Consider the following 144,179-nt stretch of genomic DNA (forward strand, 5'->3'; position numbering starts at 1 on the left):
AAAGATAGACATCTTGTGGGCACATGGTAGCATTGCCTCACAGGTCTGGAAATTAATCTAACATCATCAGATAATATCCCTGAATTGTTAGACTGCTAGCATTGCAAACCACTCTATAAAACATCTCTGGGGGTTTTGGGGAGGGGGGAGAGGGGTTACAAGAAAGAAGAACATGTAGCTTATTTTTCTTTTTTGTGAATTCATCAAATGAAAGAGTAGCTCTTCATAAAGCTAAGAATAAATAGCTATCCATTTTGAATCATGATTAAAAACCTCCTTGGCTTCTACACATCTATGAGCCATTTCAGTGGGTGCATATATTAATAAATTAAATACTCAGTCACATCTCTATTATATTATGGTCTAATGAATTTGTTTCAAGAAGTTACCAACCATCTGGAAGGTGATGATGTGGGTGTGGGGCAAGAACTGAGACTTCTATGGACTCTAGAGGCGCAGGGAAGCCCCAAAATCAGAGTTCAAAATCTACACTTCCCTCCAGGTCTTAGGACACTTTGACAAAAAGCACAAAGTTCTTCAGTTTTCCAAAATAGAAGATGCCCTAAATAAATTAACAACTACTCTCTGTATAGTAGATCTTAAGGATTCAGCCCTGTATTTGTCACCTTTCACCTAAATTACAGCTAATCCTTCATATAAAAATAAAAGATCAAAGAGATCACTAACTTAAGAATTAATTTAAAGCCAGAAGTGTGGTTCCAAAGCCATCTTTCACTACTTTCTGCAGTGGAGACGTTTGTTTGTTTCCATCACAATGACAAAACAGTGGCCCATGTGGGAATGAGAAACAGTGTAACATACAGCATTCCTCAACTAGTGACCTACATCAGTTTCATCTATTTCCTATAACCACACCTGTTTTTGTATAGCCTGCAAGGTAAGAATGATATTTACATGTAAAAGGGTTCTTTAAAAAACAAAAAATGACAAAGAGAAACATGCAACAAAGACCTGGATGGCCCCCAAAGCCTGAAATACTTACTGTGAATCCCTTTACATACAGTGGGCCCACCCTGCATTACACAAACAAGACTTTTGTTACTTTCTTTAAATGTCTTAAGAACTGATTTTGAGAAAGGTAGCAGAAACAAATGCACTTTCATTTTTTAACAGTGTTTATTCTTTTTTTAGCCTTTCAATTCGTCGAAACAAATTTGATCCATTCATTGAGCATCTACTATGTACAGCACTTTGCAAGATTTAAAAGGAAATCTCACCTCTCAGACATAAAAAATCGCTATACTCTAAGTCAAAACATAGTGTTATAAAAATCAGGGCTAAGGATTGGAAAGGAGGCAGGCATTACTTGGGGATGTGGAGGTAACATGTGGGATCTAGGATATATGGATCACCACATGTAGAACTGGGAGGAAGGTGACTTCCCTAGGCAAAGGGAAGACAACGGCAGGTGTGCAAAAGCAGGAAGGAAGCGGTAGTCCTGAGTTCTGGCAGCGGTAGGTGTGTAGTGGGTATAGGTGGACAGAGTAGAGGGAGATGAAGCTGTACAGCAAGCTGGTGCTTCCCTCACTAAGGTATTCCAGAAAAAGTACTTATTTAAGAAACCTTAAATAAAAAGAGTTACTGTGAAACTTCCTGGGACCAGAGCCAGAAATGTAAAGTCATCGGGATCCACACAGGCCTCCTCTCCCCTTTCTCCAAAGGGTCATGTGAACCCTGAGAAAGAAGGTGCCTACTAAGAAGGGCTCCTGGTAGGTCCACGCCCAACCACTGAGCCACCACAGCCGGGCTCTCCTTTCCCTTTTAACACTACTCTTGTTTTCTGCTTTCGGATAAGTGCATCAGTCAGTAGACTTTCTCAGTCAGGTACTGGTCTACCTTAGGTGTCAAAGACAGGAAATCTAGCTGTCAGCCAGAATGTGTAAGCAAGGGAAGAAATCCGGGCTGCCTTCTTGGAAGGGGAGTTTCCAGTTGCAATCTCCATACTAAAGACTTAGGAGAAGAAGCTGGTAAAGTCTGCAAGTCTACTTAACACATGCAATGCTTGTATTGAATGCTGAGAATTTAGATAACTAGACTCGGGAAGCCAGGTTGGTTTCCGATGGTAGGGATGGAAACAAGCTGCGATTCTGGTGGCGGTGGCTAAGGGATTGGAGACAACTGAAAACTGCAGTTCAAACAAAAGGATTCCAGCCTGGACTTATCCAGTAATTGCGGCCAGCGGGGAGGATTTTGCGTGTGTGTGTCCCCTCCCAAGAGGTATTAAATGGGACTTGGTAGAGGGGTTGACTATGGACCTTGAGCGGTGGCGGGGTCGCAGGGATGGGTCTGGAAAGCAGACCCAGGAGGGGAGCGGGGTGTTGGACAGCAAGTGGACCACAGCAGGACAGCAGGCAGGGGGAGCTGCCCGGAGAAAAAAACATTCCTGGGGGAAGAGAGGGCCTAGGCCGGGGCATCGAAGGCCGTGACCAGGCGATCCAGCACACCCGGCGTGGCCAGAGGAACCGAGAGGGCCCTGCCCGCCGCGCGGACCTTCGGGAACTGTAGTCACCCCGCTGCCCCCGGACCTGGCCGGACTCGGACTGCGCGGCTCCTTCTAGTTCTAAATCGCACACAGACCCTGGCTGGGTGAGGTCCTTCCAGTGTGGGCGGCGCCTTAAATGACGTCATCGAAGGTCCGCCTCCCTTTCGTTCAATGTTTTAGGTGCCCATGGAAAGTCTGTCACGCAGCAGGCCGGCAATACAATATGAACCAGTAAACATTACAGGGAGGGCTCCTCCGATGCCTCTGCTATGCCTGACTTTTCCTCTGTGGGCGTGGTCCCCGCCGCCTCAGCATGGCTGGGCCCCTTATTTTGCTCAGGCGCAACCTGAGGCAGCTACACGCCGTGCCGAGGGGCGGGGCGAGCTAGGGCGGGGCGGGTCCTGGCTGTGCTGCGTCGCGTCGGGGGCCGCACCGGGGAGCGTTTCTCTCTAGTGCCCGAGGCAGCTCTAGCTGGGAGAGCCTTCGGCCCGCTCCACGGGGACCTCTGTGCACGGATGGACCCGCCCGAACACGGCGGGAAGCGGCCTGGCAGGCGGCGGCCCCGGCGACGTCAGCAGAAGCAGTACAGGGCCAAGGCCGCGGGTCCCTGAGGCGTGCGGGCCCACCGGGCCCGGAGGCGGCACCATGATGCCGGGCGAGACCCACTCGGCGGCGCCTGGGGCGGCGGATCTCTCGCGGTGTCAGGGCTGCGCTTCCCTGCAGCAGGTGCGGCGCCTTCCCGGAGCCGAGGACGCGGAGGGGCTCGGTGGGCGCGCCCGGAGGCGCGGGGCTGGGCGGAAGCTTCCCTGCCCCCTCCCCCACCCACCCCGCCTCCGCCCGTCGGTTCTCCCTGGCCCCCGGTTCTCCCTTCTCTTCTGCTGCAGCTGTTTTGGGAACGGCTTCCTTTGCTTTATGCAGGATTGGAACTCTGGATTCCTATACGGGGATGCGGTGGGGGGGGGGGGGGGCGGGGGCGTAAGCGAGTTCTGGAGGGCCCCCTCCACCACTTACCCAGCCTCAGGGCCCCCCAGGGCTTACATTTAGGTCGGTGAGTGATAGGATCAAGGTTAAGATTTTTGCTTGTTCTGGCCCGTCTTTAAATGTTTCTTGCCTGGAGGCAGGATCTTACGCGACGAATGGCATGCAGGTACCGGGAGTCTAACGGCTGCGTGGACTGCCCTGTACAGTGACAGGAGTTGCTAGTGTCTGGCTCCAGGTCCAGGGAAGTAGTGGAAATAGTCCCAAGGGGACTCCTTTCCAGCTAGACCCTCCTAGTTGTCCGATGTCGGGTGGCTTTTTTTAACTTCTTACTACCGGTGTCTTTAATAGTAGAGAGGAGCTGTCCACCTTCACCTACGAAATGTACGGTAATTAAGTCACCCCCTACTTTCTGTAGTGTTCTAGGTACGAGGGACGCAGATGGGTAAGATCTGCTCTCATGAATAAGATATACGTGTGCAAGTAAGACTTTATAAGGTTCTAAGTCTTAGAAAGGAAATAAAGGAGGAGTTGAAATGGTGGTCTTGTCTCTTGGCTGAGGTGGCAGGCAGGGTGTTTTTCAGGAGGTGACATTGGGAGATTTTGATGAGAAACAGCAGACTAGATAGAATAGGTGTGGGGGGAGCTTTCTAAATAGAGGGATTAGCAGGTGGAAAGGTTACTGAAGTGAGAAGGAGCACGGTGGTTTTGAGGAGCAGAACGTGGTGTGGGCATGGTGCAGAGGGGAGAATACAGTACTGATGAAATGAGACCAAAAAGGACCGTAGGACTAATAGGCCACTAAGGAAAGGTAGGTGTGTGTGTGTGTGTGTTATGATGACCTGATCTCAGACGTTTTAATTGTTGAGAGCAGGGGAGGGAGAAAAGGGAGTTCTGCACCGCCACTCTGGAATAGGAGAACTCATAATAAAATCACTGAATTGAGTTGTATATAAGGCTTTTGCAACATGGTTTAATTTTTTGCCTGTCAAATCCTGGGAACATGGGTGAAATTATCTGGAATCATTAATAAATTCTATTTATTCTTTGCGTCAGTTCATTCAAATATTTATTGATCACGTGCTGTGTTTCAGGCAGAGTGATTACAGCAGTGTGGGGCGGGGGCAACGGGAGACAAATAGCCTTGCTCTCTTGGAGCTTCCATTCTAGGAGGTGGGGATAGGAGACATTAATCAAGTTACATGAGAAGGTAATAAATGCATTGGAGACAAATTAAGCAGAGAAGAGGGGATGACAAGTGGGGGAGGAAGGGACCAATGGCTGAGATAATTAAGGAGTGCTCAGAAGGCCTCACAGGAAAGGTTATACTTGAGTGGGGTTGGGGCAGGGGTGAGAGAATAAGCTCTGTAGATATCTTGGGAGAAAAGCATCCCAGATAGTGGTAAAATCTGGTATGGAGGCCTGACATAGGAGCTTGCTCAGTGTGCTTGAGAATAGCAAGGAGACCAGGTATCTGGGGTGGAGTGAATGTTGGTGTCTTCATTAGTTTGGGGTTGCTATAACAGTACCATAAACTGGTTGGCCTATAAGTAACAGAAATTTATTTCTCACAATTCTGATGACTGGGAAGTCTAAGACCAAGGCACAGGCAGATTTGGTGCTGGTATGGTCTGATTCCTGGTTTATGACTGTTTTCTGCCTGTGTCCTCGCATGTCAGAAGGGAGAAGAGAGTACTCTGGGGTCTCTTTTATAAGGACATTATTCCATTCATGAGGGCTCTGCCCTCATGACTTAATCACCTCACAAAGGCTCCCAAGTCCAAATTCCATCACATTGGGGATTTAATTTCAACATATTAAGTTTTTGTGGGACCCAATCTGTAGCAGTCAGGGAATCTGATGAAGCCAGGAAAAGGAGGGCCTGATTATGCCTTGTAGCTATTGCAAGGATTTTTACTTATACTTTGAAAGAATAGATAGTTTCATTGGAGGCTTTGTATAGGAAAGCAACTGCTGTGACCTATTCTTTGCAGTTGTGGTTCTGATCTTCCTTCAGAAATCTGGTCTACCCATAGTCCCATCTTTTTTTAATTTTATGTTTTTATTGATTTCAGAGAGGAAGGGAGAGGGGGAGAGATAGAAACATCAATTATGAGAATCATCAATCAGCTGCCTTCTGCACACCCCCTACTGGGGATGGAGTCCGAAACCCAGGCATGTGCCTTGACGGAATTGAACTTTGATCTCCTGGTTCATGGGTGGACGCTCAACCACTGCACCACATGGCTGTGCAGTAGTCCCCATCTTGCTTAAATGTAGCAACTGTATCCTCCTGGTTGCTTAGGCCAGAAACTACATGTCATTCTTTCTCTCAAACTTGCATCCAATCTATTAATTGGTTCTATTGGCTCTGCCTTTGTTATCCGTTCACTTCTCTCAATCCCCACTGCCTCCACACTTGTGTGAACCACCAAAACCTATGGCCTGAATGTTTTTGCGGTAGTCTCCTAAGGAGTCTCCCTCCTTCCACCCTTGCCACATTCCCACTGTTGGATCTCAAAACAGCAATAGGAGTAATTCTGTTAAACCTCTAAACCCAGGTGTCTGCAGACTTTTTCTGTAAGGAGCAGGATCATAAATATTTGGGGGTGTGGGTGGTGGGCTTGTTCATGACTATCAACTCTGCCATTATAGTGTAAAAGTAGCCACAGGCAGTACTAAAGGAATGTGCTGGTGTGTTCTATCAAAATATTTACAAAAACAGGCAAAGGGCCTTAGTTTGCAGGCCTTTTTCCTAGATCTGGATACATCTTTGCATTTGGGTTTTCTGTTGCTTAAAATGCCTTTTTAGGGGAAGAAGGTGATTAGAGTGTCTGGAACAAATCTTTAATATTGCAAAGTACGAATGGAAAAATAGATTCATGGAGGATTATAGGGGACCTTGAATGGTTACCACCTTAATATTTTATTCTTATTTCTGTCAGTGTTAGGGAGTGGTGAAGGGTTTTGCATAGTTACCACACAAGAGCAGTGCTTACAGTAAAAATAACAGGTAGTGGTATTCAGGTGGATGGATGGAGGAGGTGCAACTAATTCTGGTAAATTATTTTACTAATGCATACTAGTGATAACAAAAGCCCAAATTAATTGAAATTTTCTGAGCCTGGGCCTGGAGGAGAGAAAGGTTCTGATTACGAGCAACTGCAGAGTGGACAGATCTCAAATTAGGGAGTTGATGGTGCTGAGATTTAAAATCTGAGAGACAGGAGAAAGTGAAACTGAGGCACCACAGGTATGGGGAATGTGGGGCTGACGTTTTTTTGGAGTGATGTCAGAACTGGAGAGTTTCAACTGTTTTCACATTTGTTGTTTGTGAAGCACAGTGCCTGCAGGGCACCCTAACATATATCCAAGAAAGTAGAGAAGAATCTAGGTTAGATGGGTGCTGGGTTCATTGTAAGAATTTTATTTGGGGAGAGATGGGAATGGAAGAGTATGTTCTGTCACTTAAAAAATAAATAAAAAATAAAAACTTTGAAAACCTTGGTGGCCATTCATGGGACTAGATGCTATCATGAGCATTCTGTGAAGAAAAAGTAACTGGGTAATGACAAAGGTGAGCATGGAATGGTGAGCAAAGAAGAAACAGATAAAGATAGTTCAATAGGAAGTGCATAGGAAATCAGTTTTGGAAAGCATGAGAATTGAGAACAGGCAGTTGCATTTGTCAGTGGGAGGTCAGTAACCACCTTAGGAAAGATGTTTCTGCATCTTGACTACAGCAAGTTCTGTGTTTCAGTCAAAGTCATGCAAGAGAGAAACTTAAGAGGTTCCATACAGAGAGAAGATAACCTCACTGTGTAGTTTTAACACACTAAAACTGGATCTTAGAAAATGTACAGTATATTACAAGCACCTTCCCTGCAGGAGGCATTTGCCCCAGTCCTGTGACTTCATTCTGAGCTGTAATGGGAACTCAAACTGTTCCTGTCCTGAGTTGAACAGTTGTTTGTTACACTGGGAATCTCCTTTCATTTCCTCCCTGTCCTCTTTTTCTTAGTGGTTGAATATGGTAGATAGTTCAGAAAAGTATAGATTACCACATTTTATGCATCTTTTTTGATTGTAGTCTCACATATTACCTTATCTTTTTTTTTTAGCCTAACTGATTGTAATGGTTCATGAGGGATCTGCAGTTTAATGTCCATATGGGTTGTCAAACTTTGTTAGTTACAAACCAATGTGGACCTTACCCTGAAAATATGCACAAGTAAAGCAGTCTTAAATTGAGTGGTTTTAAGTCAAGCTGCCATAAGTCTCTATTATTATGAAGGAGAAGCACCCCTCCCCCCCCCCCTATTTTTTCTTACCAGTTTCATTCATTGCAGAGCCAAACATTTTAACTCTTGGAGTTCCAGAAGAGAATTTGAAGCACATGGTTATACGGTTTAGCTAATGTAACTAGAATACTGGTAGCTTCAGAATAGATTTGAGCCTGTAATTTATGTAAACTTGTGCTGGACTCCCATTGATAATTGTCAACGATTGAACTTCATAATTTGGAGCTTCACACATATGCCCCCAAAGACATTGATTTGTAAATGGTTATATTATACAGGGGTGCTCACAGAATTATAATTTATTCATTTAGCAAATATTTATTGAGCATCAATAATGGTATATCAATAATGGTGATGCCATGGTATATTGGGAGTACAGTCAAGAACAGAAGAGGCATGGAGCTTGTGTTCTAGGTGAGGTTACAGATGAGTGAGAAAGCAACCAGACTATAAACTTAATGCAGTAAGTGCTGTGTTGGGTGATGTACAGGGTATGTTGAGCATCTAGGAGAGAACTGAAGGCTTTGTAAGGAAGTGAACCTAAACAGGTCTGAAAAATGATTTGTAGTTAATTAAGAAGGAAGAGATATAAGGAAAATATTCTGGATAGGAACATTTCATGTGCAGAGGCTTGGATGGGAGAAAGTAGTTTGTGATTGATTAGGCACAAAAAGTCAAAGGTAAGGGTAATGGAAGACCAGGCAGAAAGGATGGGGTGGGAACCCTCCAGAATTCCAAGTTCCCAGACTCCAGCCAAGGGCCAGCCTTGCAAGCAGGTTTTTGTAAGGATAGCAGTCTTAGGCCTGATGTGGTGACTCTTTCTTGTACACACAACTTGGGGGTGCTCTGGCCAGCTAGTGAGGAGAGGCAAGGAATGCTGCCAAACATCCAGAGTGCCCTGGACTGCTCCCACAACTAAGAATTTTCCCACCCCAAATGATAGTGTTAGAGTAGTACTGACGCAGACAATTTACTCTTCCCCAAATTATCTATTTACTGATTTGCTGTGTATCCATAGGTTTTACTCATTTAGTAGTATTATTTTGTAAACTACCTCAGCCAGGCCAGCTGGCTTGCTCCTTGCCAGGGCTGTCCTGCTGCCTGCTCCCCTCAGCTTCCGTGCTCAGTCACTGTGTTGATTCCACTTCCCCAAGAAGGGAAGGGAAGGTAGGAAGCACGAGGGGATTTCTTTTTCTCCAGTGTTGCATATTCTGTGACATTCAGGAGGAGATTGTATAGATAAAATTAAAACAGTACACTATAGAAAAGGAATGAATGGGGAACAGAAAGTCTGAGTAATGGGTTCCTTTTGGATTTGTTAGTGGCCCAGTGAGTAAATATAAAGCATTGCTTGAGAAACTCACCCAGAGAGCAAAGAAAAACAAAAGATGGCAATTGTGGAAGGAGAGGAGAGAGAATTGAGACTAAATCTGAGCCTTCCAATAGACATCGGAATAGAAATTCAGAAGAGAGCAGGGCTGCTGGGAGAAAAACAGTAATCAAAGAAACCAACCACCTTCACTTTTCCTGGAGAGGAAGAGTACCCTGAACCTTGCTTCCTTCCTTGGAGGCAGGGTGATAGGGCTCTGCGCATACACCTGAGAATGAAAGTGGGTCAGGAGCGGGGCTCCAAGGGCCTTCCACCTAGATTCAGACTGCTCAGCGTTCACAGCTCCAAGATTCATTAGTTGGAGACCTTGGCTGCACCCAACATCAGTGACATTTGAATCAGATTGAAGAAAATAGAATGTTTTATTAGGACACTGCTGTATCTGACCAACTTTGAATTGCCACTCAACCAGGCCTTAGGAAAAAAAGTCAGGGACAAGGATGTTATAGGAAACCAAGAAGTCATGTTCATTTAGTATGTCACATTTTTTCTTATATAATGCTATGTTTTGTGAATTTAGGTTTTTGTTTTTATTAGTTATACATGAACACAGTTTAGAGATACAGCTAGATATATAAGATTTGGTAAGCAGCCTCCACCCCCTAGCTCCCCTAATTCCCACTTCCCAAGAGACAGCACTTTTATTTTTTTAAAATCTTTATTGTTCTGATTATTACAGATATTCCTCTTTTTTCCCCCCATAGCTCCCCTCTACCCGCTTCTCACCCCACTCCAGGCCTTTCCCCCCCTCCACTGCCACTGACCTCGTCCATAGGTGTAAGCTCTTTGTCCAATCTTTTCCCTCACCCCCCACAATCCCTTCCCCCCGAGAATTGTCAGTCTGCTCCCTTTCCATGCCCCTGATTCTATTACATTTACCAGTCTGTTCTGTTAATCAGGTTTTTTATTCATTTGATTTTTAGGTTCACTTGTTGATAGATATGTATTTGTTGTCCATAATATTTTTATCTTTACCTTTTTCTTCTTCTTCCTCTTCTTAGAGAATACCCTTCAGCATTCCATGTAATACTGGTTTGGTGGTGATGAACTCCTTTAGCTTTTTCTTGTCTGTGAAGCTCTTTATCTGACCTTCAATTCTAAATGATAGCTTTGCTGGGTAGAGTAATCTTGGTTGTAGGTTCTTGCTATTCATCACTGTATATTTCTTGCTACTCCCTCCTGGCCTGCATAGTTTCTGTTGAGAAATCAGCTGTCAGTCGTATGGGTGCTCCCTTGTAGGTAACTAACTGTTTTTCTCTTGCTGCTTTTAATATTCTCTCTTTGTCTTCTGCCCTTGGCATTTTAATTATGATGTGTCTTGGTGTGGTCCTCTTTGGATTCCTCTTGTTTGGGGTTCTCTGCGCTTCCTGGACTTGTAAGTCTATTTCTTTCACCAGGTAGGGGAAGTTTTCTGTCATTATTTCTTCAAATAGGTTTTCAGTATCTTGCTCTCTCTCTTCTTCTGGCACTCCCATAATTTGGATGTTAGTACGCTTGACGTTGTCGCAGAGGCTCCTTACACTATCTTCATATTTTTGGATTCTTTTTTCTTTTTTCTTTTCCGGTTGGGTGTTTTTTGCTTCTTTATATTTAAAATCTTTGACTTGATTCTTGGGATCCTCTAGTCTGCTGTCGGATCTCTGTATATTATTCTTTATTTCAGTCAGTGTATGCTTACTTTCTGATTGGTCATTTTTCATATCCTTGAGGGTCTCACTAAATTTCTCGGAGGTTTCTAGAAGATTCTTGAGTAACCTTATAACCGTGGTTTTGAACTCTATATCCAGTATTTTGCTTTTATCCACTTCTTTCATTTGTGACTTGTTTCTTTGTCTCCACATTTTGGCTGCTTCCCTGTGTTTGTTTCTATGTACTGGGTAGCTGCTAAGTCTCCTTGAGTTGATTGAGTGGCCTTGTGTGGTAGGTGTCCTATAGGGCCCAGTGGTTCAGCCTTCCTAGTCACCTGAGGTGGACACTGTTGGTGCACCCCTTTGTGGGCTATTTGCACAGTCTTGTTGTAGTTAACCCTTGATTGCTGTTGGTATCACTGGGAGGAATTGACTTCCAGGCCAATTGGCTGTGATGATCAGCTGTGTCTACACTGGAAGATCTGTTGCGCAGGAGACACCCTTATGGAGCAGGACTTGCTTCAGTGGGGCTTTGGTGCTCACTGAGTCTGTCCCTTGAGTGTGTCTCTTATGGATGTGAAGAGTTTTAATCTGGTATGGTCTCACTCTGACCACTGGATACACTGGCTCTTGGATCTCCAAGGAGGTGCAAGATCAGCCCCTGTCTGGGGCCGCCCAGCAAGAGCAACAGGGACATCTGCAGATTCCTCCTCTTTGTATGGGGTTTGGAAGTGCCCAGACGAGGCCCAGCTGTGAAGCAAGGCAGGCTGCTGCTGCCGGGCCTTGGACCTTCTTTTGGAATCTCTGGGGCTCTCTGACCCAGCTGCAGTTTGACAGGTTTTAGGAGGAGAAAGGACAGGCCATTCATATGCAAAAGCCAATGTGCACAGCTTGGATGGGGTTGTAAATTGGGAGGGGCACGGTCTCTGGGAATCAATCACCAGGGCAAAGCAAACAGCAATGGCTGCCAGTCAGCCCTGCACTGGAGAGGTCCCCAGGTCTCTGAGTCCCACACCCCTGTGCAGGAACAATGATCTCTGTGAGCACCTCTGAGAGAAAGCCTCCCTCGCATTCCTGTCCCGACGCCAGACAGTCCAGTTTATCCCCATATGTGTCTGGGTCCCCCAGAGTCTCACCCGGAACTGGAGTTCAGAGCAAGCAGGAGCTTATATCTCCCTCCCAATTAAAAGAGCAGCACATCCAGGTGCCAGCACTTTCTGTGCCTCGGCACCTCTTACCAGTCTCACTGTGCTTTCTTCACCTCTCTAGTTGTGGAACTTCCACTTAGCCAGCTTTCCTGCGGTTCTGGGTGGTAGTTGTTTTGCCTTTAAGTTGTAATTTTGATGTGGTTGTGAGAGGCAGAAAGTATAGGTGATTACCTATGCCGCCATCTTGGTTCTCCGAGACAGCACTTTTAATTACTTGCTTAGTGTGTATTTCATAATGAACTTTCATATTGTTAAAATAATAGACTTCTGTTGGCTACTTATTGTTTTTCATGTTTAGGCAGGTCATTTGATTTCTGACTTTGGAAAGTGAATATTGAGCTCTCTTTCTGCCCTGTACCCCACCACACCTGAGCACCCCTTCTCCGCTCCCCCTTACCCCCATCCTCAGTGTAGTTATGATTTCAGTTAGGTCACTATGGGAGTTGACCTAACTACATGTTATTCAGAGCTAAACTCTGGAATAAATTACAATTACTTTTCCTTTTCTGTGTTTTCTTGTTTCCTCTGGTTAATGATTATATCCTTAATTCAACTTCTTCATCTTAACCTTTTGCACTCGGATGTCGAGTGAGACTAGACACGGTTAGCATTAGAATAAAGGAATCGAGAAAAAAGCAAGCGAGTGCAAAGGGTTAAAATTGTTAAGGAGTGCTTACTTATACTGGGGGCTGGGTTAAACACTTTGGCTCATCCTATTTAATCCTGATAGCAAGCCAGTTTTGTAACCTCCTAGTGTTTGTCTCCTCATCTGTGCAGTTAGAAATGGTTCTGAAGCAGGGAAAAGTCAAGTAAATTTGCCAAAGGTCACTGCGCCAGAAAGTGGAGGAACAGGAATTTGAATCCAGCTATGTGTGACACTAGGACTGAGGTCTCTGGAATGTCTCTTGCATAGCACTTTACATTACAGATGGCATCTGGAAGCAAGGTGGGGAAAGTGAGATCAACTAGCAAAGAACTTGAAACAGAATGGAAAAAGAGAAAGAGTCACTTTTATCAAAAAATTGTAACTTAACTGCATGAGGAAAAGCAACTATGTACATTCACTTGCACTTCTCTGCCTTTTAAAGCTTTCATTCAAGCAGATAATTGTATCATTTTCTTATTAAGGGAAAAATTCCCTCTTGAACCTTCAACTCTAATCTAGTACTCAGCTGCCTTCCTAGTCTCTTTACTTCTGCTTTGTGCTCCACATTGTTCTCTGTGGGTTTGTTCATGATTTTGGTGAAGCTTGTTCACATCTTGTAGTACCTCCCTGAGCAAGGATGTCTGGGAAGTAAGTTTATGAAGACTGCAGATTTGAAAATGTCTATTTTATTATCACTATTGATTGCTAATTTGTATAGACTTTTACTTAGAACTAGAGGCCCGGTGCATGAAATTCGTACATGGGGGGGTGTCCCTCAGCCCAGCCTGCACCCTCTCCAATCTGGGACCCCTTGAGGGATGTTCGACTGCCCGTTTAGGCCCGATTCTGGGGGCAGTTGGATATCCCTCTCACAAGCCAGGACTGCTGGCTCCCAACTGCTCACCTGCCTGCCTTCCTGATTGCCCCTAACTGCTTCTGCCTGCCAGCCTGATTACCCCCTAACCACTCCCCTGCCAGCCTGATTGACATCTAACTGCTCCCCTGCCAGCCTGTTTGCCCCCAACTTCACTCCTCTGCCGGCCTGGTCACTCCTAACTGCCCTCCCCTGCAGGCTTGATCGCCCCCAACTGCGCTCCCTTGTAGGCCTGGTCCCTCCCAACTGCCCTCCCCTGCTGGCCTGATTGCTCACAACTGCCCTCCCTTGCAGGCCTGGTCCCTCCCAACTGTCCTCCCCTGCTGGCCATCTTGTGGTGGCCATCTGGTGTCCACATGGGGGCAGGATCTTTGACCACATGGAGGCAGCCATCTTGTGTGTTGGTGTAATGGTCAATCTGCATATTACTCTTTTATTAGATAGGATAGAGGCCTGGTGCATGGGTGGACGCCAGCTGGTTTGCCCTGAAGGGTATCCCGGATCAGGGTGGGGGTTCCCTTGGGGTGTAGGGCGGCCTGGGCCAGGGGCCTGTGGTGGTTTGCAGGCTGGCCACGCCCCCAGGCAACCCAAGCGGAGGCCCTGGTATCTGGGATTTATTTATCTTCTACAATTGAAACTTTGTAGCCTTAAGTGGAGGCCAAAGCTGGCCAGAGCTGCAGAAGCTTGGCTTCCTCCATCGCCGGGGGCAACCCTAGCCTCCTGCTCTCTCCAGCTCCGTGGCTGCCACCATTTTTGTTGGGATTTATTTATCTTCTATCATTGAAACTTTATAGCCTTAAGCGGAGGCCTGGGCCAGCCAGGGTATGTGGAAAGCTTGGCTTCCTCCATCACCGGGGAAACCCAAGCCTCCCTCCTGCTCTCTCCGTGGCCGCAGCCATCTTGGTTGGGTTAATTTGCATACCCGGTCCTGATTGGCTTGTGGGTGTAGCGGAATGATGGTTAATTTGCATATTACTCTTTTATTAGATAGGATTCATTTGTTTTCAGAAAATTTTGAAGGCTTGTTTTCTAGGTCTCCAGATTTTTTTGACTGCTGTTGAAGTCTAAACCATCCTGAGTCCACATTCTTTGTATATAACTTGTTTTTGTTTTTGTTTTTCTCTCTCAGGATTTCTATAGACTCTTTGCTTTGTCTCTAATATTCTAAAATTTTATATTGATGTGTCATGGTTTGGATCCTGTTTGTATCAGTGTGTTGGGCCCTTTCAATTTGGGAACTTCTGGCTTCATTTCTGGGATCTTTTTCTTGAACATTAGTATTTCTTTGATTACCTCTCCATCTTTTCTGTTATTCTCCTTGTAGAACTCTTATTGTTGGGCATGTGGACTTCTTACACTGACACTCTCATTGTTTTTCTTTATTCTTTTCCATGTCTGTGATTTGCTTTATTTTGGGGGACAGTTTTTCAACTTTATTATTAAGTCTATAATTTTGCTTCCCTGTTTTTAATTAATTATAACAGTTTTTTGAGATATAATTTATATACCATAAAATTAACCCTTTTAATGTGTACAGTTCAATGGTTTTCAGTATGTTCACAGTCATCTAATCTTGTCACGACTATGAAGTATGAAATAGGTTTATCCACACACCCCTGTATCTCCCCAAGAAACCTCTTCAATACAGGGTGAGACAAAAGTAGGTTTACAGTTGTGAGTACATGAAACAGGGTTTATTCTTGTATTATTAATTATTGTTTATTTTTTATATGAACAACTGTAAACCTACTCTTGGCCTACCCTGTATTAGCAGTCATTCCCTGTCCTCCCCTAACCTCCTCCACCCCGGCCACTAATCTACTTCCTGCCTCTGGATTTGCCTATTATGAACAATTTATATGAATGGAATCATACAGCCACTAGCCTTTTGTGACTGACTTCTTTTACTTGGCATAATGTTTTCAAGTCTCAACCATGTTGTAGCCTGTGTCATTCATTCCTTTTCATTGCCAAATGACCACGTTGTATGACTGTATGACATTTTGTTTATCCATTCATCAGTTGATGGACATTGAGTTTATTTTTACTTTCTGGCTAGTGTGAATAATACTGCTATAAATAAGAATGTACTAGTTTGGCCTGAACATGTGTTTTCAATTCTCATGGGTATATACCTAGGAGTGTAATTGCTGGATCATATGCTTAACTCTGTTTAACATTTTGAGGAATTGCCAAACTATTTTCCACAGCAGCTGCACCATTTCATATTCTACCAGCAATGTATGAGGGTTCCAATTTCTCTATATCCTCTCCAACACTTGTTACTGCCTGTCATTTTGATTTTAGCCATGCTAGTGGGTGTTTATAGTCTTACTTTTAAGAGCTTTTTATTTTAATTTCTAAGATCTCTGATTATTTCTTGTTTCATGAATTTAATATAAATTGTCTCAAATCATATTTTTTTTTGAAGTTTTCTTCTTAATTTTTGCTTATTCTAAGTTTCTTTGGCTTGTTTTGGTCTCTCATGTTACAAGTTTCTGAGTTTCATTGTAATAGGTCTGGATAGGCCATTTATTGACTAAATAATATCTGATGTCAGTACCTTTATCTTATTTCCAGGCTGGTTAGAGTTCCTCAGGTCCTCAGATAAATTGTTTCAAGTCTCTGCCTGGAGAGCAAAAGGATTGGCTATTACTATCTGGGAGCTTAATGGGGAGAAGAAGCAGGTGGCAAGTGTGCGTAGGTGTAGCTGGTTCCTCTGTTCTTGGTCTAGTCCACCTGTTCCAGGTATTCTCAGCGTCCCAGGAGGAGACTTTTTTCAAAAACAAAGCTCCTGCTAGATGAGGGAGGACCAGCTGGCTAAGAGGAATCTGGTGTCACTGATTCCCAAGCTTGTTGATGTTTTGCAGTGTAAACTGAGTACACCACACTGAAATCAAGTACACACAGTCAGCATCTGTACAACTAACTACCTTGCTCTTAGAGTTCCATCATTCAGGTTAAAGATTCAGAGAGAGGCAGTGTGGGCTCAGGATCACACTGCATATTTTTGTGTTTTATGTACAATGGAAATAATAGATTTACATATTTCTGTGTTTATGTAACACAGTAAATAATATGTTTATGTTTTATAATAAACTAGGGGCCCAGTGCACGAATTCATCCACCTTGAAAGGAACTGTGGGCTGTGAGGCTTCGGTGGGCACAGGGGCGGGTCTCGGCCCATCTGCGCCCCCACCTGGCCCCTCCCACCACGGCTCCCGGTCCCCTCTCTGCTGGCAGTCCTGCTCCCGCCACTGCTACTCTCACACGCTGATGGCGCCGGCCCCGCTCGCACCTGCTGATGGCACGAAGCGATTGGGGCTGTCGCCGTCAGTGGGTGCGAGCAGCAGCTGCTGCTCTGATCGACCCTCAGGAGCAGGGGGAGGTGGAGAATCCCTTGGGCAATTGGGGCTGGCAGCTGCCTCTTGCACCTGCTGCCTCTCGCACCCGCTGCCAGTGACGGCCCCACTTGCACCCGCTGCCGATGCCTGGCACTGGTCCCGATCGCTTAGCGCCGTCAGTGGGTGCGAGTGGCGGCTGCCAGCCCCAATTGCGCCTCAGGAGCAGGTGGAGGTGGAGAAGCCCTGAAGGGTGATCAGGGCTGGCAGCCGCTGCTCGCACCCACTGACAGTGCCAAGCAATCGGCCGGCGCCGGGCAACCGCAGCGGGTGCGAGCGGGACCGGCACCAACAGCAGTTGCAAACACTGGGGGGGACCGTGGCACATGGGAGCAAAGAATTTTCCGTAACCACCAGAGGCTCGCCCCGATGACAGTGACCAGCACCCCGCCTTGGTCTGATGCACCTGCTCACCTGCTCCACCATCCCACCATGGCCGATGCCCGCCATGTTCCGTGCACGCTCCCTGGTGGTCAGCGCATGTCATTGCGACCAGTTGTTCGGTTGTTCCACCGTTCGGTCTATTTGCATATTAAGATTTTATATATATGTGTGTGTGTGTATATATATATATATATATATATATATATATATATATATATATATGACATGCTACTGTAAAATTATATTTAAAGTAATTTATATAAAAACAAGTACCTGACTAGTGTTTTTCTTTCTTCTTTCAGAATTTAAATGAATATGTTGAAGCATTAATCACCTTGAAGCAAAAAATTATTAATACAGAGTGAGTATATTTATGTGTTTGGCTGAACTTCATGGACCTGGACAGACAAGCTGAAGTGGAGACGATGTTAGACCCCTGAGCCTAAAAGGCGAACTGGAGTTTCTCTTCTGAGGCCTACATGGTGTTGTGCTGATTATAATGAAACTCCTGTCATCATCATTAACCTTCTGTTATTGGCCTTTACAACAAGGCTCATGGCTTAGGAAGTGATTTTTGCTAAACTGGCAATTTTTTTAAAGCTGTCATATCTTCAAAGCCTTCTTAGTTTTAGGAGAGGGTCTCAAATTTCCTCACAGTATTTCATAGCTGTGGTGTGAGATATAATTGTTTTTTTTTTTAATTCTAATGAAGTCACATAATTTATAGGCTAAGATATTAATTAGATCAAAGGGCTTTTTAAATGAAATCTCATATATCAATACAGTGTTTTAAGGAATTTAAGATAATATGTACATGTTTGCATATATATAATTAAACTAATTTATTGTGGGGGAAGAAAGGTGCCTTGCATATTTTGAAACATAGTTTTAACATAGTATAACAATTCTTTTCTTTGTTGCAGTAATTTGTTAACAGAGTACCAGAAGAAATGTGATGATATCCTTTTATTGGCTTTTTTTCTTAGAATTTTTAAATTTACTTACATATAATTTTTTAAAGAAATGTGAGATTTTCATAGTTATCTTTTGGAGGGCACTATTTACAGACTTAAAGTAGGGAGTATTTCTAACAAGCACAGTAAACAGTTGGTCTTTTACTGTTAATACATGTTTCCTGATAAAGACTGCAGATCTCTCTATTTTAGAATTTTTTTTGTCATTGATTTTGATATTCTTAGGTTTCATAAGCTTTTTAGTGAGTAGATCTTTTTCTTTATATATACATACATATATGTATATATGTATGTGTATTTCAGAGAGAAAGGCAGAGGGAGAGACATCAGTGATAAGAGAGAATCATTGATTGGCTACTTCCTGTATGCCCCCTGATGGGGATTGAGCCTGCAACCTGAACATGTGCTTTGAAATTGAACCATGATCTGGTTCATAGGTTGATGCTCAATCACTGAACTGGACAAAGTAGGTCTTTTTCATTTGTACCAAGGACGTGCTATATGTTCTTTAGGCTCAGAAATTATGTGAAGCTGAATATCAGAATATTTGGGCATTTCTGCAAGAAGGGCCCTGTAGGAATATTCAGAATGTTAGAAAACCGACTTGTGTTAATCAGTGTTATGACTTGTAGAGATTAATGTATACCTTGAGCTTATCGTCACAATTTATTTAACAACCATGAAGGGCACTTGTGTTATATTTGGCCTCTGGTTAAATAATTTCTTGGCAGAGTGAAAATAGTGTGTATAATTGATCCTTTCTCATCTTGTGATGATGACACTTACCCTGAATTATTTCTCTCCCATAAAATAAAATTTCTCTCATAAAAATACATGTATATTTTCAGGGAGTCACTGAAGTACAGCTTCAGCTTAAATATTGGGACAGATTCTGCTGGTCACCTTTGGCAGTTACTCGAAGCATGCTTCATTCAGTATTATGTCTGACATCCTGGACTTACTTGTTCGTGTTGGTACCATCATATCTAATTTGTTATTAGAGTGATAAAATCGGGGTATAACATTGAAATTTACTTTTCATATCTGTTTTTTTACATTAAAAAATATAAGTCATTGAAATTTCTTGTGCCTTATTTGTTGAAACTAACAGTCTACTTAACTATAAATGTGTATTATTGCAAGAGTAATTTCTTTGCTTATAAAAACTACAGAAACAGTTATTGCAATACTTCTAATTAACTATACAGAAAAATAGGTAGGCAATCAATTCCAGTATTAGGAGAGTATGTGTTCATCCTTTTTGGAAGAAATGGTATAACCTTTTTGAGATAATTACACAAGTAAGTAGGAAAATTACTCACTTTTCTAAAATTTGCAGAATTTAGAAATTTGTTAGGATAAATTATTAAAAATTGATAAAACTTTCTATTATTGAATTTCCATTCGTGATATAGTAATCTGCTTCTGTCTCGAACCCACAACCTACATATGTGCCCTGACCAGGAATTGAACCCCCAACCTTTTGGTGTACTAGGATGATGATCCAACCAACTGAGCCACACTGGGCAGGGCTAAATAGAGATTTTTGAAAAAACACATTTGCCATTTGCCCCAAATATGTATTTGCTGTACCTCAAGTATGTAGTAATTTGCTCTATAACTTGAGGTACCAATGTTATAGGGTTTGTATGGCTTTCTTATATGACTTGCTTTCTTACTTTTTTTTGTAATTCTGACTATTTTGTTGTTTATTAGTTCCTCTTTCTAAAGGGAAGAGCAACTTTATTTCAGCAGATGTTTTTTGAACTTTTCTTTTCTTGCAAAGACTGCAATAATTTAGGTTGAATAAAGTATATTACTTAATCTTGAGAAGTTTATATTCTAATAGAGGAGGATACAGACTTGTTACAAATAAACATTTGCTATATTGTGGTATGATTAGGAATTTATAGGAGATGAAATTTAAAGGAATTATTATTTGCTGTCTTTATAACATTACTGGCAGCTTGAGATGGTGAATGAAGTTATCAAATTGTATAAATTGTAAAAATGAAGGAATATCTAGATTTTTTGTTCTCCCTGTCTTGTTACTCATTAAATATAGTTATGCATAGTTTTAGTAAGAAAATATTCTTGTTTGATGCAATTATTGGAATTATTCTCTGGATCATTTGAGAAGTGGTGGACAAGTTATTTGGGTGTTCTGATATATATAGGATTTGAGGTATTATCCGTTAATTTCATATTGTCTTTATTCTTGGAATTTAATATTGATCATTTATTTAATCAGATGCCTTTTTAATTTAGAGAAGTGGATATTTTTACTTTTAGTACATGTTATAAATAGGAATAACTCAGTAAAAATCTTCTCACTATGTTACATGTATGCTATTTATGGAACTTTGAATATTGTTTTCTAGGAATTATGATCTTACCTATATATACACTGCAGTGTTATTTTTAAGTGAGTTTTGTCTTCAGACAAGTATCAGTAGATAAAATTCTCAAAGTTTTCTTTAACAAGCTTTACAGCTGCAGTTTGCCAGAAGGTAAGCTATCTGTTCTCATATTTGATTTGAGAGAGACATTTCTCAGCCTAGATTTTTAAATGGATGGATTTGAAAAAAAGAGCCATTTATGTTTGACCCATTATTTAGAATATTGCTTTGATACTCATAATAAAAGAAGATTCATGTTTCCCAAATGAATTTCTTACTAAGGTATTAAATTATGGTCTAGTTTGACTTTTCAATAACTTTTACTGACTATGTTGCCATTGAGATGAAGTTTATTGCCATAATGGTTGTTTTCTATGTGAATTGGACTGTTTAATGGGGTTATTTATTTTGTATGTTTGAAACAATTTTAGATAAACTTATGTAAAAATTTAGCAATATTCTAAACTGATTACATTTATCACTTAGAAGAAGGCAAAAAAACGTGGTTGTAAACTGAATCACAAAATTGTCTATCATTTAATTTGAATAAATGGTGATGAGTTCAAGATTGGAAGAGCCAATTTACTTGGCAGATTGCACTTTAATGTTTTCTCCAGCAGATTGAGAATCTGAGAATCTGCTGTATCTGCTTCTCAAGTGGCTTTTTAAAAAATATATTTTATTGATTTTTTACAGAGAGGAAGGGAAAGGGATAGAGAGTTAGAAACATCAATGAGAGAGAAACATTGATCAGCTGCCTCCTGCACACCCCCTACTGGGGATATGCCCTTAACCAAGGTACATGCTCTTGAACAGAATCGAACCTGGAACTCTTCAGTCCGCAGGCTGACGCTCTATCCACTGAGCCAAACCGGTTAGGGCTCAAGTGGCTTTTTGATATACTTTTATTAGAAATAGATTATAATGCCAAAGAAATAAAAAGCAACGTGAAGGTCATGTTGATATAAATAGAGAATGTATTTAAAAAGAGAAATTCTTTCATTCCTTTTTGTTTTCCTTTAGAAAATAATCAAAAGTCACCAATAGATATATTTAATAATTCACTGTATAATGTTAATGCATTGTCCATTTTCAGGGAGAATAGTACTCTGCATCATCAAGTGGAACAGATGCTTCAAAAAATTTCTCCTCTGCAGAAATGTCAGGAAGAACTGGGATCTTTAAAAGCTGAGCTAGAAGAGAAAAAGGTACCTAAAATAATTTTCCTCCAAAACTATATCTTCAATTAATTAAGAGCTGCTAATTCACTGTAATTGGGATAACGATACATTTTATATATTAACAAAGGAAATTAATACTCATCAAAACTCTTAAGTGTGTTAGTATACTTAGTGAACATTGAACTAGTTGATTTATGGCTTGATCCTTACAGTGATCATTTGATCTGTAAATCTGTGTTAGTTTCTTATGCTTTATGAAATGTTCAGTAGTAGAGGATTCTTCTAGTTGTGAATTTTTATGGCTCCCATGTGTCCTGTATTGATTACCTTTTCACATTGTTTTTGTTGTTTGTTAGTTTTTTTTTGCTTTAAGTGTAAAATAACATGCAAAAATTTAAACTTAAAAGTAGCAAAATCATATTCTCTATTTCAAGATCAAGTTGTAATAAAACAGTTTATTTAAAATAGTATAAGCTTGTTTTTCTATATAAATTTTGGTTTACTCTTTATAGGAGTCTTAGAAGAGAATTCCTGGCTTTTCAGATAAGAAATATCTGAAGCCAATAAAGAGAGGTGATTTGCATAAGACAAGTTATAGACAAGCTGGGATGATTCTTGGCTTCTTTACCTGTTCTTTAAGCTCTTCTCAGTATCATTGTGCCTCTCAGTCTTCAAATTGTGGCATCTTAATAATGCCATGCACCTATCTGAGGTCGTACATACTTTAACAGTGATTGAGTTTCCTATTTCTGTAGAAATTCTATTTTACTATACAATAAAAGTTAAAGAAAAACAACTAAGACATTGAATTTTGTCTACCTCTGATCTCTCCTATATAATAAAAGGCCAGAGACTGTAACTGCGTCACGACCATAATGACTGTTAGACCAGAACCACCACGGCCCCTTGCCGGGCTGGCCCCGCCCCCAAGCAAGCGGTGAGGGGTGATCAGGTAGTCAGGCAAGTGGTTAGGGGCAATCAGGTAGGCATCCCAGTGGTTAGGGCCGATCAAGTAGGCAGATGGTCCCCCAGCAAGCAGTTAGGGGTGATCAGGCAGGCAGAGTGGTTAGGGGCAATCAGGTAGGCAGGCAGAGGAGGTTAGGGGTGATCAGGCAGGCAGGAATAGAGGTTAGTGCCGATCAGGCAGGCAGAGCAGTTAGGGGCGATCAGGCAGGCAGGCAGAGTGGTTAGGGGCAATCAGGCAGGCACGGGAGCAGTTAGGGGTATCAGGCAGGCAGGCAGAGGGTTAGGGGCAATCAGGCAGGCAGGCATGCACGTGAGCGGTTAGGAGCCAGCGGTCCCGGATTGCGAGAGGGATGTCCGACTGCCGGTTTAGGCTCGATCCGGATCGGGCCTAAACGGGCAGTCTGCCATCCCCTGAGGAGTCCTGGGTTGGAGAGGGTGCAGGTCAGGTTGAGGGACACCCTCCCACTGTGCACGAATTTCTTGCACCAGGCCCCTAGTATATATATAAAAACGTAAGGGACCATATGACCAGTCAACCGAACAACTGGTCTACCGTTCACTTTGATGCACACTGACCACCAGGGGGAAGATGCTCAGCAGGAGCTGCCCCCTGGTGATCAGTGTGCTCCCACAGCCAACCTCCTGTGACTGGCCAGCCTCCCATGGGTCCTCCCCCCGGTCGGCTGGCATATAGTACCCTTTAGCGTATATGTATTGATTGGTGTTAACACATTTTTTCCAGTTATTGTTAAGTATAACGACTTGTTTTATATTTTTGTGTACTAGTAACAATAGCTTATATTAAGCTTTAAAATTTCTTTAGGTTTTTTTGAATTTTAATTGGTTGAGACAAAAATATTAGCGATTTACTATTATGAAGATTTGTACTTGTCTTAAAATTAATACATTTTCACTTTATAGTTTTTATTGGACTATTAATCATATTATCATATTATAAAAGGCTATGTGACCAACCACGTGTCCTGCTGACTGACCAAACCGGTTGGCATATATGATGCACACTGGCAATTTAAAAATAAATGTTGACTCGCGCATGCATGATACATATAAAGCTCTTGCTGGTGCCAATTGTATGCGTGTGTTTCAATCTGTCATTGTCGATTGTGAATTTGATTGTTTTTGTTGACATTCATTGTAAACCACATTGCGATTTATGCATCGACTGTTCGACCAGCCAGTATATATGATGCCCACTGGCAATTTAAAAGTAAACGTTGACTTGCGCATGCATGATACATATAAAACTCTCGCTGGTGCCAATCGCACTCATGTTTTAATTTTAAGATACTATATTGTATATACTATTTTGATGTAATTTTTTGCAGTATTGTAGTTACCACACAAATCTTTCTTCTAATTAATTTCAGTGTGCATGAATCTGTGCACCGGGCCACTAGTGTTTAATAAGGATCTAGTTATAGCCTTTACAATGTTCAATGAATTGTACTTTGGTTTCCTGCCTAACATATCTATTCAGTTAATTTCATACAATTAAATGATAATAATTTAGCTTTGGTAGGTCAAAGTAAGTTATTACTGATGGTCATGACTTTCAGATTGATAGTATCTATCTATTTTTTAAGAGTTCTCTGAAGTTATATCAGGAAACTCATCAGGAATATGCTCGTATAAAAGAAGAATGCTTGAAAACTGATGCTCAGTAAGTAATTTTAAAATTACTTTGGAAATAGGGTTTTCATCTTAAAAAATTCTTAAATCAACAGTGTTTCTCTTTTCTCTGAGTTTGTTGGCCGTAATTAACTGCAATCTTGAATGTTTTTCAACCTTGGTGTCCACATCTGTAAAGTGGAAATTGTAACTACCTTGAAGGGTTATAAAGAGGGTTAAATAAGCTATCACATGTCAAAGGACTATGCAAAGAGAAGACTCTGTAAACATGTTAATATTTATATATCATGCATGCTTGTGTATTCTGTGTGAAAATATTATTTACTCCTTTCTTGGTACCAGTACTTTAACAGCTACCATTCAGAATGGATGTCTTTGTTGCCATTCATAAAAAGGGCTGTTCAGAAGCATCCAGTTGATTATTTTGAAGTTTTAATCCTATATTCACATTATTCAACAAACTTGTAAACTACACAAATAGTAGTTTAATTGATGTAGCAGTAATTCAGAGACTCTCTCAGAGAGTACCTCTCTTCTTTGACTCAAATCCATCCAAAAACAAGTGCACATCTCCAGCCACGGTCTCTCATAATAGTGGTGTAGTGAATACTCCCGCCATCCGTGCTCCTGAAAGGAGCATTGCCTAGTTAGAGGCTGCACTGAATCTAGGAGACCATCCAGACATATCAGCTTGATTCATAGTTGAAGCCACTGCAGTTCAGAGAGAGAAGTACACATTTCTTTAGTCCATTTTACAACTGTTACATACTAAACGGCATAATATTTTTCTTGTTCTACCGTTAGAACAATTGCTGGTAATTTTAATGGTTGATGTGTGATGCTCATTGTGACTGACATTTACTTTGTTATATGAACATCAGTAATTAAAAATAAATGTGCCACAAGCTAATGTATATTTTTTGTAACATATATATATATATATATTTTTTTTTTCTTTACAATTTTAACATATAAAATTTTTATTTTTAGGAAGAAGAAACTGGAAGCCAAGGTGAAGAAGCTGGAAGGTATTGGTACTATTGTTATCTAGCTACTTACTGGTAACTGTAACAGGTTGTAGTACTGGATCAAGTAGTTGAGTAGTCATGGTTTTGATGGCATATCCCTGGGTGATTACTTTAAGGATACCATTAGGAAGAAGTCTGGATGCTATATTCCTTTCAGTTACGAGATAGTAGCATGAAAATGAATGTGGCAAATCCTTGAAATGTTGTTCCACTGAAAGTAATAGCAGCCTATACTTTTTTCTGTAAAAAATAACAATAAAAGGATTTAATTTTGAAAGTTGAATCTCAGAGCTTTCTCTTTTTTTTTTTTTTTTTTTCCTAATGAAATCAGAGGTTAGCAGAGTAAGGTACTACTTTTAGTACCAAGAAACTTGCTGCATTTAGATAGTTATGACTATACCCATGGAGGGATTTCCGTGAAATTCTCTACTTTGGGGATTGTCACTTTGTCCATGGTCCTCCCCACACCCCATTGTCTGATTAGGGGCTTCTAGTCCACACTGAGTAGGCAGAGTACAGAGGGGCCACTGGAAGGATCTGGTCAGTCCTTATGGAACAGCTATTAAACCTTTCAGGAATTGAATGCAAGATCTTTCCTTCTGTTTTCTTTTCCCTTCATTGAGTGTTTGGGATGTGGAAATAACATCCAGTAGAGACCAGCGGGGCTCTGCCGGAACCATCCCTGGTACATGTTTCTCTCATTCCTGCTGTGCTTACTGACCCTGCTGTTTGATATTTCATCATACTTGCAGTGCTCTGCTTCAGAGAATGGCGTATTTTTTTTATTTAGAGTGTGAAGCAAGGATTTAAATTAAGTTGGATCAGGACATACAGATAAAGGAAAATGTTTCTAGTCATCAGTTTACCTAGATAGAGCTTGAGTTTTTTAGACCATAACTCTTAAATATTTTAGTAACAATTTTTTCCTTGATTTGGTTGTTGCACAGACATCAATAATATGGCAATAAGTACAACAGCACTGTATATCTATTGAAGGAAATGCTTTTAAAGGGGCCTGAAATGCTTGTAAAACTATAATGCAGCTTTTAGAACAATTCCTTTGGAGCAAAAATGTAGCCTTTGTTTTCCCTGTGACAAATTTTTTTTCCCCGTTAAATGATACAGCATAATAATCCAGTAAAAAAATACTTAGGTTAAATAAATACTTAGGCTTATTAAAAGGAATCAGGACAGGATTATTATCCTGGTATTTTATGGGATTTTACTTTTCATAGTGATTGTGAATGAACATATTTAGTACTACTCAGATTCCTAAAGTATACTTGGATTATACAGTGCTTCAGAACCAAAAACAGAAATTAATAATTGGCTGAAGATTCAGAGAACAGCTATGAAAATGCCTTAACCTTTTGCACTCGGATGTTGAGTGTGACTCGACACGGTTAGCATTAGAATAAAGGAATCGAGAAAAAAGCAAGCGAGTGCAAAGGGTTTAACAGTACAGTTGATCCTTGAACAACTCAAGTTTTAACTGCGTGGGTCTATTTACACATGGAATTTTTTCAATAAATATTATAAATTGTATTTTTCATATGATTTTCTTAACATTTTCTTTTCTCTAGCTTTATTGTAAGAATACAGTGTATAATACACATAACATACAAAATGTGTGTTAAGTGACTCTTCATGATATTGGTAATGCCCCTGATCAACAGTAGCCTATTAGTAATTACTTATTTGGGAATTCAAAAGTTATATGTGGATTTTCAACTACTTGGTGGTCAGCGCCCCTAACGCCAAGGTTGTTCAAGGGTCAACTGTAGATCATAATAAAGGTATTAGCAGTCATGATTATTAACTTATTGAAGGGAATTCCAGAAAGGAGTGACAATATAGTAAGCATAGAGAAGATTGTCCCTTCCCCCAAATAAAGAGAATGATATTAACTGTATTCTAAGATAAAATCACAGTTCTACAATCTATAAACCTTAAATGTTGCTGATTGTTGAAAAACAAGGAGGGGGACCATGGCCTCCTTCTCTTGAAAGGTTACATGTGTTGGAATCTTTCCTATCTAGAGGGTTTGGGTTGGCTTGTGCTGGGATTGTAAAGGGACTGTGCCAATTTTATGGTTTTGTAGGTGATAGAAATAATTTTTTAAGCTAAAAGTTTTTCTGCATTTATCCCTGATTGATAAAATGCTGAAGGCATAGTAATCTTTTACAAAATTTTTTTCGAAGTTTTAAGAAATGAAAAAAACTCAGTAAATTAGGTTTTGAATATTTTATTACTGGTACTTGTAAAGTTGGTAAATTATGTTTCTTATTTCCTTGCACTCTTTAAATAAAGAGGCTGCTGTCAAGCAAACTCAGGACTTCAAGCAACTAAGGAATGAAAAGAAAATACTTGAAAAGGAATTTAAGAAGACACAGGTAAAAGATAACAGCACACACACGTTAACTTTCTGGTTTCAGGGCTCCTTAGTGTCCTTGTAAAAATGCAATGAACTGCTCATGCAGGAGTCAGGAATGAGGCCCCTGGTGGAAACAGCCAGCAGTGCTGTCAGGCTGCCCCTGGACATTGGGTCTAGAGTGGCTGCACTCCTGTACATTCAAACACTGTTGTTAGTGTTTTGTTTCCACAGGAAAAGCTTGATGAATTTTCTAAACAGAAAGCTGAAAGGGGTGAGTATTCAGTTAATGGTTTACATAAAAATTATGTTTGGTACACAAAATTCTTCTTTTAACTGTTTTTCCCTCCATATTTTTAGAGTTGAGAAACGTTGGAACACAAATTACAAGTGATACTTATGGAAGCATAGATAGAAGTGAGTATATTCCAAGTTCTGTTTTTATTTCTGTGCATTACTTTTAGTGTTTTGGAAGGTTGCTCTTACCTATAATTGTGAAAGTTGCAGGGCTTAGTAGATCTTTCATGGAAGAAGAAGCCATATCCTATTTCTTGTCTTCATTAGATCCCTGTGTATTATCACTATACTATGTGACAAAATAACATACTGAAAGGAAGTATAAAAAAGAAGTGTTGTTTAGGAAGTGAAAACTAGTTAGAAATGTAATTTCCAACTTTTCAATGAATAGGTATAGTTTTCTCATTAGTTTACAGTTTATTGAGTTAATTTCTTAGGTGCCAAATATATAAAAACTAGAGGCCTGGTGCACAAAATACATGTACTGGCGGGGGTGTCCCCTCAGCCCAGCCTGCGCCCTCTCGCAGTCTGGGATCACTCGGGGGATGTCCGACTGCTGGCTTAGGCCCTATCCCCCCGGACATCCCTTTCGCAATTTGGGATCCGCCCGGGTCCTTGCTCCTTATTGCTCGACTTGCTGCTCCTTAACAGCAGGCTCCTTACCGCTCGGCTTACTGCTCCTTAGCCCTGCTGTGGAGGCAAGAGAGGCTCCCGCCACTGCCTCTCTGCTTTCCAGCCGTGAGCGCGGCTTCTGGCTGAGCGGTGCTCCCTCTGTGGGAGTGCAATGACCACCAGGAGACAGCTTCTGGGTTGAGTGTCTGCTCCCTGGTAGTCAATGCATATCATAGCCACCAGTCGTTCTGGTTGTTCCGCCGTAAAGGTCGCTTAGGCTTTTATTATATAGACTGGAGGCCTGGTGCATGAAATTCATGCATGGGGGGGGGGGGCTCAGCCTAGCCTGCACCTTCTCCAATTCGGGACCCCTCGGGGGATGTCCGACTGCTGGTTTAGGCCCGATCCCAGGGGTTGGGCTGAAACTGGCAGTTGGACATCCCTCTCACAATCCAGGACCGCTGGCTCCTAACTGCTCGCCTGCCTGCCTGCCTGATCACCCCTAACTGCTCCTCCCTGCCAGCCTGGTGGCCCCCAACTGACCCGCCCCTGCTGGCCTGGTTGCCCCCAACTGCCTCCCCCCACTGGCCTGGTTGCCCCTAACTGACCCTCTGGCGGTCTGGTCACCCATTACTGCCCCCTCTGCCGGCTTGGTTGCCCCCAACTGCCTCTCCTCCCCGCCCGCCTGGTCACCCCTCACTGCCCCCACGCCAGCCTGGTGGTCACCCCAACTGCCCCTCCCCACCCCCCCACCCCCCCGCTGGCCTGGTCGCCACCAACTGCTCCCCCCCCCCCCCGCCGGCCTGGTCACCCCATGCAGCCTGCTGTTCGGTCGTCTGTGCAGTTGTTTCGGTCATTACAGCCCCTGGCTTTTTATATATTAGGATTGTTAATGTCAGGCAGGAACTTGAGTCAAAGTCCTGTAAGTGATTTTGGAAGATAAGAATTTATGGAAGGCCAAAAGTTACCAGGCAAAGTAAAGTGGCAGTCACAAAAGTCACAGGGAAATGACAGACATGCATGTATACCTTTTATCCCTGAATAATCTTGTAGACGTGGAGGCATGACCCTGGAAGTGGAGAAATTTGGGTTTTCACTAATATTTCTGTTTATTCATTGTGGGACTATTTACTTTCTTTCTTTGTGTTTTCATTCTCTATTTCTAAATTGGAGGTTATGAGTTTCTGCTCTGCCATTTCTCATGTTTTTGGTAGGGATAAGTTTAAAGTGTAAATAATGCTGTTTTCATGTCACTGATGTGTTATTTTTTTTCCAAATGGATATTATTAAAAGCATTTATGATGTTTTGTACAATATGGTGTGTCTCTTTAGAAGTCTCCTTTACCCTTTTTCTCTTAAATTTGTTTTTTAATATTCAGAGCATGAGATCGTGTGTGTGTGTGTGTGTGTGTGTGTGTGTGTGTGTGGTTTAATGCTTTAGTAATTCACACCTTTTAGTTGCCTGCTCATTGATTTTTCATGTCACTGGTAGATAATTTGTGTGCTTTTCACTATTCTTCCTGCTCTTATCTATGGAAAGGGAAACTTTTAGTAATAGCTGTTGCTGAGAGAAATAGAAGATTGGATAATACTTGGCTTTCCCAAGTAACAGTGGACTATAAAATTACTGATTTCTTTTTGACTGGTAGATTTGCTCTAGAATTTGGCTATTCTCAGGCCTTACTATTTGAACCAAACTCTCCCACTCTTTCTATAGTTACTCTGTGTCCTATATTCTCTTTATTTTCCTTAAAAAAGTTGCTACTATTTCAAGTAAAATTGTTTTGTTTTGTTTTTAGTTTCCCTTACTATGAGGATAGGGATATTTTTTTTTGTACATTAAGTCTTTAGGAATCTGCTGATTATTAAGCTGTGGACCTTGATGGGTTTAATTTCTAATTCTTAAATGATCTTTAATGCTTTTCTTTATTAACTAGAGGCCTGATGCACGAATTTGTACATGGCTGGGGTCCCTCGGCCTGGCCCAGGGCTGATCAGGATTGGCCGGCCGACCGGGGAGAGGGGCTGTGGGAGCACACTGACCACCAGGGAGCAGCTGCTGCGTTGAGCATCTGTCCCCTGGTGGTCAGTGCATGGTCATAGCAACCGATTGGTCGTAATGGTCGCTAAGGCTTTTATATATATAATAGAGGCCTGGTGCACGAAATTTTTGCGGGGGGGGGGGTATCCCTCAGCCCATCCTGCACCCTCTCCAATCTGGGACCCCTCGAGGGATGTCCAACTGCCCGTTTAGGCCCGCTCTCGGGCAGTCGGACATCCCTCTCACAATCCAGGACTGCTGGCTCCCAACTACTCGCCTTCCTGCCTTCCTGATTGCCCCTATCTGCTATTGCCTGCCAGCCTGATCACCCCCTAACCACTCCCCTGCCAGCCTGATTGATGCCTAACTGCTCCCCTGCCAACCTGTTTTGCCCCTAACTGCCCTCCCCTGTAGTCCTGGTCACCCCTAACTGCCCTCCCCTGCAGGCCTGGTCACCCCCAACTGCTCTCCCCTGCAGGCCTGGGCCCTCCCCAACTGCCCTTCCCTGAAGGCCCGGTCACCCCCAACTTCCTTCCTCTGCTGGCCTGGTCACCCCTAACTGCCCTCCCCTGCAGGCTTGATTGCCCCCAACTGCCCTCTCCTGCTGGCCATCTTGTGTCCACATGGAGGCAGGATCTTTGACCACATGGGGGCAGCCATCTTGTGTGTTGGACTGATGGTCAATCTTCATATTACTCCTTTATTAGATAGGGTAGAGGCCTGGTGCATGGGTGGGGGCCAGCTGGTTTTCCCTGAAGGGTGTCCCGGATCAGGGTGGGGGTTCCCTTGGGGCGTGGGGCAGCCTGGGCAAGGGGCCTGTTGTGGTTTGCAGGCCAGCCACGCCCCCAGGCAACCCAAGCGGAGGCCCTGGTATCTGGGATTTATTTATCTTCTACAATTGAAACTTTGTAGCCTGGAGCGGAGCCAAGCCTTCTGCTCACTCCATGGCGGCAACCGTTTCTGTTGGGATTTATTTATCTTCTATAATTGAAACTTTGTAGCCTTAAGCAGAGGCCAAGGCAGGCCAGGGCTGTGGAAACTTGGCTTCCTCCATCTCCGGGGGCAACCCTAGCCTCCTGCTCTCTCCAGCTCCGTGGCTGCCGCCATTTTTGTTGCGATTTATTTATTTTCTATCATTTAAACTTTGTAGCATTGAGTGGACGCCTGGGCTGGCAAGGGCAGGCAGAAAGCTTTGCTTCCTCCATTGCCAGGGAAACCCAAGCCTCCCTCCTGCTCTCTCCGTGGCTGCAGCCATTTTGGTTGGGTTTATTTGCATATTCGCTCCTGATTGGCTGGTGGGCATGGCTTGTGGGTATAGCGGAGGTACGGTCAATTTGCATATTACTTTTATTAGATAGGATAGATTCTTGACTTCTCTGAAAGAGATTTACAAGTTAGGCAGAAAGGGTGTTGATTTCACTTTTAATAAAGGCTGCCTGAGTGCCACATTTGCCTTTCTTCCCTTTCAAATTCCAGTAAAAATGCCAGAAAATAAAGTATAGCCCTTCCTTGTAGTTAAAATCTTTAGCAACAGTGATAGAAATTAATGAGGAAATGTAAAGCAGTTGATATCAATTGGCGATAAAGCCCCAAATTACAGAGAAAATAGCACCCCTCAAAAAGCAAGCTTTTATGGCAGAAGCTGAGTTTCCTCAAAGCAAAGGTGGAAGGGAGAAGCAGCAGGACAATAGCATTTTGCCAGATCTTTGATTAAGGGATTAAAAATGTGCAACCTTCTGGGTTCAGAAATAGTTTCTAATGTTTATACAGAGGCTATGGCCCAAAGTTTAGTTGTCTAAAGTGTTAGTTATGCCATGGGTGCGAAGTTTGGGTAATTATGGCTGCTCCTAGTCCCAGAAAATGAGATTTCTATATTTCATGTAATTCCACACAACTGCGTTCACTCTCCCTCCCCAGAGGGATCCTATAGGCTTATGAAATAAATCTCCATTTATTGTGAGTATAGGACTAAAAATGTAGGCTGAGGAAACATACTCTGGTTATCAAAGATGTTATGACAAAACCTTCATCCAAAACAGAAAAAGCAGTGGCAGGAAAGAAAGGCTCCAAAACTCAAGAAGAGCTAGTTCCTGAGGAAACAGTATGAAATTATAAGCCACATAAAATGTTAAAAATTGAATTGTATTCTTAGAGAAAATCCAAGAACATGCACATAGGCTGCTGCTATAAAATTGGAGTTGGGGTTCTGGAACATTAATAATGTGATTGTAGCAATATACCCACTAGAAAGGCTGTGTTGTTGAATGGACAAATACAGGATAGGTGTCTCTGAGAACATGGTACAAAAGAACAAGGAAATAAAAAGTATTAGGGAAAATACAAGAATCTGGAGGATAAAGCTGGATAGCATAATAGTCATCTATTAGGACTTCTCCTGGGAGAACAGAGCCAAGGGAGAAAAGGTGATTAAGAAATATAGGAGGAAACTTCCCAGAGCTGAGCACAGATTGGATATTTATATTAGAAAGGCCTCCTAAGTGTTGAACATGACTTTTGCGTATGATCTTCATTTCTGATACTTTTATAGGGAATACATTTAAAATCAAATGAAGTAGAAAGATTAATCTATAGAGTTGGATAGAGAAATTCCAAACAAATGCTAACTTGAAAGCTATAATGTAAGGCAAAAAATAAATTCAAGCCTAGATATGAATTTACATGGATAAAAGGAATTATCTAGATTTATTAAAGGTACACCTTACCAAGAAGAAACTGTTGTAATGGATCAAAGAGCATGAAATTATCTATAATAATAAAAGCTAATTAGACCGGACGACCTTCTGGACGAAGCCGGGGCTGTGAGGGAAGCCCGGGTCCCAGGTGCCTGCCAGTGGCCGCAGGGAATCCCGGATCCCGGGTGTCTGCCAGCGGCTGGAGGGAAGCCTGGGTCCCGGGTGCCAGAGGGAAGCCCGTGTTGGCAGCCAGGGGAAGGAAGGCGTACTCTTGCACGAATTTCATGCATCAGGCCTCCAGTGTCAAATACAATGCTTGGAAATTTTAAGGGCAATAGCCAAGCCTGCTTTCATGGGAGACTTTAATATGTTTCTCAGAAATAGAAAAGCAGACAAAATAGGAGATATAATTTGAATCATAATTGCAAGATTGAAAATTTACATATGATATGACTTTTAAAATTCTAGAATTTAAAGTATTTTTAAATAATTTAAAGCTCACTATTTAATAATCTCTTATCTGATATGAGAAATTAAAATATTGATGTCTAATAAGATACTAGTAAAACTATCTCTTACATGCCACAAAAAAACCTTTCAAAATCTATCTGGTAACTGAAAACACATAAATCTTGGATAACAGAAGATGAAAATGAAAATACTGAACTTTTGGAAATAATAATAGGGCCGTATTTATTACATTTTTGAGATTTTGCCAAAGGGTATTCAAAGGAATTATTTATGGTCTTCAGTGATTATTTTAGAAAGCAAGAATAACAGAAAATGAGTGACCAAGAAGATAGGAAAATACAGCAGACGTCTCAGGAAAATAGAAGGAAGCAGTTGATGAAGATGAAAACATAAGTTAATGAAATAGGAACTAAACACTTTGAAACCATTCAAATCAATTGGTGGATCTTTGTAATGCCGGTGAAATGGACAGAGCTTTGCAAGTCTGATCAAGAAAGCAAGGAACAAACATCCAATAATACCAGGACTGAGAAAGCTGTAAAACTATAATTGGAGAATCCTAATTCTCAAGTTTATATTCAAATTTGATCATGTTAATGAAATGGACTGTTTTCTAGGAAAACATGCTGAAGTTATCAGAATAGTTGTAAACCTGAATGGAAAAATAACCCAGAAGAAGTTAAAAAAAAAAAAAAATTAAAGCTCTAACACCATAGAAGACCAGATGGCTTTACAGGTAAAGCCTTCGGTGAAAACTAATGTCTTCATCATTTTATTTGTTTTAGATCTTAGAAAAATAGTCAGTGCTTTCTGTCTCATTCTCTTACATTAGCATAACCTTGTACCAGAGCCAGTTAAGAATAACATGTACATGCATCCTCAAGACATAGCTGTCACTTAGGAGTATAAGTAAAATTTTAAGAACTCAAATCTACTAGTAACTGAGAATATAGACAAATTATGACTTAAGGATTTCTTTGAGAAATACTGCAACAATTGGTTAAGAGAAAAATGATATGATCTCAATTTAGCATGCATTCCTCATTAAAAAAAAATTGGTAGGTAATAATAGGGAAAAAATTTGTACTTGAGAAAGGTGAAGCATAAGAGCCATTACTGTCAGGAATAAAGCAAGGCTGTTTCTTTTTACCTCTGATTTGTGAATATGGGAGCCTTCAGGCAGTGCTGAAGAGAAAACACAAAAGACTAGGAGCTGTAAATACTAATAAAGAAGTCAATATTGTCATAATTTCAAACGATAAGACTGAAAAAATCAAAAAGTCTCAGCTGGAAAATACAAGTGTAGGAGCTTGGAAAAGTGGTGATATAAACATTGAACATGCGACATATCATTATGAACCTATTAGAACAGGAATGGAACAAGAACAACCCATTTTCAGATGGCAACAGAACCATCAGATGTTTAGGAAAAGACATAAAAGCAGTGTGCTATGACTCCATGAGGAAAACTATGAAACACTCCTGAAGAGCAGCATTAAAGAAGACCCGAATGCATAAATAAACATCATGTTCCTGGATTGAAAGACTTAAAGGATAAGGATGTGAATTTTCCTCAGATGCATTTATAAACATGCTAGAGGCCTGATGCACGGAATTCTTGCAAGAGTAGGCCTTCGCAGCCCCCGCTGCCTCGTGGTCTTGGCTACCTCGTGGCCCTGCCCCCATCCATTGGTCATTCAGAAGGTTGGTCCGCCTTCTGGTCTAATTAGCATATTAGCTCTTTATTATATAGGATGATCTCACTTAGAACACCATTGAAGTTTTATCTGGGAAAAAGCAGATGGTGAAGCTTTATCTGGAAATGATGTTCAGAATAATAAAGTTTTTGAAAAGGAAAATCTGATCAGATACTAAGACAATTACAAAACTATTATGATTAAAGAAGTGTGGTATTCATGTGGAAACTGACATGTCAGTGGAATAGAAAAGTCCGGAAATATTGACAGATGCCTTAAATTTTGATAAAGGAAGTGCTTTAAAAGATTGGGTTAAGGTGTGCGGTTCAATTTAATGAGGTTTTCTTTTCCCAAACAAGTAATGAAGCCACAATGAAGATTGTTTTCTTTTATCTTGCCTGGAATAGATAGCTCTTTTATTTGTAGATTAGAAGTAATGAAAAAGTGCTCGATTAGAATAGCTATAGCTCTGGTTAATAGACTCCATAAGAATAGAAAAGTAACTTTTTTTCTTTTTTTTTAAGGTTCCCTGTTTGCTGCTTTGGGTATACCTAATAAGCAGGGATCCTGGTCAGGTCATTTAAGCAAAGGGGATTACATTGTTTGGAAGCAGGCTTTGGGGTAGGTTAAATCACAACATAGATAAGCTGCTTGATCATAGAATTTGGAACTCAAAAATGGATGTGCCTCACACATGGTTACTGTCAGAGTTGACTGGCTCAGGTGAGGTTGAAAATGTCCAACTCTGTCCCAGTCCCTCTGTCTGAACCTCATTATTTGGTGTGATGCAGTTTGCCGGCTTCCGTAGGGCTGACCTATTCAAAATTTGTGATTTCTTGGAGATATTTAGATTTGAAAGGTTGGTCTAGACTGGATTAAAGATTTCCGTATTTTTAATAAGTGCTTCAGGTTAATTTAAGAACTTAAGTTCAAGGAAACTATAATAGAACTTTGAGGTGGCCTGAAATGAAATACAGCATATTTTTAGTTGAATTTTAATTTGTGTGAGCTGTCTTTTTATGCAGACTTAATTACAAATTATCGATACTTTTATGAATATTTTTTCTTATCAAATTTTTTTTGGAATTTGTGTATTTATTAATGTTAAACTCACTTTAAAAGCATAGTTAATATTCTTAATGTTATATGAATTTTATTGGGCCTGTCTTAGTTACAGTTACTATTGGCATTTCAACTTGAATCAGTGGTTCTTAACCATTTTAGGAATCCATACAGACCCTTTTAAAAACTTATAAAAATTACAAAGTTTTTGCTTTGCTCATAAAAGCATATGCTTCTCTGTGTGGATTATCTCTCCCTGTTTATCTGTTTACACATACATCTTTTTGTCTTCCTCATTTTCCATTAAGACTACTAATGTCTTTTCTATGATCCATGAAGCCCCCAGGTTAATTACAGTATGGTCGACTCTGAGGGTTTTCTGATAACCTCATTAACTGAAGAGATACTGCTCTCCTGTTCTTTGTAGAATACATGGAGCCCAAATCTCTTATATTGGTCGTTATATCTGCTTCCTTCCCAATCCCATATCACTCTCTGTAGAAAACTTAACAGGCCAAAGATTTTTTTGTTTCTTACATACATAAAGATGATAAAAGCCATTAACAACAGGTAGATTTGGTCTGTTGACTCACATACTCCCATTTCCCTCAAACAAAACCCTGTATTCAGCCATCAATATTTGTCTAGAGCAAGCATGTCAAACTCGCGGCCCCCGGTCCGCATGCGGCCCACAACAAATATTTTTGCGGTTCAGTCAATATAAAGGTATGCAAGAAACATTTTAATAAACATTTTGTAACTTAATTTTTACAATATCCTGTTATACCTAATTATTAATAACAAACTACAACGTTTGCTAATGACTGATTACTATAATCGTGTGGCATTCATTTCCTTTAAGCACCTTATGTGCAGCCGCATCATTTCTCTCCACTAGTACTAGTAGCGAATATTTTAGCCAATTGCCACGTCATTAGTCTTGGACTGACTTGTTTGGTGTGCGCAACAGGAAATATTTCACTTTCGGAGAACAAGAAAAATAGGTTTATTTGCATTACGCTTATTAATTTGTGCAGTTACTTAGTGTCTGGTAAGTTAATACTCAAGAAAAAATATTAATTTTTATTAAAATGTTCTATTATTTAATGTTAACGATTACTCATTTATTTCAGCCCTTTGTATTCAGTATGTCTCTATCAAAATAAGCCTACGTTTCTATGAAAACTGAAGTTTTTGTTTTTTTGTGGCCCACATAAACTTAAACCTTGTTTATTTGGCCTGTGTTAGCCTTTGAGTTTGACATGCTTGGTCTAGAGCATTGCAGACCTTTCTGTCAGTAGCTAACTAAATTATGTTCAGTAGTTGAATTTGGGGAAGATGTTTAAGTTATTTTCTTTTTATATTCCTAATAAGTCCTGATTTCACAGGACTATTTTTTGTCCGTGCATACATTGAGCCACGTAACATGTCTTTAATACTGTATTCTTTTTCTCAGGAAAAGTAAAACTACTTCTGAAGGAACTCTGGCTCTGTATAAACACAGCACAGAGAGCACCTGGTGAAAGCAGCAGATGTGTCCCAGGTGAGAGAGAAGCTTCCAGAAGTACATATTGTACATGCAAGTAGAAATGTTTATCATGGCTATTGTGTGTCTTTAGTTTTTAATGTCTCAGTGTAATAAATAATGAACTAAGCTAGAATGGGTACTCCTAATTATACCAGATTCCTTTTCCTACATTGTACCAATCTCAGTAAATGCATTTGGGTTTTAATTTTTAATAGTAGCTTTTATCAGAGAACATTCAAAGAAGCTGGTTGGACCCACAGTGGAGGTGTATTTGGCAGGTGTGTGCAGAAGACTGAGGACGCACAGCTTTTCCAATCATTTCATGAGTTCTATCCACCTACCGGCAGTTTAGCTTAATTTGATATTATGTAACTTATACCTGTCACTTTGATTGAAATTTTAGTTACAATGTACCCTAAATTTGTAGTCTCTTTTAGGATACTGATATGGTTAGGTAAACTCTCATGTCAGATTCTTATTGTACAGCACAATAAGCTAATATGTTTTCAGAGATTTGATTTAATCTGTGTTATGTCTTCTTTCTACCACATTCAATGGCACTGTATTCAGGATTTAAGATTTGGAAGTAGATGTTAGTCACTTGGAGTGGATGGGGAGAAGATTGCTGTCTTGCATAAGATTAAAGTGCTACTTGCCTGGCTGGTGTGGCGCAGTGGTTGAGCATCGACCTGTGAACCAGAGGTCATCATTTGATTCCCGATCACGGCTCATGCTCAGTATCTTGTGGGGGAGTGCAGGAGGCAGCCAATCAATTATTCTCTCTCATCATTGATGTTTCTATTTCTCTTTCCCTCTCCCTTCCTCTCTGAAATCTCTCTCTCTCTCCCTCTCTCTCTCTCTCTCTCTCTCTCTCTCTCTCTCTCTCTATATATATATATATATATATATATTTTTTTTTTTTTTTAAATAAAGTGCTTAGCTTTTTTGTTGTTGTGCTAGTTTCTTAGATTAGCTGCTATGAATTCACAGATAGTGAAGATGTAAGTCTGTAGAAACATGCACCTAGATTTTCTTCTCAGGCTCTGAAGGTCACTCACGTTCCCTAAGGTCATAGGCAACATTTCAGTTTTCTGTATTAGTCAATAGTCATATTTTATTTTTATTGTAAACACTTTGATTTCATGTTGATAAATATGTTATTAAAAGGGACATTTCTATGTTTAGTAATATTATATGTTTCTTTAAAAATAAAATATTTCAAGGGTTAGGTCTGTTCCTTAATGTTAGCTTTTTCAAGTAGGAGGGAAAACATAGTGTCTTTGCAATATTATAATATAAAATATATTATTTTTTGTTGTTTTGTTTCCATATGAGAAAAGTTACAAAAATAGTAAAAAAAATTTCTTTATTCCACTTTCTCATTTATATTCCCTGCAGTTTAACATTTTCCATAACCTATAATCAAAGCCAGAACACTTAGAATAATGCTGTTAACAAAATGAACCTCATGTGAGTTTTACCTGCTTTTCCACCAATGTCATTTTTCTTTTCCAAGATCTCATGTTGTATTTAGTTGTCATTCTTCTCATCTCCCCCAGTCGGACAGTTCAAATATCTCTCCTTGTCTCTCATATTTTTTCTACTTTTGGAGAGTACAGATGATTTTGTAGAAAGCCTATCAGTTTTGGCTTATCTGATGTTTTCTCATATTAGATTGAGGCGTGTATTTATGGCAAGAACTTCACAATGTGATATTGCACTCTGCTTAGGGTGCTGTACCCAGGGAGAAGGGTTGTGGAGATGCATTGTCACTGGGGATGTTAGAACCTTTATCATTTGTTTAAAATAGCGTCTTTCAGGTTTCTTCATTGTAAAGCTATTACTAGTTAATTATCTTTGGGGAGATAACTTTGACACTCTGCAAATATTCTGTTTCTCTCTAACTATAGCCCACTGATTTTAGCAGCCATCAGTGGATCTTATTTGCTATAGTTGCTACTTTGTCTATAGATTTTATTGTATTTCCCTCATTTCTTTTGCATTTATTAAATGGAATTTTTCTGTAAGAAAAAGCTTTCCCTTTATTAATTTACTTATTTCTGTCACTGTAGTCTCATGGGTATTAATTTTATTTTATGCATTATACTTCAGTACTATCATTATGTATTGTTCAGATTGTCCCAGCTTTGGTTATTGGGATCATCTTCTGGTTGGCTCCTGGGCTCTTTCCGCATAACCCATCCTATTCGGAGTACCTCTTTACTTTCTGACACTGCAAGATGTTTCAGGCCCAGCTTGTATTTCCACTCCCCAGCTCTGTTATCAACCACTTTTCCCAGGAGCCCTGAGTCCTCTTTAAAACATGTTTACAGCTTTTAAAGTATGGCAAATAGATGTTTCTAATGATTTCCAGGACACATAGGTCTTGACTAGTAATTAGTACCACTTCACTTAACCAAAATCGAGACCCAAAAATCATTGGCTTTTTGTAGTAATTTTTCTGTTGTTTAGAATAAAAAGTATTCATGTGACCTGATTCCTTCATTTGAACATTGTACAAATATGGTGATGTAGTAGGCTTGATGTCACTGGATTATAGATCACTTGTCAGAGAAAATTGTGTTTCCTGCCAACTTGCATGCACAAAACTGTTTCTCCCAGGTTCTGCTGGTGTAAGGTTCACCAAGAGAATGGGCACGTCATCAGGGCCCAGGGCCTGTTACGCTGCTGTGCTCTGTTGCGGAGGAGCCACTGGAATCCCATTCATCCATCTACCTGTCTTCTCATCCTGTTTGTTGTGAGCGAAGCATACTTACATGAAGTGTATTAAGGTTTTATAGGATAGTTTTCAGGAAGGGATGGGTTGTTTTTTAAATACGTTTTACGTGGACATTGCAAACGTTTTGAACTGTTAGAATAAGTTAGGATTTTAAGTTTTTCTGATATTGTAAATATTTGATATTTACTTTTTTTTCTACAGCAAAACCTGTCCAAGAAAAGCCCATATCTGGAGAGTCCAGGGAAGATGTTGTGCCTACCCGGGTAGTAGGCAGTCCTCCAAGAGCCTCTGCTGTGCAGACATGTCAGGCAGAGCAGTCCATGGAGATAGAGGTTGATGTCTCTGTATGTAAAAATGTGGGAAAAGAGACACCCAGTGCAGCAGCCCACCGTAACGATGACCAGCATCCTGAGATTTTACTACAGAGGAATGAGGAGGACAGTGCTGACTTTTCTGATCATGATCGCTCTTTTGATGAAGATCTTCAAGCTGCAGTTGACTTCTTCAAACTTCCCCCTCCTCTTTTGTCTCCAGTACCATCACCCCCTCTGGGGTCTATACCACACCATGGCACCTTACCTTCTTCGCTTGCACCTGTGAGTTTGCACTTTGAATTTGAGTCACCAAGTGGGCACATTCTATTATGTTAGCCATACTCAAAGAACATTTGTGGTAATCAGACCAGATTTTATTAGGGAGTAATAAGAGAATTTAAAAAGGCCTGCTAGTGCCCTTAGGATCAACATGTAGTTAATTGAAAAAAGTGTGACTTTTTTCACTTTCTATTATGATTGAATGTTTGTCTTTATCCACAATCAAATTGTAGGTCTCCTATTGTTTGTTCTTATCTCTCATGCCTATCATTTAGCAGATATGGAGTGAATGAATTAAATACATGTTTGTAGCCATGGACTTTTTCAGAGATGGGCAAATTCATTTTTATAGCATACATTAACCTAGGTTGCTAAATTTCCCACTTTATTTTGTGAACTCATCACCTCTTTGTGTGTTTACAGAATGGTTTATCCTAATTTCTTAGGAAGTTAGTTTTGATGAAACAGATTTATGTACTTTTTGGCTTAAGGAGCAGTTAGATAACTTTGAGTCACTTCCTTCATTCAGGAAACATGCATGTCTGTTGTGTTCCAGACATGTGCTGAGGTGACATAGGGTATGGGATGGTTGCCACTTGGTTGGATCTTGTGTGGCAGTCGGACCTTAAGGAATAGGTAATTACACAGCCTCAGTAGAGCACTTCACTGCTGGGAATTGCACCTTGCTGGAGAGGACCTAGACAGGGCGTGGTCCTGAATGGAAGCCGAGTGGAGGGGGAAGGGTGGGAATTGCTTCAGGAAAGTTGGACCAGAGCTCAGTGTTGAAGAGGGAGTGAGGCATTTGGTAGAGATATAGGACTAGGATGAACTTGACACAGGACCATTCACACAGACCAGGTCCATAAGGTCTGTGTGTGTCCTAAGGACTTTCCATTTTATCCTGAAAGCAGTGGGAGATTCTTGATGGATCCAAAGAAGTGAACCTGATGATAAATTTTTATTTGAAAGGTTTGGTTTAGTCACTGTATGAATGGGTAGAGGATGGGGATAGCCAGGAAAGGGGCAAGAACATAAATAGGGAAATCAGTAAATCAGCAGCTTCCTTGATTCTTGATACCTTAACCCAGTAGTGGCATTGTGGTTAAAGAGGTTGGACCAGTTTGGAAAATGTTGAGGATGAATAAGCAGCCTTTGGTGAGATTTTCATTGTGGTTGTTAGGAGAGATGGAGGAGTCAAGGATGTTGGAAAATAACAAATGTAAGAAGAAGCCCTACTTGGGCAAGGTAATGTATAAAATGTTAGATATTAGGTGCGTGTGAAATTTCCAAGTGGACATATGCAATGTGCATTTTAGATCCCTGGGCATGTTACTCGAAGGGAGGCTGGGGTGAGACACAGGCATTCAGGATGCATAAAGATGGAGTCCCAAAGAGACTCTGGGAAACTCAATACATATGTGACCAAGCAGAAAAGGGGAAGAGGAAAGAAAGATTGAAAACAAGTGCCCAGACAGTGGAGGAAAACCAGATGATGGTATCCAACCCCGGGGAAGAAAGGATTGTTTTAGTAGGAGTGTTTCTGTTAGCAGTGTCTAGTCTTCCCCAGACTGCCCTTTTCCTTACAGAACAGGAAGGCCAGGTGTTCAATAAATTTGCTTACTTGGTGGATCACGTGTGATGAAGGCAGTTAGCAAAAGGGGGGGCTAGTTGAGGGTCAAGCAGGGTTTCTGGAGCAGGGGTAGAGATAGGCTGGGTGTAAGGGAGAGTTGTCACTGCATACACTGCTGAAGGGGAAGAGGTGGAGCAGGTCTGGGTAATAACAACATCCAAGGTATAGCACTTGTAAGGAAATGTGTGACGAGAGTTGTCCATGAGTTGTTACCCAGAGTGATGGCCCATTTGATGCTCTGCGTTGGAGTCAGACGTTTCTGGAGGAGTGACTGGGAAGTGGAAGAAATGAGAGGGTTTTGCAGCCAGACTCAGAAGGCTTTTTGGCCAGAAAAATGGGGAAGGAGTTGAGAAGTAGGAGTGTTTGGAGGTTAGGAGAACAAACTGTATACTAGGCCACGTGTGGACTTGAACTGGGAAGAAACTATTATTGGAGAAGAGGTGTGAGTGAGGGTAGCTCTGGGGAGAGGTGGGCTTCTTTTAGAAAAGGGCAGAGCAGTGCCATACTTGTGATGAAGACTTTCCCACCTTATAGCTATTGTAGCGATTCCAGAGAGTAAATTACCTGTCCTCCTATGTGTTCCAAAAGGTTCTTCAGGAAGGATTTACTTTTTTTTTTTTAATGCAGTTAATTGATGTTTTAGTTGGTTGAATTGGTATTTAATTAACTAACTAGTATAACTCATTTATTTTAAGGAAACCTACTTTGGAGAGTATACAGATTCCAGTGATAGTGACTCAGCCCAACGTGAAAGTTCTGAGTATATTTCAGAAGATGATACACCTGAGGCACAGGATTGTTTTGGCTTATCCAGAAAAAATAAAGGAAGTGGTACATGTGAGGAAAAACTCAAATCACATGAAGCCACCCAAGCTCCAAACACATTGGAAGTAAATGAAGTGACACCTGTTGGGTTTGAGGCATTTACAGCATCACTGAGAGAACCTTCAACCACATTCTCCTTAGCTCGTGAAAAACACTGGGCAGTGTCATCTCAATTCATGAGAAGTAGAAAAAGAGACATTTTAGGTGAGACAAAAAGACCAGGAGAGGTTAGGGAAATAGATATGTCGATGCAAGCTGAGGGAACACTTTGTAAACCCACCGGAAATGTGAGTGTTGAGAAGTTGTCTGGTGGCATAGCACAAGGGAAGGAAACAGCCCTCGGGAAGTCAGACATGTGTTATTCTCCCATTGCCAAGAGACCATTAAGTGAACTCATGAGATCTGAAGGAAAAACCCCATTATCCAGAATGATTGGATCATCCATATCAAACTTTACTAAGTGGACACCAACTAATGAAACCACTTGTGAATCAGATTGTATATCAGTTTCTGATCATCTTCAGGGACTATCTAGAGAATTGGAAAAGGAAAGAGAAGACATGCCAGGGTTTGCTTTAGGAGAATCATCTGAACCTGAAGAAGATGCAGATGATGTAATGGACGCAACAGAGCTTGATGTTGAAGCCAAATTTTCTTCCTCTTCTACCTCGGGAGCATTATCTGTCCATAGTAATCCTCAGTTTTCCTCTGGGTTGAAGTGTGGTCATGATACTCATGTTCCTACTGAAGTAATTCCTACTGAAGCACGTCATTCAGAACAGAAGTTAGCTAGAACTTCAAACATGCCAGGTCTGCAGTCTGAGCCATCAGAATGTTCTTCAGGAGCAAATGACCCAGAGGATAGCTTGCATGCTCTGAACCCTGAATTGGGAGCATCTGATTTTCATGATCAGAGTAGCAGTGGGGTAGAATGTACAAAAGTTGTGAAAGATATGACCAAAGTGTGTGCCCTTCCTCAGTCAGTATTCATGAAAGCCGTGAAAGGTGGACAGTGTGAAAGCCAAGGTCCAGGAGCTGAGCTCACAAGTCAATCAGATCTCACAGCATTGGTAGAGTCTCAGTCTGGCTTGAGCAAGAGTGGTTTTGTTAAAAGCACTTCTTGGCACCATAGTAATCTGTTAAGGAGAAGTGGTGAAGAAATGCTGATAGGTAAATCAGAACATCAACAAGAGACCAACAATCAGTTACAAAAGGCAGTGCCATCCATAGAAAATAGAGAGTCAACATCATTGTTGTCTAACCAAGTGTCAGTTATCACCAAGCAAGCCAGGCCTGAAATGATGCAGGGTGCTAGATTGGAACCTTTGAGACTACATAAGAATGAGCCTGCCTCAGCAACAGAAAATGTTGATAATGTGTCATCAATAGCAAGATGTGCAGAAAGAGAGGAGACAACCCAGAACATCAAGGAGGTGGCTGCTACAAAAGAGACTTCACTAGAAGGTTCCACCTCTTGTAGAAAACTAGATTTTGATTCTTCAAGTGGTTCTTTACCAGAAGAAAATTCTCATTGTTCCAAAAATAGTAAGTTATCTTTCTTTTCCGAAAACATCCCAGTCTCAAACCAAAACATGATGGAACCCTCCGTGCAGGCAGAGCTGCAGGAGCAGTGTCCATGTCAAAATGCCACAGATCTGGGCTCATCTGGGTCGGGTGCAGACAAACTTCATCCAGCCACAGAAATGGCAGCGTCAGGAGATTTTCTTATTAAAGAAATATCCTCTGGAGACACAGTCACATCTGGTGGTGAAGCCCTGGTCATTTCAAAGGACTCTCCTAGTGTAGAGCAAAGCCTGGAGGAGCCTCTGGAGCAGCCATCACCAACGCCTGGCTGTGCTTCTGAAGGTCCGGGCACTACAGATACTGCCTTTTTGCCAGCGATTGGCAGAAAATATGAAGAAACACATGGTGTCCCCCAAAGTAGCCTTTCTGGTCCTCTGTACTGTTACACAGGCATTCGGGAGGTTGCGGGTGGTGATACTGAGGTGGAGGAGAGTGAAGCCCCTAGCTGCAGTGAGGGTGAAAATGAGCCTGAAGCCATGACGGATAAACAGCAACAGGATGCTGCCGAGGCCTCCAGAGGAGATGAAGGAACTGCAGATGCTGGTGCTGCCGAGACAAGGCCTTCCACAGAGGTGGGCTGTCTGACCTCAGCGCTACAGGACTTCAACATCAGTACTCTCTCTGAGATAGATAGACTTTCTACGTCAGAAGTTGTTATGTTTCTTGAAAGTTGTCAGTTGAAAGATTATAGTTCAGGGGACTCTGTTCCTGAATATTCTAGCAAAGAAACCCTAAATGAAGAAATGAACAAAGAATTAAAGCAAAATGAAATATCAGGAGAAAAGTACAGAAAGCAAGTCTGTGAAGAAGAAACACTCAAAACCTGTGAAGAGTGGATTGAATCAGAGGAAGATGATTGTCCTTTAAAGGACGCGAGTCAGCTCACTCAGTGTTCTTTGGAAACGCTGTCTGAGGTGCTCACCAAGATTGGGCAGGAACTTCAGTCCAACTGTGAGGACTCAGATGGAAAAGATGCTAGTAATTTGCTGCTCTTCAGTATACATGACAGCCTCACAACCGAACCCATAAAAGAACAAGTCTCACCTCAGCAAACAAGTGGCTCCTCGTTGCAGCCTTCAGATCCATCCCCATCAACAGATGGTTTGGATGCTAAGGGCAGTTCTCCCACTAATAGGGAATCTATTGAAAACACTCAAGACAGATCTGAGGATAACTCAGATGTGACCAGACTGATGGACAGTGGGGACGAAGTCCTGCCACAACTAGCAGAGCCCCCAACCCAGAGTTCTTACTCAGGAGATGGGCAGACAGCTGAGCACAGTGCTGGTTGTGAGGAGGCAGAAAGGACATTTCAGTGTCAGATATCTACAGTAACTTCCAAAGTTATAAATAAGCTTATAAATGACCAAAATCTAGTCATTGAAAAGGGGGACAACTGGACCATCATAAGTGGGGTACCACTCATGCCAAATGTGGACCAGGTTATCCTCTGTGACACCCCTGGAGACATCCCTGCTTCCCCAGATGGAGAAGAGCCCGGAGCTAGTTTCATTTCTGTTATTTCTGCGGAGAAGTCCCCTGAGACCAGCCACCCTGGCTCTCCATTTCAGGAGCCCCCCTGTGATAGTAATCTTCCATGCACCCAAGAGGATATTTCTAGCAGTGGTCAGAGTTCTAACTTTGATAAAAGTCGTTTGCGGAACAGACCTGTGAAACCTAGTGTAAGGATTAGTTCTGAAATTTATGATTTTGAGTCTCAGATTGTTGCATCGGATCACACATATTATAACTCGAAACTGGAGCCATTTGACAAAAACAAGAATCGGTCAAAGATTTCAAACAAAGATCAGTCAAATAAACTGGTAAAGACTTCAGCACCAGGCAGAGTTGAAACTAATCCAGGTGAAGTTTCTCAGTCATCTTCAGGGGACAGAGGTAGCACAAAAACCCAGAGACCTCAAACTCAAACCATTCTGGCCAATGCTGACACCTCTACCCCTACAGATTGTTCTGCTGACACTCTGAGTAAAATAAGGCAGGAGGTGGGGCCCCCTTTGCCACCCCTGCTTGCTCCTCTGATTGCCACACCTCCGAGGACTTCACACCCAGTTTCTCCTCTGATATCAAGTTCCAGTCCCTCCTCACCCACCTCTCCTGTTGGCCAGCTTTCTCCAGCATGTGAGATCCCAATGCCACCTATGATGTCTCCTTTGCTGGAAGATCCAGGGCGTGCCTCCCCTTCATGCACATCTATGTCTCCATCTGCTGTACCTGCTGGGGAGAGGATATTATCATCTCCTTTGCAGTTTTGTGCTACCACCCCAAAGCATGCTCTTCCCGTGCCTGGCAGACTGCCCCCCTGTGCGTCTGCCCACACTGCTGTGACTGGGCCGCAGGAAAATTCTGTTAAAATTCTTGACACCATGTACCCAGAGTTATCTGCCAGGGCCCGCACTCTCAACATCCTCAAAGGGAATATTCAGCTCACACGAGGGCCACCTGGTGACCGTCAGAATTTACCAGGGCCGGTCAGTGCTATAACAGGCTTCAAAGCAATCACTTCCATGTCAACCGCCTTTGTCAAAACAGGGGGCAGCTCTGGTGGTGACTGTAACCAGGATAAATCAAGAGATTTGGGCACCCAACAAAATTCAAGTGGGAAAAGGACATTGTCATCGTGTATACCGAGGAGTGCTAAAAGATTGCGCCTGGACAGCGGGTCCCCAGAACCAGAAACCTCGAGCCCCACTCCAGAAGGAGTCAAACACCCCCGCAGGAACCTCCCTCAAGTTGAAGTCACAGTGACAGATGAAGAATCAAGTTCTGTTCCAGCTGCCAGTACAGTTTCACAGTTGCCTCTGAACCCCAAAGAAACTGTGGAGTCCCATGATAAAGCCATAGCTGATGCTCTGAAGAAGATTGCAGAGTCCTCCTTTGACCTGTTGCCTGTCATTCGGAGTCATGTATATGTGGGGAATATCTCCAAAAAGCCTGTAATGAGAGATCAAGAGAAAGAAGTTGTCTATGATTTCAGCACAACGAAGAAGGTAGGTGGCAGCTGTATCTGAGAGTTTAGGAGTTGCTCATCAGGGACAGGCTGTCAAAGTGGCAGATGACCCCAACAGAAGTTTTAGTTCAGAAATGGACAGTTATCCATACGAACAGTGAAGCCTATACTGTATTTATAGCCAGCATTTTATGCATTTGAGATAAGACACTAGAGATTTGGTCATTTATGTTCATCAAATAACTTAATTTAAAGTAAGTATTCTGTCAGAACTAAAATTGCATGTGTCCCATAGAATCTGACATGTTTAAAAGCTCAAAATTATTTGCTTGAAAGCATCAAATGCTTATCACATAATAGACCCTTTTTTCTGTAAATAGTATTATGTACACATTTGAGTTTGATAGTCTTTCAGAAAGACAGCCTGTGGGTTTGGTTTCCTCTTCTCAATGTATATTGCAGTCAAACAGCAGGTATTCAGTTTCAGTTCTACTACAGTTTATTAGGACTGTCACAGGCTTACATTTTCTAAATGCCCATATTGACACCTTGTGTGGATGACTTCCAGTACCATACTTTATTGGTTATCTGCACAGTCTCCAATTCATAATGGTATAAATATTTTTCTTAGATTTGTTTACTTCCAGAAAGCATACAGAACACTAAGTAATTTTGAAAAGATGTTTATTTTCAAATAGATATGTCAAATTACTTAATGCTTCTCTTACTGAGCAAGAAAATGTTACCTCATATTTAAAGCTCTGAACAGGATAAATGTGTTGAGTACACTGGAGTTGAGAAAACAAGAAGGGAATAGGATAGTTTGGGCTTAATACATGCACACACACAAATTGTAGCCACAACACCAAGACAATATAATTGGTGGGAGTGGCAACAGGCAGACAGGTGTGCTCAGATTTGCCTCTAGCACCTGTAGCATTGCTGACCACAGGCAGCTGACAGGTATGGACTTATCCTTCCCCCAGAGCCCTTGGCTTACCTGCTAAGCAGGTCGTTACTGGTTAATACCCTCTTCTACCTTCTGACAGTGCGTGTGTTATTTTTCCAGTAGATGCCAAATTTTGCAACTTAGCTTTTCTTTCATAGGCTAAAGATAAATATCGTACATTGCCTTTTGATTTTCTTTCCCCCCACTCCAGCATTTAGCGGAGTGCTTGCTTCACTCTATTCTCTCAGAACTAAAAATTCAGAAGATATCTCTGGAGCACAATTACATTCATGCACTCTGCAGAGTGTATGTGGGTATTTGTCGGCAACTTGGAGACTTGGAAAGAGCTCGCTTGTTCTGCTACAGCCTACTTAAGGAAGGTATGTTTACATGGCGGCGTTTTTTGTATTGAAAATATATTATTGTGTTTTTACCTCATTATATTTGGTTCTATATTTTTAGCTGAGCAATTGCTGTGTATTTTTTTTAAATTGTGTAATGATTTATACGTTTACTAGAGGGCATGTAGAGCCTTAGGTATACCTGTCCATTCCTGGTTTCCAGTAGGAGAATTCCTGTGACTTGAACTTACTTAAATCAGCATTTCACTTGTATAGAATACAGGATCTCTCATTACTGTTTATTGTTTCATTCCTTGTGCAGCTACTTTAGAATCAGATCTAGTTGACACAAGATAAAGGAATGATTTAAAGTCAGTGGTAAACCACATTACTGTGTCATCAGCTGGAAAGGACAGAAATATGAGATGGATTCATAAGCTCATGAAGAGTATCAGAAGTGGAAAGGAGGGCTGTCCTTTGATTCTCTTTTCCCTTTACTACTATTTCTTCAGTCTCTACTGATGATCAGATTAGGAGTCATTCTTCATTATATCATGTCAGTGGAGACATTTTTAAATAGTAAAATGATATACAAATGCAACATAATATTATCTTAGAAAGTCTTACCTAAATTGCAAAGACTTATAATCTTTTATTACCATAATGTATCCATCACTTCTAGAATTATGAGGCTGCTGTGTTTGTTGCCCACATCATTTCTTTGTTTACTCTTTTATTCAACAAATAGTTACTGGCGCATGCTAAGTGTTAAGGCTTCAATGGAGACCAAAACCAGATATGATCATTCAGTGTGGCCAGTACATGGTAACAGCGCACAAGCACACATCGGGTTTTATTGTGGTGGAAAGCAGAAAGGAGAGGGGCATGGACTCTGCTGAGCACAGCTGGATTTCTGGTTCTTCCTCAAGCACAACGAGCCCATTCTCACCTCAGGCTCTAGTATTACAGGTTTCTCTCTTGGGGAGCTTTTTCCACAACTTTGTATGGCTAACTTCGTGACTTAACATAACTCTCTTGGTCATTCTTTATCTCTTCTTCTTCTCCTTTTCCTTCATGGCACTTACCCTGCTTACGTTGTTTGCTGTATTACTCCTTTAGATTGCATACTCTGTAAGGACGCAATTTTGTTATTCTTGTTTCTACTATATTTCTACCCCAGAAAAATGTATTGTGCACAATCATTGCAAAACACTTTTGATAGTTTCTTATAAAATTAAATCATTAGTTTATCATATGACCTAATGATTTATCATTAGTAAATCATTAGTTTATCATATGACTAGAAATTTCACTCTTAGGTACTTACCCAACAGAAATAGAGACATACCTTTGAGTGGACCAGTGCACAGATATTCACAGTGCCCTCATTTATAATATCCCATAACTGGAAACAGATGTCCATCAGTAGGTGATGAAAAGCAAGCATGATGATGAGCAGTGGAATACTACTCCCCTGAACAAAAGCGTGGACTACTGATGCATGCAACAGTGTGGATGAATCCCAGAAACATTATACTGAGAGGAAATCCGACAGAAAGGGTACATGTGCTCGATGTAAATTAGGCAAACTAATTTAAAGTAACCGCAAGCAGATCTGTGTTGTCTGGATTTGAGGTGAAGTGATTCATTATTGGAAAGGCTCAAATCCTGGGAATTTGGCATGATGGCAATGTTCTAAATATTGACTGGTGGAGGTTACATGGATGTATTCATTTATCAAAATTCATCCAACTGTCTGCTTTAAAAGAGTGTATTTTATTGTATTTTAGCTGTACCTCAATTAAGTTAATTGAACAAACAAAGGACAAGCCACAGTGTAGGAAAAGTTATTTACAACAAAGGATTATCATCATAATTTATAAAAAAAATGTTTTCAAACCAATTGCTCTTTGTGTTCTACAAGGGTGTTCTCTTGTACATGCATACAAAAAATAGCCTGAAATGACACTAGCCAATTAGAAGGGCTCTGGGACTGGGGCAGGCTGGAGAAAAGGTAGTTGCCTTGTCTTCATGTTTTAGAGTGTATTGCTCTTTTCAACAGTGGTATATATTCATGTATTATATTTCAAATTTAAAGAAAGTTTGCCAAGGGGATGGGGGGAAAAGAAGAGAGAAGCAGATTTTTAAATAACTGAGGCTGGGCCTCAGTGGGTAGGAGGCCTTGCAAGGTTCAAGTGAAATTACTAACATTTATTTATTCACTTGATCAGTCATAAGGTTTATCTTATTTTCTTTCTTATAGATTTTCCAGAGTCAGAAAAATTGACTTTGTTCATTGCAAACATGTGGCATGATATATTTATCTCTCAATCAGTGATTAATAAGGCAATGCAGCTAGTTGCCAGGCAACGTGCTAAAGGAGAGGTTTTGAACTGTTTAAGAGCTTTTCTCAACTGGGAAAAGGTGAGGTTTATTTTTACTTCTTGTAATACCATACTTTGTAGATCTCACATAAATGTTATTATTTGGTGTTCTATTAGGTGATAGTCCTTTTAGAGATAATATATTCTGTGCCTTACATCCTTTAAAATGTCATTTTAGCTTAAGCTTTTTTTTTTTTAATGTTGTTCATTAAGTATGTATGTGACCCTTTGGGAAGAATTGTAGACCTGTGTATTGTGTTAATTTAACAGTTTATTTTGTGCACTAATTTATGACTGATGAGATTATATATATGTGTAAGGGCTCCAAGGAGAGCTGTAAACAACTTATTTCTACAGTATGTACTAAGAAAGATGAAAAATATCTTAGCTTTTTCCTGTTAATATTTTTCTGAATCTTATATTCTATATTTTTCTTTCTAGTTGATGGACTTTCTATTACTTTATTATTTTCTTTAGTAACTGATGTGCTAATATAGTATCTAGGTTGGTGTTTTAGTAGTTTTTGATATTAATATTTATTAGATTTCTGTTTTCTTAAAAATAGCAAAGAAAAAGGCCACTCTCCCAGGCTGCCTATAGGGCCACTTGGCTCCTGTGTCATCCTCCGCTTGTGTAAAGGAGCCTTCTCGTTTGGCCAGTTTGGGATGAAGCCAGATGTGATGATTTGATAAGAAGAGACATTATTTATAAAGAAGATAGAATTTTAGTAAATGTATTTACCCTGTATCAGATTAAATACAAATATAAAGTCAAAGCTATAAAATATGAGGAATACTTGTGGGGAAAATACTATTAAAGTACAAGACTTCCAAATTCTCTTACAGATTTCAACAGATCTGATAGATAAAAATTAGTAGAGACATAGTGGAATCCTATATAATAAAGAAGTAATATGCAAATTAACCATCACTACAACACAAGATGGCCACCCCCATGTGGTCAAAGATGGCCGGCAGGGGAGGGAAGTTGGGGGGGACCAGGCCTGCAAGGGAGGGCAGTTGGGGGCCATCAGGCCTGCAAGGGAGGACAGTTGGGGGGAATCCAGGCCTGCAGGGGAGGGTAGTTGGGGGGGACCAGGCCTGCAGGGTAGGGCAGTTAGAGGTGACCAGGCAGGCAGGCAGGCGAACGGTTGGGAGCCAGCAGTCCTGGATTGTGAGAGGGATCCCAGATTGGAGAGGGTACAGGCTGGGCTGAGGGACACCCCCCTCCCCTGCACGAATTTCGTGCACCGGGCCTCTAGTCTATGTATATATAAGCCTAAGTGACCAAATGACCGGTTGCTATGGCACACACTGACCACAAGGGGGCAGACTCTCAACGCAGGAGCTGCCCTGTGATGGTCAGTGTGCTCCCACAGTCAACCTCCTGTGGCTGGCCAACCTCCCGCGGTCCCTCGGCCTGGCTTGGCCAGGCCGAGGGACCCCACTCGTGCATGAATTTGTGCACCGGGCCTCTAGTTCAATAATATAAAAGGTAAACTTGAATGAAGAATCTGCATTTTTTCATATTTTGTAAATGTGGCACTTTTATAAAAACTAGTCATGATTTGGGCCATATAAAAACTTTAAAAAGTCAAGATTCTACATACACAATTGTCTGTCTGGTAATCAATAAAATTGGACCTAATTAATTCAGAGATTTCAGAAAAGTACCATAAAAGTGACTTGGAAATTTAAATACACAGCCCTGGGCAATCTGGGAACAAATAGAAACTCAACAATAAATTCACAATCTTTCAAATGTCATTGAGAAGGAAAATTTTCATAACAAAGATCTCTGGTTTTGGAAAACCTGTATTCATTAAAGTTGTTTAAATGTCTTTATTATTAAGCAAATAAATAAAGTTTCTGGTAATCATCTTAAAAATTAAGTCTGTGACAGAATCGAGAAAAACATATAGTTTAAAAGGTAATACATGTAAGTAGAGAACAAAAAACACATAAAAGGAAAGCATTGTCTTTAAAAATACTAATAAGATTGATAACTTAGTTCAGATTAATGAAAAAAAGAGAAAAGCCAAAAATAGCCAATCATCTGGCTGAGGATAAAGATCCATCTACATTTACAGGATAGTGACCAAGAAGACTACCACCTACCTACAATCTAGAGCAACAGATTTGGAAACCTAGAATGATTTCTTAGCAAAATAAAACTGACCAAAATTGGTTTTAGGGGTAGAACACTTGATTAAACCTGTTGTTTTCAATGATCATAGAAGAGGTTGAGAAGATGATTAAGAATGTACTATACAAAAATCATGTATAGGTTTCACTTGTATTTTGCCTCATCTTTATAGAACCAGATAATCCCAGACTTTTTCAGAAATAAAAGATTGAAAGTGCTTTGTTCATTTTTCATAATAAACCCTAGTAAAAAAAATTAACACAAGAAAACAATTATAAATCCACTTTGGTGTTTACCCAAGAGAAGTCACAGTTATGTCTACACAAACACTTGTGTATGAATGCTCATAGCATCATCCTATGTAATAAAAGCCTAATATGCTAAGTGTCTGGTTGTCCGGTCATTTGTTCAACCAGTCAAAGCGTAATATGCTAATGATATGCTAAGGCCACTCAACTGCTCGCTATGATGTGCACTGACTACCAGGGGGCAGATAGTCGACTGGTTGACCAGTCGCTATGATGTGCAGTGACCACCAGGGGGCAGACAGTTGATCAATTGACCAGTCACTATGACATACACTGACCACCAGGGGTCAGACACTCAATGCAGGAGCTGTCCCCTGGTGGTCAGTGCGCTCCCCAGGGGGAGCGCCGCTCAGCCAGAAGCCAGGCTCATGGCTGGCGAGCGCAGCGGTGGTGGCAGGAGACTCTCTCGCCTCCGCGGCAGTCAGACAACCCTCAAGGGCTCCCAGACTGCGAGAGGGTGCAGGCCAGGCTGAGGACACCACCCCCTGCCCCCCCCCCCACCCCGGGGGGAATGAATTTCATGCACCAGGTCTCTAACTGTAGTCTAAAGCTATAGGGTGCATGGATAAACTGTGCTATACCTATATAATGGATTACTGCAACAAAAAGGAATAAGACTACCAATGCATGCAAAGACTTGGATAAATATTAAAAACCATGCACAGATGTGAAATAGTGGTTAGTACTATCTGATTCAATTTTGTGAATTTCTAGAAAAAGGAAATTAGAGCCAGAAAAATGACTGAATTTATAGTATTCTTTAAAGCTTAAATGTTTTTATTATAACATAAGAACTTTAAATCTCTGATTAGAGTTAATGAAAATTTGCATTACAGTCTGGATTGCAGCTAGTCTCTTTTCTACCTGACTGGATTCTAGATCCTGCTTCGAGCTTTTTATCTGGCCTAACAACCACCATTCTAGCATTATTTTAGGACATGTGCCATATCTGAGATAAACCTAGTTCCTTATTCAAAATACAACTTTCAGAAGGTGTCTTTTAAAATTAAATGGTCATTTGATGCTTGTTTTACTCTTTGAGGCTACTTATAAGATGTGTTGTTATACTTGAACACTAAATTTTTTTTTGTTTGTTTGCTAGAATGCTCCTGCAGATGTTGGCTTCATGGTTTCTAAGCTGCTTTTGACCATACAGTTATGTCCAAAAACAGAATTTCAGTCCAGTGAAAAATTTGGTGAAGACCTAAGTGATAACACTTGGGAATACATATTTGCCATTGATCTGCTCTGCTGCCATCAGAAATGGATTTGGACGCATGATAACATTATAAGGTACAGGGCTCTTTTCTAACTTACAATAAAATTGAGTAATTCTTGTATATATAAAAGGCTAATATGCAAAGTCTCCACTCCGGAGTTAGACCAGGAGACGGGGAGTTCAATCGCTCACTATGACATGCACTGACCACCAGGGGGCGGCATGGAATGAAGGAAGGCTCTAGCCGGTAGCCGGCAGCTGGGGAAGGAAGGCCCCCACCGGCAGCCAGAAGGCCCCGATCAGCCCTGATCGCTGGCCAGGGCTAGGGATCCTACCCGTGCATGAATTTTGTAAACCAGGCCTCTAGTTTAATTATAGACTAAATCTATTGAATGATTGCTGAATTACAGTTTGAATAATTTTTGCTGTTTAAGGTGGCTGCAGCATTTACAAGTGACATTTTGATTTGGGTAAGAGTTAATAAAACTACCTTTAAAGTACTTGAATCACTATCATATCTCCTTGCTTTATTTTTTTGTGTGCAAGTACCTGTCACTACTTTTCATTATAGTCTGTTATTCCTGTCTCTCCCAAGGAGAATTGACACATGACAGAGACCCTTTGGTTCACTGGCATGCTCCAGCATGTAGGATGGTGCCCATGTAAGGGAGGTGCTCAACAAATATTTGTAAAATGGAACATAATGACCATTATTTTAATATAAAAATACTCGGGAAAATCCCACATGGAACAGAAATACTCAAAATTCTAGGTTAGCAGGTCTTCTCACCTGGGGTTTCAGGGGAAAAATAAGTAATGAATTACCTTTTCTCTGTGCATCTAGAATTCTGGCACTAGCTATGTACCATCTTTGGAAGAATGGAGATGATAGTCAAATTTTTGTTCTGTAATTCTTAATTTTCTTGGAACCCTGACTGAGAAAGGCTGGTTTGAAGGAGTTTATGACATTGAAACGGATTCACCAAAGTATTAATAGTCCATATCCTTGAGATACTGGAGGAATTTATTCTTTGGAAATTTGTTCTCTGATTATTTTTCCTCCTTAACCAAGGGAAAGATTATATATTTAAATGTCAGCAATTGGGAATTGAATTATTTAATGAGATACAGCCATATTAAAATAGCTGTAAACGGATTTTTATGCAATGACATGGAAGTATTTCATAGTCTGTTATTACCTGGGCCTCATCTTCCTGACTTCATGGGAATGGGAGCCTAGAAGGCAGGTGGCTCCTCTGTCCCCTAGTGACTTGACAAAGGACACCACCAGGGTTGATGCCAAACAGAGGTATTTGTTCAAGGTCCTCCTGCAAGTGGTGAAGACACAGTGTTGAATATCAGGATCTCTGCCTGAGTGACTTCAGACCCTGATTCCTAAGCACTGTAGTCACTTCCCCATGTTTTAACCCTTTGTACTCGCTTGCTTTTTTCTCGATTGTTTTATTCTAATGCTAACCGTGTCGAGTCACACTCGACATCCAAGTGCAAAAGGTTAAACTTACATGCACATGTAGAAGTGAGTGAAAAGAAAGCCCAAAATTAGAAGAGTAATAATTATCTAAGAATGTATTATTTGGGATGCTTTTAGTTTACATTTCTCTTTTGGTGTCTGCATTTAACTTTTTTAGTACTATAAATGCTATGTAAGATGTAAACACATTTTTTTGAAAAGAGAAAGCAGAGAGGAATTGGCATTGTTTTCTGAGATTAGAAATTTTCCTAAATTCAGCTAGTGTTTGTTTGTTTTTATTCTCATTGTTTTAGTTCTTTTTTACAAAACAGCCTATTTAACCTTTCTCTTCCTATAGAAACTGTTGACATTTAGAACACAGGAGCTGTGTTAATGTCTAGAAGGTTTAAGTGAAAATCCAGTTCCTCCCTTCCTGTTCTGTGACTTGGGAATATTGTTCAGCTTCTCTATGCAAAATCTTGTAAGAAAGGTTAAAACAGAGAATAAAGATGTAAAATGGGTGTTTATAACCTCATTTAAGCCGGGGTGGGCACATTTATCCTGATAGTGGGATAGTTTGTGAGCTTCTAGTGTCCTCATTTTAACCTAAAAAGTAACATTTTCAGAAGTTCCTCTTGTTCACTAATTATCTACCTTTTACAGATCATTTAAAATATATATATATATATATTTTATTGATTTCAGAGAGGAAGGGAAAGGGATAGAGAAATAGAAACATGAGAGAGAAACGTCATTGATTGGTTGCCTCCTGCATGCCCCCTACTGGGGATCAGGAATCAAACTGTGACCTCCTGATTCATGGGTTGATGCTCAACCACATAACATCACTGGCTGGGTTCTTACCATTTTTAAGGTAATGCATACTCTCATACATATGTGTATTGTTGTTACTTTATAGTAAGGAGCTGTGGCCTGTAATGGATAAGTGGATAAAATACAGAAAAGGACATGCTAACATTGCATATATTCCTGACATTATTATAGCATCGATACTAAGGCTGATCGGTGAGTTGTCTCTCGGATTAAATTTTTTCTTGACCATAGTCATGGTGAGGTAATAAGTGTATAATAATATATGTTCATTGAAACTTTATCATAATAACTAATTTTGTAGCTATTAGAGTAGATAATTTTGCACTTAATTCAATCTCTTTACTCATACTCTTTCTTTATAAATTAGTGTTTTTATCCATCTTTGTCAGAGATTAAGGTTGTTAATGTGAGTACATTTTATTTATAATTGAATTCTTCTCAGATACTAATATTAATCTACATACATGTACATACTTGCATATATATATACACACCAGGATACATAAATTGCTATAAATTATACTATAGTCTCTTTTGGTTTCTAAAATAAGACTATCTCCTATTTTTTACACACCTATTTTTTTCATACTTGCCCATTAAGGATCATTTTATGTATTTCCATAATTGCGAACTGGTTTTGTGTTGTTTTACTCTAATCTGAATATACAGAAATTAAAATCATTGTTTAAATGAGACATAGACTCTTTAATATCAGATCTAAGGAAGGACCTCAGTGGACATTTGGTTTTACTCCTCCCTAAAATCACAGATCTTTATTTTTAAAATTTACCTATTCTTTTTCCTCTTTGCCTCATCTCTGACAAGCTGCTCTCTAGGCTCTGCAGAATTATCAGAAATGACCCCACAGCTCAGGATGGCTGGTGGAAGCTTTTCTAAAATTTTGAACAATAATAAATTTCCTTGCAGTGACAGGCTTACTTTATTCATTTTTAAGAAAATGTCTTCCTCAGTCTGAATAGCTGTAGTTTGTCAGTTTTTCAGTGAAACTTTGGTGTTTCATAGAAAAAGGACCAGTTTCCCTCCCAAATGAAACATCTGCACAGGTGCTTTTCCTGGAGATAAGCAGTGTGCCTGGTGTGCAGGGGGAGTGTTTCAGGGGCACTTCCCGCCATCACAAGTTGTGTACCAGGAGACTAGATGTAATAGGAATGACTGTGACTGCTTCTTGAAGGACATTCTTAAGGTAAATTGGCTTTTTTTGACTGCAAGCTTCTGGTGATTAAGAATGACCTCCGTGTAGCATGGCACCACGGCCTTGATTGGGGCTGAGGGTCCTTAACCAACCATTGCTTTTCCATTGTCAGTCCGTGTCCCAGCTCTGAAAAGAAGGCACGTAACCTTCTTAGCATTGTTGTGAAAATAGTTTTGACCTTGAGGACTCCAGGGGGTCTGAAAACCACACTTGAGAGCTGCTGTTCCACATTGCAAAGACAGTCCTGTTACACAGCTACATTATAGTAGCAAAGGGTTATACCAGAGTGTGTGTTTGATGGGACCACAGTCTTAGAGTTGGTCTTTTAACGTAACAGAAGTTACCCATTTCACACTGAAACTACTGAAACCACTCATTCTTCTACATTCCCCTATTTATTATAACTTAACTGAAAAAGCAAAGCATTGTATATCATCTGTATATGTAAATAAAAAATGACCAAGCATTTTGGTCACTCCTGAAAGACAAATTGTGCTTTATTGATTTCTGGTCCTTGCCCATTTAACCTATTTTCACTTAAGAATAAGTACCCATTTTAACTTCAGGATCACTAAAATTAATGTACATAATATTTTATGAAAGAAAACAAATTTTAAATTCTTATGAAAAGTTAATCAACATTTAACCAAAGGTTATATTTTGTTTTATTTTTTTACCCCTAGGTCGTTTAGGCCAATTGGGTTTGAAAGAAGGGTTTCCTTCTGCTGTGAAAAATATTAGTTCGGTCATCGGTATGTTCATACAGCATGCCCAGGATGAAGGTACCCTTCTGTTTATGAAGCGCTTGCATTTCTTGTACTAACCCATACTTTGTGCTCACTGGGTCTGGGCATCATGCTCTGCTCCTCTCAGGGCCTGATAGATGAGGAGAGGAGATAAGGATAATTTATAAAGCTGTAGTCTAGCTACAAGTTCAGCATTTGAACCAGAGCCACAGCTCTTTACCCAGTGCCACACGTATTTGCTTACTAAAATTGTGTTTTAAATCTCTGTATTTGTTTTACTCTTAGACCTTTTTATTTATTTATTTATTTATTTATTTTAGTGGTTATTCTGAGCCCCACTCTGTGCTGTTCTAATTGCCTTGTAGATTAGGGGGGAAGTAATTTTAAAGCTGCAGTACCGTTTATATTTTCAGCATTAACATTTATATGTGTGGGGTTTGTTATATTTTTATTTTAAATAATAGCAGTTTTGCCCCTTTGGACATCACATCACTATAAAAGAAATCTGAAATATATAGTTAATAATAAATTTTAATTAAATAACTCCTAAATTTTTAAAATAAAGTATTTCAGTAAGTAGACCTTAACTAAAATTTAATATATTTTAATTAAATAATTCATAAATGAACTTATGCTAAATGGGAACTATAATCTACTAGAGGCCCAGTGCACGAAATTCATGCATGGGGGGGGGTGTGTCCCTCAGCCCAGCCTGCACCCTCTCCAATCTGGGACCCCTCGAGGGATGTTCGACTGCCCATAAATGGGCAGTCAGACATCCCTCTAACAATCCAAGACTGTTGGCTCCCAACTGCTTGCCTGCCTGCCTTCCTGATTGCCCCTAACCACTTCTGCCTGCCAGCCTGATCACCCCCTAACCACTCCCCTGACATCCTGATTGATGCCTAACTGCTCCCCTGCCAGCCTGTTTGCCCCTAACTGCCCTTCCCTGCAGGCCTGGTCGCCCCCAACTTCCCTCCTCTACTGGCCTGGTCACCCCTAACTGCCCTCCCCTGCAGGCTTGATCGCCCCCAACTGCCCTCCCTTGCAGGCCTGGTCCCTCCCAACTGCCCTCCCCTGCTGGCCATCTTGTGGTGGCTATCTTGAGTCCACATAGGGGCAGCCATCTTTGACCACATGGGGGCAGCCATCTTGTGTGTTGGAGTGATGGTCAATTTGCATATTACTCTTTTATTAGATAGGATAATATATAACCCAGCTATAATCTATAATTATATGCTATAATCTATAATCATATACTGTAATATAGTATGTGAAAGTATGGTACACGAGATAGTTTTTCATTTGTTCTCATTTCATTCTGATTTTCATTTCCAAAGTCCCCTTATAAACACTTCAGTGGATAGTTAATGGAGTCATTTGTTTGACAAATGCTCTGGGATCCACATTTTGTTCAAATGTAAACATGGGAGTGTGATGCTTCCAGAACTGCTTTGGGAAGCTTAGCTAATGCTGGACATGAGAGGGCCGAAGCTCTACGGCCCTGTGCCTCCGGGAACAGGCTAGCCCCTGTCGGCACACAGCCAGCACCAAATCTCTGTGCAGAACTGTGCTGCGTTTTTTCATTTTCCCCACTTGTAGACAAGCCTTAAATTAATTATTTTATTGTGGATCTTGTTTTATATTTACTTTTTAGTGTGGTAGAAAGTGTTCTGAATAGTATTCAGTAGGTTACACCATTAAAAATTTGAATAACGGACACATTTTTATGTGATGACGGATGTGAAAATTCTTTTCAGATATACCATGGGGTATACAGCTAGCAGCTGTTTATGCCCTTTGTGACTTGAGTCCCAGCAATCCAGCGGAAATATCCAAGATCCTGGAAGCCTGGCGCAAGGAGACCTCTCACAGTGTTCCGTCTGCAGTGGTCAGCTCCCTGGAGGAAGTCAGTGCATTGTGTGCGGAGGAATTCGGCTAAGCCCCGCTGCACTGCGCCTGGAGAAGTGCCTTCACCTATCTTGAGTATGAACAGGTTAATCGGCTTTCAGAATACAAACCGAGGTTTCACAAAAAAGACGCAAGAGAGAAAATGCGAAGAGGCTGTCCTCGCTGTGGCAAGGAGACAGGAGAAATACACAGTGGCACAGCCGTGTTTCCCTAAACCACATACTTAAATCACTTAACGTCTGTTGTGACTACATGACAAATGGATTATATTATTGTGTCTTGGTCAAACAACAAAAACTTGAACTTAGCCCTTTTTGCTGCAGAAAGTGCCCTTTTAGTCGCTTTTTAAAATTGACTGGCATTTTATAATGAATTTAATATGAAAGCATTGATTTGGTTCCTGAGTTAATTCTGGCCTTTGCATTCAAATGAGTGACTAGGAGAAACTAAATTGGCTAAAAAAGGACTAGAAGACTCGCCACTGTCTTAGATGGAAACAGGCTACAGAAGTTTTCCTCATGGTATAGTGCGCATCTGATCCGAGGAAAACACAGGGAGCCTCCGCAACTCACCTTTATGCGTTTTCTTCACAGGCGTTCCGTAACTAAAGTCCCTTCAGCTATTTAACTATCTGCCAGGAAAGGAGTCTGAGAAGTCGAGTCCACTGCAGGTCTGTGTCAGGACGTGTACATACGGATTCAGAGGCACCCAGAGCCCTTCGCCGTGTACATAGGGACAGTGCGATAATGTGTGTCACATTCGATGATGTTCCGCTTTCGGAATTTTAGTATTTGTACAGAGAAAATGGGTTTAATAACTCACCGTGGTTCTGATTTGTCTTATATCCATCATTTCTTAAATCTCTTGTATGTGTTTTTTTATAATAAAAAATAAAAGTAAGCCATGTACATTATTGTTCTGATCAGTGAAGACGATGGCCATTTGGAAGGAGATCCGCTTCTGCATGGGCACGTGCTGCTGCACCAGCATTTTGCTGTGATTTCTCCACGATGCTCAGTGCTAGCAGAGACCAGATGCCTAAGTGTTGATTGGCCTCCTGACTAGATATGTTTGTTTAATTACAGTTGCTGCCCTTGACAAATTACATTTGACAAGTGTTTTACTCCTTTGTGTTTTTTAAGTAATTATAACAGAAAACAGATTTATGAACAACTCTGTGTAGCCCTTTGGAAGCTGTTGTTTGGTGCATTCACTTTTCTGCCAGTATTTATTGAGCATGTGCTCTCTGCTGGTTCCTCGCTGGGAGGTCCTGGTGAACAGGCAGTGAGAAACAAGTTTTCAAAGGCCTGTGATCTGGTGGTAGAGAAAAACCCTAAGCAGTCACCCTAGTAAGTCAGCAGTTGAAAATTTTCTTGAGTTTGGTGGGAAAAAAAAAACACATGGAAGTTTGCAATGGAATAGCAGGGTAGAATGTGCTCTTCCTAGGTGCTGGTCAAGGGGGGTCCCTCTGAGGAGATAACACTTGAGTCAGGACCTGAGAGAAGAGAGCCAGCCAGCCTTGAAAGTAGGGGACAAGTGTATCCCCTGGACAGGTGAGTGTCGCTCTGCGAGGGAAAGAGCCTCTGTGTGCAGAAAGGAGGCTGATAGAGCCAGACACTCTGTTTAAGGGACAAGTGCCATTTGTCCGGTTATACAGGTAACTGCCAGTCCCTGGGACCTAGGCAGCCCTGGGCTTGTGCAGAGATTAAGCATAGATGTCACCTGAGATTATAGTTCACAGGCTGTTCTGTGATAAAAGGGTGTGAGAAGGGCAAGAGGTGAAGCAGAGGGACCTTCAGGAGGTAGGGCAGAGATTACCATGGTAGATGGATTCCAAATGTCTTCTGGAGGTCAAATCAATGCTAAGTTCCTGAACTGGGGTAAGGACAGGTAAGAATCAAGATTCCAGGTTACTGAGTTGGGCTCCTGGGGGTGGGGACAGGTACACAGGTTGGTGGTAGGAATCACAAGTCCTGGATGCTGGTTTGGGACATGGGGCTCTTAAGACATCCAAGTGGAAGGGGCAGGAGCCTTTATAGGAAGGCATGGAGTTCAGACAAGATCAGGCATAAGTTAGGAAGTTGATAAGTGTGTGGAGGCTATTTAAAACCGTGTGTGTGTGTGTGTGTGTGTGTGTGTGTGTGTGTGTGTGTGTGTGGTGTGTGCGTGCATGCTGCACGCACCAAGGGAGAAAACTTCCCAAAGGGCAGAGGAGGAAACCCCAGAGGGCAGGAGGTGGTGGTGTAGTAGTACCTTGGTTGTTTCCTTGCCAGATCTAAGAAGGCAGGCATTGGCCATCTGTGCTTGAAGCTGCAGGGTCGGGTGGTGCGAGCCAACCAGGTGATGGTTGGGTTTTGCATCCTGTGGTTGCTGTGACCTCAGTGAGCATTTACCACATAACAGTTGGCTTAGAGTGATCAAAGTGAAAGGGAGGTCAGGAAGAGAAGAGCAGGTCTGCAGGCACATTTTTTACTTTTTTGAAAATTTGCCTAGTGGATGAATTTGTTAAAAATGTTCAAAACATTTTTTTAACCTCAGCAATTTTATGTGTTTTTAGTTAGTGGAGAATAAGTAACACCTAACACTTTCTGCTGTTGCCATTCTTTACCAACTAAGCGTTTGTCAGCATCTGCTCTGTGTTGTGACCTGATGATAAATGGGCCTGAACTTGCCTGTGGTGCTGTTTCACCCTCAGAGGGTGAAGCAGTTTAAGCTGTTAATAAATTTAATTTCTGATATTCAAACAGAATGTTGTTGTAGGGTTTTATCATTTGAAAAAAATTAAAAAGTGAATAAACATTGGAACCTGGAGTTGGGTGGGGCTGTAGGCTAGCACAGGTGCTGGGCACAACAGGCTGGCGTGCTGCCCTGCAGTGACTCTCGTGCCAGCGGAGTGGTAACAGCCCAGGAGCCTGAGGAGCTGTTCCCAGTGAGGTAGTGGCTGTGAGGGAGAGCGATGGCCAGTGGCCAGTGGCCAGTGATCTTTATGGACAACTTCACGAAGCACATTCCTAGGGATGGCCCGACATCATTCCAAGCACAAAGTCGGCCTGTAGATGATACTTCAGGCTGTAATTTCCCACCCTGAGACATCTTGGTCAAGTGGCTTACTTTGTTAAGAGACCATGGATGGAACAGGATCTGTAGTTGGGGATAGAAAGAGCTGCACTGTGGCCATTAGAGGGCACTGCAGACTTGCCTGTGAACTAGGATGGCCAGAACACTGGGTGCCTTCCTGGGACAGGCTTAGGTGCAGTTTGCACCCTGAGAGCCTTGCTGTCGGGGAGACATTTCCATTCACACTGTGGGTGTTGAATGGAATTACTGCTACCACCTAGGGCCATTATCTACAGAACTAAATGAGAAAAACTGTACAAAGGATAATGTCATTTGAGAGAGAGTCCATCCCCCCCCCCCCCCCCCAATTTGGTCAAATTCTTTCCTGGATATTTTTTGATCCTAAAGCAAAATGTTTTGACTAAAAAACAAAACGAAGCAGTGGCAGGTGGATGAGTGATAATGGGTGGAAGTTTCCATGAGCACTCTCCTGATAGTCAGGTATAAAAGCAATTAGTTAGGAAATCCTATCCACAATGAACATCTTCAGTTTTTTTTCAAATAACATTTCCAACACATTCTCATGTAGAACCACATTGTAAAGAGTCTAGAGTGAATAGAGCTTCAGTTTACCTAAGACTACAGATGCAAGAAAGGGCTCAGTGAGGAGTGTTCTAGAAATTGAGGGGAGTTTTGAAGGTAAGACAGCCATTAACTTAAACACTCCTCTTCCACTTGCCTGACACTTGCTTAGGGAAATTCACTGTTCCCCCTTTTGATAGTGAAACAAAGGGGAAGTTCTTTTTCCAGCCCCTGAAGAGATGTTTAAGACGTGCTTGTTTTTATGAATTGAAGACTAGTCACTATATCACAATCAGTTTGTTCAGCACAGTTTCAGTTTCATGGTTCTATGTAAGCAAAGACAATTGTGGGTGAAGCGCCATTGAGAAATGCTACAATTCAGTTTTATGAAAATGAAAGCATTTGCTTGCTTTTACGGACTTCGGGGTTTTGTGAGCAGTGTTAGGATCTTGGCAGGCGCTGCTTGGGCCTCCCCTGCCTCCCCATCCCTTGCATGCCAGGGTTTACCTTGGGGCCAGATGGACCTCTGATTCTCCTGCAGAGAGAGTGGTTCTGTCCAGCATCTTCTGAGGGGCTCTGTGCATGGGGACAGGACGAGGAGACCTGGCTGGTGGGCCCCCAGAACAGTGGTTCTCAAAGGGCATGGCCTCACCCCAGACCCACGAATGCCAAAGTGGGAGTCTGGTGGTGTAGTGTATGGAGCCCCCCAGCAGTTGGGGAACCTGAGAGCAGCTGCCATCCTGTCCAGCCTGGCACCTGCCTTCTGCTCTGGGCTCTGCCTTCCCAGCCACTTCCTACATCGGCTCCCCAATTGTCCCCCTTCTGGTTCATTTCAGTGGAAATTTGGGAGCAAGTGGAGGACAGCTTGAACCGTCCTCCATCTTGAACTGAGCCTGGTCCCTTTTGTTTTAAATTTTTTTGTGTGTGGTCTTTAAGGATGTTTTTTCTTAACAAATAGTTATTAATTGCTGCTGTGAAGTAATCTCACCCTAAATCATGAGTGTACAACTGACAAAACTTAAGAGAACAGCAGGATGTTGAAATGCCCACCCTGAACCCAGCACACCTTGGCACCCAGAGTAACTGCCTCTTGTGATTGTCGTGTTTTTATATGTAAATTTGTATTATTACATTTTCATTTGAATAGTATAAATTATAATCCAATGTATTTTATTACTTAATCTTTTCATGTTATTCATGTGTTGTATGCAAGTAGTAAATTAAATATTAAAACAGGTCACACACTGGAATGTCCGTCTCCCTCTCGTCCCTCTCTCCGGGGCAGCTCTGTCTCCAGCTGTTGGCAGCAGCCTCCTTCCAGAGACCCTCAGGCCCGGGGCATACTGGGGGCGGAGGGAATGGCCATCCCAACTGTCCCGATGTAACGGAATGTCAGGACCTCACTGCTCTTCTCCACCCATTTCTTCTGATAATCCCCAAGATGAATAGCATAGAAGGTGTCTTGTGCTCATCTCCCTACTCTGCTCCCCCTGCCAGTGTGGAATCAGGTCCTACGTGCCTACATTTCCACTTGGAAGTCCCCTAGGGTGGGAGCCATGGTGAAGGGAGGACTTCAGGTTATATGAAGTGAATCATATTTAGCCTTTCAAAGTGAGTTCCCATTAAAAGCCTAGAGTGCTAGTCTGCTGTGGAGGGTTGTCCATTTGCTCTGGCCCCAGGATTCTGGATTCTGTATGATGGAAGGAGGAAGGGAGGGAGGAGAGGGGTGCCTGACCTGGAGTCAGGAGTGCTGTGTGCCTGTCCAGCAGGGCTCTGTCACCCACTGATGGGGCGCACAGTCTGGAGTGAAGGGCTGGCCAGCAGGTAGCATGTAATGGGGTCTAAGGCCACTTTCTCTACCCAACTTTCATCCCATGGGGACTCGTATACCGAACTCCTAACTCAGGCCTGTTTTATGATTCCCTGAAGACCAAGCCAGTATCAGTTAAGACTCTTCAAACCAACCCTAATACAAATGCAGGAAAACCTCAAATGAAGCAACTATTCTGACTTTTGATGAATAATCACATTTAAAAATTTTTGACAGCTCTTTAAGAGAAATGCACCTAGTAGTGTTTCAGTTGGAATTTAGGGGCAGAACAAGTGGTTTATGATGAGGTAACCTTGTGTTATGAGGTGACCGAGTCACTGTCCATTCATCTGCACTGCTTTGTTTTGCACTACACTTACTGGTAAGGTGACCTGGATTGTATGGACCAGTGAAAGGGGGCTGAATGTTAGCAGAGCAAGGGACAAAAAAAGATAAGACCACAACCTCAGGGGTCCTCCCCCAGGGCACCTTTCCCATGCAGTAGGGAAGCCCCACCTTGGTCTGCCCATCAACCACTAGGAAATGAGATATGATCAAGAACTCACTTTGTTTTAATGGAAAACAATAGTCAACGTTTGCAAATATTTGGACAAACCAAATCTAACCTCCAGAGATATTCTTCATAGGAAGACTATTGGGAAATACTCTGCGTTTCTGTGGGGAGTGAGGCCTCCTGACTGGTATCCCTAGAAATTTTTTAATGCTTCACCTTTTGGGGGAAGAAATGTTTCTGGAGAAAGAAGATGGAGTTTTCACAAAAAGGCACTTAGCCTACTGCAGTTTCTTTTGTTAAGTGGAGCCCCTTTCCAGCGCCCGCAGCTGACCTGGTCACAAGGAAGGTCAAGGGGAAGATGAGGAGAACGTTTGGGACAGCCCTGTACCTACCAAGCATATGGTCCAAGCCCTACTGTCATTTCGGGAAACTCCCATTAAGAATTCAGCTGCTGGCCCCTGGCCAGAGTGGCTCAGTAGGTTAGAACATCATCCTTGCACCAGAAGATCAAGCATTCAATTCCCAGTTAGGGCACATATCTCTCTCACATCCTTTCTCTCTCTCCCTCTCTCCCTCTCTCTCTCTCCCTCTCCCTCTCTCTCTCCCCCCTCCCGCACCCCCAGCCTCCCTTTCTAAGAAAAGAAAATTCTGTTCTGGCAAGGTTTGTCTCAAGCTTCTGCTTTTACCTCACCCTGGGGACATTGAGAAGAGGAAAGAGGTTTTGAGGTGGAGAACCATTTGTAGGGTGTTTACTTCCTCCAGAGTCTCCTTAATGTGGAAACATCTAGAGTTGGGATCCATTGTGGCAGGAGCTCTAGGGTCAGATCTCTTCCAGAGATATGGGATCAGCTGAGGGAGAGATGGAGAAAAGCAAGCACAACCCTGGTCCTCACTTTATAATGAAGTGCATTGTAAAAAGGTCATGAGCCCCTTTTGCAGGTCAGCTTTCAGGATGCCAATTTCACAATGACTTGTTTAGGAAGCAGGGAGCACACGCTGTACTGGAGAGCTGCCTTCGTAGAAGGCGGAGAAGCATGACGCATGCAGTCTATGCAGGATGCTCACACCACCCCTCTGATTTCCTACCACCAAAGGCCGGCCTTTGCATATTGAAAATCTGTTTGTTCAATCGGCAGTGGAGCAGAAAATAGAATTGGCAAGGCATTCACTCTTGACCTTTCCTAGTTTGTATTTTTAAAAGAGAATGGAATTCAACTCCAATCATCTTGGCCATAATCCAAAATAATGTTTTTAATGCATCTTCCTGTTTATAAAGACTGTTTGCATGAATATTTAAGTTTTCTGGATTTGGATGCCATTTTGAAATGCTTGACTAATTTATATATAGAAACACAGGCATTAGAAAAACTAAAGTAAGATAAATACAGTTCCAGAAACTCAATTCCCCTTGCTTTTAAAAATGGCTGTCTTTAGCTATATATCCCCATTTTATAATGAACTCAAGAAAAAAAAAATCTCGTGAATAGTTTGGTTTTATTCACAGATTGAGCTTTGTATCAGTCCTTTACCTGGCATCCTTTTCACTCAAATTTCACGAAACCCTTATGCTTGAATCCAAGTGTGTTGTTGTTGTTTGTTCTGTTTTTTGTTTTTTTTTTTAATCCCATGCAAGTGTTTTCAATGGGAAATTAATGCATCCAGAAATGCTGTCAGTTTCCTAGCTCTGTCACTGCAAGATGAGGCCTGAGGTCACTTTACCTACCTTCCCAGTAGGGGGCGCCTGCGCCTTAGTCATGAGCTGTAAACCATCCACCCATCATTCCACACCCATACATAGAAACACAGTTTTAGGAGAGGAAACAGTAAAAAACAGCAAGGTGTATTTTTTTCAGGTTAACCCAATGCCCTCTTTTTTTCCAAGTGTGCTCCTGGTGTATGTTTTAAAGAACAAACTTTCACGGAAGTAGAAGGTATGTCAGCTGGAGGTGGTAGTGCTTCCAGAGAGCATGGGAACAGATTTCTAGCACAGAACAACTTCAGAGAAAAGTTGAGAAATTTCTCCCTTCCCTTTTAACATGACAGTGCAACTTACCTGGAATTATTGTGGCAAACACAGGACTACATACATGTCTCTCAGAGGAAGGTTAAGTGGGGAATATCTGTATTCTTTTATGACTTTGTGTGGCTCTTGGCATTCTGGGAATTGTCTTTTGTCTTATGAAGCAGGACACTTATACTACAAGTAACATTTTTCTAAGAGTCAGCTGAGAAATTTTGGTGGGGCCAAAAACCTTTTTCTATAGAAAATACAGATAATACCCCATATTCTCTCTTTCCTATATCTCTATCGCTATACCAGTACCTAAGCTGTACCTATATCTATACCCATACTATATATCAAGATACCTATATTGATATCTATATTAGTATCTATATCTATCTATCCATCCACCCATCATATTAGGGTTCTACAAACACACAGAAGCAGACATCCCTGGCTAATATATGTCCTATTGGTCTGTGTCTCTGACACCAATAGGAATCCCCAATTTGGAGAGCCCAGACTAACACATCAATGTATTTCCCTCTGCACCTGCACAGCATCCTGATTCAGAGGAGGCAGGTGGCCCCATGTGAAAGGTCATTTATTTGGAGAAAAACACTCCTGAAGTGATTGATGAGGGAGTCTTCCAGCTGGCATATTTTGGAAAAGGAGAATTCATATTTCTGATTCCAGATTCCCTAAAACAGGTGCTGTATTGCTCATCATATAATTCTTCATGATAGACCTGTTCATTATTTCCTTGATGAAAAATGGTAATCAGCTGAAAAATTGTTAAACTGTAATCTCTTCATCTCATGGTCTGTGGGCATTTTAATAACAACGTACCAATATCTGTTGAAGGCAATTTCTTTTTTTATTATTCTAGTGTGAACTCCGCAGGTGGGTGAAGGTCAGATTCTCACAGTCATTATGAGATTAATAGCTCTATTATGATTGGAACTCCCCAGAGTGAAGGGGTATGGAGATTTTGTCCACCCCATCTGGACCACACCTCCATGATCACACCTGTGGACCCTGAGAAAGAAGATACCTACTAAGAAGGGCTCTTGGTGGTTAACTGGGTTCAAAATTTTAAAACAGAGCCTAGCAGCCATTTCTGCACAGGGGCCTCTAATGCCAACAGCTCTTCAGGGAGAAGCTTTCACTGAATTACCTGTCTTTTCACTGAACTGCCTGCCTGCACTGTTTCTGCTATCTGAGCCAGCCCTTATAACATTCTTGGAATCCTATTTCAACCAGTAGAATGGAGGCTTTCCCCATCCAATCAAAGCTGCACAGCTATACCTCTATCAGCTTCTTCACTGACCAATCAGACCTGCTCTATTCTGACCAATCAGGACAGTGCCTTTTGGACTGATTCCCTCAGAATTTGAAGCCCTAACTTAAATGAGAACAGAGCAAACAGGGATCAGGGGCGGGGACTTCTGTCTACATAAGTCAGCTCCCCTCTGGCTCTGAGAGCACACTTTCCCTTTCCATGGAAGACTGCATTTTCCAGTTGAAGCTAAAACACGATGTCTTGCTGGAGCAAGAGCGAAGCAGGCCAATGCAAGGCAGAGCAGAGCTGTCTAGTCAGAGAGGGGCCTGACCCCAGGGCTACCTCAGCCATGCTGTTTCACAGTTGGGCTGTTTTGCACTGAATAAAGTTTCCTTCTTTGCAGTGCCCTAAATTTGGGGATTCCTATTGATGTCAATGACCATCAATTGGCACAACAATACAATGCACGCATGTGGTCCCACTCATCCTCATGGCTGCTAGCACCTCCCCTCCCCTCAGGAGTTATTAGGCCTTTTGCTTCCGTGTTCCCAGCTCAGAAGCTCCTTTCAGTGCCTCTGCCTCTGAAAGTCACACCATCCTTGCTCTCACATGGGTGCACTGCACCAGCCTCAGCCTGCGACCCTCAGTGTATCTGATGATGCGGGGCTGTCACTGGCACATAGTTAAGACAATTACATCCACTAAACAACAGCATGGGGAATATGGTCAATAATGTTGAAATAACTACATATGGCTCTGTTATTGGTAAAATTGGGGTATACGCTTTTCTACTGGGTACTGGGGGTGGAGTCCTTACAATATCTCGAGAAAACGAATTTTCTGAAACTCGCACCAGAGGATGAGCGATTTTTATTTGCATGAAATTACATCCCTGGGTTTCCAAAGTCCCATTCCAGTCATAGAAGACGTGTAGCTGGGTTTTCAATAAAGCAAAAAGCAGAGCCAGTAGCTGTGGTTTCAATAAAGCAAAAAGCAGAGCCAGTGTCCAGAGTTTCCATTCCATGTTGCAGTGGGGTCCAGTTCAGCATCAGGCTAGTTGCAGTCCATTAATTCATTGTATGTGGGGGCCCAAATGGTTGTGGGCCATGTGGACGAATGCCAGAAAGCAGGACTGAGAGAGCCCTGCAAGCTAGGAGTCAAGCACAACATGCCAAAAGAGCTAACTCCTTTGTTCAGGGGATTAAATAGCCCAAATTTCACGCCCATGCAGTGGCCACGCCCATTCTGTTCAATGACCTGTTCCCAGATGTGACTGACAGCAAGCACCTTCCCTATGTCACCCCAACTTTACTGGGGATACATCCATTCTCCTCCCTGCCCAAGCCCTTCTTCCAACAATCTGCAGGGGAGAGACAGGTGGCTCCCTGGGGAATGTAAAGCTTTAGCTTCCTGGTGAAGCTGCTCAAATGATATGCCTATAATATTTGGCCTTCCCCCTTTGTTCCTTTCCTGTTATTAATAACTAGATTAATGATAATGGTATCAGTTCCAGGTGGGTATTTGAAATACCCAGGGCACCACTTTGTAAAGTATATGATTATCTAACCACCATGCCGTACACTATGCTGAAAATAATATAAAATAATATTGAAGGTAAATTTTAATTTAAAAAAAAGACTATTGTATCTGAAAAAAAGAGAGGCCACAGGCTTCAGAGCAGAAGAAAGGTAAAGGCAGCCTTGAGGAGGAAAAATGCAGTAGGAGCTGCTCTTTGACTCCTGGATTCCTCATAAGGAGTTTAAATGATCGTGCTGCAGACCATGATGGACCCCATCCTACCGTCCTCCAGACAGTTTCATGTGCTCCTGCCCCTGCCACCCCCTTTGCCTCTTCTCTTTTCTTCCTTTTCAAAGACACATAGATGGAGAGTTCAGGTGGGACTAGAAAGCCTATCCCACTTCCTCACCCCTCATCTTGGAGCCTTCAGTATCACCCTAGCCTTGGGTCAGTTTCCTCTGCTGATCATTAGCGTGTTAATTTCACTGTCTCTACAGATCACTGGCCTTAATTTTGCCTGTCTCAGTGGGTTGACCCTTTGGCAGGGCCCATGGGAAGACCTCCATCATCATTTTTTCCTGCTTCCTCAGACTTGTCTCCTCCCCCTCCCATATCAACTCCCACCCACCTGCCCTGTGCAAACCCTGCTGGGTGTGTTTCCTGTCTATATGTCCTGCTCTTGATCCCCTGAATTTGTTCATGATATTCCATATCCAGGGAGTTCCTTCCCCTCAGTCTCTTGGGCAAGTCCTAAGCTTCTCCACATGGCCGAAGGCCCACCCCTCTTTGCAGTTGTCCTCGCATCACGTGGCAGTTATATAACTTCTCTCTTCAGCATTGGCTGCCCACCTGTCGGCAAGCAGTTACACTTACCTGAGACTGGAGCTTTTGAAAAATGGAGATAATAGCTTCTTGTCAGAATTGTGCTAATGAAGTGGGATAATACACAGGAAATCACCATGCATGTTGTAGGTCAGTGTATAAATTTAAGTGATTTTTGGTGATGAACAACCCACACCTGATATATAAATATCATTTACACTACAAACTAGAATATTTAATTTGCCCATTTCCTGTTCAAGCAGAACATAGAGTTTTTATTTGTCTGCATATGAGATGCACGTGCCAAGCACTTGAACATGGTCAGGGAGAAGACAGAGTTTCTTCAGGTCCAGCAGCATCTGTCACGTGTGCAGAATTGCATGGGTCCTCGCTGCCAGCCCAGAGCAGACGGCTGACCACGCTGGTGATTCCATCAGTTGTTCTCTTCTTGTTTAGACGACTTAATTCGTGGGTTTTCTCATATTGTTCTTGGAAAACTGGGCAGCTGATGATATCAGTTGCAATCGTGGGATGCATCTTTAAGCAGATATTTATTTACATAATGTGCTACTGCTACAATCAAGCTCCCAGAGACCAGATGTTTTTATGGCAAGGCCTCAGTAGCTGGGGAAAAAGCAGGTCAGCACAGTGTGCCGGCCATTAAGCAGTGGGATTTCAAGGAGCACTCTTTGGATTGATGCTTTAAGTATTCTCATAAATGTCTTAGTTCTAGGAGCTACATTCACCTGGAAGAAGATGAATTGTTAGTTGTTTTGGAAAGTAAGGGCAAGAGTATTTGAATCTGTTTGGCCAAATATACTCTCATTTCAAATATGTTTTTGTATATATTTTTTCTTAACTGCTATTTCTTTAAAGCGTGTGTCCTAACCTTTAGCTACCCTATGAGGAAACTATGGAATGATAACTAATGAGGTAAGGGGATCCTGGTGACACCATTGGTCAGGATGTTTTTTCTTATTCTCTTAATGATTCTTGTCTGGGTCTCTGTTATACATTATTCTAATTCTCATTTACTGCTCTCCTGAAAACACCATCTAAAACTCCTGGTACTTGGCCCTCAATGAGCTTGGCCAAGCCTCCGAGTCCTGCTCAGCACAGCCATCCACACAGCTGCTGGGAGTTTTTCTCTGTTTTTGGTTCACTCCCTCCTTATGTACCCTGACTTTGCCATGGCCTATGAGTTTCCCTTCCGGTATATTACTCCACATCACTACTTATCTCTCTCCCTCTGACTTGACAATCATTCTTTTTGCTTCCTTCTCTTCTTCTAAGTCAGACTTGACCTGTTTTTTATCCTGAGCTGTAATGTGCCTATTATTCTAGCTGTCCTTGTTGTCATTCCACATCTACATATGTGAGATAAATAAAGCTATGAATTTTATGCTTCAAATTAATATTTCTCTTAATTATAAAATACAATTTAGTTGGAGAGGGTACAGTGATACAGGCATGCTCATATATTATCGGTGTCACTCTAAATGGTTATAAGTCTTTGAAAATAAATTTGACAATATGCCTCCAGAGCCTTGTCATTAATCCTCTTTAACCTAGTAATTAAGCTTCTGAAAACCTATTCTATAAAATGAATCCCAAAACTCAAGCATAAAATCACGCCCAAAGATATTTAGGATAGCATCAACCATAATTACCCCAAATGGAAAAGAGTCAAAATGTCCCATAATAATAAAAGGGTTTTACTATTCACAGATTGAGCTTTGTATTGGTCCTTTACCTGACATCCTTTAAAAATAGAGATAAATACACCAAAATAGTATAGTAATAAAAATATCTAATATAAGATTGGATGAGCAGTAAGATGGAAAAGATACTTAAGGACAGAGAATGTGCTGTCAGGGTAGAAAGAGGTTGAGAGGTGGGACTCTGGACAAGTTTGAGTAAGTAGCCAAAAGTCATACCAGCGTTCTGTTTACTGAGTGCTGCACAGCAAACCACCCAAGCCTAGTTGTGTAAGTCAAGAACCATTTCTCTATGTCACAAATCCTAGGGGTCAGGAAATTGTCTGGGGTGCAAAAGGGAGGTCTGAGTTCTTACTTGGAAACACTGATCGGCTGGCATGATCTGAGGCTGGAGACTGGAACCATCTGGAAGATTCCTCATTCACATCTGGCACATGGGGTTGGATGGCTTGAAGGCTGGGCTCTGCTGGGACGGTTGAGCAGAAAGCCCTCACGTGCCCTCACCATGTGGCTTGGGTTTCTCACACATGGTCTGGGTTCTGAGAAGGAGGTTCTAGGAGCAGACTCTCCAAGAGACCACATGGAAGCCCATGACTTGAGATCTCACTCCAGAAGTCACGTAGTGTCATATATGCCATATGGATTGGCTGATGCAGTCACAGCCTGCTTGACTGAAAGGGAGGTGACACAGATGCAATACCTTGAAGGCAGGAGTGGCAGAGACATTGTGATACTTTTTTTTTAATACCATAGTGGACAAAGGGTACCATTTATTTATTTATTTTTCTTACAAGGATGTTAAGCACCAAGGTGTACAAGGTGTAAGTGGACGGAGGAAATGCTGCTGTTCTGAGTGTCTGTGGATCAGATCAGAAACTTTAGAAGCTGATAAAGCAAGTAGTCTCTCCCCCTCCGCCCGGGGAACCTGTGTTCAGCCTCAAGAGAAGAGCTCACAACACAAAGAAGCTTTAATGCCAAAGGTGTAATGCACAGAAGGTCTCATGGAGTTTACGGGAGAGCTATAGAATAAGGACAGTAGTTCATGTTGGATGGTGTAAAAACATTTTTATCTAAAGGTTGAAGGAGTTAAGTCACATTCTTGGTTCCTATTATTCATTTGTAGAAAACTTTTTGTTAACCTTTGAAGATTTATAAGCAAAAATTAAAATCCCCACCATGAGTCCAGAGATGAATTAGTTAATTATCGAGTGCTCATTATTTACAGTCCTAGAAAGATTTTAGGAAATGGACATGCAAACATTATAGACCTGGTATGTTTATCTCTGTCTGACTTTTCCAGGAAAAATAAAAAACACAGGAGCAGAGACAATCCATAAAATTGTCTTACCTATCGGTTGTTTTAGGAAGAAGGAGAATAAATAACCATGTGCCCTGTCATACCATCGCAATTATGGAACAATTGTCATTGGACACAGTTTAATGAGACCAGTGGTAGGTAACTAAAAAACACCTGAACTGTTACTCTCCCCACCTCAAACCTATAGCCGGTACCCCTTTTTAGAACGGTACCCTTTGTTGTTGACTTTGATTCAGCCTCAGAATCTTTCTCAACACAATGTCATGTGATTAAATTTGTCACATGAGATAAATTTATTTTAGAGACTATGTTCTCTAAGTGAGCTATCATACTCATTAAGTACAGAGGTAGCAGCCTTCTTTCCTATCCAGGCCACACACACCTGTGGAGCACGTGTCTATTTATTCATATAGAGGCAGCCCCCTTGCCCCGGTCTTCACTTTGTACAATGAGCTCCTGATCTTCACCTCCTCATCCTCCTCCACACCCAGCACTTGCATGAAGCCTGGTGGAGGGGGTCCCAGGAGTGGCCAGGCCAAGGGTCAGGAATGGGCACTGATAGATGATGAGCAAAGCTACAACTCAAACTCAACGCAGGCTCTCCTTCTCCAGGCTGCGTCTCCAGAGGAAATGGTTAGTGAGACTTTGTTAGACTGGCTTGCTTTATTATATTTCTCTGACCTGTCATTTTCTTTCATAATTAAAGTTTTCTTTCCCCCCGCTGAAAACAGATTATTAAGTTTGAGGTTAGGCTATACATTTCAAAACCCCTTATCCTGCCACAATCTCGCATGCTTTAATGAAAGGTGGGCAATTCCTAAGAACATAATGTGATGAAGCCAGAGAGAGATTTCCTAGTTTCATTAAAAAAAAAAATTAACTCTTTAGGCCCGTTGTGACACAAAAGGAGGCAGCAAAAAATTAAAAAAGCTTTATTAAATTAAGGAGGTTACTTGAAAGATGTATGTAATGCACAGTACCAAGTCAGGTTGGAGCTGGGACTCTAATGGTCAAGTTTCCAGGTTGAGAAAGGAAACATTCCTTGGCAATGTTGAGCATGGGCCCTGATTCCCAATGCTGTGCTGTGGGTGCTCACAGCCCCAGGCACTAACCAGGACTGATACGTCCAGTGGCCTGGATGGAAGCCGCTTGCTGTGCTGTGCTGTGCTGTGCTGTGCTGTGCTGTGCTGTGGGATCGGTGCCCGCCACAGGAGAGACCAATCCTGGGGTGGGGATGAAGGCCCGATGTCTGTCCCTCTTCCCCACTGTGCCTGGCATTGTAGTTGGCCTTGTGACTTCTGCACATGGTTTATATTTGTCCCCATTTGAGACAAAGCTGGCTTTAGTCTTGATGAAAATTTTATAGTCAAAAGACTAATAGAGCCAGGAAGTCCCTAAATGTAACATGATTCTCTCTCTTTATTTTACATACAAAAAAATTGAGGCCCAGTGAGGACCATTAAAAAAAATGCAGGTTAGATGATCAAACTGAAGTAGTTGTCCATGAGTCTGATGAAGACTAAAGGCAGACATCACACACAGATGACTGACAGAACTCAGGTGGCCTGTGGTAGAAGAAATAGTGTCTGTCAGAACTCCATGCGTTAGCAGGGTCACTTAGGAGAAGCATGGTTTCATCTACTCCAATAATTTCTTCCCTTCACAGATGTCAAAGGGCACGTGAATGCTCAGTGGTCACCAATTCCTGAAAGGGGGCCAGGCCTGTGGCCTCCATTCTCCCCAAGGCTAAGGGACCTGGTACTCATTTATTAGATCTGCTGTAACAAAGTACTACATACTTGATGGTTTAAAACTACAGACATGTATTCTCTCACAGCTCTGGAGACCGGAAGTCTGAAGTCAAGGTGTCTGCAGGGCCATGCTCCCTTAGAAGGCTCCAGGGGAGAGTTCTTCCTGTCTCTTCCAGCTTCCGGTGGTGGCCATCAATCCTTGGTGTCCCTGGCTTATAGACACATTGCTCCATTCTCTTCCTCTGTCTTCACTCAGTCTCCTTCCCTGTGTGTTGCTGTTTTCTCTTTTTATTAGGACACCAGGCATTGGGTTAGAACCGTACCTAATCCAGAAGGATGTCATCTTAACTAAGACCTTTTTTTTTTTTAAACTAAAATCATGTCATGAGTTTCAGGGGAGACTTGAGTTGTGGGGAGTCACTCTCCAACCCAGTATTTAAACTTTATAAGTGCTTATCTTCTCCAGCTCAGACCCAAGTCCACGGCCTCTTACACTGCTCATCTTGCTTGACTAACTTATTCTTTTTTTGTAATTAAGACCTCCTTAAAGTATAATGGATTTGGTGGTAAGAGTCTCTTGAGAACTGTAAAACAACTAATGGGAAGATAAAGTTACATCTGCACTAGCATAAACCAGTTTAAAAAAAATAAAGAGTAACTTGGAAATATTATATACAGGGTGTCTCAAAAATGTATACACACTTTAACAGTTGGTAGCTCAATTTTGAAAATGAAAAATATTTTAATAAACACTGACTTAATAATTATTCAAAGTGTGTGTATACATCTTTTGGGACACCCTATATTTTCTTCTAGTCTAGTTGGGTGAAGAAATAATGTCATAAATCCATGGAAATATATGTTTTCTATACATAAATCATGAAACCTGAATATTTAAGGACTCAAATCTTTTTCCTTAGCAACAACATCCAACAGATCATCTCTCTCCCTGGCTCAGTATGCGTCAGCCAGGAATGGGGTTATTCTCTGGGAATTTATCTTTTCAGGATTCTCCTTGACAGCAATTATAGAGGTTGATGTGTTGCTGAATGTTTTTTAAGCATCATTATCCACTTGTCTAGATGGTACTATCCATTGTTGTGTGGGTGATAGCAGGTGGCATCCAACTCACCTTTATTTGTGGGTTGAAGTCTTTTCTGACAGTCAATGAATCTAGTTTAACCTCCTCAGACACATTGGGTTCTGCTTTTCTATTCATCCTTTTGTGTCCTACTGTTTAAGTCATTGTCTTGACTTCTCATGTTTATACTGTAAAATCAAAATTGCCCCTTAGTAGCCTAAGGCTTGGTGGCCTTGAACTCAGTATTCTCCTGGCATCATCGCCTCCAGGGGCTTGTGTGTCACAGCAGGCTTTTTCTTTCCCCTTTTTTTCTTTCCTGATTCCGAAAGACAGAACTATTTAAGTATTCTATTATGAAATTGGGAACATATAGATTGCTTTACAAGTGTGTTCTTTTTTCAAAGGACTGTAAGCTCAAGGTGCACACATCTGTAGTCTGTAAAAGGCCTTGAGAATACATCTTTTCAATAAAGCAATTGCCTTTTTATTTGCTTTGATTAAAAACAGCGCATTCCCTGCTGCCAAATAACTCACCTGCATCTCATCTCATCACTATAAATAAATGGAACAGGCCTGCATCACAATGAGCTTCATTCAGAACATCAAGGCAAAGGGTCTCAAAAAGGCTTCCTGCAGACCGCCAGTCAGTTGCACTTTCAAGTTCACAGGCAGTCAATTTCTTAACATCTTTAATCTCAGTCATCTGGTCATATTGCCTCCTATCACTGGGGTCCTCCTGCTCTGGGTCCATTGAGCTCAAAGCCATGTGTCCAGGCTTGTCTGCCATGTATCTTGCTCATGCAGTGTATTGTTGACAGTTGACATGCATCCCTGCCATTTTCATATGGTTTGAGAGGGAGAACACACTTTACCACTGCCTCTGTGATGGGCATGGTTAGGCACATTTAATTCCAGAGGCTTCAGGTGGAGTACTCAGGAATTTGGGAGATTGGAAAAAAAAAAAAAAGAAGAAGGCAGAAGCAATCTACCAAAATGATGTTGATGATAGTGGTGGTGAAGAAGATGATGATGGTGATGTTGATGATGATGTTGTTGATGGTAATGTTGAGAATAACAGTGATGGTGATAACTGTGATAATGTTGATGGTGATGATGGTCTTGATGGTAATTATGACAATGACAATAATGGTGATGATAATGGTTGTGCTGATGGTGCTGATAATGGTCATAGTTATGATGGTGTTGATGATAATGATGGTGGTGATGGTGATGAGAAAATGATGGTAGTGATGATGATGATAATGACAATGTTGATGGTGGGGCCTATGAATTATAGAGCTTACTCTGTTTCAGGTGCTTACCTCTAATTTAATCAATTTAAGCCTCATGCCCTAGGATGCAGTTACTATTATTAGGTTGGTTGACCTAGAAACTCTGTGTAATAGAATCTTACTCATCCTGTTTGGGACAATTCTTTTGGAAAATCCATGATATGGGCTCTTGGAAGGGCCATCTCACATGTGTTGTGTTGAAGTCAGGATGACTTCATATGAATGTTATATGACTCCATGAGGTGTAGAGGGTGGAACAGAAGACAAAACTGTTTAGAGGAAGGTGAGAGAAGATAAAAAGGGGTTAATACACCAGCCTTCACCAGGAGCATCACACTGCTTTATGTCATCAGAATGAGATGGGCTCTTTCAGAGTTACTGGTGAATGTGGATTGAGACAGGAATATCATTGCTGATCATGATTTTACTGTTTCCTGACCTGGACAAAGCTTCCACTGGATTTTAGGCATGGTAGGAAAAGGCTGGTCTGCCATCCTTTATCATCTATCACCAGGTTTGTCCAACTTATTCTCTTTAGGGCCAGAGAATCCATAAGTTTAGACTTTGCAGGCCATACAGTCTCTTTTACAAGACTCACCACCACCATAGCAGTGGGAAAGCAGCCACAGACAATATATAAACACATGTGAGTGCTGTGTTCCAATAAAAGTTTATTTACTAAAACAGGAGATTGAATATATTTTGTTCATGGGCCATCGTTTGTGGACCCAGATCTATCACCTTGTCTATGAGGATGGTGGGCCTTAGATGGTGTGCTTTCATCTCATTACTGTATGAACATTCATTATGTATATTTGAACACTGAATAAACTCCAGCATATGGATAAAGACATATTTCTTGCCAAGCCACCACCGTGCTTACAGGTTAGAGCATGAGTCTTTTATTCACTTGTCTTCCATTGAACAAAAGATTTGTTTCCTTTAGTGGAGGTATCCTCAGACTTGTATTCTACTTCTAGAACATGCAGTGACCTTAGAAGGGTTCCAAGCATCATCATGTTATTTTCAGCAGGAATTCTCCAGGTTGAATTCTTTCAGTGGGCATTGTAGCAGGCTGAGTGCCTCCTCATTCTGGCAACCACTGCAGCTGTCATCACGGAGCAGGAGACACCTGACTTTGAGTTATAAAAACTGCAGCAAAATGAGACAGGCAACCCAAGGGACATAACTAACAGGGATGGAAGAGGCCCTCGGATGACCAGGCAGCCAGGATAAAGCATTTGATCCTTGTCAATTCCTGTTTTAAAGAAGTATACTTCAAAGTTGGGTGGAGAAGGAGGAGCAGGGCCACCGCCAGGCTATTGAACTATGAAATACATGCTTCAAGCACCCCCAAAAAAGGTAGTTTTTGAACAACCATAATACAAAGTTACTTGAGTTTAACTATTGTAGGTCTTTGGAGTCAATGAAGAAAGAGATTAAAAGAAGAAATATGTTATTTTACTCTTTGAGTGTTAACAAAAACAGCAAGCTTCTAATGTTAGTTTATCCAGCTCTGATCTAACTAATCTTTGTCTCCCGAGGGTTCTTTTCAGTAGGACAAGATGGATCGCTTCATCCATTGAGCTCATGTGTTTCCATTGTTCTCAGTGACAAAAGGGGGCTCAGAATGGACGTGTGTGTACTGCTGTGCAGAACAGAGAAATTGCCTTTCAAGGCAATCAGCTTTCATCAGAGAATGAGTGTGCCCGATGCTGATGCTGAGGAGGAACGACCTTTTCAGCTGTCTGTAGAGTTCAATTTTGTCTGACTTTGCTCTCTATAGCTGGAATTCTCTGATGTGAGGTGCAGGCTTGTTTCCAGTAGCAGGAGTGACAGTGATAAATCTTTCCTATTCACAAGGCACTCGTTTGAGAGACTTTAAAGCATATTGTAAATCATGGGGGAACATCCACCTCTCAAATGCCTCCATTTTGAGGTGCCCCTCATTGTTGTTAGAAGATCTTTTGGAGATTTCTGTGGAATGGTCACATCAGAAATAAAACAGTAAATAATGTTAGGTGCTAACAATGCTTTGGTGATGCACACAGCACAGAACTGAACTCCAGGATTGTGTCAGTCTGGGTCCAGGCAGAAACTAAAATCAAACTCAGATAGTTCAGGAGACCTTAAGGAAAGGTATGTTTTCAGAAGTGCAAGTTTAAAGGAAATGACAAAGGAAGAAGACTTCTTTTAGACCAGGAGGGTCCAGGCAGCAGAGTGTCTCTCCTTGACCAAACTCTAGTTGGAATTCTCTTCCCTGAACTCTGACATTTGGACTTCCATGTCCATCTTCACATCACCCAATTTTAGCAAAAATTCTGCTAAGTTGATTTAGTCAGAATCCCCCATCCTTCATACCTATTCACCCTGGATATATGACCTGGTTTCTGATCACAATACCTGTCTTCAGCAAGAATCCTGTTAGGTCAGATCAGCCAGAATTCCTCCTGGGCTATAGATTTCCACTTTTCCTTCTCGTATTCAGAATTAAGCCTAGTTTTTTCCCACTAAAAACCCCATTGTAGTAGTCCTTATAGGTAGTCACTGGGTAAAGTTCAGCCTTATTGTCTTTAACAAGTGTCAGGAATCATTATTTTATTATTAAAGGAAAGGAAAGAGTTTAATCTGAGCTAAGAGGGACTGGGGACTGTGAAGAAGGGACCCCAGTCATTTCAGGAAATGGAGAAGAGACAGCCTGACCTCTCCCTCTGCCTTCCCTCCAATCTCCTGCTGGTGCCCCTCATTGGCTGAACCCAAAGGAAAGCCAGCCTACAAGGGAGCCTGTTGAAACAGTTACAAGGTCCTGTGTTTGGGGAGTGAATGGGGAACAACCAGCATAAGGTGTGCATGTTAAGTTTCAAGTAGGCTGGAGACTGGGTAAACTTGGCCTTTCTGTGCTTCCTCTTTGCCACTCTATGGATCTAATTCTTTGCATGATTTGTGGGAGTTGGAGGGGTTGGGGGTGGGGAGCTGTATGTGTCAGCTCCTGCATAGAAGAAACTATCTGTAGGCTTTAAAGACTGTTGAAGAATAACATCAGAAATAAAGTAGTCAAAACAAAACATTGAGAATGCTTTTGGCCATGTCTACCATGTGACAGGACTGTTAGAAACATGGCATACCTATTTTGTCAGCCAGCTTAGAATTACTAACTCTGAGAGACAGAAGGAAAGTGGAGGATTAGGCCTCTGGGCTGTTTCTCATTTATCACTGCATCCTCGAGTTTTGAGTTATAGCAATAAATGGGAGAAAGTGTCCAAAATCTGACTGCCTGGATAAGCCTGTCCTCTTTTGCAAAGTATGTCTTGGTCTGAACAGGTTCCAGTGACTCTGACACTATGAATTCACAAGGAGCTGGAACATTCTGGAAGCTTGAAATATGCCCTTTCTGGCACTATCAGAAAAGAAGGAGAGATGCTGAAGCATGCAGGCAAAGGTCAAGTCCTTCCATAGGATGATGAAGTCTGAGATCAAGGTGGGGCTTGCAGACAGGTAGTACCGAAGAATTTGATCTTCAGAGTTCTACCACTTCTATTTAGAAATCACTCCTAGCCCATCTTTACCTTCTTTTGTTTAAAACCACCCCCTTTTTAGAATGGCTGTGTCTTTGCCTTCTTGTCTTCTGTTTGTGCAAGACCTCAGGGCTCCCTGGCTTGCTCAGCATTTGTAGGAAGCAGACCATGGTTTAGGTAACTCAGCTGCTGGTCACTGGTCCCATATGTTGTTCACTTGCTAAGTGTCTTGCAGACATAACGAGTGACATCTTCCCAGGCCCAGCTAATTCAGGGTTTTACTCCAGGACCCATTGATGCTAATGGTAGAGATATGCTTGGGGTGGAAGGCCTTAAAGTTTCGATGGTTAGGTAGCCACTTGTTCCAAAGGCTGGCGTTGACCCTGATTACACTCAAATCTAAGTCACAATGAAACGAAGCTGCATGGGGGATTAAGAATGAGAACAACAGAATAATATGCCTGGCTAATGGCCAGGGAATGACTTATGTTCAATGATATATATTCATTTATCTTGTCCCAGAACTGTGCAACCTAGTGCCAAGGAGAATGAGCTATTTAATTTGCCATCCACAAACACCTGGCATATTGATAATGTTTGCTGTTCATTTGGCTTTATTCTTCATAAGTCAATAGACCCTGAATGGTTTTTCATACTTAACTTTCCTCCCATTCAATAGAAATCATTTAATGAGATTGTCTCAAGTAAAGTTTCCCAAAACATGTTTATTTGTAATTGATATAAGATTCATATAAAATAAAATTCACCACTTTAACAGCTTAAGTATACATTTCAGTGACTTTTGGTACATTCACAATGTTGTAAAACCATTACCTCTATCTAGTTTCAGAACATCTCATTGTCCCAAAAGAAAACCTTATACATGTTAGCTGTCACTCTACATTCCCCTCCCATCCAGTTCTGGCAATTACTGAGCTATTTCTGTCTCGATTGATTTTTATATTGTGGACAATTCTTATAAGATAAATTATACAATATATGGCCTTGTGTCTGCTTTCTTTCACTGAGTATAATATTTTCAAGGTTCATCTATGTTGGAGCATATTTCAATTCTTCATTATTTTTTTGTGGACAGAGTATATGAATACACTGCATTTTGTTTATTCTTCCATCAGTTGATGAATATTTGGGTTGTTTCCACCTTTTGGCTATTGTGATATGCCTGTTTTTAAAAGTCCTATTCTTTCTTCTTTTTGTCACAGATTTTAAAAATTACACATTGTCTTCTAGGCTCCTATTAGACTCCACTTCTTGTGGCCTTTTGTCTAGTATTAAAGAATGGTCTTCATTTTCTTAGTATCCCTTTTTGATGATCAGGGCAAGGTAAGACATCCAGAAGGTAACTGACTTCTACAAATTGTGCAGCAAATGACACAGGTAAGTATGCAGGCTTTGGACATGTGAGACTCAGCTGAAGTTAACCTCTTTGCAAGTCTTTCTCCAAGGTATTCAGGCATTCTGGAACTACTCAACCCTACATTGCTATGTAACTATGGCCTGACTTATCTTAAACTTGAAGATGATGCTTCAGCCTGAGATGAAGGCAATGACAGGGTGTCACCCGCTCATCTCCCTGTTTGGAAACGTGGATGTTGGAATCCTATGCTTGTGAGAAAGAAGACAGACCCAGGATTTGCATGTGAACTCATTCCTGTGTTCAGGTGGACAGAGGGTCAGCTCTGATGTATTCATGGCTTTCAATTAGTCATGGTTTCTTGACTTTTGCTCTATTGACGTTTTGGTTTGGACTCTTGTCCTAGAGGCCATCCTGTGCACTGTAGGACCATGAGCAGCATCCCTGGCCTCTGTCCATCAGATGCTAATAGCACCACTCAGCCCCTCCACAGTCATGAGAGAAAAAATATATCCAGATGTTGCCAAATGTTCTTGGGGAGGCAGAATATTCTCTGCTTGAGAACCACTGGGTCAGATAAAATAAATTCAGTAGACTCATTATTTTCAAGATGTCTAAGTCTGGTTCTTGGTGGGCAGGAGGGGGTAGATGAAAGCACCAGGAATTTACAGGTGGAAGAGAGTTATCTGGAGAGGGGAAGCCATGCCAGATGGGAAGTATGTTTATTTAGGTTCAGAGGGCTGCCTTATCTGGGGACACTTTTTAACAGAGCGGCTGATTACAGACTCAGGGCTCATTACTCCCAAATTGCACGTCTGTCACTGCTCATTAGAAGAGCTTTCATTTGAAATCTGTTTCTGGTTTCTGCCCTCTTTGAAGAGAATAGTGAGTGAGGTCACAGGGACTAATGGCTACTAACAGCTACTCTCTTCTGAGATTTTGCCAACACACACACACACACACACACACACACACACACACACACACACGACAAAAAACAAATCCCCATGTTTTCTGAATGCAAACCCCTAAAGTAAAAATACTAGAAGTAGCAGGTCATCACCATTCAGATAGTTCTATGTGGAAATCTTTGGGTTAACTTTCATGTCCTTCTCTCAAGACACTCTTGGAAGGTAAATGTCAAACTGGTAAATAAGGCATACCAGCAGAATACTAACCCAGAATACTATGAAGTGTTAATCGGTCTTTGCTATGTAAGTCACCTCTGCCTTGGCTTTTCCCCTGGTGGTTTCCCATATTGACTTCATGAGTTCCATTTAGGAGTTTATCCACCACCTGCCATATTCACTGATCTCCTTTTCACTTTTGGCTTCAGTGCTTTCAACCAACTCATTCTAAACTGTTTCCCTTCACCAGAGTCATTTTCCCCAACATTCACAGAGCTTGAGAGAGATGTGTCATTAACTTACAGAATCAAGCCCTGTTCTGTCTCAACATTGCTTTTGCTTCCTCCATTCAGAGAGATTCTTTCTAATTTGTTTTCTTCTATGATGTTTAAACTTTGATCTGTTCCAAGTCATTCTACTAACCCCTTCTGTTCCGCTTCAAATGTAGCATTTTCCTCACGCTTTTGTCTTTTTGTCACCAGCTGAAGAGCCAACAGGAGTTGGGAGACCTGGTTAAGTATGCTCTTCAGCCACTAATGAGCTCTGTGACCTTGCTTAGACCACTGGATGGGTCTTTCCTCATTGCTTCACCTGAAAAGGAGTGCTGCTACTTTCTGTCCCTGAGGTATAGTTAGGAGATAATGAGTTGATAATTTTCAAAGTGTTTTGTGACGTGAAAGTATAAATGGAAGGTTGTGTCTATATTTATTTCTACTTACCTCGTTTCCTGAGTTCATCATGGACTGCTCTTTCAACCATTCTGTCTAGCATATTTTCTTTATTCTATTTGCTCCTAGCTTCTTTTACATTTCTACTTAGTTCCAATTTCTCGTTTGTTTTGTGTAATATTCTTTAAATGGCATGGAAGTAAATGCAAATTCCAGAACCTCTGCCTCTGAAATGTCTCTGGTCCTGACAGCTGAGCTAGAACCAATGCCACTCAAGCAAAAGTGACCACTTGATTCGAATGTATGGTCCCCCTTCTGGATGGAAAACTTTTCTTCAGACATACCTACTGAGCCCATCCTCACCTCCATTCCCAGTGGGGAAATCTTGCCAAGAAAATAGACTGAGGTCTCCAGTCTTGCCTCATCCTCTTCTCTCTAACTCTCATATGTTTCCTTTTGGGAAAGGGATAAGATGTGGAGAGGGCAGTGTCTAGTCTAGACATGGCCACTTGGATTTGTCTCATGTGCACCTTCAGAATGGTGGCAGTGGTTTCTCAGAGCACTGTGGAGAAGAACTGATTCAGCAAGGTGTCTACTTACCAATTGGTGATGTCTGTGCATGCCTGGGGCTGGGGAGTGGTGGCCAGCCTGCCAGAAACCTAGTCTTCCTGCTCAGCCTGACTTCAGTTTTCTTCTTTGAAATTTCTTCTTTGAATTTGTTCATGGCTCAGCTTCATACATTGCTTATTGGCCCCTTTACTCTTCTGTACTTTAATGCAGAAAAGCGGAGAGTTGTAAAGTGTTTTTATTCAGTGAAAGGACCTTGGTAAGGAATTTGTTGGAAGTCTCTGAGCTGCACCATACATCTCAGATTCAGAGACATTTAGAGTGCGGAGATTTTGTCTTTCACATTCTGCAGCTGCCCCAACCCTGCTTTCCTTTTCCTCCTCGTGCAGTTCAGCAATCATTACTCTGAGTTCATTGGCAAAGGAAGCAGTTTCTGTCTCAGTGAAACTTCACAGCCCATGTGACTTCGATGATGCATCAGCCACAGTGGAGGAATTTTCAGAATTGTTTTTTCTCAGCGGTCCAGAGAGGGATGGCTATCTTCTGCATCAAATGAGGCATTCTTTCTCTCTGTTGTGTCATTCCTGCCCAGTGGCCTGGAGAGGGCTTTGTTTACCAGCATAATTCAGTTGAGACTAGTAACTTTATTTATGCTGGATAGCTTCAACCATCACCTACTAATGCATTGTCTCTATTGTAAAGGCAATCACTGAGAGATGACATTGCTTGATTGGGACACAGGGTGTCACCATCATTTCAGTTGTGCTCAGTAGACTCAACAGACACAAGATACTCACAGCCTTTTGCTGGACCATCATATCAGGAACAGGGGTTTTAGGCTTTTTCAAGAAGGCTGGACTTTTAAATCTCTCACTCAACAAAGGAAAAGGGAGAATGACACTTTCTAATTTGCAATTAAATTTAAAACTCTAAAAAGAAGGGGAGCCCAGGCTGGTGTGGCTCAGTTGGTTGGACATTTCTCCAGAGGGGACATACAAATGGCCAAGAGATATGAAAAAATGCTCAAAGTCCCTCATAATTAGAGAAATGCAAATTAAATCACAATGAAATATCACCTCACACTGGTCAGAATGGCTACCATAAAAAAAAAAATCAACAAACAAGTGCTGGCAAAGATGCGGGGGCTAGGAAGGGGGAAGGGAACAGTAGTTCATTGCCTGGGTCCCTGGAACCGACATGCACCTTGGGCTGTGACAACCTTTCTGTAACATTTCGGCAGTGCCATGCGTGTCAGAATCCCAGAGCTCCACCAGCCCTCCCCACGAGAGAACGTGACCTGACAGCTGCAAACAGTGACTGCTCTTGTAATGGATTTGTTCTGAGCCTCTGCATTTTGTGCGAATGTGGTGTGGTTCAGTTCAGCTAACTAGAAAAAATTGCTTCCGTGGCCGGAATTTTGAACGGTGATTCGTTTCTGCGGAAGCGCATATTATAATTCAAAGCAGTCACAACAAAAAGGACGCGTTAGAACATATGAGTCCCGGGCAGTCGCCAGCCCAGGAGGCCCCGCGGTAACTGCGGCAGATGTGACAGCAAATTAAATTTACAGCTCATTTGTGCCCCTTTTCCAGGGGCGAGCTCTCAAAATTGGTGGTTTCCGCCAGTGATTATAAAGTGTGGGGTGTCTTTCCTGGAAATGGTTATGCATAGTTAAGAGTCATTAGGATGTCAAAATACATAGGTGTGAATACCAGGAGGCAGGACTGCTTGCTTTGGGCGAGTCTGCTGCCAACTGATGCCCCTAAAGTGGAAGGAGCAAGACGCAGAGAGGGCGACATGCACAGATGGTGCGGCACCAATATGGGGGCGTCACACAGCATCACGGTGACATTGGCTCAGATGGGTGATAACAGGAGCTCATCTTCATGCTTCACAGCCCAGGCCGCTCATCCAGCCAAGGTCTCGAGACATCAGGGGGTGGTGCAGCACTGCCTGGGTCCAGATGGCAGAGAGGGGTGACAACGCTGGCCTGGAGTGGGGCCGAACGGCTTCCCCCCCAGTCCCTCCCAGCTTAGGGCACTGCAGCCTAATGGCCCAGTGGGGGCTCCATTCCAGCGCCTCTGGCATCAACACCATCACTCAAAGGCTACACTTGGAACATTTCTATGCATTCAAAATCAACACTTAAAAAAACCACTTTTCTTGACCTAGTGCCATGTGAGGCAGTACCTGGGATGTTCCCACTCTGGTGGAAATTTCCTAAGAGGATGTCTGATCAGTGAGATTTAAGGACCAGGAAAGTGAAGGTCAAATGCAGAAGCACGTCCTCTTGCTGGCTCTGAGCCATGGATGGGCAGCTGCAAGGGAACCAGCAGGGAGTAGACCACCCCCCGTCCCCGTGCAGGGCAGCTCAAGGGGTAGTGGCTGCCCAGGACCATCTGGGGGCATCTTCCTGCTGAGAGGTGCTCTGCCAGCTCTTTTTCCTGACCTTCTCTCCCCCTCCTCTCACTCCCCGCTCCACACAAGCTCAGTCTCCTGCTGCGTCAGCCCCAACTGGCTTTCTCAGCACGGAATTTATAGAGGACACAGGGACATGGTCCTGAGAGTCCCAACCTCAAAGGGCTGCTGTCCACAAAGAGAAGACTGGCTTCAAGGTCTGGCCTGGTGGCCAGCTGCAGCTCCGCAACTGGACTTCAGTTTTTGAGGAGCTGCATGAGGGATTCTGGGACCTTGAAGTTGTTCTCCAAGTAGAGTAGCAAGTTCCTCTGACAATAGTTAAGTGAGTCAGTACCTTCTTTATTCAGATCAATTAAAGGAGAGAGCAGCCTTAAGAAGCTGGGCTTTTATTAAAGTTTTCCTTGTAAACCTTGTAGCTGTAATTTTTCAACCTGGACCCTGCGCCACAGGACAGAAGCCCTGGGTGTAGGGGAGACATTGGAGGCAGCAGGCAGGAGCCAGACCCTGTGAGGCTTCTGCCTGTGACAAATGCTTAGAGATGACTGGGGGAAAGAGGTTTTCAAATCACTTTTGGTAATAATTCTAATAATTTGATTTTTTTTTCTTTAGAAAGTGGAAAATGTCAAAATCCCTGATGCTGGGACTTCACCTTTTATGAGATTTGGTTATGTTTTGCAGTAAGGCATACAGTAAACAGAATGAGGAGTCAGAAAGTCAGCGGCCCTGTGGGGAGTGGGACAGAGGAGACAGGGGGGATGGAGGTTTGGTTTGTAAGGATGTTTGCTGGCCTTGAACTGAAGCGCATGCTCTCCCGAGAAGCATCTTGCACCTTCGCTGAGCACAGCTGGGGCTTCCTGCCTCCTATCTCTTCTCTGTCTTACATCAGGTCGCAGCCGGAGAGCCTTACACATTTTGTTAATATTTCCTTCACATTAAATTTGTAGGGCAGCTGGTTCTCTTTCCTTAAATCTTTACAGAAGCTACCATATATTTCTAAATCAGATTCTATAGCACTTTGTGGTAAGCAACTTTCTGGGGATACTGAGGACTTGGGCATGAATGTGATATTGGAAAGAGTATAATGGTGTGATTTGTAGGAAGGTCACTGGGAGTTAGGTAAGAGGTGAATAATGCCCGTGGAGGTGGAAAGGAAGTCCAGAGGTTGGATGATCCCTGAGTCGGATTGTGAAGGGGAATAAAGGAGGAAGAGCACCCTGAGGTCTCACTAGGATCGTCCTTAGCACAGAAGAGGAAGTGAGTGTTCCAGCCATTCAAGCCCAGTGAATGTCCCTGGTTGAACAGATAGATCAGCTTCCCACCCACCTGTCCAGGGTGAGAAACATGGGGCAGAGTGCTGTTTAGCTTTGATCACATCTCCTTGATAAAAAAGTCAACGAATCACTTTTTTAGTTCTCTTAGGAAATGTTGCTCCTTCTTGCAATTCTTGAATATTGTTATTAATTTCCATTCAATCACACATAGAACTTTTTAATCTAAACATCATGAGCTACTAAGCAGTCATACAGCATCCCCACCTATGGGTGGTGGGGTATGTACTTTCTGAAAGTGGCAAAGGCCCAGGTGTCCATGCCTTTTTATAAGACTCCCTGGGGAGGGTGGCGTGAAGAAGAGAGGTGCCCATATTCCCTTTGGGCGTCTGCCTTATTTGGTGGTGATTACTTTGTGGAAGCTTGGGTTTATCTTCTAACAAGAGAGTGAGGGTCCCAGGGCTTTGAGCAGCTGCCACTGCCCCCCGATGAGATGACTTTTCAGGCATCTTGCAGAGAAGATTAACTGCCCAGGTAATAAGGGCAACTACATTTAATCATTTTCCCAATTAATGCATTTATTGCAGATCCTTGCTGCTTTCCGGGCTGAATGTAATGAGCAAGAAGGAAGTAAGTGTCACAGGTGTCCCGGCATTTTCACCTAAAGGTTAATTAACCTGCGTATTATCTGGGAGATGACACTTGCCCAGTGCTGGTGGGGGGTTCACAAAGATGGTGCTAAACACACACCAAGCCTGCATGTACGGCAAGGTCACAGGAAGTGAGACTATTGGCTGATGGCTGTTGCCTTTGAAAGAATGTTAATGTAGATATTGATTTACTTCAACACTGAGCACATTATACGTGGAAGCTTCTAGTAAATTAGAAATGAAGGAAAAGAGTTGCTGAGTAGGACTATAAATTGAAAAGGTGCCTCTATGCCAGAGCTTGAATGAAAAGGGACTTACTGTCCATTCATGTATTGATGTGGATTCATATCTGTCATCTACAGCCATGCTGGGGCAAGGCGCTCTTTACAAATAAAGCCATTGATAGACCTTGATGGTGAGTCCTTTCAACAAGCCGATGGAGCTTCCAAACTGGTGCATTTGCACACGGTTTTGTGAAGGGCCAGCTTCAGAATTCAGAGGGCACGGTGCCCCAACTTTATAAAAGCACCCTGAGCTGTTTGCTTATTAGCAACAATGTTGAAGTCAGCTAGGGCCACCCCAATAAACGCAATGCCAGCAGAGAAGTAACCATATGTCTCTGGGAGAAACTCCCGTTTATCTGAAGCTGAGTTTACTGTGGTGCATAATAGGATTAGTAAATGCAGAAATAACAGTATCTCCCCACCAGCCCACAAAATTAAAAAAAAAAACCAGGATGGAGCATAATTTAGGATATTGAACACCAAAAGCCTTTAACATAAACATATACTTAAGCTCAGCAATTGCCCTTATAAAAATTTTATCCTAGAGCAGCAATCACAGATATGCATGAATATTTGGCCACAGAGAATTTATTATGTAATTTTTAGTAAAAAAATGGAGACAGCTATGATTTTTTTATTTTTAGTAGGAAAACCTACCAAATGTGTAGGTTTTCCACACCAAGCAATTATTCCAGTTTTCTGTGGACACCAACCTTCAATTTAATTCAATTATAACACTAACTCCTCAGAGTTAGCACAGACCCCACAGGTAAAGGGCTCAGTCCTACAAGACTGCCCCCACTTCAGGCACCAATCATAGGTCCCAGTTTGTCACCTGTATTCTGACTGACTTTCTATAAATCAGGGTTTCCCCAATCCTGTCCTCAAGTTTGAGAGTCTGTATAAAATCTCACAGAACTCTTTCATTTATCAACTTATTCTCTCTCTCTCTCTCTCTCTCTCTCTCTCTCCATATATATATATGTATATATATATATATATATATATATATATATATATATATATATACACATATCCTACCTAATAATAGACAAATATGCAAATTGACTGCACCTTCGCTATGCCCAAGACATGCCCACCAGCCAAGCCACACCCACCAAACAATCAGGACGAGCATGCAAATTACCCCAACTAAGATGGCAGTTAATTTGCATATCAAGACAGCGTAGAAAGAAGCCAAGAGCTGCAGAAGGGAGCAAAGCTGCGGAGAAGCAAGCAAGCCAGGGGGAAGGAGAAGGGAGGAACGGAGGTGGGGCCGGGGGAGAAGGAAGGAGAGCGGGCGGGCTGGCGGAGAAGGCGGGGCGGGGGAGAAGTTGAGAAAAGCAGGCGGGCTGGCGGAGAAGGCGGGGCGGGGGTGAAGGGAGGAGAGCAGGTGGGGCAGGGTAGAGTGCAGCAGGAAACCCTATTGCAGGATTCTTCCTGCAACGGGAACACTAGTATATATATAAAATCCCAGCGACCAGAACAATGGAACCACCAGAACAACCGGAAAGACCGGTGGCTATGATGTGCACTATGGCAACCAACCAGCCTGACCTGGGCCCTGATTGCAAACCTCCTCTCCCCCTGGCTGGCTCAGCCCCTGATTGGCCCCCAACACCCTGATCAGGGGTGAGGCTGGCTGGCGAACCTCCTGCAGCCCCTCCCCACTGCCAGCCTGGCCTGATGGGCCCCCATTAGAGCGGGTCAGCTGAACCCCACCCATGCACGAATTCATGCACCAGGCCTCTAGTAAAGAATAAAATTGAAGATACAAATAAACAGCCAGATGAGGAGGAGCATTGACAAGTTCCACAAGGGTCTGAGCACAGGAGCTCTGTCTCTGTAGGGTTGGGTGCACCACTCTCCCATCATGAGATGCATTCATCAACCCAGAAGCTCCTTGAATCTAGTTATGTAGGGATTTTTTAAATGGAGGGTTTATCACGTAGGCATGATCAATTATTAACTCAACCTGCAGTCCCTCTCCTCTCCCTGAGTGGGGCTGAAAGTTCCAAGCATCCAATCAAAGTTTGGTGCTTCTGGTGACCAGTTCTCATCCTGAAGCTATCTAGGGGTCCTCCAAGAGTCACCTTCATGGAACAAAAGATGTTCCTGAAATGACAAGGGCTCTAGGTGCTTGGTGTCAGGAACTGGAGATGAAGGTCAAATATTATATCACAATATCACAATGGTCCTAACACACATTATCTGTGTAACATTGGACAACTTGCCACTCTGTGCCTTAGCTTCCCCTTTAGCAACTTCATAGTGCTACTTTGAGCTTTAAATGAAATGATGTGTGTGAAGGGCTGAGAACAATAACTGCCCCACTGGAAGCCTTCACCACTGTTAGCTGTTATTATTGCTGTGGATGCTATTGGTTAGAGGGAGGGTGGCACAGTGATGAAAGCTTAAATTACTAAGGTGATGCTGATCCTCTGCTGAATGCAAAAATGCTCACAGTTTAAGTGGAATGAATGTGTAATTTAGTAATAAAACATGATTCTATTTTCACCACAAAAGTGTGTGCATATATACATACTATAAAATATAATTATATATACTTCCTAGAGGCCCAATGCACAAAATTCATGCAAGAGTAGGTCTTCCTTCCCCCTGCTACCAGCACTGGCTTCCTTCTGGCACCTGGGACCCAGACTTCCCTCATAGCCCTGGCTTCATCTGGAAGGACATCCAGTCTAATTAGCATATTATGTTTTTATTATTATAGATTTATCTATACATATGTGTTATATGTATATGTATTATGTATATAAAGAGAACTGCTAACATTTTATTGTTTTATCTTTATGTATATACTAGAGGCCTGGTGCATGAAATTTATGCACGGGTGCAGTCCCTAGGCCTGGCCGTGGATCGAAGTGTGAGTGTCTGGCATGGAAAGGCAGGTCCCAGCTGACCTCTGGGCCCTGGGAAGGACCTGGGGCCCCGGGCCCCTCAGGCCCCCTTCCACCTGAGTCACAGTGCCCAAGTCCCCACACAGAGATGTGGTGAGCGCAGCCAGATGCCACGGACCAGGGTGCAGCATGGGTCTCTGGGCTGCCCAGCGGCACTGCATGGAAGCCAGGTGGGCAATAGGCTCTCTACTGGCTGGCCTCGCAGACCAGCTCCTGCGCGAACCCACGGGGAGCCTGACCAGCCCCTGCATCCCTGCAGCTGCAGCCCGGCTCACCTGGAAGAGGCTGCGTGGGTGCAGGGCGGGCTCCTCGCAGGCGCCTGGCACCTGAGCATGGGGGCTTCCCCAGCACGCGAGCCCTGGCATCCCAGGGGAGGGTACAGGACACGTGAGAGCAAGCTCGGTGGGCACCCCGCATTCTCACTGCACCTCCGTCCCTGTCACCCCTGCCCTCAGGTAGCCAGTGAGAGGTTGTAGCCCCCTGCCTGGGCACCATGGGAGGTTGATTGCCACCACCCACCCCCAGTTCCCCCATCCCATCCTGGGGCCTGGTCCTGATTGGACAATCAGGGCCTGCCAGCCACTGGTCACTGTCTTCGGGGCGATAGGTCAGGGCCAGGCCACCTGCCTGGCTCCCTCAGCACCTGGGAGCTGGGCAGCGGCCCTGCCCCCCACCGCTGCCGCTGGTCACTGTCTGTGGGGTGATCGGCGGGGTGATTGGGCCTCTGCTCACACCCGTCTTGGCCTGCTGCGCCTGCTCACCTGCTTTACCATCCTGCCGCGGACCTACTCTCATAGGGGTCCATAGGGGACGGCAGCGCCTCCACTGCTGCCCGCTGCCAGTGCTGTTTCTCTGATGCTCTCCATGTTCCATGCCGCCCCCTGGTGGTCAGCGCACATCATAGTGAGTGGTCAAACTCCCAGTCAAATGACCACCTGAGGGGACAATTTGCATATTAGGCTTTTATTATATAGGATAAATATGTATAATATATATGCATTACATATTTTATGCAGTTGGCTTTCACTTGTATGAATGTGTCTCAGTTCTTGATTTCTGGTCCCTGTCTTCCTCCCCAACTCTAGGTCTGTGTTTATTTTATCTAGCGAATACCTCCACCTGGTTCTCAACAGTATCTTCAAGGTCATCAACCAAAATAAAAACTATTGTCATTCCGCTAATCCCCACTCTTCCTCTTTTCTTACCTGTTTACGTCAGTGTAATTGTTCTTTGATCCTTCGGAGTGTTACTGGTTACAGTAGTAATCATTATGCTCATTTGAATGCTTACTATGATTTATATTATACCATGATGCGTATGGATGCCTACTATGATATATTGGACTAAGTATATGGGTTATATGCTGTTCAAGTTTGTGCTTGAAAACACATTATAGAGCTTCATATTTGAGTAGGAGAGACTTATTTCTATCAGATTTCTGATCATGTTAGTTTGTGATTAAAAGTCTCCACTTTGCAATATTTACTATTAAATTCCAGATACCTTGGCCTCTGGTGCTAGCTACCTTGCCTCTCCTCTCCTACTCACCTTTCTGCTCAGGCCAAATTAAATAGCCTGCTATTCTGTACATTCCATATAGGTTCCCATCTATGAGATCTGATTCACTCTTTCTGCCTACAATCTTCTTCCATTTCACCTGCATGTCTAAATCCTTCTTTTTAATTAACATACCTAAAAAGGTATTTCCAGAAGCTACTCTTTGATCTTCCCAACCATGTCTCATGTTATCTTCCATGCCATATTCTTGGAAGTGTCAAGATGTCTCTCATATTACTGCCAACAGCTCCTTGGCCTGCTGCGCCTGCTCACCTGCTTTACCATCCTGCCGCGGACCTCCTTGGAGTCAGGGAGATTCTCTGGTCTGCATAGATGTTAAGTTACTCGAGAGTAGAGTCTGTGACTAACACATGTTTGCATTATTGGAGCAAGGCATCACGTCACTCAAGGATTTCCTTGGTGGGTAGCATTGAGAGCAATGATTGGGTCAACATTATACTTAGATCATTAGGTAGTTAAGTATCTATAGCTTCCAAAGATCAGACACTGAGTTACAGAGAAATGTAAAAGTACAATGAACAGCTTAATGATAAGTATTCTATTCTGAAAAAGTATGTTTGATTAAGATGTGGAGTCCACTTATATCTTTCTACCATGCCTCTCTTGGCATTTAAAATAAGAGAAAACTTGGAAAATAATTGGTACTGGTGTTTTCTCTCTGAGAGTCATCATTCCATCAATGACCTTTGCCTCCTGTGTTGGAATTCTGAGGCTGGTTTCCATCTCTGATTCTAACATTATCTGACAATGCTTAGTGTTGATTGAGACCAAAACTGGGGTTGTCCCTTGGCTGGTACCCAATTTAATAAAGAAAATATAAAACTGAAGTTTTCATTATTTTCTGTTACCACATAGTCCCTTTAATGAAAGGAAGTGAGGGACTTGAGGGAACTTAATTAGCATTTAAAAGGAGTAAATTTTGACATTGTGATTTAATGAGATTAGTGACACTATTGCTTTGAGCATTGTTGCAAATATTACATGAACTGGAGTAGAAATTTTCAGCTAATCTGAATATATTCAATTTACTGAACTCTTGTTCAACCACATACATGAGTTATATGTTTAGTCATGAGGACAAAACTATCGATGACATGGATAATGACATGTATAGTGGTTAAGACTAAAGTTGTGGAATCTGAGATATGAGACTGCCCCAAGTCCCTTACTTTGCTATGTCTCATTCCCCTCATCTGCATAATAGAACATTGGCATCAAACTTGGCAGGTTGTCATAATAACTCAATGAAATAGTAAGTGGCCAGTATGTAGACCTATATCTGGCCCACAGTAGGCACTAAATTAAATGCGGAAATACAAAATAATATAACAGGTTGAAAAGTCATAGATGATATCATGTGAATTCAGGCTAAAGAGTTTTACATTATCAACTAGGGCGGCCCTAGTTACTAGGCAATGAGCAGCCATTTATAGTTGTCAGCAGAGGATGACTTGTTTAAAGTAGGGTTTCATGGTGATTAGTTTTGCAATAGTATAAAAAAGTGAACTGGAGAGGAAAAAGAATAGAGACAGTTAGGATATAATTGCAAAAATCCATGAATAAATAATGACTATGGCAGTGCAAATAGAAACAAAATGCAGACTGAAGAGACTTTAAAAGAAGAGCTTCAAAAATCAACTGGTAAAAGTGTGAGAGGAAGTTATTAAGAAAACTCTTTCAATTAGGAGTCTGAAAAGAGTGGAAAATAGAAAGAGGTAAATTAATTGGGGAAATGCTAAGTTCAACATTCAGCCTATTGAGTTAGACATGATTGTACAATATCAGTGCAGATGAATAGTAGAAAGCTGGGCCTGGGGACTAATGATTAGGAGAGACTTCAAGGCAGGATAATCAGATCTAAAGTTTGACTCAAAGGCAGAAACCACCTGAAAGAATGAGAGCTATAAGATAGAAGAGTAAAGGAGGGCAGAAGCGAAGAATTCCATGACAGCAGTATAGTAGAGGAGAACCAGTGGGAGAGAATTGCAAAGGGCAATGTGTTGCCAAGTGATGTTAAAGTTGAGAAGTGAATACTGAGGACAGACTTCTGGGTTGGTCAAAGGAGAGAATGAGAGCTGTACAGACCTCAGTGCAGAAGATGGGCAGTCAGATGGTGCCTGTTGAGGAGAGAGAATAGAGGTAAGGAGCTGTCCTTGGTGCTACTCTGGTCTGCAAATGATGACTGTTTATGGGTACTAGAATGCCTTTTGTTGTGGTTATGGTGGCTTTCTTCCCTAAGGCTGAGCTTTGTGACTCCGAATGAGATATCCAAGTTATAAACTTTTATAAAAGTGCCTATAGGAATATTCCTAACATTCTGCTAATTTCCTAAGTAAGAAGATTGGTTGCACTCCATTACCCATTGGGAAAAATTGAGCTCTGAGGAAGTTCTCAGAGTTATTTTTCCCACCTGTGCTGTACTTGGATAATGCTTTATAACTGGACTTTGAAAATGATGTGAGGTGTAGATGTGACTTGTGTGTGTGTGTGTGTGTGTGTGTGTGTGTGTGTGTGTGTGTGTGTTTCGAGAACATAGGAATCCCACAAGAACAAATAACAACTTTTAAGAATTTAGTTTCAGTTAAAAATTAACCAGTGTGCTATATTCGGACTTAATCTTCCTCCTTCTCTGAATGTTGAGCATATCTGTCTCCAGAGACAGTACTCTCCTTTCCCGAATCTGGGAAGCCTCCCAAGGCTTTTGCAGCAGTTTAGGTTTCTGTAGGCTTCTCAGACTCTGTGGTTTATCTAAAGTACAAAGTCCTTGTGTCTGTGAAAACTGGTCAGATACAATCTAGAGTCATAAGCACATGGGCAGTGGGGGAAGCTGCAATGCATTGATAGCTTGTCTTCTCTTGATACTTTACTGTAGTAATACTCTCATAGCACTCCTGTGTATGAGAAAGCTAAAATGACATACATACCAGAATGGAGAGCAAAATACGTGATTATCTTCCCTTAACCAGAACTGGGACCAAGTACATTTTAATGGTTGATTACATAGTATTGGTACATATTCACACCCCAAAACGTTAAGTAGATTTGGGGGTAATTAGGAGAGCTGGAACTCTGGGAGTAAAAGCATGGAGGTGGTTGGCCCAGTGAAGTTTTGTGTAAAAAACTCATTGTCCGTACCACAGTCATGAGCTCCCCACATGATCTCCTATAGGAAGTGGTGCATCTGACTTGCTGAAATTAGGGGATAGATTGTCGAAAAAACAAAACCCCAAATAAATATGGCTTTGTGGGGTCTTGTTCACATACGAGGTGATTAGCAACAGTTCTTTACTTGATCTAAGCTATCCAGATAAGAGAGAGGAGGAACTGAAGGTATCCTCCATGACAAGTTATGATGGTCAAATCACAAAAAACCATTTATGCAAAAATAGAGGAGAGGGCCAGCAGTGAGCAAATGAAATACCATACTCTGGGCTCTGCTGACCTTTTGCTTCATCTCCTATTGGATGTCCAGAGGCATTCTCGGTTTCAAACATCCAAAAACTTGAGGTTTCCTAACAAGGACAGAGCTTACTCCTACTAGCCAGATAGAAATTTCCCAATTTATTGCATTGCCATCACAAGTGATAAATAGGTCACCACGCTGTGCCTACATTTATTATGTTTTCATTGTGTACTTCTTATATCCTTCTAATGTAATTACTGTGCAAAGATCCAGACAGTGTCTGTGGGAAGCTTACTGTGTCCTCTAAAATTCCTTGTGTTGTACTTGCCAGCCATATGCTAAGAAGCAACACCTTCTGTAAGAAGTGACATTATCCAGTATCACATATTTCACCTTGTCTCTGAAGACACAATGTGGGAAAGATATGATGCAGGCCACCATGTCCCAACACCTTGCTTACTCCAGGGTGCTTTTGGATGTATGAGGAACATGCAGATGGCTGGGATTTAAGGACCAACCAGGGGCTGCCCAGGTGGTATGTCATCACCATTGGCTGACACTCAGACTTTTGGTGCTAAGTACAGAGCCATGCTGAAGGCAGACAGGCCAAGCCATCTGTGTGAAGTCTGCTTTCAGCAGCCTGCAAGACAGGGTCGGCTAAGTGTAATCAGGGTGTCTTTAACCACAAAGATCTCATTTTGCTAAGTGAAGGAGAATAGATATTTTGGTTGGTAAAACTGTAAATAATCAAATATTTACATGGTAGGGAGATAAACAGGTCTTGTGAACTTAGCTGATTTTTCTCCCTGTGGACTCTGCCCTTCACTTGTCTCATGGTCTCCATTGTTGCATACTTCTTTCTGGTAACTGCCCTGGCTGGCAGGTGGAGCTGAGAAATGCCAGCTGGGTGACAATTTGGACACACAGACTTCTTTCCAGCTGTCCCCTCATGCTCCTAGGCAGATGGGAGATCACAGTTGTCAAAAGCCCAGATTTTGGAAGGTGCAGTCTCAGTTCTTTCCCTTCCTAGCCATGTCAGCCTGGGCAAATTACTTAAACTGTCAAGGTTTCTGTTTCCTTACCTGCCATTTTGGAATAATTCTAGCACCCTTATCTTGTTTGTGGTGTGGGGATAAATAAGATAACCCAAAGAGAAAAGTCCATCTATCATTTAACATCAAAGGTATGTTGTAATCCTTATCGGTCTTTCACCTGTCACTCACTGTCCCATTGTCACTGTCCAGTGGAGTTTTTAAACATATAAATTAAAAATATATACCATGTGGTTGTTTAACCTTATTATTTCTCATCATTCTTGGCAGTAGTTACCTCAAGATGCTAGAAACAAAAGCTCACTACCTAAAATCCTACTGTGACCTTCTTTATCATGCTGCAATATCCCAGAACCAACACACACTAAAAAAACTAGAAGTTCTCTGTTTTCATCATATGAATGGCTGATGCCTTCCTTTAGGCTGACCAGGAGAGTGGGGCCTGTGGCTTGTGACTTGGGATAGGGGTGCGAGGCAGGAGGAGACCCAGAGAACCACGGATGCTTGAAGGTCTTCAACCAAGGTCACTTCTTTTGACATATCCTGAGGGGTCTCCAGCCTGGACTCTGATAATGCCAATGATTGAAAACATTACTAGTTCCCAGGCAAAGAGAGGATCAGGTTCTGGCAGGGGCAGAGCTGCACGTTGGCTCCATCATACCAGTAGCTGTGCAGGTGACAGGCCAAGGACAGCAACAGAGCTCAGGAGAGTGATTTTCACAAGAAGCATGGAAGGACTGTAAGGCCAGTGTCCAAGGACCAAGGTGGGTTGAGGACCACAAAGGGTCATTAGACACTGGAGGAAAAAAGATGAGATCAGAGTTGGGACAGTTGGGAGAGGCCACATGTAGATAAGTGGTCACTGGCTTGGCCATCCTTCAGGGATCTTAAATATTCAACCGTTCAAGTGGAAAGGTTAATCCTCATTATCTTTTCCTTCCTTCCCTCTCTTCCTTCCTTCCTTCCTTCATTACTTCCTTCCTTCCTTCCTCTTTAAGAATTTGATCCTTTTATTAAGATCTTATTAAGTAGAAATAGAAAAGGGGATGATTTAATACAAAAAAGTGGTTGAAAGGAAAGGGCATAAATAATGTACAGTTTGGGGAAAGAGAAGGACAAGGAGAAACATTCCATTATCTGTTTGGTTTTCAATCCCAATTCAAGAATCTATATTCATGTCAGGTTGGCCTGCATCTATGACTACCAGAACAAAGATATCTAGTGCCCATTCAAAGATCAATTATATCTTGCCCTGGTCAATGTGGATCAGTTGGTAGGGCATTGTCCCATGTACCAAAAGGTTGCTGGTACAATTCCCAGTCAGGGCACATGCCCTGGTTGTAGGCTTGATCCCCAGGGGGAGGAGGGGAGGTGCAGGAGGCAGCCAATAAATGTTCTGCTCTCATATTCATGTTTCTCTCTCCCTCTCCCTCTCTTTTCTTCTCTTTCTAAAAAAACCAATAACAATATATATTTTTAAAAGATCAATCATGTCTTTAATGTGCTGTATCCTATTCTGGAAGAACTGTTGGTAATCAAAGACTGTTTTAAATAAAGTAAAGTGCTGAACAATGAATAATTTGAACTAAAGATCAGAGAAGAAGCTCTTTGCTTGGGTAGTTGTTTGATAATCCTCATGAGTAGTGTGTGTGGGGAAGCTAACTTATTCAAATAACTTTGTTATGACAACAGAGACATAGTCTGGTGTTTGTGTTTGAACAGCCCCTGGTAGTTTTAAGAAGCACATGGAGGTCATGCATAGTGATGTGCATTGGAGAGAGTGGGCTTAAAGGGACTGTGGGTCAGTCCCAAAGGGGCCCTGAGTGTTTGGAACTCAGAACAGGTGTTCAGGTGTGGAGATAGTTTAGAGGCAGCTTGATCTCTTGGCCAAGGCAGCTGCTCGAAGTGTCCACTCCCTTTGGGAGGTAATTTGTCTGTTGTGTCAACCTGGCACCAGAGCCGTTTGCCAGTTCCTGCTGAGCAAAGCTGACACCCACCCTTGCTGACACATTTCCGACGAGAAGCTTTGTAGTCTGTGGTTGGGATTGACATGGGAAAATTAATAATGATTAGTGGTGTTTGTCATTGCTTTGATAGTGAATAGAAAAAAAAATAGTGACTACCTGGAACTCAAAGTCTCCATCACAGTTCTCATCCCACCCTTTTGTTTTTGGCTCCATTTCTTTGTTTTGGAGAACAGTGTGGCAGTTACTGCCAGAGCCACTGCTGGAAGCCCAAGGCATCCAGAGAGCATGGTAGTCAAAGCTGCACCATGGAGGACACATTTGCAACAAACATAGACAGAGAGCAATGTGTGAGTGCTGATTTAATAGTAAACCGATCAAGACAGGTGGAGGGGCACATGCTTGATAGAATGAGTCCTTCATTATCTGACCGGTCTCCTAGGAAACTCAGAGTGAAGGGAAATTAAAACACCCTTTCTCACTGCTCTGGCTATCATCCAATAGAAAATATCAGCTGCCTGCCTCCCTCTAAACAATGTGCAAACAATGAGTCAGGTATTGATTCAACTGCAATGGATCCCATTAGTTGTCTTTAGATTTGTACATATAGGACAGAGTCTGACACATTCACAATAAGGAAATAAAAACTTCCAAGGAAAGTAGAATTCCACAGGAGGACCTGGAAAGGAGGCTGGATTGCAGTCCCTGGAGTGTTTGTAGTTGGGGCAGATCATCCCCTGGACCCTGGGGCTTTTCAGAGATGAATGTGGCTGTAGTGACATCAGCTATCTGCTATCAAGAAGGGATAGTATCACTTTTGTCCTGGTCCTCCCTCCTTCATTGGATCTTGCTGGTGAAATGCACAGACCCGGTGTCCATCCTCCTCCTACCAGGCCAGCTCCCACTAAGTCCAGGTCTGATGCACAGAGATGAAAGTGCACTGGGCACTCTTAGGCAGCCCCTTATATTAAATTATAATTTAAAATTAAAAAGTAAAATGTAGATATTTCTAGGAGAGTGTTTCCTCCCAGACACAGCCTGCCCTGTGCAACCAAATTTTACAATTTTTAACCTCATCCCATTTTGGAACCACTATTTAATAAACAATAGAGAGAAAGGGTTCTGATAGCTGGCTGAGCGTCCTGAGTACATAGGAGGGACTCTGTGAGGGAGGCATGCTGCTGTGCCCAGGAGGCTAATAGGAATGCCTGGGCCAGTGGAGTAAGAATGTCCTCACCATTCATTGTAAACCTAAGCCTGACTCTTTCCTTCCATGGATTAGATGGTTCTGCCTCTCACACATTTTCAGGTCTCATTTTCTTCCCTATGGTAACGTCAACTATGTCTCTTGTATTTGTTTTGGGGAAAATTCTGGGAATGTTTTTCTCTTCCATGAGGCATCTTATTTGTGCTAAAAATGGGAGAGGAGGTCCCCAAAGTTTCCGGGAGGATAGGCCCTATTTTCTCAGACAGCCCTACACTGGCCTGAAATGATCAATGGTATAGATTCCTCCTCACTTTATTATAGACTGTCCCAGCTGGGCATGTGCCCTCCTCTCAGGAGCAGCTGGTCTGTCCACAGGTTCACAGTGGCGCACTGTATGACAAAATATGATAATGACCTAAGGGCTCAGGAAGCTCAGAAAATCCACAGCCCAAACCACATACTGCATGGTTCTGTGGTCAACAGGGTACTTTCTGAATTAACTGGTGAATATTTGATACACTGGATAGAATCTAAAATTTTTAAATTTTGAGATAAATGTTATCTTCGTGGGAGTCACATTATAATGAAGTATTTCATTCCAAAATATCTCAGCTGATCTTGAACTAAAAGGACTGCATTAATAATAACTCTTTAAAATAGTTTGCATATAATTTGACATCCTCCTAGTGTGCTCAATGATGACTAACGTCCCCTGTTTTTGTCCTGTTATGGCTCTAAGTGCCATCTGATGTGACTTGTTCTATCAAAGTTCCATTGATCTTTTAGAAAACTCTGACAATGCTCTGCATTTTTCAAGGTTTTTAAAGATTGATGCTGTGATGATCAATAACCCTGTCATTTTCAGGATATAAAAGCCTTTTTGATATTATAGAAGACACATTCTATAACTTTCTGATTAACATAAAAATCCAAAATCAATAAATACCACTCATATAAAAATAACTATGCATTAGAAATAACTATTTAAATCATTTTTTTGCATAGCTCATTAGTCAGAAGAGGAATCTTAATGAAACTCAAGAATTTGGAACCAAACTGTAATGGAAATGCTACATATGAAAACATTTCAGGTGCAGCACAAGGAACTCTTATAGGAAACCCGATTGTCCCAAATTCATATATCATAAAAGAAGAGACATAGAAAATGAATGAGCTAAGTTTGAAATTCAAAGTAGAGAATAAAAACAATGAAACAAACTGAATGGAAGAAATAATGAAAGACAGACAAGAAATTAATGAAACATATAAATGCTGATCCTTAGATAAAGTATGTAACAGGGATTAAAAACTTTATACTATTCTGACTAACCATGAAATAGAATTAGAATAAAATGTACTAACAAACTGATAAAAGGAGCTCACATACTGACAGTTTCCTTACAAGCATATTGCAGGCATCAGCAGTTCCAGTTCCTGCTTGTACAAGAAATGGCCTTGGCACAACTTCGGTTCATGCAGATCGCCCAACTACAGGAATTTAGCTGGCACTAACCAGTTCCAGGATGCTGGCATTAAAGATCCATATTGAGACCAGCAAGGACACTTCCTGCACATCCACAACCCTTCCTCCTGATCTGTTTGTTCTGCTTTCTTCTTCCTCCCTATAAAAACCCCTGCCTGCACTGAAATGCTAAGATGGGCTTTGCAACAAGAGTCCCCTATCTCTTCAGGTGACCAACACTTGAATAAACCTCTTTCCTTTTTCACCAGTGTTTGACTTCTATGGCAGCAGGCAGCTGACTTCGAATTTAGTTTCAGGGAGACCCATAGAATGCTGATGCTTTGCAAAGAATGTTTGAACTCTAATCTTGGCCAAACCAATCAAGACAAGGCAGACATAAAAAAAATTGAGAATAAAACTTGGAATATAACTTAAGATAGAACAAGACAAAAAAAATTATAAGGTAATATCAAGAGAAAATTTAATGCCAGTGATAATTTTTGAAAAACAATTTATCAAAATTGATATAAGAAATAAATAATAATCTATATAAACCCTGAATTAATTCTCATAACTACATATAAACATGTACCAGGGACAGATAACTTTACTGGCAATTTTACCAAACATTCAGGCATTAGATAATTCCTGTCATGTACAAACTGTTCAGGTTTTAGAAAACTAAAAGACCAGGGAAGCATCCCCATTCCTTTGAGAAGTTACTAACCAATGGTCATAAAGTTTCAGCTAAGCAGGATGAGTAAATTCTAGAGATCTGCTATACAGCATTGTAACTATTGCCAACAATACTGAATTATACATCTAGACATTTTACCACTTTATAGTACAGTCAAAAATAAGAAACACCTGAAGGACATTCAAAACTGTGAAGGTGTAGGGGTGGGGCTTAGAGGTCCCTTTAAAGAGCTCCTCTCTTATATTAAATCTCTGTGTTGTCATTTATTGTTGCATTTCATTGATAATTTCCTGAATACCCCAATGCAGCCCTCTGATCTTTGATTTGCATAATTTGAAAACTGGAGACTTTCTGCAAAGATTTCCATATGTCTAAATCATGAGAAAAACTACAAAATTGACAAGTTGTCATAATTATGGTTGACAAGAGAGACATTGTTTTAAAAATAGAATAATTTTTTTTCAAATTTTGATGGCAAGTTTCTGAAGACAATGAAGAAAATAATTTTGTCCATTCAAGATAGGAGTAACTTTTCTTTTGAGAAGATGTACTGAAGATCATCTTATGCCTCAAATAGGACAGAATTTTAGCAAGTGACAACATGAAGGAATTAAAACAATCCATTAGGTCTCTTGTGTAATTAGGAAGCCATTTATTGATAATGACTCAGTGCTCTGTGTAGGCAGATATTGATATTTTGGGGTAAAGTAATTATATCATGCTGGTAACTTTAATTTTGACATCTCAGTTGCCCAGAACATCATTACATCTTTTACTCTTGTGTACCATACATGACTATATTTCATAATTGAATTAGACCCAGAAAAACTTGAGATGAGTTGTAAAAACCAACTGCAAAATATAAAGTTATTTTTGTTTTTTTTTTTTTGTGTGTGTGGGAATGATGATAACTAAGCATGGATTAATCTAACACCCAGTGGCTTAGGTGGGTTCCTTAAAAGCAGAATTCAAAACAGGGATTTGTTCATGATTTATTGAGGACAGCTCTGCAGGAAAATCTGGAAGGGGGGAGTGAAACAGGATAGGAAAGGAGGGAGACCACATCAAGTTATGCTCACAGGCAAAGTCAAGCTGTGGTCTGATCCCAGAGGGGCACTCTAGAGTGTAGACAAACTGCTGAGTTGCACTTTTTGAGTCTATCAATCACTCATTCATTATGGGCCTTCCCCCTGGAAGGGGCTTGTGTAACTTCCCAGAGGAAGCAGTTCTAGTCAGCAGAGGACAATTCTCCAGGGAAGAGGGTAGTTGTGAGCTACCAGTTGACACACACACAACCGCTGGGGGGTCGGGTGCCAGCCTGGTAAAGGGGATCTGGGTGAGACACACATTGCTTATGGCAAACTACCCCATGGAATGCTCAGATCTACTTGTTTCCCACATTAAGTTCACTCCATTCATGATTCTGTGGTCACAAGCCTGGGGAATCTTATAAAAAGGGAAATTATACCCACCACTTTCACAGAGGTCCCTGAGGCCATCACTGAAAATGTTTCCTCCTCTACCACCAGCCCTGAATTTTTCTCCTTGTTAACTAGTGCTTTGGGATATTTAGGTGAACTACCTGGATATTTTTAAGATAGGTGACCCAACCCTTACCTTTGATGGGTCTGAGACTCTGGTGACCAAACCTTTACTAGGCCATTTATTATATTAACCTATTACTTTTTAAACTGTGTATGGGACACCAAGAAACACTTTGTGTATTTCCTAAACACCTTATGTATTGATCTCATGGTGCCCAAGCTAAATTACCCCTGAGGGTGAGGTAGATGCTTTCTTATTTGGAACCCCGGTGATCAGGCAATAGCCTTTCCTTCACATTGAGAAGTTCTCATCGTGTGTCCTGTTAGCGTCACCACCTCTCCGTGAAATGACCTCTAGACTCCAAGTTAATACTGAGCCCAAAATTGCTGAGATGGACAATACAGTTCCCCCAAGTGGGTCATTGGGAGTGATGGTGGGTGGAGCACATAACTTCTCTCCCTTGCTTTCCAGGTGCAATAATTCTACCTTTGAGGACATGGCACTAACTGTCTTAGGTCAGGCTCCCAAGAAGCAGAGTCTGAGACAGCGATTTAGATGCACATTATCACAGAGGCAGTGTTCCTCAGTAAAAAACTAAAAAGAGAAAGAAATTTAGAACAGGAAAAGAGAGAGCTGAGCAGGGTGTGGTCTCAGGAGAATGTGAAGATTGGGGCAGGGAAGCTGTGGGACCTAACTTACACCATCAAGTTGTTAGCCCTTTGAAGCAGGGACAGTCTTTTGTATCTCTTATCAGTAAGCCATTGGCTATCGACCAAGGGATAAGGAGGACTTAACTTCCTAGGTGAGAGGCTCTTAGCAGCCAACATTCCTGGCAGTTGGTAGGTGGGTACCAACCTGGTAAAGAGGACCTGGCTGAGGCACCATGGTGCTTAGTATACTTGAATCGTGTGGCTTCAGATTTCACCTTCATCACTACTTGCTGTGTGAGTTGTACAAATTAATCTCTGTGCCCAATCTATAAAGTGCCACACAAATAAGATCTCAATAATGTTAGCTCTTATTGCTGTTATTTGTTTTATTGGCATTATTGCTATTCATTACCTATTTAATGAATTTTCCCCCAAATGCTAAGTATGAACCAATCTTTTGGTTCATTGAAGACTGAAAAATAATAAAATTTGAGATTAAAATATGGGTGAATTTCACTATGTATAGTTGAATATTTAAAGGCATGATTAATAATTATAAGATCTGTTCTAAAATTTTTTATATTAATTTATCTTTATAAGATGAAACAATTACTCAATACTCATGCTGAATAAAATAATTAACAGTTTGTTGAATGGAATTTCTCATTATCTAAACATAACTATCAGCTACACCAAAAGGTCTGGTTTATAGGTCAGAAGGGTTTGGTCCCATGCCAAGATCCATTCCTGACTCACTGTTAGACCATGACAAGATGAAAGCCACCACTCTTCCCCTGTGGCTTTCTTATTAAATGGGGACAGAGAGGAAACTGATGTCCTTAAGTGTTAGCTAAACCTGGAAATGGTTAGCTGGAGCAAACAGGAACCCATTTAAATTAGCTAAAGAATAGGGCGATTATTTTAATTGTATTGGATTAATAAAATCCTGGATTTTACCATCAAGAATGTTATGGTGGATCTTTACAAATACAATCCACATTCTAACTCTCTCAGTTGCTGTGTTTCATTAATTAAAATTCTCAAGAAACACAATATGATTGGCAGCTGACTAGGTCCAATTAGCTGTAGCTGGGGGAGGGTCCATGTGGTAGAGCCCAGATGCTCTGCTCCAGGCTGTGAATGGGATGTGAACTAGAATGGAAAGATAAGCACAGCAAATGAAGTTGATTACAAGCTCTGCTTTGAGAATGTGCCACATGGCTAGTTATTGTGCTACCTGCTTTTTTTCTTGGTAACCTTGCTGGACAGATGAAGTGAGCTTATTTTATAGTTCTTGAAGCTGGGAGAGATTAGGTTAATTTCATAGCTTTATAGTTGGTAAGGCAAAAGATGGGATAACTTTACCTGATGCCAGTTTTGGAGTGTAGTTGAAGGGGGAGCAGTGAGGCCAGGATGTGTTACTGAGCAGAACCCATGTCACTTATTGAGGGGCACTTGGATGTGAATTTGATCCTGAATGAGTGGGAACTCAGTGGAAGGCAGGAGGATGCACAGCCTGATGCTTGCTACAAGATCCCTCAGCTGTGTACATAATGGGCTGAAGGAGCAAAGGTACAGGCAAGAACCACTTAATGAGCTGGGGTGGGGAGTAGCTGTGGGGTTGGAGGCAGCATGGCAGTGATGAAGAGGCTCATTTCCTTTTGTGGATCACACACACGTTGTCCTATGTAACTAAGAGTAATTTTACCTAGGACCTAATTTCTCTAACTCATACATTCTCCTGGAACAAAATTGAGCACTCACCTGGTAACAGGTTAGTAGAAGGTGGGAGGATTGAAAGGTGAGAAAGCACAAAAGTCCCAGATGCCCATTCATCCTCCAAGGCCCTTCCCCTGGATGGGCTGGAGCAATGTTGAGACTTGTTAGAGCCTCTGTGTTTCCTGTCACTATCAAAGGGAAAGCCAAAGGTCACTGGCCAAGGCTCCACATGTACGTCTAGTGGTCCCTCAATCTCATCCATTGTTTTCCAAGTGGGTTTTACAATCTGCCCCATTATTGACAAAAAAGAGATTTGAAAACAATGGGAATTATTTGGTCTTGGAGTCTGGGAATGAACAATTCTGTTTTCCTACTGTGCACAGGACAGTGTAACTAGGGCTGAGTCATCTGGACAGAGCTGTCCAGGCTGCCTCACTCCCTGGCACCATGGGCTGCAGCTGGGAATGTCTGGGGTTCCAGTGTGACTTCACTGGGAACAGGACCTTCTAATTGTGGCAATTCGTTTAAAGTGCTTGCATATACTTTGAGGATTATAATTATTTATATACTTTACATCTTATTTCAGGAATGTAATAGCCAATTAAACTGTCTTCAGTGTCGGATTCCTGCAGGAAGAAGTAACAGTGACATTTTCACCTGTGTTCCACATGTTACTGTGAAAATAATTAGGGTCCAGGAGTGTTTGCTAATAACACATTCATTGGGAATATGACTGCTCTTTTGAGGAATGTCTCCACGAGGAGAATTATATTTTACTTTAAGTTTAAGGCTTACATTTTGTTTCATCATTCTAGATCATTAACACTGTATAAATGATATAGATGAGATAAAGAAATCTTGTTGATTAAAATAAATTCCTACTTGTTGAACCTTTCTCTTGTTGAGGAATTAGAACAGTAGCTTCTCTTCCCGAAGGTCCCAGTAAGTGAGAGAGGCAGCAACCAAATCGATGCCCTGGGACAGAAGAGGGCATCCTCAGTCCGGGCACCCAGACCTTCTGTGGTCAGGGTGCATGCCAAGTTTCAGCTTCCAGGCCTTTAGGAAACCAAAGGTGCATTTGAGAACACGGTCGGCTTGACCACATCAATCCTCACATCATTTGCCTAGACACTTTTTCTAAGTGGCACCAATCCCACTGGAGATGGCACACCACTAGCCTTGATTGACTGCAGCATCTGTCCTTCAGGCACTGCCCACCGCTGGAACTCACCACAAGAAAAAACCACACCAGCCAACAAACTCCCCAAACACTCTCACTGGCTGTTTGAAAATGATCTACTGAAGAGTAAAAAAAATGACACTGGTTTTCAGGACACATTTTCTGCTGTCTGAGCCATCTGGTCTGTCCCCCACCTTATCACATATAGTGTTCGTGAAATGAGCTGGCAAATAAAGCCCAAGCCATTAGAAGTTTTTATTATTTAAATAGTTACTATTCATTGATTCATTCATTGACATATGTAATGTTGTGTTTATTGGACTGCTACCAAGTGCAAGGCATTTTGCTTTGTGCTAAGAGTTGGTGAGGCAAAGACACACATTGTTCCAGATACTATTTTTGTAGCCCTTTTGTAGGCTGCAGCATCTGTCCATCAGATGCTGAATATGTTTTATTGGATAATTTCAGTTATTTTCTTTTACTAGACTACTTAATATTAAAAACATGTTTGTTTCATATTAAGTAATAAAGTTTACCAAACAGTAGGTAAAATACAATTGAATGTTTGCAAAAAAAGTTAATGGAACAAACTTTAGAAAGATGATATTATAACACTGAGCATCCCTGCATTATAGCTACAGCTCATCTTCATTGTTTTCCATTTAATCATCTGTATGTACACCACGCACATATACTATTTTGTAATAAGAGCTCAATTTATGTTTAAAATCAAAAACAAGGAGAAAAATTATTTGTAGCCAGTTCTATTTTTGGAATGAAGCTTCCTGTTACTAACAATTGGTCTCTTCTTCAATTTCTTACAATTAAAATTGTGATCATTCATACCTGCAGTCATGCATAAATGTCATTCTGTAAGAATTCACTAATTAAAAGACTGTTGTTTTGTGTAGTTTATTTATTTATTTTTTTTTGAGAACTATGAAATAAAAGTCAGAGCCCACACAGCAAGCTCCTTAAACAAGGGAGCAGGACATGTTAAGAAATGAACCAGGAATATCTTTCTTTGCCTTTGCTTCCAGCCAGCAACTCTTGTGGGCATCAGTGATATTGATTTCAAAAGGAATGTGTGGGATTCATTGCCAGCAGCTATTAATCCATGCTACGCTCAACGCTCTCAGCTACCACAGTGATTCTCCTCACAGATCTTTTCATGATGTTGCCAAATGTCTCCCTTGACATTTAACTGGGCCCATTACTGAAATCATAAGACTCCTTCTTTACAGCTGCCGTCAGCATCTTGGCTCATCTCTCAGACACAGGAAGGTTAATGACTGCGCCCCAGGCATCCGTGTGACTCACCGTGGCAGCTGGCGTGGCAATGTGTTTGGTGGTCCTTGAAATGTGCATTCTTTTCTAAGGTGCATTTTTTTTTCCTTGAGAAAGAGGTGCTGGTAGGTTGTCTTAAAGCTGAGTGTAGCTGAAGCTTATTGGGAGCTTTACAGTTGAGATCTAACCCTGAACTAAATAAAAAGCAAAGACATGTTTCATCACCTACCTCCACGAGTCCCTGACTCTTCACAATGGGACTGCGCTGTTAGAGACACTTCCTAACATCACCATTTCTATTCCCACAGTATGCGAAAGGAGCTTCCAGGCTTTCTTTGTATTAGTTTGAGCAGCCTCCAATGATAAATAATGACAATGGGAACCTTAAACAATGAGTTGTATTTATATGTGATACTGAATGCACACAGTTTCATGGGCATGATGTTATATGTCTGGTTACATTTTGGGAAACCATCCTGCAGGAATCACTCACAACCTTCTGGAAGCCTCTATTCTTCAGAGGCAGTCCTTTCCTCCCCACAACTCCCACCCACAGAGTGCTGCAGCTGCATGAATATTTTTGACTTTGCATCCTGTGTGGCACATGGAAGCCAGGCGTCTTATGAAGTTTACAATCCTAAGTGTCCTTGTGCTGCTTCAGACACAAGCAGAAAAAATGAGGGCTGGCATTTTGTGGATGCTGTGCTCCTGAGGGCTCAGATTCCAGCTCATCCACATGCTGGTGTTCCGTGAGCCTGAGACCTTCACAGCAGGTGTCTGCCTTTGAGGGAGAGAGGAACTTTCCGCTGCCCTGTGAAGGCATCAACAGATCAGCAGTCATTCCCAAAAGGCATCAGTCCCGGAGGCTTGAAGAGGTCTCCCTGGGCGTGTATGATATGCCGCTGCACAGGTGTGTGGTATTTCAGGGTGTGATGAGACTAGTGGTTTAGCCAAGCCTATATATATGTATATATCACAAGATCAAAATGTAGTGCTTTGTAGAAATAAAGTAAACATTTGCTTTTAGCCTGAAGGGTGAAGGCAAGGCATCCTATCTGTGGTCCTCATTTAAAACAAATGGGAGCTCATTTCTGGGCCCCATGGCCTCATGTTTGACTCAAGTCCTCTCCTGCTGGAGCACCACAGTGGACACGTCTGCCATGCTCCCGGACATCTGCCGCAGCCCTGACTGGTGAGACATCCAAAGACTGGTGGCCTGAGGCATGGTCTCCCTCAACATCCTCCACATGTGGACTTGGGTGCACGGGCTGGCTCTGAAAGTAGCCACAGACTGGGCTGTGGCAGGTGCAAAAAGGGCACCTGGTTCTCTGTGCTCCCTGGGCAGGCAGCTCCCTCAGGATCTCCAGGACCCATGTGGGGTTTCCAAGGCCCAGATGTCATGAAGAACCAACATCTCTTCTCATCACACCTCTTGGACATTTCTCAGAGATTCACCTCAGAGAATCTGCACAGCAAGTTAAATTCCTGGCTGAGAGTGAATCACTGCTTATGCATAGTGTCCCAAAGTTGCCACTCGGGGCATGGAATAGCTTTGATAAGGAAAGTCAGTGGACTGGATGATGGCTTAGGGCCTCTGTGAGAGCAGTCACCTCTGGTTTGCTTATTTATTTGAATTTACAATCATTTACAGCATCACTTACATTAGCCAAAATTTTGAAGCAGCCCATGTATTCATCGGTAGGTGAGTGGGTACAAAAGATGTGGTACATTTACAAAATGAAAAAATACTGGGCCATAAAAAATAACAAAGTCTTACTTTTCAAGATAGCATGGATGGACTTGGAGAGTATTATGCTAAGTGAAATAAGCCAGTCAGAGAAAGACAAGTACCATATGGTTTCACTTATATATGGAATTTAATGAACAAAATAAATAACTAAATAAAATAGAAACAGACTCATTGATACAGAGAACAGAATGACAGCTGTTAGAGGGCTGGGTGAAAAGGATGAAGGAATTAAAAACAAACAAACACCTTATAGACAGAGACAATAGTATGGTGATTACCAGAGGGAAAGGGGGAAGGGGGAGTTAGAAAGAGTAAAGGGAGGATAGTGAAAGAAAGAGACTTGAATTTGGGTGATGAACACACAATATAATATACAAATGATTTATTATAGAATTGCACACTTGAAACCTATATAATTTTATTAACCAACTAGAGGCCCGGTGCATGAAATTCATGCACAGGTAGGGTCCCTAGGCCTGGCCAGCGATCAGGGCCAATCGGAGCCTTTTGGCTGCTGGCCGGGGCCTTCCTTTGTTCCATGCCACCCCCTGGTGGTCAGTGCACATTATAGCGAGCAATAGAACTCCCAGTCTCCCGGTTGAACTCCTGAGGGGACAATTTGCATATTAGGCTTTATATATATACACACACACACTAATAAAAGAGAAACATGCAAATTAACCACCACTCTGCTATGCCCACCAGCCAATCAGGAGAGATTATGCAAATTAGAAGGAGAAAGATGGCGGCTGCCCAGCTGCTCCAGGCGCGGAGTGGCTAGGTGGGGCAGGACGCCTGCTATGAGAGGGAGGGCTGGGGGCGAAGGGATCTACAGGAGCGGCACTCTGGCCACAGTGAAGACAAAGACTACAGACTCCGGAGTCTGCAGCAAAGATGAAGATGGCAGACTCCAGCTGGAGTCTGCCGCAAAGATGAAGATGGAAGACTCTGGCCTGAATCTGCAGCGAAGATGGCAGATTCCAGCCGGAGTCTGCAGCGATGATGAAGAAGGCAGACTCTGGCCGGAGTCTGCAGCAAAGGCGGCAGACTCCGGCCGGAGCGAAGGCCTGGGTCCCAGGTGCCGGAGGAAAACTGGTGCTGGAAGCCAAGGGAAGGAAGGCCTATTACATGAATCTCTTCATGCAACGGGCCTCTAGTATATATATGTCATGCCAATAAATTCAATTGAAAAGAGTTATTGAGATTTATTATTGCTAAGAGTTGGTGGGTACCTTTTATCAAGTATGTTGTTTAGCCTTGACAAAGGAGGCAGGTGGGAGAAGCTTTATATCTGAGGTTCAGGAGAGTTTGATCAGGGTCCAGGGTCAAGCAGGAGCTATCCATGGTGGAAGAGAAAAATACATCATGTGTGGTGGGGTCTTGCAACTCTGGATCCTTTTGCCATGCATTCTGCCTGTTTCAGAGGTCACGCCCCAGGGCCACAGCACTGTCTTCATCTGGGCGTAGAAAGGCAGCCATCAGCCTTGTTTTGTGTCCAGGAGTGGGGGACTCTTCTCACTTTAAATCAGGAGCCTCAGCACTACAATTCTAGTTCCTGGGTGCTGGAGAGCCCCATGGGCAGGGAGGACATCCCAGGGTTCCATCCTCTCCCTTGACTGGGTAGGGCATCTTATATGGGGACCCGAGTGTTGAACCTTTTCTATCCAGTTTATTTCAATGAACTTAAATGAACTTAATTGAACATTTATACAGTGCAGTGGATGTGAAAGATGCTGTGCCATGCTTGTAGACTTTCTTATCTTCCCTTCCACCTTTTTTGGTGGTGGTCTCACCATCATTATTCCTGCTAACAACAGAGTAACACCAATACCTCATATTAAAGTAGCTTGCAGCCTACCAAATGCTTTCCTGGCTGCTCTCTCTGATGTAAAACTCTTCCTTAGATTCTGATCCAAATAATTCATGATGATTAGAAACTTTGGCCTAAGAAGAAATGATCTGTAAGTAAAAGCTAGACAGAGTTTTAGCGTCGGGAGCATAACTCTCAAAAAAGGGAAAGGTTTTGATTGCTTGTGATCAATAAATGGGGTTTATAGTGCTGAGTTTTGGAAAACAATATTTACCAAATTACCATATTTGCTTTGGAAAATTGGACTTTCTTTTCTTTTGCACAAAAATGTTCTGAAAGAACAGGTTTTGAAAGGAGAATGAATCAGCAGATGAAGCATATGCAGCAGAAAGCAGCTTTTACAGCACAGGCTATTCTGGGGATTTGGTGGTTTTCCTTTGTGACGATAATTCATCATTTCTTCATTTTTGTGTGCACAGCATTTTGTTAAATGGCACTTTGGTAAATTGCTGGCTTTAAATGTGATTATAACATGATGGAACTGTATTATAACTGGCCGGATGCTGTTATTGTGTAAGAGGCAGGTGAATGGTGGAAAAGCAGAAGTTGTTATGACCAGGAACTGTGGCCCACATTAATTTGCAGGCCTGCCCTGGCTCTTAGCCACTATCTATCAGGGAGGTGGATGTATTGTTTGTGCATTTCACTCACCATCTCTGTAAAGTCCCCAGAGCTGAGGAAGGTAGAGCTTAGAGAGACACAAACAAGCTAAAGACTTTCCATCTTTTTTGTGGGGGGAACCAGATTCTGGACCATGCTACCTGAAGCTCTTTATCAGCCGATCAGGACACATACAAAGCCGAGGTTCTAGGAGACTCAAGTAGGGAAGAAGCTTGACTGCCCCTGGGTGGACAGTGCAGTCAGTTGCTTCTGCTAGCTTCTTTGTAAATGGAAATAGGGCTTCCACTAGTTACTTTGAGATGCCTGTATATGGATGAGAAAAACAATCTTCTCTGGCACCAGAACTGTGTCCTGTGCTGGGCAGACAACCTGTGCACCTGTAGGCAGCAGCCCTGCATGACCGTGGTGGATGCTGTGACAGTGCCCGAGCCACCTTCTGGAATGGAAGGTGCATGTGCTACTAAAAGGCAGGTCCCAAGGAGAGCTGCCCTGCCCAAGGTCACACCCATTCTGTCGTGACCTGGATTCCAGAGCAAAGGGATGTCTCAACTTTGGGCAACTCTGAAGGTTGTTCTCAAGCTCAGGACTCATGGTTATTTTTTGATTTTCACCAAGAGATGGCATCACATCTCAGTTTCCTCCCCCGCCCATTCCTTCCTGTAGGTCAGGCATGTCAAACTCAAAGGCTAACACAGGCCAAATAAACAAGGTTTAAGTTTATGTGGGCCGCAAAAAAACCAAAAAAAAAAAACCAAAAAAAAAAACACTTCAATTTTCATAGAAAAGTAGGTTTATTTCGATAGAGTCATGATGAATACAAAGGGCTGAAATAAATGAGTAATCGTTAACATAAAGTAATAAAACATTTTAATAAAAATTAATATTTTTTTCTTGAACATTAACTTACCAGACACTGAATAACTGTACACATTAATAAGCGTAACTCAAATAAACCTATTTTTCTTTTCTCTGAAAGCAAAATATTTCCTGTTTCGCACACCAAACAAGTCAGTCCAAGACTAATGACGTGGCAATCAGCTGCTAAAATATTCGCTGCTAGTATTAGTGGAGAGAAATGGTGTGCCTTCACGTAAGGTGCGTAAGGGAAATGAATGCAACACGATTATAGTAATCGGTCATTAGCGAACATTGTAGTTTGTTATTAATAATTATGTATAACAGGATATTGTAAAAATTAAGTTATAACTTTTTATTTTCTTTATTGATTAAGGTATTACATGTGTCCTTATCTCTCTTTTACCCTCCACCCCCTACTCATGCCCTTACCCCCCCTGATGTCTGTATCCATTGGTTATGCTTATATGCATGCATGCAAGTCCTTTGGTTGATCTCTCCCCCTTACCCCACCCTCCCCTACCTTCCCTCTGAGTTTTGACGGTCTGATCGATGCTTCTTTGTCTCTGAATCTATTTTTGTTCATCGGTTTATGTTGTTCATTATATTTCACAAATGAGTGAAATCATGTGATATTTATCTTTCTCTGACTGACCCATTACATACCGTTATACTGGCTGGACCGCAAAATTATTCATTGTGGGCCGCATTCGGCCCGCAGGAAACGAGTTTGACATGCTTGCTGTAGGCTGTGATCTCAGAAAATGTGGTCCTCATTTCTTTTCCAAATGTAGCTTAATGATATTCTCAAAATGCTAGTTTGATTATGTCATCCCTTACTTAGAATCTTTCCTTGGCTTATCTTTGTTCTTAGGGACACAAAACAGCCTTCTTCATGTGGTCCTTAAGTACTTTGAGCATAAAATTTGCCTTCCAAACTGGAATAGTTTTGGGAGTACAAGAGAGAACAAAGAATATTTTAATTTATGTAATTTTAAAAATGTTTATTTGCTGAATGACAGTTGACTTTACGACATTGGTGGGCCTCTAAAATAATTATATTAAAAACTTAACATTATCAAATATTAAAGTAATATATCTTAAAGAAACATTTAATCCTCATATTGATCATCTTAGCAATAAAATAATATTAGCAGAATAATTATTTTTGACACGTATTCATGAACTTTATCAGTTATTTAGCATCTTTATCTCTAATATTAAGTCACTGATATTTTTCTTAGCAATGTAATTTTAATATGGTTGATTTTTTTAATTTTAAAGAATTGGATAGTATATTCTACATAGTTGCATTTTATAGTTAATAAATTTGGAGTCATTGATGTCGTTAATTGACTCTTCTCTACAACTATAGCATTTTTAATTGAGAAACCATTCTTCTTATAGATGCTCATATACCTGGCAGACTCAGAGCGAATTCCTCAACAAAGGAGGGAATCCCCAATTCTAATTTTTATTTTGAAATACATAAATGTTTCAGGCCAAATACCTTCATAGCTTCATCACTATTCTTTGATAAATATTTTGAAACCACTTTCAATGTTTATTTTGAATATTTATAGGAGCATAATTGAGAAAGCTAACTGGTTACTCATTTTTAATCTAAATAGTTCATATTGCCAGTTTATAGTTTGATAAAAATTATATAACACAATGCAAATGCCAGTTTTTTTTCTTCAGACATTTTCAAATAAAATTCAGAGAATAAAGGTCAGTTTTCATTAAATACATAAATATATATTTGTGTGAAAAATGATTTAACAAATATTTTGCTGAAACTCAAATTGAAATAAATGAAGCGGAGTATTTATAATGATCTCTAAGCAAACTTCTCTTTTCACCTCTCCTTCAACATGGTCCCTTGTGTAACACTCTCTTAACAATGGATTTCCTGATTAAAATCACATAAATTCAAAGTTTTTAATATGAATGATTTGGATTCTGGCAAGAAGATGAATAGATGCAGTTATATTCAGAATGTCAGCAATAACTTATCTTCACTATAGTTGAATGTAAATTTAGAAGAAATTAAAACATTCATAATAAGATATGAATCTTCTATTTCCACTTTTTCATAAACACAAAATTTTAAGTGCTTAAACTTATAATAGATCATAATACTTTATCTGCAAATAAGTTTTTTATTTTTTAAAATGTATTTTTATTGATTTCAGAGAAGAAGGGAGGAGGAAGAGAGAGAGAGAAACATCAATGATGAGAGAGAATTATTGATTGGTTGCCTCCTGCACATTCCACACTGCAGATTGAGCCCGCAACCTGAGCATAGGCCCTGACTGGGAATTGAAATGTGACCTCCTGGTTCATATGTCGATGCTCAACCACTTAGCCACACCAGCCGGGCAATATATATATATTTTTCTCGACACTATTACAAATGTCCCCTATTTTCTCCCCCTTTGCCTTCCTCTACCCAGCCCCCGCCACCCTTCCCCTGGCCGTCACCACTCTGTTGTCTGAATCCATGGGCTATGTATTATATTCTTTGGCTACTCTCTTCACCTTCTTTTATACAGCCCCCCTCCCCAGCCCTCCAACCTCTGTCAAACTACCCCATTTACAAAATTTATTAAATAAATTGTCTCTATTTATGAATCTTTTAAATGTTTCATCAAATTTTAATGTCAAAAAATCATGTCTCAATTTTATCCCACTCTGGTGCCAGATATATCTTTATGCAATTAAAAGTTGAATTTTCACCAAATATTCTTCACAAAAGCTGAGACATAAGACTTCAAAATTATATTTTGAACACCATATAAATGCTCATGTTTTAATTTGTTTAATTGCTTAATGCCTCTTTGGGGCTAAATTTCATTGTCTTTTTTTCTGCTAGTTATGTTTCCTAACATTTAATTTTGCATTTAAAAAAAACTTCAAAAGCTGAAGTTTTCTTGCCTTATATTACTGAATACTTGGATTTAGAATTTTCCAATTTTGTTCAGTTGAATTCAAAACATTCATCTTTCTCCAGGACACTAGGATTTATGACTACAGTGCTTCAAAGGCACATATCTCTTTCTTTGAAAACTGTTTATAGACATATGTCATATATAAAGTGCATAAATCTTATATGTGCAGTTTGACCTTGATGATTTTTTAAAAATTAACATGCCTGTATAAACACCTCCACAGATGAAGATTTAGAGTATTTTTTCTACCACCCCCACAGCCCATGCCCCTCCCAGTCAACACTCTCCCAGTGCTAGCCCTTATTTGACTTCTATGTCCATATGGTGGGCAGAAGAATGGCCCCCAAAGATGTTCATGTCCAAATCTGTGGAATTGGTGAATATGTTATGTTACTTGGCAAAGGGGAGTTAAAGTGCAGCTAGAATTAAGGTTGCTAATTAGCTTACCTAAACAAGAGAGATTATTCTGGATTACCCTGGGCCCAATGTTTATCACAAAGGTCCTTAAATGTTGGTGATGCAGGAAGAAGGGTCAGCATTGGAGTGGTGTCATGTGAGGAAGATTCTACTGGGCATCACTGGCCTGAAGACAGAAAAGGGGCCTGGGAGCCAAGAAATGCAGGTGGCTTCTTAAAGCAAAAAAATACAATCTCCCCTAGAACATCCAGGAAGGAACATAACTCTGACATAAGTTCTGACAATTTGATTATTAGCCCATGGAGACCCATCTCAGACTTCTGACCCTCAGAACTGTAAGATAATAAATCCATGTTAAGTCACTAAATTTGTGCTAATTTAATGCAGGAATAATAGAAAATTAATATGCTTTGTCTTAGTTCATTTGGGCTGCTAAAACAGAATACCATAGACTAGGGGGCTTATAAACAGTAGACATTTACTTCTCACAGTTCTGGAGGCGGGGGTCTAAGATAAAGGTGCCAGGAGGTTTTGGTGTATTCTGTGATCCCTCTTCCTGATTCACAGATCATTATTTCAATTCAAGTTTGCTTTCACCATGATGTTTTGCTCCCTCAAAATTTGTGTTTAAATCATTGCACAAAACAAATAAATTGAGGTTCACTGTTGAATTTTAAGTGTATATACAAGAATATGAACAATAATTTTCACCTTCATCAAAATGAACTTCCAAAAGCTTTTCGTTGACTTCATGAATTGCAGTCAAATATTTAACAATTATTATAATGATCTGTTTTCCATTTTAAGCATTTGACAATCCTGTCTAATAAAAGAGTAATATGCAAATTGACCGTACCTCCACTACACCCACTAGTTCATGCCCACCAGCCAATCAGGAGCGAGTATGCAAATTAACCCAACCAAGATGGCTGCATCCACAGAGAGAGCAGGAGGCTTGGGTTTCCCCAGCAATGGAGGAAGCCAAGCTTTCCGCCTGCCCTGGCCTGCCTTGGCCTCCACTTATGGCTACAAAGTTTCAATTATAGAAGATAAATAAATCCCAACAAAAATGGCTGTGGCCATGGAGCAAGCAGGAGGCTTGGCTCCGCTCAAGGCTACAAAGTTTCGATTATAGAAGATAAATAAATCTCAGATACCAGGGCCTCCGCTTGGGTCGCCTGGGAGGCCTGGCCAGCCTGCAAACCACCATAGGCCCCTCGCCAAGGCTGCCCCACACCCCAAGGGAACCCCCACCCTGATCCGGGACACCCTTCAGGGCAAACCAGACTGCCCCCACCCATGCACCAGGCCTCTATCTTATCTAATGCTACCTAATAAAAGAATAATATGAAAATTGACTATCACTCCAACACACAAGATGGCTGCCCCCATGTGGTCAAAGATAACTGCCCCCATGTGGACACAAGATGGCCACCACAAGATGGCCAGCAGGGCAGGGCAGTTGGGAGGGACCAGGCCTGCAAGGGAGGGCAGTTGGGGACAATCAAGCCTGCAGGGGAGGGCAGTTAGGGGTGACCAGGCCGGCAGAGGAGGGAAGTTGGGGGCAACCGGGTCTGCAGGGAAGGGCAGTTGCGGGGGACCCAGGCCTGCAGGGGAGAGCAGTTGGGGGGAACCAAGCCTGCAGGGGAGGGCAGTTAGGGGTGACCAGGCCTGCAGGGGTGGGTAGTTAGAGGCAAACAGTGTGGCAGGGGAGCAGTTAGGCATCAATCAGGCTGGCAGGAGAGTGGTTAGGGGGTGATCAGGCTGGCAGGCAGAAGTGGTTAGGGGCAATCAGGAAGGCAGGCAGGCGAGCAGTTGGGAACCAGCAGTCCTGGATTGTGATAGGGATGTCTGACTGCCCGTTTAGGCCCGATCCTATCAGGATCGGGCCTAAACGGGCAGTAGTACATCCCTCGAGGGGTCCCAGATTGAAGAGGGTGCAGGGGACACAACCCCCCATGCACGAATTTTGTGCACCAGGCCTCTAGTATTGATATAAACCTGTATCACTTAGCTGTTTGCAAAGATTTTCTGTTAGGAAGCCCACCTATAAATGGAGACTTCACTTTTTGTCTATACATAAGAACACTAGAAATTGAAAAATGGGCAAAATTAATTTAGAAAATAACCATATGATTTAAAGTCAAGCTACTCAGTGTGAAAAGTAACTTCACCTTCTGCAACTGCTTGTGTTAAATTGGCACCTTCAGGCATAATCTCATCAAAATGGTTGCTATTTCCCCAGCAAGCTTGTATTTTTCATTTTTCTGGGAGCTGTGATGTCACCTTGTTCCTCAGAGTCATGGTGGGTGGTCAATACTGGCAGATATTTTGTGCATGTTACATATTTATCCAACACTTTTGAAAAATAAAAATAATTTTTCATTGAACTTTTTCATTCTTTTTTGCTCTTTGCTGCTGTGTTTAACAGATATGTAAATGGCTCCATAGTGCCACCTAGGGGCTAAGTGGTCCTTTTGAATTATGTTTTCTGTTTATGGGGAAATTTAATTCTGGATCTTGCACATATAAATCTGTGTGATGACAATGAAAACCGGACATTCCAGTGTTTTCTATTTCAAGACAAATGCCAGCTCTCCTGGGCTCTGGGAATACATTTTGTGCAGGATTTCCTCATCTTCTGTTGTCCTCTCCTAAGTAGCCAGAGAGCACGGAAATATTAAACACTCTTGGCCCTGGAGGATGTGGAAAGTCAGCATTTTCTGAAAGGAAATGCATGGGGCTCAGCCACACATTCCATGGGGTACACAAGCAAGCAGGTCTGTGGGAGACAAAACAGGGACTGTTGATGGGCCCGGTGCTGTGGTGCAGGCCAGTGCCCCAAGAACCATCACTTAGAGCACCCATGACAAAGATCAGAGACCTCCTATCAGGCTTTCCTGAGGTTCCAGATGCACCAACTCACACACACACACACACACACACACACACACACACACACACACACACTGTGGAGGAGGAGGGTGTGGGGTGTGAACCCCTGTATCATCCAGTCTGATGCGGCTACAGATACTGGTGAAGCTGGGCCTTGGGTTTGTGTCTTTTCAGGGTTGGCAATGATGTATTTTATTGTCATTTCAACTCTGAGGCCCCATCAGGCATCTGTCAGCCTCAGCACCCAGGGAGATTAGAGAAGCTGAATAGATCATGGCACAAGGGCACGGAGCGGCCAGAGGAAGTAAAAAGCCAGGCTGCCGGAGCAGCAGGTAGGACTCTGGAATATGGAACCCGGCATCGGAGTGTGGCCTTGCCGCACGTTTTCACCGTGGCCTAGGGGCACTAGCTAAGGGAGATCTACCCTACCTCCATGGTAAGGCAGAAAAGGAAAGAGGAAGCAGGGCTAGATAAGGGCACTTTCCCAGTTGTCAAAAAGACTAATGCGCAGATCTCAAAGATTCTGGACACTTCCACCAAATCAGCTCTCTGAGCCCTAAACATACAATCTTAGAAACAGCCCTGAGTCCTGTGCTGCCTAAACCCCTTCCTTTATTTAAAAAAAATGTTTTTATTGATTTCAGAGAGAGGAAGGGAGAGGGAGAGAGAGATAGAAACATCAATGAGAAACATCTATCAGCTGCCTCCTACATGCCCACCACTGGGGATTGAGACCATAACCCAGGCATGTGCCCTGACCAGGAATGGAACCGGTGACCTTCTGGTGCATGGAACAACGCTCAACCAACTGAGCCACACTGGCTGGGCCCTGCATCCTTTTTACTGGCTTTGTTATGAAAGGAAGGTGTGCCCAGGATGGCTGGTGATGCCACCTGAAGGAAATCTGCCACATGAAACAGCTGGCCAGAGCCAGGACAGGCGCTGGGGTACAGAGATAGCAGCAGACCCTGCCCCAGGGCCCCTTGGACTTCTCAGGAGGCAGGTCTGTGGGAGACAAAACAAATACCGTGTCAAAGTCCACACTAGAGGTGCACACAGAGTTCCCAGGGTGCATGGGAGAGAATTCATAGTCCCTGCCTTCCGTCCACTAAAATTGACTGACACCCCACCAAAGCACCTGTGTGTGTGTTATGTGTGTGTGGTGTGAATGATGGGCAATTTTGTTTTGTCAGGTGATGATATAAAGTTATTTGTGTACCCAAGTTCACACAAAGGAAGAAGGGTATGTATAAATGCTGAATAGTAGCCTATGATTGGATTGTGATCAAGCCATTGTCTTCAGCTTCCAAACTCCCCCAGTATCTGCAAACCATGTTTCTCCTGTGTCACATGCTCCCTCCTGGGCTCTGCTCAAAGGACAAGAAGCAGATTAGAGGGCTGGAGGGGAAGAAGGGACTTGTTCCCTTTTTGCTTGTTTCCTAATCTAATCTTCTCATCAATGACCCACACTCTGACATGCTGCTGGTCCCAGTCTCCAGGTTTTTCCATTATCTGAGCTCTGTGGGTCCCCTCCCAAGGTTCTACAGTGCCAGGAAGAGTATGATCTAACAAGGCCGAACTCTTTCTTTCGTATCCAGCGCTGGGGGTGTTGGCTGATCCTGCAGTTCCCACTTCTGTGTCCACCTTTTGCCTTCTTAGCCCCCCAAAACCTAATCAGTTTTCTGTGTTTAGTTACCTCTGTTATGATGGGTGACATCATTTCTGTTTTCTCAACTGGACCCTGACTGACTGATCCAGCATTCTTGTAAAAAATGTAAAGATAAAGATGAGACTCAACTGGGGGATTTGGTTGAGGGAAGGTTTTTCAATTGGTGATAATATTACTTCTGACAAAACTCAAGATCTATGGCAAAGATGAGAGCACATGTTTTGATTTAAAAAATGTGAAGACTTGAGCATCTTTACAAAGTAAAGAAGCCAATTCTGTACTAGGAGAGAGAGGATGAAAATACCGAGAGAGAGAGAGACTAATTGGTTGGATCAAGTCCCAGAAAGATGAACTCGACTTAGAGAAAAAAAGGGGGAATATGAAGGAAGGAGAGAACAAAAATAAGTTTACAAGTGAGGACAATAAAGAGAATTCCTACCCGCGTTCCTGAGAAAGATAAATTAAGGCTGTTTGAGAATGAGGCTATTGGATGGGGGTTGGGTTGATAAAGAAAGTAAGGTATACAGCAGCCAATGGAGAAAATGTTCTAGAAACTCGGGATCTGGTAGATAAAAGGTTGCTGAGCAGCACTGAGGGCTGGGACTTCAGAGGGCGTGATGTGCAATGGAACAAACAAGAGTGACAGAAAAGCTTTAGAGCTCAAAGTAGGATGTGCCAGGTGTAGATGACAAGGATAACACAGAGCCCTAATCCACTTAGAGGGAGGGCAGGAATGTCACACATATTTTTCTTTAACCTGTCTCACATCAAAGGTCTCCCAGCGCTTTCTCATGGCTATCTAAGTTATCCTCATTTTGAGTTTCTCTGTCCTCACAGCAAGTGCCATTGAGTGCTGAGCATGCCTCGAGGGGCATTGCCAGGGGAGTTTCTTTCCTCACCAAGTTAGGGTCACAATGACTTCCTTAGTTTCCCAGGCTGTATTTAATAATGCTCAGGGGACACAAGTTGTTTCACTTCACAGTGAAGAAAATCTAAAAATAAAGGTAGTTTGGAAATGTGTGTATAAATGGACTCTTTTCCTAAATTAAGTCTAGATATTTTTTATGACATGATTTTGTCATGCTACATTTTTAAACTCCCATCCTGTGGTCCTCCTGCCCATCTCTGCCACCTGCCTTTGTCATTATACCCAAGTAAACCCATCAATGAAGGAAGGGTGCACACCCTGACACTTCAGCGACTGGCTTAAAAGAATATAAAGAAATCACCCCAACCTTCTCATTTGAACCTTAGATTTAGGTTCTGTGCAGAATTTTTGGAACAGTGACACCTGTTTGGACACTCAGGGCACTTGGTTCTAGACCTGACTTCTCTCTCCCTTCTGGTTTATGCAGACATCTAACAAGAGAAATTTTTATTCCTCATCACAGAAATTAAAAGTGGTAATGAAACGACTATTAGAAGCATCCACTGGAGATAAAGTCCCTGTTAGCAGTTCCTGCCACCTGGATCACCCTGTCTTTGGGGACGCAGAGCTTCAGCTTGTATCTGGTATTCCTCAGGGAGGGTGGGCATCATGGGAAGCTCTGCTTATGATCGGTTTGTTACCACTCCCCTCTCAGCCCGCTCACAGCAGAGGCTGTGGGTCTGGGCCTTTCTTTTTGTTTCTGAACATCCATAAGGCTGCCACTTACATTGGGCCTTGGCTTCATTATTATTAGTCCCTTGTGACTTGGTACTGATAGCTCTAACTATATTCTATTCTTTGCTCATAAGTTCCGCATAGAAAGGCAAGGGGCAGGGCATGTATGATGTAATATAATATAGTATCTAGAAGTGTGTGTGTGTGTTTGTGTGTGTGTGTGTGTGTGTGTGTGTGTGTGTGAGAGAGAGAGAGAGAGAGAGAGAGTTAAAGTAGAGCTTAAAGGCCCTGCAATGGTCGGGAATATACATGCCCCTCCCACCACCACTGGCATTAGCAGGGCCTTCCCACCTTCCAGGGAGGTGGGAGGCAAGCTCTTTGAGACCTTGCTCTGGGAGCCCTGCTGCTTTGCTCTTAATTTTCTCTGCAGTGTGCACACACCGTTAAAACGAGTCCTGCACCCACCCTAGGAAACAGGTTATGCTTTTATGTGGGAGTTTATTTTCCACCATGAGGAGCCTGCTCAGTGCCTCTTGTGAGAGAGGTAGAAAAACATCATTGTTTTCTTATTGTTTAAAGCTGCTGACAAAATGAACCTAGAGAGAGGGATGGCTGTAGACTAGAAGCAGAAGGAAAAGGCCTTCTTTCATGGGTCTTCCTGGGGACCTAGAGTCTCAGCTGCAAATATGGGCCTCTGAGTTCATGACCCCTCTACCCTGCTCTCCCTGCAGAGCCACAGGGATGGGGTGGTGCTTCTGCTAGCTTGGCTTTGACTGGTGAATCTGAAACATGGGCGCTTCAGCTTCCACTGGGTTTTCCTGTCCAAGGCCTTTGAGGAATCCTCCTTCAGTGACCGTTTAAAAATCTTCTGATGAGGAGTGATTATTGAGGAAAGGGCAGACTACATCAAATCCACCTTTTCAGAGACAATAGAAGTTTGAGCTAAAAGCAAGGCATAGAGATTGATGCACAGAAAATTTAAGCTCTCAATGGGGCTCTGAAGCTGAAGTGCCCATGTTTCAGATTCACCAGCTGTGACCATGTGTGAAGGGCCTGGAAGAGCTCATGGAACTTAGTGTCATAATGTTCAGGGAAAGGCTGGTTCAGAAGTCAGAGAAGGGCCTCAGATTCTTGCTCTGACTGCTGTGATTAGTGCTACTTGGGTAAGTTTCCCCCTTTCTGATCTTCATTTTGTTTGCCATCTGGGATAACAACATGCACACATTGTTGTGGGGATACACAGCAACATCTATCTATATAAAAGGCTAATATGCTAAGTGTCCGACTGTCTGGGTAATGATGTCACATAGCAACACCCAGCTTCCTCTCCCTGGCGACCAGCTTCCTTGCAGTTTCTTCAGCTCAGGAACATGACTTGCTTTATAGCCAGGTGGAAACATTTCACACTTTAACTAAATGTCTGTGAAGTGTTTTCCCATGCCTCATCTCATTTGATCCTCACAGAAGTCCTGGAGTAGGTAGATAGGAGACTTGGTGGAATCCTATTTTCTTTTCATTAGCTGGAAAATGGAGATTTAGAAAATTTAGAAACTTGACCCGAATGAAAAGAAGTAAGAAGTGGTGGACCTTGAAAATGACTTCAGGTTTTCTCACTGTGCAGAGTATAGTCAAACACTGCTGCAGTTAAATATTTTAGCCTTTGTTCTCCCTGCATGATCTACAATAATAATCTGCTCTGTGTTCATATTTACTGCTGTGTTGCTGACAATTACCTGAAAGAGAAGTTGGGGTGCTTCACTGGGCTGGAAAAAGTTTAGCTAAATCAGAAAGCAGGTCTAATTAAGCAAATTTATTCTATATTTATAAAAGGCTAAGTTGACTTGCACATGCATGATACATATAAAGCTCTCACTGGTGCCAATCGCACGCGTGTGTTTTGATCTGTCATTGTTGATCATGAATTTGGTTGACACTTCTATTATAGAGAAAGAACAAATAGCGATATTAAACTATTTCTTCTCATTAATTTCCTTTCAATGTGCATGAATTTGTGCACCAGGCCACTAGTTATAAATAAACATGCAGCCCTAATACTGGCGCCTGAGTCACAGTTTTGGACACTTTGTAAATGTAGGTGCAGATCATATTAATTCAAATATGCTAGAAAAAATTTTCTCCTAAAATGTTGACTTTTGGAACTTGATTTTTGAGACTAGAAAGAAAGAAGAGAAACAGGTGAGGAACCCTAGCCCAAATCACTCTCCTAACAATATAGTATAATATAATGTAGTATGATAATATTATATAATATGTCATATATAATATAATATGGTAATATAATAATATAGATGCCATGGGCCAGAAGATTAAATAATGGGCTCAGTGAGACCTCCCTCTGCCACCCGCTAGGTACATGGGACACAGCCAGGCCTCCCTGGGCCTTCAGTTTTCTCAGGAGCAGAGTGAGAGTTTTATGACAATTTGTTATTATGGACATTGACTTAGAGCAAGTGATCTCAACCAAGGTAGATCTTGCCACCTGGAGACATTTAGCAATGTCCGGAGATATTTTTGCTGGACACAACTGGAGGATACTACTGGCATCTAGTGGGTAGAGAACATGAGTGCTGAAAAATGTCCTAGAAAGGCCTCCATAACAGAGAATTTTCCAACCCAAAATGGCAATACTACCAAGGCTTATTAGATGTAGTCAATGATGTGTGTGTGTGTGTGTGTGTGTGTGAAGAAAACTCATTCCAAGGATAGGCATGTCTTAGAAGTTTTGGAACTTATTCTTGAATTAAGGGAAAGACAAAAAGATAACACTTTTGCATGTATTTTAAATAAATATATTTTAGTATGCATTTTAGGAAATAGCCTTATGAAATCTGAAGATGCATGGAAGATGTTAAATTTCAACCAAATGTATCACCTGTTTCAAAGGTAACATGCTGTTCTTTGAAAGAAGAAATAATTTTGTATTTAATTTTAAGACTCTTTTCCACTTAACCCTTCTGGGTTTAATCTAGATTTATTTGCCCACATCACCATATCATTATTGAAAAAAAAAATAAATGTTTGATATAATCTATTCCCTTTCTTTCTTCCTTGTCTTTATATCATTGTGTAACTAGATTTAGTAATAATTAAGCTTTATCCAGATGGAAGGGTGATGTTTCCTGGCAGAATTAACCACAGATGCTACATGATCCATCTGGCCAAGAGAAACATGAAGCTTAGCTGTTCTTTAGGTTAGACATATTTTTGTTTGTTTGTTTTTTCATACAAAGAAATACTTTCTTCTTAATAATGCTTAGGTTTAATAAATGAAAATGCCCTAGTCTCTCATTTTTACTGCGTTTTTATGGCATAGAGGCCAGCTAAGAATGACAGGCAGCCATATGAGCAACGTTGCATGCAGGCTACTGGTCAAAGTGATGCTAAGGACAAGATGAATGTCTATTCTCTCTCTCTCTCTCTCTCTCTCTCTCTCTCTCTCTCTCTCTCTCTCTCTCTTTCTTTCTCTCTCCTCACTTGGATTTAGTTTTGTCTCATTTGTAGGAATAGGAATAGATGCTGGATAAAATCCAAGGAGGCAGATACTGACTTTATGTTGTGCCTACATTTGGGTCCCCTCCAAAAGAGTATCTGGACTAACCTGGACTGTCCTTAGAATTTACCTTAATCTCAGAGTAATCCATCAGAAGCTGACCTTTTCCTCATTCCAGAGAATATCAAAGACCCAGTCAGTCTTTCTAGACTTTTGCAGGCGTCCTCAAACTACGGCCCGCGGGCCACATGCGGGTGTTTTAGCCATTTTGTTTTTTTACTTCAAAATAAGATATGTGCAGTGTGCATAGGAATTTGTTCATAGTTTTTTTTTAAACTATAGTCCGGCCCCCAAATGGTCTGAGGGACAGTGAACTGGCCCCCTGTTTAAAAAGTTTGAGGACCCCTGAGACTTTTCTGTTCAGTCATTCTATCAATATTCATCAAGTGTCTACCCTGTGTCAGGTATTGCTTAAGTTTTTCCACCACAACCTATCACATCCTATGTGACCTTGATAATGCATTTAACTCTTCTGTGTTCCAATCTAAAAAAAAAACCCACAAATAAAATGGACAATTATTCATTAATTAATGCACAAGCTCGCTTCCACTATGTACCCTACATCTTTGGGTAATAATGGTCTCACAGGGACCTCCACCAGGGTTATCCTGAGGGTCTCTGAAAGTGTGTCCTTAGTAGATGAATCTACTCTAGGGGCTGTTTTTCTGGGTTATTTCCCCTTGTTTTGGCCTCCCAGTGGGTTCAAGTATGTGGATTGCATCTCCTTGAGCATATTATGATCTGGTAGTCCTGACTGCTGCCATACATTTTGCATAATCACCTTTAATTCAAAAAATCTTGGAAGTCTAAAAATAGTGTATCCCTTTGCTTATTTTTATACCCCTAATACGGCTGCCAACTTTTGCTTGTAGTGAAATATGCGTTAAAACTGATATACCAGAATGGTATTAATTATAGCACCCTGAATAGTAACAAAGGCTGCATCACAAAAATTACTAGTTAACCACATACAAATAGTGCTTGCTGTCAGATCTTTAGAGTTGAAATTGGGACTAATTTGGGCCCAATTGATCTTGAACAGTGACAATGTTCAGAGCTGCTACAGTATATCCTCCAAGAACTAGTGATGTGAGGAGGTTAATGTAAAGAGCAAGGACTATAAATGCAGGTCATTGGATGGGAGGTCAAGTTTCTCATCCTCTCTGGTTACATTGTCCTTATCTGTATATGAAGGATCCAAAAGAAAATACAGCTTTAGAATGCCACTGGGAGGAGCAAGTCATTAAAGTATTCAGAGTGTGTTGAGATTTTTACATTATAAATAACTAACTGCTTCTCTTGATTCTATCATCAAGCTGCAACAATAGCTGTGGTGCAATTAAGTAAAGTTTAGATTTTCCCAGCGATCAAGGCTTCTGACCTGTTTTTCTCAAGAAAAATTCTTTTGTAAAGAAAGTGAATTAAATCCCTGAGAGAAATAATGATTTCTTGCAGAAGCAAGGGAAAGACCAAAGGTGACATTGTAAGGTAATAAAAGTTCAATTGAGTTAAATCAGAATTGCCCCTGGATCTGAAGAAACTTCATTTCTAACAAGAAAACTGTTCCTATAATCTAAGAGGTATGTAAAATTTAATTTCTTGGTAAAATGAATGAATAAACAGAGTTACATGTGCTGTTTCACAAGCTTGTTTAAATAATGTGGACAATAGTTCCTTGATCTCCTTCTAAAAGCATACTTGACAAGCACACTTTACATTAAACATTAACGAAAAATGCTTGAGAGGTTTTCATCAATTGCTAATGAAGATACTGTTTGTAATTTTTTCCTGATAGTAGCTTTGCCTTTTTAAAAATTTCTTTATTAATTAAGGTATCACATATTTGTCCTCATCCCCCCATTCCCAACCCACACCCTTCCCCACGCATGCCCCCACCCCCATGTTGTCCTTAACCACTAGTTAGGCTCATATGCATGCACACAAGTCCTTTGGTTGATCTCTCCCCTATATCCCCACCCTCCCTTTCCCTCCCTCTGACGCCCGACAATCTGATCCATTCCTCCTTGTTTCTGGGTCTGTTCTTGTTCATCAGTCTATGTTGTTCTAGCTTTGCCTTTTAAGGTTCCTGGTTTTATTAACCATCCCAGAATTACTAAGCCAATCCTTCCCATACCTGGTTGTAAAGACCCTGATCTCATACGAAGCTTTGTAATCTCCAATGGATGAGTTAAATTAATGTGTTCACTAGTGGGAATGTGGGGAGTGTACAGCTTTAGTAATCATGGGCTCATGTTCAAGAACAAGGAGCTTGGGAGGCTAAAATACTTGCTTAACCAACACAGATCTTATTTTTGTGGAGTAAGAAAGGAAGGCACATTCTCCAAAGAAAAATGTTTTTTACTCACAAGGGTTCCTTCCAGGACCACAGGTCTATTTTCTTTCTTCTGGAACTTCCTACATCCATGTGAACAATTTTAGACATTACTTTTTTTGGAACTTAATAGCAATCTCTGGAGGTTATGAAAGGGGTCTGCATTTTGCAAAGAAAATGGGTTAAAATGAAGAGAAAACATTCATTTTAGTTTTGCCATTGCTCCTTTTGAAGATAACAGTGCTTTTTATTGTTCCCTTCTGGCTGCATCCCTTTGTCTGTAGCTACAGAGTGGGTCTCTTCTGACCAGGGGTTAAAGGATGTCCTTGACTTCAGGACCAATTCTTCTAATCAGGAGAGTTTTATGAGGTACTGATTCTGTTCTAATCCCCAATCTCTGATCTGGAAATTTGACTCCTATGTAATCATCATTATACCTGAGTTCTGGTTGAGTGACTCTGAACCATGGATTCTGATCTTTGAAAAAGAGATGGTATTTATAAAGCACCTGTCTGTGTTCTTTAAGAACTTGGGAGTCCGCAAAGTTCTGCTACTAAACACTAGATCCTGTTTGGTGCTCTCAACCTTCCTGCCTACTTCCTGATGCCATAAGATTATCCAGACAGTCCTGGCACAAATCTCATAGAGATGGCATCTTCATTTACTGATGAGGTAGGTCAATGTCAGTGTTTTTGCATGAGTGGTCCCAGGGCTGTTTTCATCAGAATCATGTGGGATACCAATTCAAAATTTAGACATTCTCACCCTTCAAGAGCCTCCCTGAATCAGAATCTCTGGAGATACAGTCCAAAATTTAGTATTTATACAAGCTGTTCAGCACATTGAGATTAGAATGCATATCAGAGCATGAGCCATGGATTATAAAAAGAAAGTTGCATGTGAGAAAAGGATACACAAGAAAGAGGTATTGTGGACATTGACTTGCCCTTGACCAGAGAGTCTTGAGGAAATAAAATAAATGTTCTCTTGTGATCAAAGACATAATATTAATCAGAACAATGAAAATGGCAATACATTATGAACAAAAGATTTGCACAGAAATAAGTGTGGATCCTTCTATTTGAGATAACTCCCAATAGTCACCTTGAGTATATGGTAGAAAAGAGCCCATAGAATGTTGGTGCCATTGAAATCCACAGCTCTTTTTTTAAAAAAAAAAATTTTTATTGATTTTTTACAGAGAGGAAGGGAGAGCGATAGAGAGTCAGAAACATCAATGTGAGGGAAACATCGATCAGCTGCCTCCTGCACACCCCCCCCACTGGGGATGTGCCCACAACCAAGGTACATGCCCTTGACTGGAATCGAACCCTGGACCCTTCAGTCCGCAGGCCGACACTCTATCCACTGAGCCAAACCAGTCAGAGCAAAATCCACAGCTCTTAACACACTTTCAAATAAAAAACACACAACTGCGCAAGAAAAGTGAATAATGCTATTTATAATGCACCCCTATAGTATAATGAAGAGGTAGAAATGCTATAAACTTCAAATAAATAGCCAGGTTTAGAACATGAACCCCTAAGCCCATGCTGAAGCAACCAAGTAGAAGTGTGCAGAAAAGTGAAGAGGAAAGCCCATCAGGTGGGGAAATGATGGAAACCATTCCTGAAGAGGAGTGGGGTGACTGGGAATGGCAATCTAGTGATGAAGGAGAAGAGTTAGCAAGAGGTGAAGCAAGAACTAACAGATACAGAAGAGAAGCACAAGATCATAAGCTACACCAAAGCCTTCCCCAGCAAAAAAAGAGAGGGAGCTTTATGTAACTACTAGAGGCCCAGTGCATGAAATTCGTGCACCAAGCGGGGGGAGGGGAGGAGGTCCCTCAGCCCAGCCTGCACCCTATCCAATTTGTGATCCCTCTCGCAATCCAGAACCACTGGCTTCTAACCGCTCACCTGCCTACCTGCCTGATGCCCCTAACTGCTCCCCTGCCAGCCTGATGGTCCTAATTGCTCTCCCCTGCAGGCCTGATCCTCCTAACTGCTCTCCCCTCCTGGCCTGATCCCCCTAACTGCCTAACTGCTCTCCCCTGCTGGCTTGATCCCCCTAACTGTTCTCCCCTCCTGGCCTGATCCTCCTAACTGCCTATCTTCTCTCCCCTCCTGGTCTGATTCCCCTAACTGCCCATCTGCTCTCCCTCCCTCTCCGTACCCTTCGGACCCCCGGTGCAGGTGTGCTGAGAGCTCTCTGCTATGGCCCCGCCCCCATCCTGATTGGTTGTTACGTGATGGCATCCTGGACAATTTGTATATTCCTCTATTATTAATATAGATACCAATGGAAGAGTGTGTGTTTGAATTAAGACACCCAAACTCTGTATGCATTTCTACATTCAACTGTTCTTGTTGGTCTAGAAACAGCAACATATATTTTAAAATAATTGAGAGAAAGGAAGAAGCTTTAGAAAACAGAGAAAAGAGCACACAAGAACTACAAAATATAAAAATGTTTGTCAAACATATAATTCAGATTCCAGAGAGGCTTTTAGAAATGAGGCAGAAGCATTAGTTGTTCTAAAACTGAAAGAAGGCATCCACCCACAGATTTAAGAATCTGTACAAAAACAAAATAAATCACAAAGCAAGATAAATAAAATAGACAAACATCTTGATATATCATAGTCAAAAAAATAAAAAATAAAAGACAGGATCCAAGAGGCAGCAAGAGGGGAACAATAAAAAACACTTCAAAGGAGCAACAGTAAAACTAAAAGCTGACTTTCAGCAGGAACAGGAACCAGGAGACAATGGAATTACATCTGCGTCTTTAAAATGCTGAAAGAAAATAATGGCTACCCTAGAATTATCTGCAGAGTGATCACACCCTTCAAAAAATGAGGCAAAATAAACATATGTTCAGACACACAAAACGAAGAGAAATAATTACCAGCAGATCTTTACTAAAAGGAACTCTAAAGGGCGAATTCTTCACAGTGAAGGATACTCCTCTTAGATAGAAGCCAGGAGGAAAGAAATGCAGGCAGAAGGAAAGTGTGAATCACGTGAGTATAAATTAATATTGATGGTATAAAACATAAATAATACTATCCAGTGGATTTAAAATGTATGTGTAATTTAAATATATGACAGCAATAACACTCAAAGGCACTCTAAATGCTTAGCACTATCATAGAAGTAGTAAACATAATAATTTGAATTAAATTTTATGTCAGGGATGCAAATTTCAATCTTTGGGTTGCTTGTAAAAGAATAATAAAGGAATATGGAAATAACAGGACAATAGAGGAAAACATAATAAAATATTGGATTATTCAAAATAAGTCTAGAAAGAAAGGGAAATAACTTATCTACATTTTACCTTCAAGTAACATCATGTGGCCTGACAACAGTATACTTCCATTCCTCCTGGAATCCGGACTATTGTTGCATATACTTGTATTTCATTTCTACTAATGTTATAAACCCCACAGTACATTATAGTTATTTCTACTTTAAATAGTCAGTTACCTTTTTGAGAGGTGTAGCTAATAAATATAAAAACCCTTTACATTTACCAATGGAATTGCCATTCTTGGCATTCCCCATGCCTCTGTGTGGGCCTAGACCTCCAACTGGCACCATTTTTTCTTTGCTTGAAGTACATCTGTAGCTTTGCTTGCAGTGCGAGTTTTCTGGTGACCAATTCTTTCTGGTTTTGTTCATCTAAAAAAAAAATCCTTATTTCTCTGTAATTTTTGAAAGGTATTTTTAGGGAGTAAAGATTTATAAGTTGACAGTTTTTTAAGTACTTTAAAGGTGTTTCTCTCCTGTGTTTCTAGTTTCTACTGGTTTTGAGAGGAAATTTTTTCTTGTCCCCTCTCTGTTCTTAACGTACCTTTTCTCTCCAGCTGCTTTTAAGATTTGGTTCTTAAATCTTTGGATTTGCAGTTTTCATCAAATTTGTGAAAATGTTGGCTGTTAGTACTTTGAGTAATTTTTTCTGTTCCTCCCTTGGAAACCCCCCACCCTCTGAGACACACATGGCTCTCCTTTCCTTTGGATACCAGTTAGGTATTTGGCTAATTAAAGTTGCCCCTTTATTCATTAAAAAAATTCTCCATTTCTAATTGGGTTTCATTTTTAATTGTTTTCCTGACTTTAGATTCTTTAGTTTTTGTTTTCTTCTGCAATATCTAATCTTTTGTTAATGCCACCCTGTATTGCTTATATAGTACTCTGATCTTTAGAAGTTTGATTTGGTGTTTTTTATAACTCCCATGCCTCTACTCAACATGCTTATCATTTTTGCAGGTTCTTGAACATGTGGTCTCCAGTCACACAACTATTTTGACTGTATCCGCATCTGCTAATTCTATTTCTGAGCCATTTTTGATCAATTGACTTTTCATTATGATTTGTCTTTTCTGACTTCTTTGCAGAGGTGGGTTTTTATGTGAATTTTACCTTAGGATGAATATTTTTGTATTTCTATAAGTACCCTTGAGCTGTGTTCTTGGAGGCAGAGTAGATAGAGAGAGTGAGGTCCTTTCAGAACTTGCTTGTAAGCTTACCTGGGTGGGTTCAGAATAACACTGGTCTAGAGTTAATTTCCCCCGGGTGTTGGCCATGATCTTTCTTAGTACTCTAATGGTTATTCTGTGAATGATGAGATTTTCCACTGTGGTTGGTGGGAGCGGGCGCTCTGTCCAGCCTGTGGGAGAACTGGGTGCTGTAACCTCCAATCCTATTGGATCTTTTACCACTTCTTTCTGGAAGTTTCCTCACACACATGTGGAATCACTATTCAAATGACTGAGCAGACCATCTGCAGATTGCTGCATTCTCTCCTCTTTGGCATGAACTCTGCCCCATGAACACCTGAACTCCTTGAGCTCAGAGTCTGTCCTCAGCTGGAGCTCTGCTTGTGTGTCCTCTGTGCCTGGTCCAGACATTAAGCTGAGCCATCACAGGGCTCACCGCATTCGCTTTCTGTCTCTTATTAGTAGATATCTCTGCCCTTTGTTGTCTCGTGTCCAGGGTTTTGAAAACCATTGTTTAATATATAGATCGTGTCAGTCTTTTCTCCTCAGGATAGAGTGTAAGTTCAGCCCATGCTATTCCATCTAGACTAGAAGCAGAAGCTTCTCCATAAACACATTGGTGAATAAATGAAAAGCCAGGGGAAGTGTTTGCAATCTATCACTATATCAGAGGAATAGGGTTAGCATTATTCTTATTGAAAGAATTTTAGAACTCATGAACACATGTTTAGCTACAAAAAGACAAAAAAGAGGCAATGTTTAAAAATGGCCTTTTTGGAGAAGTTGAAATCCTAATGTCCAAAGGGCAAAGAGAAAAATACTTCACCTTGATATTTATTAAGCACACACAAATTTAAACAGCAATGGAATCCCACTTTTCTCCACCTCTAGCTTGGTAATGGGAAGGTTTATACCCATTACTGATGAACATGTGAAAAAGAGGCAATCTTATACAATACTCAGGAAATCTAACTTGTACCATTTTGGTGATATACATAAATAAAAATGTTGTTTTCCACAGGTCTAATTATTCTCATTAGAATTTCCCTAGTGAAAATATTAGTTCACATTGCAAAGGTGCACATTGAGCTTTTGTTTATAAAAGTCAATATTAAATAAACACATTTTATCCCCAAGTAACACATTCAACAAATAAACTGTGGTATATCCATAAAATAAGATACTGTGCCATTAATAATAAGGGTGCCTATTTATATATATTTCTGACTTGGGAATATTTTGTTAGATAATAATGGGTAAAAGACCAACATGCAAACAAGAGTATGGCATGATCCCTTATATAAATATGTTTGAATGTGTAGTGTGTGTGTCACTGTGGATGAAATTATATCTGAATGTATTGTGTACATGTGTGTAAGTACATATGTATATCTAAGTGGGCATGCCTCTGTGTGTGTGGGGCGGGGATTTACTATGTATGAGTTGTTGTATGCCAGCGATTTTCAACTGGTGTGGCACACAAGAACTTTTAAAACATGTGATGCCTGACTATTAAGTCAGGTACATTGACCTCTTTCCCCTTAAATTGTTAAATAAAAAAAGGACAACAGTCAACACAATAGCTGTCCAGTGTGAATGTCCTATCTTCAACCATAAATATATAGGTCATATAAAAGAGTTGCATCTTATTGATCATATCACATTGGTTAACTTTTGGTACCAGAGATCTTTATATAAAAGTATAGAGACCTGATTATTTAAAAAGTCACTTTGGAGCAAAAAGGGTAGGTAATTACTTCTATTATTATTTTTAAATCAATCAAAATTATACCTACTTTTTTTTCAGATTGGCAAAAAACATATCTTTTGGTGTGCCGCAGCATTTCAGCAATTAATTTATCTGTGCCATGAGATGAAAAAGGTTGAATTGGTGTATGCGAATGGGGGAGTATATGTGTGAGTGTGTATGAGTTTTATATCCTTTATACTTTGTCTATATTTTTCATAATGAACACATATGTCCTTCTAATCACAGGATAACCATGAAGTCCTTCCTCAGGGAGAAATAACGTTGATAAGCACGGAACACTGCACTCACAAGGAGACCTAACCTTAGTAATTTAGTGGAAATATAACCCTGGAGAGGGATGGTATAGTCTTGAGACCTAATTATAAAAACAGGGAGTTGACTCAAGAGTCAGAATATAAGGTGCAAATGATCAAAGTCAATGCAGAAACTTGGACAGAGAACAAAGCTTACGATGGAGGAAGAAATCTCAGAGGAAGATAACAGCTTAATCAGAGTGCCCTTCTCCCATCACTCTGAAGACAGTCTGGAAGTTTATTTGGATTTTAGAATCACTCAGGTCCAATTCAAAACCCTCCCTCGCTGCAGCCCTTGTGAGCCATGCCTGTCTGGGTTTGGGTCTCCAGGAGATGTGTACACAACAATATGTATCAGGCACTCAGCATGGCACCTAACTGGAGAAAGTCTTCCATAATTAGGCACCGTCACCTCTAGAGGTGGCATAAAATGAGAAGAAAAGATCCTTGTATCAGCCGACTCACCAGGCACAGAGTTCTGCATGGTTTCCATCAGCAGGACCTGCAGCCTTGTTAATTATAATTTCTGTGGATGATGGTATGAGCTTGTACTCCATTGGAAAAATTGGGGCATGGGATCTATATGACCCTTCCCAGAGTTTCTGATACTTTTTTCCTCAAAGGTATCAGAGCTTGAGGGATCAGCACAGAGAACAGAATCTGCATGACACATTGTACAGTCCCTGCCATGAGTCAGCCTATTTCTAGATTCTGCTGCTCAAAGAGGATTCCCTAGCCCCACTCTGTCTTCCCATGTTGTTGGCCCACTTAGTCGTCCTTTCTGTTCATACTGAAAGGGTTTCCTGCTAATTCTCAGATGTTTATTTTTCTACTTGCTCCCCATATCTGGATAGCTCAATAGTCAATAAATCAAGAAACCAATAGTTGCCCAATGGTGGCTTTCAATTTTCTATATGATAATAGCTTGTCTTGATGGAAGGGTAGGAGAGGGGACAGGGGACTCTTCCAAGCTGTGAGCACAGTGTTTTTACCTGGATTATATGCTTACCACGATTGCCTGATTGCATTGACCAGATTGTATGTACCTAAAGCCCTCTCTGTCTCTCTCTGCTATTTTCTCCCAATTTGGTGCACAGGAGATGACATGCACATTACAGGGAAGAACAAAACAGATTAGCACTTCAGAACACACATGTGGGCTGTTGAAAGACCTCCAAAGGATAGTTGTTTGGTGCAGCTTAGACTGTTTGTGCTCAGCAAAACTCATTGATCTTGTGAAAATGGCATCTCAAGAAGACAATGAGGGAAGAGAGGGTGTTAACTGCTGTGGGTGGGTGAACAAAGACAGGAGGAACCCCTCAGCAGGTGGACCCTCTGCCTGGCCCCAGTGATTACCTTCCTAAGACTCATAAAAGACTGGCCATCAGAAGGCCAGGCTAGGTGGCCACACTGCAGGTGTTGAGGTTCTTGGAAAAGGAACTGAAAGAAGAAATGTGAGAGCCCTCCTCAATGAAATTCCACAGACATTTCACCAAAAGAAGAGATGTAGAGAGGACAAAGGTCCATCAGCAGAGGAAAGAAAGCTCTTTCCAGGTCCCTTGAATACTGCCATGAGTGCTGCTAATGGCCTGGGGTGGGAGCGGAAGGCAGGGAACATCATCTGCATGTGACCTTCATCCTGACCCACTGAAGATTGCATGATAGCAGTAGTGAGCAGGATAGTGCCAACAAGGTGCAAGGCAAGATTTGCAAGTGCTCTTGCATTGAAAATTCCTTGTGCTAGGGATGGGTGGTGAACCCCAAGATCATTGTAGATGGAAGGATCAGGAAGCCTGTGGCAGGGATGATCACACGACAGAATCCAGGAGACCCTTTGGGGTAGACTGTGTGGGCCTGAGACTGACCCAAAAAGATAGAAACACCGACCTTCACTGCCCGGCTGAAGGTTTCTGCCTCCTGGCAAAGTTCTTGGAGCCAGGTGACCCTGGCTGGTGATTTAATTCCTTTATGAGTCAGGTTTCCCATCTATGAAATGGTTCCAAGTACTATAATAATGACACTGACCTCATAGCTTATAAAGTGCAACCATGCGTGAATGCGCTAAGAACAAGGCCTGGCTTCCAATAAGCACTGGGAAGATATTTGTTATTATAGGTGTTATTATAATTATACCTGGTTATTATGAGCACACACCCTACAGTTTTTGGCTTTGCTATTTCTTCCTGTTTGTGCTTCTTTATCTGTAGAATGACATCTTGATACCTAATCTGAGATAATATGTTGTGGATGGCCTGCTTTCCCTGCGCGCCCCCTGAGCTGAGATGACCGAGAGGCAAAGAAAACATGCCAGCAGCCTCTTTTTAGGGCTTTTGCTCCTACAAGCCCCCAGAGCATCAGTAGCCACGTTTTCAAGTCCAGGGCACCAGACCCATGAGACCAGCGTGGATGGCAGAAGCGAGGCAGGTGTTGCAATGCATGACTTAATCATGCAGACACAGAGCTTCATCATCATTCACAGCAGCAGGAGGCCAGAGGTGCGCAGGTGCTTCTTCAGCTCACAGGAGCTTCCTGTTTCTCCTATGACATCACTCATGACCTGGCGTAAGTGTGGGATATCTCATAAGAGAAAGCTGGCCATAAGTCCTGTTAATAGGACTTTGGGTAGTGGAAAACACAGAGGTCAGCTCTGCCTCATATCTTTATGTCCACTTAGTTACTTTCCTAATTTTTTCTGGTTACACTCAATCTTGTGCTGAAATGAATGCTTTCTCCCCTTTTGTTTTTCTTCTCAAGATCTAGCTGACTTAAGCAGTTTGTTCCTAGTTCATTAGCTTCTTTCATTTCTGCTCACTAACCTTGATATCATTTCCCTCTTCCTTCCTCGTAGATTACCCCACTCATCAATGCTTCCCACCTCACTATCGTAGGTCAGGCACATAGGGAGGAATCAATAAGCGGTGATTAGATATTATTTAAACAGAAAGCAATTATGGCAGACCGGAAAGTTTTATAAAGAGCTAGGAAGATTCAGCAAACTAAAGTTCACTAGAAGGTATTCTGCATCCTACTGGGCTCCATGTCATGTAAGAGAAAGAATTATAACCAGGGGTCCTGCAGTTAGGATTCTGGATCTAAATACTGCTAATGAGATACATGGCTCAGTCTCAGTCTCCTCATTTGAAATGGGAATGATGAATCTACTGCTCAGGATATGACATGATGAGACAGTCAGTAACTGTGTGAATTGCCTGGGTCAGGGGAGGGCTCATCCGATGTCAGTGGTGCTCTGCTGTCATTGGCCAGTCCTTCCTGCTGAGTTTGGCCCCAGCTCCCAAAAGCTGCCTTACAGAATCACACCTTTGGTTCCAGAGGAAGAGTCTTATTTTGGTGAGACAAGGAGGATTGGGTAACAGAATCTGTGCTTATGGCTCCTCAGCTAGTCCTGAAGTATGGTGCAAGGCAATCCAAAGGCTATGGAATAGCGACAGCTTATTCGCTCTTGAGTGAGGAACCTGGAGCTGTTCGTGGCCAGAACCCACAGAACTTTCCTGTATGACAAAGTATAGCAAAGAAGCTGAAACAATGAAGACGATGACTTGGCTTCTGTGAGACGAGTTAACAGACAATGCTGCATAACAAGTGATGAATGCTAATTTTTAAGTTTCAGGTGAGTATCTATATACTGTTC

General features: G+C 41.7%; 1 protein-coding gene across 3 annotated transcripts; it reads left to right on the forward strand.

The window, feature by feature from the left end:
* The first annotated feature begins 2,938 nt into the window (after positions 1-2,938).
* On the forward strand, positions 2,939-63,052 carry ICE1 (interactor of little elongation complex ELL subunit 1). Of its 3 annotated transcripts, XM_079788272.1 has the most exons (19): positions 2,939-3,229; positions 17,616-17,674; positions 18,237-18,271; positions 20,779-20,797; positions 21,783-21,894; positions 24,438-24,514; positions 25,474-25,511; positions 27,822-27,904; positions 28,117-28,156; positions 28,243-28,299; positions 38,212-38,298; positions 41,225-41,619; positions 43,942-48,663; positions 49,784-49,952; positions 52,177-52,337; positions 55,853-56,043; positions 58,360-58,466; positions 60,171-60,269; positions 61,994-63,052. In XM_079788272.1, exons 1-19 carry the CDS (start codon positions 3,149-3,151, stop codon positions 62,173-62,175), a joined length of 6,714 nt encoding a protein of 2,237 aa, XP_079644398.1. In that variant the 5' UTR covers positions 2,939-3,148; the 3' UTR covers positions 62,176-63,052. The 3 variants fall into 3 exon arrangements, with proteins under 3 accessions (XP_079644398.1, XP_079644399.1, XP_079644400.1); XM_079788273.1 differs by lacking the exons at positions 2,939-3,229; positions 17,616-17,674; positions 18,237-18,271 and adding an exon at positions 18,343-19,257 and having other exon boundaries at positions 20,669-20,797; XM_079788274.1 differs by lacking the exons at positions 2,939-3,229; positions 17,616-17,674; positions 18,237-18,271; ... (6 more) ...; positions 28,243-28,299; positions 38,212-38,298 and adding an exon at positions 39,218-41,041.
* The last annotated feature ends 81,127 nt before the right edge of the window (positions 63,053-144,179 follow it).

The sequence above is a fragment of the Cnephaeus nilssonii genome, assembly GCF_951640355.1.
Source record: "Cnephaeus nilssonii genome assembly, chromosome: 2".
In the NCBI taxonomy this organism is placed as follows: domain Eukaryota; kingdom Metazoa; phylum Chordata; class Mammalia; order Chiroptera; family Vespertilionidae; genus Cnephaeus; species Cnephaeus nilssonii.

Bases quoted from the DNA above. Each gene is read 5' to 3' on its own strand.
- ICE1 (XM_079788272.1), top strand. From the start codon at position 3,149: ATGATGCCGGGCGAGACCCACTCGGCGGCGCCTGGGGCGGCGGATCTC. The intron at 27,905-28,116 runs GTAAAAGATAAC...TTGTTTCCACAG, and splicing joins AGGAATTTAAGAAGACACAG to GAAAAGCTTGATGAATTTTC. The intron at 28,157-28,242 runs GTGAGTATTCAG...CCATATTTTTAG, and splicing joins TAAACAGAAAGCTGAAAGGG to AGTTGAGAAACGTTGGAACA.